Below are 118,222 nucleotides of genomic sequence, written 5' to 3' on the forward strand. Positions count from 1 at the left end.
CGGTGGTGGCGCATATATCCCTATGACAACAAATGGCACACAGTTAATATATGCATGGATAAATACATATCTACCCTCTGTATCTTTCACCGTCTTGTTTGAATTCAACCGCACCGATCTATGAACCAGTATAGAAACCCCTCGAGAATATGACGTATGCCACGAGTGCTCCGCCCATTGAACCCAAGGTTTTTTTAGATGGTGAATTGTATCAGCCATGAGATGGGTCTCCTGGAGGCATAGAATGTGCGGTCCAACTTCCCTCACGTGTGCAAACACAGTAATTCTCTTGCGAGGGGTGCCCATGCCTCTAATATTCCATGACATTACTTTCAGATCAGCCATACAAGCAATCCCTTACATGTTTGAAGAGGGTTCCCTCCCCCCTTATCCCCTGTATATAATACAAGTTATATACCAATAACGTAAATTTCGTACATTGCGTAGATTGTGTTCAAGCTGTGTAACTGTTATCCAACAAAACAAAACTTCCCCCTGTGGGGACTTCCATGAGGGTATACCCCTCCCATGGGCAAACTTATCAGTAACCTGTAAAGGTATAAGTGTAGCTGTTATACCGTGGCTAATGGTTACGGGGTGTCTGTGCGTACAATTAAAGATGGTAATGTTAACCTACACAGAGATAAAACAACTGTAGCAACCCACATTTCCCCGCTATCTCCCATCAGACCTCTTCACATTATCAACAAGAAATACCAGACAGTCCAGAAGGTTAACGGATGTATCGACTTCCCTGCGGCATGGCTTCCGGTATTCAAAATGGAGTATCCCGTTCCAGCTTCCCAATCTGCCAGTCCTTTCACCAAGAGGGAAATTCATGTTGCATATCTGGCATCTCAACCAGCACAGCAAGTCCCGCGTGGCCCGACTCAAGCCCTCTGGTCTCCTGGTCTCAAGGATAGCCATTCTTCAGCTTCCCTCGGATCTCCAAAAAAAATCGCTTTCCCTCCATCAGTGATACGTAAACGAGTCGGATAGGCCATTGAGTAGGATATATTCAGCTCCCGCATCTTTCTCTTCACAGCAATAAATGTAGCACACTTCTTTTGTAGTTCCGCCGAGAAATCTGGAAACAGGAGCACTCGGGAATTCTCATGCTGGATATTAGGGTGCTGACGAGCCATCTGTAAGATCTGATCCCGATCTTTCCAATTAAGTAAACGTGCCAATAAGGGCCTTGGCGGCATGCCTGGCAGAGGAGGTCGTGCTGGCACTCTGTGTGCGCGTTCCACCGCGAATGCTGCTGAAAAATGCGCCTCAGGAAAGGTGGCACGGAACCACTGCTCAATAAAAGCGCCTGGCGTCATTCCTTCTACTCGCTCCGGCAAACCAATAATTCTGATATTATTCCTGCGTGAGCGGTTTTCCAGGTCATCACATTTCTGCTGCCATATCTCCACTTTGGCCTCCATTGCTGACAATCTTGCGGTAATGCGTAAATTAGCATCTTCAATGGCCGAGATTCTGTGTTCCGTGTCCTTTACCCTTTCCCTTAGCTTCTGGACATCATGGCGTACCAGGCCCAAATCCACCCTCACTTCCTCTATCTTCCCCGTCAGCGACGTAGTGGACAGTGATAGCCTGCAGCAGTTGTTCGTATATCTGCTGCAGGGTCAGTTCTGGCTCAAGCTCCGTATCCTCCTGCTGAGTTGTGCTGGTGCTCTGACCTAGTGGTGGCCTGCGGCGCCATTTTGAGCGATGTCCCGGGCAAAGTTCTTCAATTTCTCCACCACCGACGCATCGGTGCCATGACTCAGTGCCACTCCGGGAGGCTATAAAGAGGTCTGTCGGTCTCAGCATATTATGCAGGCTCACAGGTATTGCGGGTTACCGGACGGAGCTCTCACTTAACACGTCCTCTCATGTTGCCTGCTGGCCATGCCCCCGAGATAGGGCATTTATAATCCTCTTTAAGCCATTGGGTGCATCTAGGGTTAAATTAGATCAATTCGTCCTGGCATTGATCACTGATTGGCCTTCAATCTATTTAAATATGATGACTAATACTAATGTTTCTATGCTCTGAGGAAGTCACATAGTGACGAAACGTGTCAGCAAACCGCCCTTTGTTCTGACGTCACACGCCGGAAATGTGTGGATGTTGTGGAATGTGTGGACTTACCTGCTATCCTTGTCATGGCACATGTGCGATATATGCTGCATCGCTCTGACTTACCCTGAACTAATAAGAGATTTGCTCTGAAGCTGCTTCAAACATGTGCGGCGTGTTTTCCGAGTGGACTCAACCGTTATCTCTGTGTGGATTACACGTTTATCGCAGCCGCATTGAAAAGCAAGTAAAGGATTTTATTGCTAAAGAAAATTACTACCAGGGCCTAATCGCTAAACACAGCTAACGCTACTCCGTTCATCTTGGATCGCAGACTTCCAAATTGACTGCTGAAAGATCATGTTTCCAAACAGCAGCGAGAAGTGGAAGTATCTGGAGACTTATCCATCTTTCTGAACTATACCACAGAAATTTAGCAATACGGCGAGAAGTATACTATTATTTTTGAAAATCGACGCTTTATTTTCATGTGCCTTTAATTGAATGCAGCTGCTTTTGCTATTTTTTTTGTACCTTGTCTGCTGTGCCTACACTGCTATTATGGGCTTAGATTGAATTATTGCTATGCTATTATATTATGTACCCGACAAGGTTTATTATAAGATTAGGTAAACTGCTGTACTGATGTCTTACTAGGCAATTTATTTACCATATACATTCACTTGTTAGGCCCCATGCACACGACCGTAAAAAAAAAAAATAATAACAGACCCATTCACTTCCATTGGACGCGGACACCTTTCCGTATCGCTACGGATGGATGTCTGTGCCGTAGAAATGTTTTGAAAATTATGGAACATGTCCGTTCTTTTGCATTTTGTGGGCTGTGCTCCCATACTTTGTATGGGAGCGCAGCGCGAAAATACGGTTGGCAGTCAGGCACGGCCGTGTGCATGAGGCCTCACATCTCATACTCATGTGGTTGAGTGTATGTGGGCTATCCACTTTCATTCCACTATTATTGTAGCCATTTTTTTGCTTACCATACTGAGGATCCACACACGATTTGCTCAAATTCTGGGTATCAATTTGATGCCAAATAATACCATTTATGTTTTTTTACTCTTTCTATAACTCATTGGGTCATTATTCCATGTGAACTTATTTCCTGTGACCTGGCCTGGGATGTCCATGTTTGTTAATTGTATTGTCTTTTTGTGTTTGATTGTTAGATACCGGATCACCAAATGTGTGACTTGTGTCATGTTATTTTAATCTATAATTAGTAATAAACTTTTCATACTTTTTCATTACGCTGAGCCGAGTGCCTTTTTAACCAGTGGTTATCCACCCTATTCCATTCCCCTTTCCTTTCCGCTTTCATTCCATATTTTGCATTCCAACATTATCTCCTGGTTAGCACTCTATGCTTTATACAGAGCTCTAGCTTTTTTTTTTTTTTTTTTATATATATGATCTGTACTCATATTTACAGTAATATATTAGTAAGTGCCTTTTTACATAAAAATACGAATGCAAAGCAATTTTTGGTCCCGAGATAACCCCTTTAAGGTCGCATTACTTTTTTTTTGCCCACAATGTGTGTGCAAGTTGCATGTGACTGGAAGCGACAGGGCTGTAAGGTCATGAGAAATAATTGGCCAGAGATTGAGAACAGGATAGAATTTTCTTTGCATAGACCATACAGAGAAATCACTCGTACATAAATCCGCAAAGTCAAACACAAACAAGGCAATACAAATGTATAGATATTCAGGTTTATATACAGTAGGCAAAACAAAATGAGACAGGCTTCATTAATATATGAACAGTTTGGTATTACTAGATTAGCAGCCAATTAACTAAAATCTATAGAATCTGCTATAAAATGAGATCAGAATAACAGATCAGAAAATGTTTGTGTTCGAGCTCATGCACACGGACATATTACAGCTCCGTTTTGTACAGAACCCTAATGAGACTTCCGTAGATGTACATTAGCCCTGTGCTGTACCCTTCACATGCCTCCATTTCCATACTGGAGGTTTCTTCTGCCAAATTCATACAAATATGACAAAAATAAAAAAATAGTGGTGTGTTCCATCGAACTCTGTATGTATGGAGGATGCAGTAAACCTAGGGGAGAATATATCCATACATACAGGACCCTACAGGATACATTTTACAACTCCGAACACTGTACAGGTGCGGAGCGGATTTAACCTGCACTGCAGGTTACACAAACTCTGCCTCAGTCAGGCCTCATGCACACGGCTGAATAATGTGCAGGAGGCAGCCGGAATAGTCCCATGAAGCTTTTGTACTTTGCTCCGCCAAGTGTATAAGGGATATTCCAAAAGAAGAAAGGAGCACTAAGGACTTAGAGGAGCTTATCAGTCTTGAGTCCGCAAAAAACAGCCAGACACACGCACTGCATGAAAAGTCACACATGTCAATAGCCCCCATTTATTCACATGAATCCGTGTGCGGTCAGTTATTTCAACAGACCGCACACGGACGTAAAATATGTTTGTCTGAATAAGGCCTAATACTGCAATCCATGGTACATGCCACTATTTTAATTTTCGGTCGTACGGAGGCACATTAGGCTGGGTTCACATGACCTATTTTCAGACGTAAACGAGGCGTATTATGCCTCGTTTTACATCTGAAAATAGGGCTCCAATACGTCGGCAAACATCTGCCCATTCATTCGAATAGGTTTGCCAACGTACTGTGCAGACAACCTGTCATTTACGCGTCGTCGTTTGACAGCTGTCAAACGACGACGCGTAAATTGACTGCCTCTGCAAAGAAGTGCAGGGCACTTCTTTGGACGTAATTTGAGCCGTTTTTCATTGAAGTCAATGAAGAGCAGCTCAAGATTACTGGCGTCAAAGACGCCTCGCATAATTCGAGGAGCTTTTACGTCTGAAACGACGGAACAGTTTTCTCCTGAAAACAGTGTCTTTTCAGACGTAAAAGCCACTTCTCGTGTGCACATACCCTTAGAGGTTCATGTATTTCTGTGGATGCCTTATTATGGCTTTATACAAAACGGAGCCATACTAAGACAGTATGCAGAACGCCTTATAGATATTTCTTCATATCTATTTACAAACTTAGTAATTCAGGCTGGAAAAAGTGACACTTGCTGAATCATGTTCTGTACGTCTGCAGGGGTCAGTCTAAGGGGTGTTCAGGGATGTCTTGGTCTATAGTAGGACACTTATTTATTGCATACATCAGAGTGGGAGTCGATTGTATTAGAATCCTGTTAAAATTTATACCTCAATGGTCAATTTGGCAAATCTGTACTGAAGGGATGTTAGGTTCCTAATGAGAACAAGTCCAGTCTTGTCCTGAGGTTGACCAGATAACATATGCACTAGTCCACTTAAACTAACGAAGCCTAAAGCCTCACCGTGACCCACAACCATGGAGAAATCTCCTTGTGTTACATAACCTAGAAGAAGTCTACTGCAGTGACTGGTGACCTCAGGTAGAGGACTTGGCCAGAGCCCCAGCGTCAGATCATCGCTATGTGAGGACTCTTCAACTGCATTCTTTTTCTCTGAATCTTGGTTTTTCTTGACTTCCTTTTTGTCTTTCTTAAGTTTCAATACTTTCTTCTTAAAACGATCACCATGTTTGGGCTCCAGAGGACCAGGGAATGACTTGTCTTTTTGCAGGTGAAGCAAGTCCTGTTCAGATGGAATGCAGATCAAGGAGTGGAGTTCAGGACTCCCCTTTGCCATTATCGAGAGCTTGACCCAAACCAAAGACCTCGGGAATGTGCTCAGAACAGAGCCAACCAGACAAGACAAATCCTGAGAACGTAGCTGACTGGCTCTTTTATCTCCATGACTAACTGGATCAACACAGGTAGAAAGCATCTTCAGAAGCTTTTTATTCCTAGTAGAAAGAATTGAAAAAAAATTAAATACTTCTGTAAATCCTGTATTCTGCGCTAGTTGCAAGTGAATTCTAAGAAGATTGCAGCATTACCGTGTTTTGTTTTCTAGCTCTTCCTACAGAAAAGAAAGTTGCAAACGACCTTGCAAAAATGAAAAAAAACAACAAGCAAACAAACTGATATTGCCAGTTTTTTGGCAATGGTTCCTTGCAACTTTTTTTGTTTCCCATAAAACATTAAATATGAGGATTTGCGGGACTATCACCCCCCCTCCCCCCACCTGAATGGGGAGAGCTGTAATATTGTGAACTGCTGCTACAAGTGTCGCAGCGATTCACAGAACAAGCAGATAAGGCATGCAGAGGAAGCAGCGCAGTGGCCCCTTCAAAACCGATGATAAGGCGGGGGTGAAGGGAGTCGGACCCCCACCAATCAGATGTTGCTGTCCTATCAATTTCTTATGACTGGACAACCCCTTTAACTTCACTACTAAATTATAAAAAAGACTCAATGAGCGTTCGTACCCAACCATTGCATTTCGATGGGTCAGTTTCACACAAGCGTGTTTTTCATCAATGGTACATCAGTATTTATATGGTCTGCAGTGTGGAGCGAATGTAAATCTATAGGTTATTTCACATGGTCATGAGCATACTTCAAATAAACAGCTTGCAATACTTTCATCCAATTCGTGCTTGTAAAATGCCCATTAAATTGGCGAATGTGAAATTACAGATGCAATACTAATGTATACATATTTTAGTCAAAGGGAATGTCTAAGGTCCCCCTCTAGAAGACAGCCCATCAGTATTAGCAGCCAGTAAGGGTGTATTCAAATGTGGTGGATTTTGCAAGATCGCATAAAAAACCCTGATATGACCGTAACGTGTGACTACACCCGAATACAAGGGTCTCAAGCACACGGCCCGCGGGACACAGAGCCGCTACTATCGTCTCTGCTCCGAGACTCTGGAATTCCCTGACATCGCTGTCCACATATGAACAGCGATGTCTGGGGCTTCCCCAGAGCCCGAGTCCCGTGCAGAGCGCTAGTATCCGCTCTGCTCCGGGATTCTGTGGAATTCCCTGACATCGCTGCCCATATATGGACAGTGTGTCAGGTTCTTCCCCAGAGCGGAGTCCCGGGCAGAGCGCTAGTATCGGCTCTGCTCTGGGACTCTGTGGAATTCCCTGACATCGCTGCCCATATATGGACAGTGTGTCAGGTTCTTCCCCAGAGCGGAGTCCCGGGCAGAGCGCTAGTATCGGCACTGCGGCAGCATCTAAAAAGGGGCTGCCCAATCTTGACGTGTGCTAACTGAGCCGCCGGACTGCATTTAGCGACACTTAAACTGGAAAGCTGGATTGTTGAAATAAGCACGTGGAGAAATATCTAAAATTTTAAACCTAGCGGTATTATTATAGTACTGTAGTGTTATAGTAGTTCAAATAACTAATTGATTAACAATAATTTTGTATTGTATCAAATTTGAAAGTAATGCGGCCCGTCAACTTCCCATTTTTTCTATAGGCGGCCCACTTACCCGGCCGAGTTTGAGACCCCTGCACTAATACGTATGCAATCCGGGTGACAGATGTTCTATTATTCGTACTTCTGGATCTACTGCAGAGCGGTGGTATACATGTATACTAACACACGTGAAGCTGGTCTTAGATTAAGTAAATACTAACAAGGTTTAGGAACAGGTGTGCAAAATACGACGATATGTAGTTACCACGAAACACTCACGGATGATCACGATGACCACCACCGAGATCTCAGAATAGGTGGAGATTTAGATATTCCAAATTAAAACAAGACAAAATATTAAGTTAAAATTGCACAAACCTTAGCACAGAGAAATCTTTTCTTTCCTTGGTCTCCGCCTCTAGCCTGGTCTCCTCCTCAGCGCTGACTGCAGAAGACAACTCCATTTTCATTTCAAGTGGGGAATCACAAGGGTTTTCTTTGGATTCAAGTTCATCTATCTGCTGCTTAACCTCAGGTGGATTCACCGCAATGGAAGACCGGATTTCCCATTCTCTTGTAAGCTGATCCCAGGGGCAATGAAAGGGTGCCAAAACTCCATGCTTGATAAAATTTGTTCGCTTTGCAGGTGGACGTCTAGTGTATATAGTGGAAACATTAGTATATCTGGTTATCATAATAAAAGACTCCAGCTTCAGTTAATTGCTCTCCAATAGTGTTCTGTTAAGAGAATGTTTTAGGATTTGCATATTTCTATGGAATCTTAGTGACCAGAATTATTTTAGGCTAAATCTTCTGTGTGTATTACAAGTTGAGGCTATGGTTATTATGAATTTTGGGGTTAAAGGGGTTTTCCAGTCCTAAGAAATAGATGGCCTTTCCTCAGGATAGGCCATCAATATCTGATCAGTGACAGGCCGACTCCCGGCACCCCCGCTGATTAGTGCGAGCGCTGATTAGTGCGAGCGCTGATTCCCCTTAATTTCCTACCTGCTCATACAGTGAATCGCTGACATACTTGTAGTTGCAGTGCACCGTATTACAGCATTCATGTGAATGGGAGAAGGCTGTAATACTATGGACACCGCTGCAAGTGTGTCCGCGACTCACATTATGAATAGGTTCAAATGAAGGGCAAGCAGCGCTCAAATGAGTGCCGCGGCCCCTTCAAAGCAGCTGATTGGTGGGGGGTGCGGGAGTCGGACCACCACCAATCAGGTATTGATGGCCTATCCTGATAATAGGCCATCAATTTCTTAGGACTGGAAAACCCCTTTATTGTCACATACTAGAGGCCATATTCACCAATCTTCCACCTCTGTGTCTGTAAGAAGCCCATTTGACTGTAGACAATACAGCCTTGTTACAGTACGGGTAGGACTCTAACACTCCACATTTTCCATGTACTCTCGGCTTGTCCGCATTAAGTGTCCATTCACTGTATCCTTATAGTAATTTACATGCTATCACTTCACTCATTCTAACGGGACTGCAGTTAAAAATAACTTTAAAATGAAAGGTGTCATGAATTTTTTTTTTCATGTTTTATTTCATCTGTGTATGTGTCTCTTAACGACACATACACAGATGTAATACGGCAGCTACAGTGCATACCACATAACGAACAGGACCCGTTCCTTACATCCTCTGCTTCTACCGTCTCGCTCTGTACTGCGTGTGCGCAGTTCAGAGCGACCCAGCATAGAAGCTGGTTTGTAGGGGGATAGCCGGCACCATTTTGAAGACCAGCTGCAGTGTGTGTGTGTGCGTGTCAGAGGTTTGTCCTATTTTGCGCTATTTTTGTGCAGCGGAGTATGCACGGGCACCGCTGATCCTTCATAGCCACTTACCTGTTTTGAGGAAACAGCGGTGAGCAACACAACGCATTTGGTCTAAAGTAAAAATACGCCCACTTGAGCATTAAGCAACTCATTAGCATAAATCTAAAATCGCTAATAAAGTGGTGAAAATAGATAGTTTTTTTAAATAAAAAGCATTACTGTCACCTACATTACAGCGCCAATCACATTATGTAAGAGACAGGTCACTTATAATGTGGTGACAGAGTCTCTTTAAATTACACCTAAAAAAAATAAATTTAAAATAAAAAGTTAAGAAAAGAAAAAAAGTCTACATGCCAGGGCAGTTGTCAATATATAAATGATCTTCCAGCATCCAGTCTTACCTGGTGTATTTATCTAGCAATTTCACTCTAGCCTCCTGTGCAGATTTGACACCAGCTGGGGTGTCAGGGAAGTCACCAGGCACATTTGGAGCCCCCATATACTGAAGGTGTAGCAGTCCTTGCTGTAGACCCCCAACACGAACACCTCTGTAAATCTGAAAGTTTGCCATTACAAACTCAATATTGCATATTAGTAATAATTTAAAAGACAAAAAAAACAAAAAAAAAAAACACACTTACAAGAGGAATCCAGAAAGCCATTCCCCATCCTTTTGGCAGGCAAATGTCCCATCCGCTTCCCCACCCTGGGCGATCTTTACCAGTGACCCTACCAGGCTGCTGGATTAACAGCACAGGGATTTTAGATTCTTTATTGCCAAGATCCAGCTTTGAACCTGGTACCAGCAGCTCACTTCTTAGTCTGTTCATGTCCTGTAATAGAACAGTTTTCATGAGTTATACAGCCGCTCACGTGTCAGAAGGATTTGGGGTCTTTCCTGCTTGGAAGGAAAACTAAAACATGCAACAGTAAAGCGCTTTTACACAGGCACCAGTGAGATCCCCCAAAAATTCTCAATTATCAAAAAACAGACAAATAAAGGGAAGAGGGTCCAGAAATCCTCCATATAGCGCTGGAAAAGGTTTCAGAACAGGTTTTAGGGTCAGAGCTATTCATCATGAGTCATGGGACACAATATTACTACTATCAAGATGACATTTTGCCCACTGCAAGATAAATGGCAAAAAACAAAACCATCTGTATAAAGCTTAATGCAGATACTGCGGCTGCTGATTCTTAAAAATTAATTTTTACCTTTGAACGACATTTTGTATTATGTCTTATCTAAATATTTCAACATTTCTGTGCCTATTACATAAAGGGAATGCCAGCCTAAAAAATGCTGACAGAGCAATGGAGGAGAAGGGCATTACATACACACCTTTTGTCTCGGTCATGCAAGTTGATTGAACAAGCAACAGATGTTTGATTTCCCCCAAGGCAGCAGTCGCAAATACCACTGACGGCTCTAGCGACCAAAAAGAGATCGCTGGTACAGTCACGGGACAGAGTGGTGGGGCTTGCAGCGTGCAGTGCGGAGGCACCTACACATCAAGTTTGGCCTCAGTGGCACTTGCAATCTCGGCGCTGGGGGTATTAAACGTTGTCTCGGTCAAGCAACAAAAAGGTATGTTTACAATACCCCTATATCGCCATGGGTACTATGACACAGCCCGACATGGGCCGTGTAAACGAGCGCCGATCAACAAGACAGCTCGTTGATCGACGCTAGTTTGTTCCTTTCACACGGAGCAATGATTGGATATGTATAGGGACGAGCGCACATTACGCCAATCGCACGTCTCTAAGCTTTCGTCATGTCGGCAGCGCATCTCTAATTACACAGTGTGCTGCCAACAACGATGATTTTTAATTCTACCTAAAAGAGCAGGACAGTCAATGAACGAGTGTTCACTCGTTAATCGGCTGACCGATGCCCTGATTACACAGGCCAATGATCGTGAACGAGAGCTCATATGCCCGATCATTGACCCGTGTATTAGGGCCTCAGGCCTGAAAACTGCTGACAGATTCCCTTTAATATATCAATATAGCGGTTGAAGCTCTGTTATACCAATATGTTTAGGAGGAGCTTACAGCACGGAGTTTATTACTGGAGTGGTGTATAAACCGTATGCCGTAAGCTCCTCTTCTGCTGGTTGCAGGCAGGGGGTTGGGGGGGTTTCCATCATAAAGAAAACCAGTACAAAGTACGCGAGGATGTAATAGGAAATTAAGGACAGTAGGTTGGGCTTAAAAATGGTGTTAAAGGTGGACATTCACGCACCAGTTTACATCTAGAATTATTCTAAAAAAATACATTTACACTGCATAATATGGGCTCCGCTTAGATGTTAGGGTTTGGTCTGACAAAAAGCTCGTCGACTGTTTCCAATGACCAGAATTGTGAATTTAGCAGTGTCCTACCACAAGATAAATAATGCAATGTATTTACAGATGTGTCTATAGATCTAAATAAACTAAACATGGTGGACAGACCCTTTAACCCCTTAATACCAAAGGTATTTTAAACCTTAATGACCGAGCAATTTTTTACGTTTTTCCATCGTCGCATTCAAAGATCTATAACTTTTTTATTTTTGCGTCGACATAGCTGTACAAGGACTTTTTTTTTTTTTTTTTGCGGGGCAAGTTGTATTTTATAATAGCACCATTTTGGGGTACATATAATTTATTGATTACGTTTTGAATAACTTTTTAGTGGGGTACCGGAAAAAAAACAGAAATTTCACGCCGTTTACCGTGTGGTATAAATAACATAATAACTTTATTCAGTAGGTCGTTACGATTGCGGCGATACCAAATTTATATGGATTTTTTTATGTTTTCCTACTTTTACACAGTAAAAACCCATTTTTTTTCAAAATTATTTACTTTTGTGTCGCCATATTTTAAGAGCCATAACTTTTTTATTTTTTGACCGATGCGGTTGTATGATGGCTTTTTTTTTTTGCGGCACGACTTGTAGTTTGTATTGGTACCATTTTGGAGTAGATGCGACGGTTTGATCACTTTTTATCAAATTCTTTTGAAGACAGAATGAACAGAAAAGAGCAATTCTGGCATTGTTTTTTATTATATTTTTGACGGTGTTCACCGTGCGGGTTAAATAATATAATCATTTTATAGTTTGGTTCGTTATGGACGCAGTGATACCAAATATGAGTAACTTTTTTTCATAAAGTATTTTGTAAGGGGGAAAAGTGTTTTTAATTAATTATTTTTTTTACTTGGCACATTTATTTGTTTATTTCAAACTTTATTTAACTTTTTTTTTTAGTCCCACTAGGGGACTTTACTGTGCAGACTTCTGATTGCTATTATAATAGACTGCAATACTTCGGTATTGCAGTGTATTATTGCCGGTCAGTGTAAAACTGACAGGCACCTGTTAGGTCATGCCTCTGGCATAGCCGAACAGGCAATCATTAAAAGGCAGACTTTGCTAGGCCCCCAGGCTGCCATAGAACCCATCGCCACCCCGCGATACACGCGGGGATGCCAGTGGGATGAGAGAGGGAGCCCTTCCCTCTAAAATCACTCAGATGCGGCGCTTGATATTCAGCACCGCATTTGAGGGGTTAAATATGTTCGGAAACCACTGCTAGTGGTCTCCGATCGTTGCCCTGAAGCCCGAGGCTGTTACTAAGAGCCCGGGCTTCAGCAGCACCCTGCACGATGCGAGGAAAGTTCTTCTGAAGTGCCAACGTGGAAACGCGTCGCTTCAGAAGAACTACCCTGGACGGCCATCGTAAAAACACTATACGCCGGTCGTTAAGGGGTTAAGAAAAGAAACGCTCAAATTATCTACTTTGTGATCACATCTATAATAAAAATCAATTTAGACACAAAGTCGGCAGCAAACCGTGCATAAAATACCAAATGTAAAAAAAAAAAAAAAATGAAACCAAAGTGCTAAATGTATGAATTCCAATTACTGTGTCATACGTGTCAACGGACAGCTCGGAGGAGAGTGCTCCCCGATGGCAATTATTAGAATTAATACATTTTAGCACTTTTTGTGTTTTCTTGCATTTGATATTTAGTATTTTACAAGGTACCGCTGTCACAACTTACATGGATTTTGTAACTCATTTTTAATGTCACATTGTATTATGTTTTGTATCTTTTTATATTAAATCATATCTGATTATCTTAATTACATGATTGTATTGCCAAAACACTAATTGTGTGTGTATATATATATATACATATACATACACACACACACACACACACACACACTCATTGGTTGAAAAGGCCTTCAATGGGAAGGTGAAACGTTGTCTACACATTGAGTGAATAAAACAAGTTTATATTTACTTGGAGTGCTACCTTTTTCCTTGGATTTTTGAATTTTGTAAGGGGACTTGGTCAAGAATCTGAGGCTTAGCACCCGCAAATTTTTTGGTTTCCTATTACCGTGCAGCTCCTATATATCGTTTGGATTCTAGATATATTGACCAGTATTTACCTGCTCTGAGATTTTATTATCCATTACATGAGCTCGCACATCAGAAGACCAGATAAGACTCTCCGTACACTCCACAGGAACTCCAGACAATGTTAAGGACCTCACTTTATCTCTATCTAGAAGATGGAAAAAAAAAAAAAAACAGAGCGGAAAAATTCCATCCATCAACAGACAGACTCTGCCAAGTTCTCTATTCACGTAGCAGCCTTCAATCACCAGGAATCATACATATTTTACCACCACACATGTGGATCACCAAGTATAATGATTGAGAGAAAAAAAAAAAATCTGGGATCAATACATTCTAGTTGGCCTTGCCAGGATTTGAACCCGGGTCATCTGTATGGAAAGACAGAGGCTCCCACCGAGCACAAGACCAGTACAGAAAGCAAAGTGTCAATTATAGCAGTCAGAATTCACGTGACTTGAGAGAATGTTAGGAGGTTCACCTTCATAGCTTTCTAAACTTGGAAAGGATTTGGTCCTCTTATTGGGCAAGTTCAGTCTTGGGTCCCCAACAGTGAGCCCCAAGATAGTTCCGGATGGTATCTGCGCTGGAGACTCTATGCCTGTGAAGGTATGGAAGAGGTTTATATGGCGTTGCACAATTTCAGACAAGATACACAGAATTCATTAAATCAAACAGGAAAAAATATTACATATAATGTAAAGGCTCCAGTTGAGGTCTCAAACGTTGCAATGGGAAAATAAAAGTTCTCAATTTCTCATCTAAATCTGGAGTGCTGCATATTTCTTTTAAACATTGTTTGAGGATTTGAATTTAGGGTCCGGAAGGCTTGTGATGAATTAAATCTTAGGATTTTCCTACCATTTCTTGTGAGGGGCGGATACACACTGTAATAAATGGTCACTTTTCCTCGACACCTTTATTATTTTGGAGCTCTTCCCATACCAGTGGCATCTCCAGATATAAAAGAGAATGCAACATACTACTTTTTAACTTTTTGGGGGTTGGCATTGGTCCGGACCACTATATGCCTTCAGAAAATGGTAGATGGGCTATCCGTTCCAAATTGACATAAACACTACATTGCAGCCCGGTTGGCACAACTAGTGTCCGTGCACAGAGCTATGGATCCACACCAACGGTTAGCCCTCGAGTCCCATCTGTTTGCCCCATTTTCTTTATAGGAACTCGTATGGTCACCAGATGTTCCTATAGCGTCTTACTCTTAATTACACCTTTTTAGGACGACTCCTTAAAGAAATTCAAAAATTAGAGCCCAGTGAGGGTTTCCGTTCAGTGATACACTTTCCTTCCTCCTGCTGTGTGATCACGGTCATCATAGCAAACTGCATTATGGCATAAACGCCATAATCTACTATCCCTTTGCTGCGTGACCTTGTTCTCTCCCACACGGAGGCTGCTCACTTCTTATTCCCCCTCTCCCCTCTAGGCTGTAATGTCTCCTCAGTCCTTCCTTTCTCCATGTTGCTGCGGTCTGCTGTGTGACATCTGAGGGAGGATGCAACTGCAGGATCAGCCATTAGAGACAACAGTCTGTGTGCTGGGGAGCCCAAGAGTGGCTATTACTGAGACAGGGCAACTTAACCAAGCGAGTACATCACATCACTCCATGAACATTGCTTGTAAAGCTGCCAAATTGTAGGGACTAAGCATCACGTATCAAGGCCTACGACTGAAGTACAATTTTATAAAAAAAGAATCCCCAATTATGGAAGTCTAACATCTTCCGACATGTTTAGCGAACAACGCTAAATACAAAAACTTCAACATATACAATATTACAAATAGTATAATATACAAACACAAGACATTTTTACCTTTCAGTAACTTAAATAAGGATTCCCGATTGCTGTGATGGAGAACATTATCTGGATTCCCACAATAATCTGCCCACCAGCTGTGGGGTCCTGAATCTTCAGTTTCCTGCGTGGGTGGGAGATTAATCACCATCATATTAAAGTTTATGATGAGTAAAACAAAAAACAGAAATGGTCACAAATGACTCCGATTACTATGATTGTATCAAACGTAAAACCTAGGTACAGAGACCAGGGAGGAGCAGACAAACAAAAATCTTTTTGTACACAAATCGTCTGTTGTAAGTTGGTCTATAGATGGATGCAAAAACCATGTAGCAAACCTCAGTTACAGAATTTAATTCTGCAAGCATGAAGCCCATTTTGCTTAGCACTGTTGACTTGCAGTACTGGGGCCTGGGTTCAAACCTGACCGAGGACATTATCTGTATATGTTCTCCCTGTGTTTGTGTGGGTTTCTTTCGGCATCTCCGGTTTCCTCCAGCGCTCCAAAAACATACGGATAGGTTAATCCGCTTCCTATAAAAATTGGCCCTAGTGGGTATGTATTTGACATAGCGAATTTAGATTATGTGCCCCATTGGGGACAAGGACGGACGTGAGTGACTATAATCACTGTACAGTGCTGCAGAACATTTTGGTGATGCATACAAAAAGAAAAAAAAAAAAAAAAAGAGAAAAAAGGAGTAATAGGGCCATGTGGAGATACAATAAGGGTATGTTCACACACGCCTCCAAACATCTGCCCATTGATTTCAAGGGGAAAAACTGCATTCTGTTCCGACGGGGTGATTTTTACGCGGCCGCTTTGAAAAACGGCCACGAAAAAAAGAGTGCATGTCACTTCAGCCGTTTTTCATACTCTATAGAAAAGCAGCTCCAAAAACGTCTGTTAAAAACGCGACTGAATAAAAAAAAACTTCTGAAAATGAGAAGCTGTTTTCCCTTGACGTTTTTGATTTTGTGTGTGCACATACCCTAAGTCTCTAGTCAACATGCTATATATTTATTTATAGAGTACCAACATATTCCGTCTCCAAAGTGGCTCACAATCTAAATTCCAAACTAACTTATCAGTAGGTTTTGGAGTGCAGGCAGAAACCAGAGAGAACATACGAACTCCATGCAGATGATGCCCTGGTCAAATTCCAACTCAGGACCCCAAGGCAACAGTGCTAACCACTGAGACAAGAATGCCAGTATCTAGTCTACACGTCCTTACCTTATGAAGTGGGGCAACATGCAGAGCATCGCTGAGCACACAGTGAGAAATTGGGCCAACAAGTCTATATCGCACAATTTCCATGGTCAGGTCTCTGAAAAGAAAATAAAGTCAAGCGAGACTGAGAAAAATCTAAAAACAGACAAGTCAACTAATATAGTTTACTACTCAGTTGCACTTTGTTAGGCTTCCGATTACATCATTTAAAATAATGAGGCGGAGGTATAAGCAGGCGTATTCCCCTATGTATGCCACTGTATTACTATACATTGCCCATTGGCCACAATGTCGGGTGAATGGGGGCCTATGTTTAGCGTATACACCGGGAGCTTTCCCCGTAGCGTGTTAACATAATATGATGTGAACAGAGCCTCAAATGGAGCAAAGAAAGGTACTGTAGTCAGAAACTGCACCACACCAGGCTTACAACTTGTAATAGTTGTTGTTCTGTGACAATGATCAAGGGAAAGCAGGTAAAATAAAATAAATAAAAATTCCCCTAACATGAAAAAAAAAGCCCCGTTTGGACATCAGAGAAGTGGTTCACCATCCGGAATCGCACACTAAGCAAAAGTACGTTTGACTCGCACTTTGGTGAACCCAGCCCTCTACATGGTTGGCCATTTATTTGGATGGTGGGCAGGTAATACTACATAATGTATGGCCTCATGCAATTTCAACTAGGCGCAATTGCTGTTCACCAGGGCTTCTGAGGATCGACCGGTGGGGGGGGTGATCAGCAAATCTGAGCCAGCTTCAATATAAAACGGGTTAATTTCATCTCTTTAGGATGGCCATAGACCATTTTGTAGGTAGTTTCTGGTGATTTCTATGGATACCAATTCATAACCTAATGTCTAGGAGGGCTGCAAACTAGTACCCAGACATTAAATTTTTAAATGTCCACCCTTGCCCTTCCCAGAGGAAAAATGCCAGGAAAGAAGGGGGTAAAACTTTCAAAGTCAAGGACACAAAAAACCTAAAAGAAAATCAATAGCTGTAACATAACTAGAGTTCATAGGCCCCCTAGCAAAGTCAGGAATGCCTCCACAACTTTTTGACAGCAAACGAACCGAAGCATAGGCACGTTTACTTGAGCGAAATCCAAAGAACGATTAGTAGTCTCATATCGGGTCTTCTACACAAAGGAGAACCCACATACTGGAGCTAGACCACACACCTAATGACTCATGTACACGAGCGTGTGCGCCGGCCGGGTCCAGTCAGTGAGCCATGAAAAGATAGGACACGTCCGATCTTTCCACGGATCGGAAAATCGGGTCAGTTTTCAGAGACCCGATTCACCCGCTAAATTGAATGGGTCAGTGAAAACCATCAGTTGCCAGTCGAATGCCGTTAAAAACGGCACGAGTGGCACATCGGTCGTGAGCAACTGGCATTAGTGTACCCCTCAGCCTCAGGGCCCCATATTCGCTGCTAAGGCGGTAATTAGACCCACGATGAACAGAAGTACGTGATGAAAAGTTAAAACAAAAGTTCTGTTATTTTGCCCAAAAAGGACATCGTTGCATATTCAGGCGTCAAGGTGCTCGACAAACAGACTGACTACTACACAGCAAAAGGAGTAAAACCAATTGTGGAATATAGTGATCTTTAAAATCAGGAATACTTTAAATGTCAAAACAACAAATTAAACTGGATAAACCTCTGCCCATACCGAATGGTAATGCTGGTGTGTGTTGAAGTCCAATAATAAGGGTCAGGGGCAGCCCTTGTTCCATCCCCAATGATCTTTTTAACAGGAACAGCAGTTACTGCTTTATTCTGCAATTTCCTCTTTTTCACTGCGGTAGTCACACTTGCTGGTGGATCTTCTGTCGTAGGAGGTGGTGCTGCCTCAGAGATACTTACAAAATTGTCAGGTCTGTCTTCACATATAGAGACCAGCCGGAGTTCCTTTAAGACATCCTGCCAAAAATAAATAATTAATTACATTTTTTAATTGCAGCAAGGTGCACGTGATGCCTACAGGTAATTTGCAATATCTTGCACAACGCAATCATCATACTGGTAGGTCAACTGGATTCCTAGGAGATCGGCCCTAATTAGCGTGTGCAAAATGATTGGATTTTTGTACTACTTGTAAACTCTTTGCTCATTGAAATCATTGGGGGACGCAGCACTATGGGTACAGGGCCTTGCCACTAGTGGGGGCTGACAATAGGTAGGAAGAAAGTGAGGTCACCTCTCAGGCAGGCGTTACCCTTCCCTCAGACCCTTGGCTAATCAGTTTGTCCAGAAGCAGTAGGAGCAGCTATAACACATCCAGGGTCCCAGGAGAACTAGAACAAAAGTACTGCCAACAAAAACAAACAAGGGTGGGACCCGAGTCCCCAAATGAATGTAACAGGGAAAAATTTTTAGGGAGAGCACAAAAAATCCAAAATTTGTTTGTTAAACGTCATTGGGGTACACCGTACAAAAAGACTAAAGAGTATCATGGGAAGTCCAAAAGCACAGCACAGCAACTCGGAGTACCGCGCAACACAGGCTTGCATCAGAGGAAGCCATGGTTTGAATCAGGTAGAACTTTGTGGTTGTACGCAGTGAAGCAGAGGTAGCAGCCTTGCAAACATGACACTGACGCTTGGCACCTTACAGCCCAGGATGGACAGACAGCCTGAGTGGAATGGACGGCAACCCGAAAGAGGGAACATTACCCCTAAGCACAGACTACAATTACTTGCTTAGTTCAGTCTTGGAAACAGCCAATCCCTTGTGCAGCCCTCTGGGGGGGGAGGGTGACGAATAGAAAGTGAGGGCTTCTGAACAATTCAGTAGCAGCAAGATAGATGAAGAGACCGTGAAGGGAATGCACCCGTGGATGGGTGGGAGAGGTGCAAAAGGATGGGGAGGACGATGTCCTCATTGCCATGAAATTTACGATACGTGGTAGTTATATATTTATACATTTCATCGAAGTGCTATGTTCCCTGTGCTTTTAAGTTGTTTCTCATTGCCATGAAAGGCAGAAACCACCTTCCTTCGGGAGAAAAGGATAGGACAGGACGGAACACAAGAAAACAAGTTTTATGATAGGACAGCGCAGCCAGTCCAAAAACCCACCTCATGGAAGTAAAGGCCACAAAGAATGCAGCCTTCCAGGAAAGAAGTCGAAGGTAAAGTTCAGAGCAAAATGGGGAGGCTTAAAAAGGGCCCCCAGGACCGGATTAAAATCGCAGGACTCAGTGGGATGTGGAAGGGAGGGGGGGGGGGGTCATTATTAGCTGCACTGTCAAAAGGTTTTTACCTGAAAACGGAAGGCAAACTTACACTGAAAAAGCATAGAGGGCAGAGACCTGGCCCTGAGAGAAGCAAAGCCAGGTCCCTGATCCAAGACAGATTGCGAAAAGGACAAGGATCCTGGGGGTGGAACACACAGACCGCAGGACCTCAAGACTTCAACTGCTACATCATTAAACAAAGCAGAGGTAAAATGGGGTGAAACCGCGGCCATGGGAAAGGAGGTCGGTTTGAAGCGGATGACACCACAGCGAGCAGATTTAGGTGGTCAGTCTAGAGGCACAAGTAATGTGGGAATGCCCTCCGCCTTGACCCGCTTGAGAACACTAGACAGCAGCAGAAGGAGAGGCAAGAGATGCAGAATCCCTCTCAAAAAGGGAACAGAATGTCGATAAAAAAGCCATAGGATCCAGATCCCTTGTTGCTTAGACAAACATTGTGATGGAGACGAAGTTCACATCTGGAAGTTCACATGCCTTACTCCACTTGATCCAGTTTCCCCGAATGAGAAAAACTGCAACCCACTTCATTTCAGGCATATGTACCGCAGACCTAGCTGGGACATTACTTTCCACTCAGTGAAGGATCCATGAGGACTCCCACATTGCTGCCCAAATCCTGGTGCCACCTTGATGGTTAAGATAGGTGACCGCCTTGGAGTAGTCATTCTGGACCCCGACCGGACGATCCAGGAGAAGTGGGGTGAGGGTTAGAATAATGGCCCTGAACTCCAGAATATTGATCTGCAGCAGAGATTCCTCCTTCAACTATCTTCCCTGAACCGTGTGGAGACTCAACACTCAATCTGAGAGGCTGACATCTGTCGAGATAACAAGCCACTGGAGGGGCAAGGAGGACTGGCCCTGGAAAATGGCTGGGGAGGTTTCCAACCAAAGCAGCTCCTGGTAAACTTGCAGGGGCCGGAGGATTGACTTTAACAGGAAATCCTGAGATTTGTCTCAATGCGTGAGGATCGGAGAGGCCGCATGTGAAATTGGGCTTCGGGGAGGGGGGGGGGGATAACCTTGAAGGCAGACACCAACTTGCCCGACATCCTGCCGAAGAGTCACCCCAACTTGAATGGCTGGATAACGGTTCTCATCGTTATCAGGGCGCTAACACCAGCAAATGGAAGGCCAGTTGGGGCCTTTTTTGGAGGCAGGGTCCGCTGCTCTTAATTTAAGCCAAACGGATTGTCAAATACCAACAGAATTAGGTATTGCTCTGGCAGTGAAATAAGCAGAATTAAGGGAGGTCTCACGCAAAAACTTGGAGCCATGAGGCTAGTTCGGTTAAGTCTTCCTGCAAATCTCCCTCTGAGATACCCTGGTGAAGCTGCCTAGCTCAGACAGAGCAGACTCTGCTAACCTAGGCAGTGGCAAATGCTAGGCGTAGGATAGAGCCTCCTGGACACAAGATTAGATCTAGACAGTGAATTTAATCTATTGTCAAGAGAATCACTAAGTCAAGCCGTGTCTAACAGAAGCAGGGTGGTGCTCTTGAAAGTCATAACACAGGTTGACCTGCCAAAAGAGACAGCACATTTGGTTAACAAATCCTCTGGAAATGGGCAGAGCAGAACAGTCAGTTTGGAGACGGAAAAGCATCTTTCAGGGTGTCCATTACTTCGAGAGCTGTTCCTAAAACTCACTGTAGGATGGCGCTGGAAAAAGAGTGAGTGGGAGAGGGGGGGGGGGTACTCATCCTTAAAGAAGCACTACCGCAATTATTTTTTTTTTCACCCACCCGGTTTAGCCGACGTTGGGTCATGTGATCTCCATTTTGACTTTCCAAATCCTGCAGCATCTGCGTAGTACTGGAAAAGTCTCATTGCATGTCTATAAAACTCACATCAAGGCCCTGATAGACTTGTACTGAGACAATGAATTCAAGCAGACACTGTAGAATTTGTATAGATGGAGATCACGTGACCCAATGGCGGCCAGGAAAGGAGCGGCTACGGGTAAAATAGAGCATTCGGTAAGCCAATACACATCTCCATAGCTGCCGCCAATTTAGTGTTTGCTGTGATTTGGAAGCCAAGTCAGAGGCTTCCCCAGACTAATCCTGCAGGGAGGCAACTTTGAGTGTTAGTCCTAACAGGGAACGCTTTTGAATAACCTGAAGAGGAGCGGGATCTGTCCCTGGTGCTTCTGGGCCCTTTTACTAGACCAATACGAGGATGGGGTTGTGGATTCTAAGGAAGCGTTGACCTGAACTGCTACTACTTGGGATGGCAGGCACTCCACCATGGTCTGAGAGAGTCTGGAAAGGTCCCCTAAGGCCTGGGTTAAGGAACCTGCCCAGTCAAGGTGGGGCCACATCCTGGAAGGGCACGTCACGAGCAGTCTAAAGACTCTTGGGGAACAGGTCTAATAAGTTCAGAGGATGGCACAAAACTGAGGGATGCCGAAGGAGAAAGGCAAAACCTCCCCCTGAAGCCGGCATTGAGAAGAGCCCACACTAACAAGCCATTGGATGATAGGAGCCCTTCTGCCAACCCGCCAGCACAGCGGTAGAGCATCGGATAGGACGGGGAAGCTCACTTGTCCTGTTGGAAGCCAAAGGCTAAATAATTTCAGCACCACCTGTGGGAAAATACTTTGGCGCCACAGGGTGCAGATACGCCAACACTACCCAGGGCACGAGAGGTGGGCCTTGGGTGGAGGAGCACCCACAGAGTTTAAGATGTCCCTTTTAAGGTAAAGATAAACAGTAACGGAGCAGTGCAAGGAGATTGGGCGAGGGGGTTGTTTTCAGGGCACCTCTTGTACTCACCCTCAGAATTCTTTAGGTGCACACAAGGTCACCTCTTCGGTAACCTCTCAACAGTGGGGTTACCGGCATGCCACCTGCAAGTGAGGAAAGGGGCATTAGGTGACAGGTGGTGGAGGAAGCTGACAACAATGCGAAATAAAATTTACTAGGCCAAAATTACATTTAGCCGGTGTCTGTGGGAAGGGTATGGCCTCCCTGAGCGGAGCCAAAACTTCCTACCTAGTGTCAACCTCCTAGTGGCAAGGGCATATACTGTGGTTGCCGTGTCCCCTAATGACATTAAGAAATTGTGATCCCAAAATACGGCAAGGACCGCTGTGAGCGATTAAAATCTGTGCGAAGTGATAGAGATTTGTAGACTAACAATTCTGAGAGCAACAGGGCAGAACTACACAGGGGGCCAATGTGGGAAAGTACTTGCCGTTTGTCCAGGACGTCCTGACTGCCTCAATGGATGTCCTCCCCCTGTACCTCCCTCAGTCACAAGGGGGTTTCAGGGCCAAAATACCTCTTTATTGGTAGTATCCAATAACAATTGTTGTGATCCAATACGGTGATGTACTTGCTATACTCTCCAAATGTTGCATTATTTAATGGGATTCCAAGGTGGCCTGAAATTCACTAACTGTCAGAGGCTCAATGTGCAGCCCTGTGCCTCCCCATACTTTACACTGCAGCTCTGCTTGCAGAATGGCTCCCCAGGAAGTGAGTGTTTGCAGAGAAGAATTCAATTACATCAAGAATAAAATTATATCAGGTAACTGCCACACAAACTAATGAGGAATTCCTGGCTCAATTCTTAGTTTACATTTATTCATCACTGGTAAAACCAAAATATAATTTCTCTCACAATACAGCATGCATGAAGAATTGTGTGGATTTGAGAAACATTGGGACAGATTTGATGTATTTATGTCATAAAAATACATTGGCAATAGGTCATTCTGACATATGGCTATACTTTTGAAACTCCTCCGCCACTTTGACTAATTCCTGTACATTTTCTTCCACTTACAAAACTGGCGAAAAACAAATGGCACCATATTTGACCTGGCGTTTTTAAACTGTGCATGCCCCCAGTTGATGAATCACACACCGTACAATGAAAAGATACTGGCAAGCTGCTCTGTGTGGCAGCATTGATAAATATCTCCCAGGATGTGTTGCTTGTGAACTACAAAGTTGGAACAAAACAAAACAACCTGCTTCAGGCAGAAATGTATTGCAGTGGCCAAAACGCAAATAGAACTGATCGTGCCCCGACTACCTGAAAGCTTGGGATATTTTTGTGTTCCTCTTGGGGGATTGGCCAAAAACAATTCAATTAGGGAACTACTGCATTCCTCCATATTGAGGTTATATAAATCACTCCAGACCTCAACTCGGGACCCAACAAGAACATGGCATCACCTGGTGAACATCCCTATTGTCATTTATAAATGCTTTGTGGTAGAAGGAAGGCATCTACAGGCAAAACCGGTATTTCCAGGTAACCACAGACCAGGCTTGTTGCCTTCAAAGCATCACTTGAAATTTCACAGTTGCAAAAGACACTTTTAGATCTTTTACTGCAGCTCTGCTTCTATTCACTTGAATAGGAGGACAACGCAACGTTACCATCTTCTTATGGCCCGGACCACTGCATAGCTTCCGCTGCTTGGTGCGGGGTCCGGGTGTCGGACTCCCACCGATAACCGATCCTGTGGATAGGTCAACCGTATGAAAAACTGCCCCCAACCTATTTAGGGTATGTTCACAGGCAGTGTTTTCAGGCGTATTTCGGGGCATAAACACCCCAAAATACGCCTGAAAAAACAGTAGCTAAATGCCTACAAACAACTGCCCATTGAAATCAATGGGAAAAACTGCATTTAGCTCATACGGGGTGTCCTTTTATGCCACGGTTTTAAAAAACGGCGAGTAAAAGCACACACTAAACAGTAGTAGCAGGTCACGTCTTGAGCCTTTTTTGGGAGCAGATTTTCCATTAAACACTCTGAAACGCCTGAAAAGAAGCCTCATTTTAATCTTCAAAAACAGCTGAAAATCAGAGGCTGTTTTTTCTAAAAACAGCTACGTAATTTTAAGCCGTTTTTGATCTTGCGTGTGAACATACCATTAAACTTACAAGATCTCCACTAGAAAAACCTGCTTAACGCGGGCGGAGAAAAAAATAAAAATATATATATGATAAAGACGACAACATGACTTGATGCTGCCGAGCCGCTGTCACCACGGTGAATTCCCAGCTTTCAGCTAAACAGTGGTAATATAAGACATACTCGTTACCATGGATAGGATGCCTAAAAACGACACCATTTTAATATGGTATTGTCCCCAAACAAACCAATGTGCCCAATGACTCATGGATCCTCCCCCCAAACAAAAAGTTTAATTCGTATTTAGTTGAGGGCAAATATGGGGCACCAGGTCACGATTAATTTATCAAACTAGACTACTGTCAAAAAGTGGCATGGGATAAACATCAGCAAGTTCGTATTCTATTACCTCTTTGAGGGCAGGGTGCATCCATATCCAAAGCTGTCTCTTATCACATGAGGTTTCTGAAACGCTCTTGGGCTTCCAGATAAAGGTGACATGACCGATTGCCTCTCCTGGATACTTATCAGCTCTGTAGAGGACCAGAGAGCCCTGTCGCTTCCCAGATATACACGGGGCAGCCTTAAATGTTGGACCTGGGCAAAACAGAATACAAATACTAGGTTATGCATTACAAATTATAATAATGTATGTAATTAGACATCTAATACAGAAATATGCATGATTTATACTTAAGTGTAGTTTGTGGAAAGAACCCTTTTAATTATCACCTATCCATAGGGTAGGTGATAAGAGTCGGATTGCTGGGGCCCCACATTTAAATGGAGCGACGGTCAGAAATGCGCACTGCCACTCCATCCAACTCTGAGGGACTGACAGAAATAGCCAAGCACTGTACTCAGCTGTCTCCGTCAGGCCCGTAGGCTCGACCAACGCTCCATTCAAACAGGGGAAACGGGACCCCCCGTTGTGGCGATCTGTAATGGTCCCAGCGATTAGACCTATATAGCAGTTATCACCTATCCAGTGGTTTGGTGAAAACTGGTTAGAATTCTTTACAACCGGAATACCCCTTTAAAAAGAAGTTGTGTCTATTCAATACACATGGATGTGCAATCATATATACCTGTGTCTATATTGCAGAGTCTGGACAGCGCCATCAAGAGATCCTCCTCTTTACCCAACAACTCCACACAACAGTAGTAAGACAAATCCTAGAATGAAAGCAGATCAGTCACCAGGACGTAAACAAAGCAGTCAGTTCTTTAACCCCTTAGTGACCAGCCTATTTTAGGCCCTAACGACCAGGCAATTTTTTATTTATTCTTTTCGTTTTTCTATAGTCGCATTCAAAGAGCTCTTTTATTTTTTAGTCGACATAGCCGTAGGAGGAATTGTTTTTTGCAGGATTAGTTATACTTTTTAATGGCAAAATTTAGGGGTACATATTTTTTGATTAACTTTTATGAACTTTTTTTTTGGGGGGGAGGGGGGGGGAATATAAAAAACCTGAAATTCCGCCATTGTTCTACGCATCTTAAATTGACGCTGTTCACTGTGCGGCGTAAGTAATACGTTACCTTTATTCTATGGGTCGGTACGATTACGACGATACCACATATGTAGAGGTTTTTTATGTTTTACGACTTTTGCACAATAAAAACACTTTAGAACTAAAATTTGTTTTTGCTTCGTGGCATTCCAAGAGCCGTAATTTTTTTTATTTTTCCGTCAACGTAGTGATATGGGGGCTTGTTTTTTTGCGGACGAGATGTTTTGATTGGTACTGTTTTGGGGTACATTGGACTTCTTGATTAACTTTTATTATGACTTTTTTGGGGTCACTGGAAAAAATTAGCAATTTCGCCATGTTTTTTTGCAGGTTTTTTGTTTTTTTACGCTGTTTACCTTGCAGTATAAATTACATATTAACTTTGTTTGGGTCATTACGGTCGCGGCGATACCTATATATGTGTACTTTTATTTTTTTTTACACTTTTACTAAATAAAACCACTTTTTATGGAAAAAAAACGGATTTATTTTTTTACTGTAATTTTTATTTCACTTTATTACTTATTTTTTTTAGTCCCACTAGAGGACTTTACTGTGCAATCTTTAGGTTGCTGCTATAATGTTTTTGTCTACCAGAGCATTATTGCCTGTCAGTGTAAATCTGACAGGCATCTATTAGGACGTGCCTCCGGCACATCCCAATAGGCATATGCCCAGGGCAGACCTGGGGGCATTTATCAGGCCCCCCGGCTGCCATGGCATCCCATCAGAGGCCTGTGATTGCATTTGCAGTCCGCCGATGGGTGAAACAGAGGGAGCTCTCTCCCTCAGTGAACAAGTTAAATGCTGCAGTCGCTATTGACCACAGCATTTAATGGGTTAAACGGCCACAATCTAAGTAAACTTCAATCGTGGTCATTGGAGCAGGAGTCCGGCTGTCATCAGCCAACTGTGCCCCGGCTCCAGCCTGTATGGGACACCCGTGCAGGACTTCGACTGGGCCGCCGTGAAAAGGCGACGGCCTAGCCTAAGGCCCCTTAGTGACCACTGTGAAAAGTCGTATTGGTGGTCACTTGGGGGTTAAATTCCAGTTCACCAAAAATTTAAAAAAACAAAAACACATAATAAGTCTTAGAAAACTAGGGAGATAATTTTGCATGGATTAACCCTTTCAGGACCAGACAAATTTTCGTTTTTATGCTGTTTTTTTTCCTCACCACATTCAAAAAGTCATAATTCTTATTTTTTTTCATTGACAGCCATATGAGGGCTTAATTTTTACGGGATAAGTTGTACTGTGTGATGTACTGGGAAGCTGGAAAAAAAAACAACTCAGAATTGGGAGAGAAAAAAAAAAACAGTTCCACCATTACTTATGGGTTTCTTTTTTACGGTGTTCAATGTACGGTGAAAATGAAGTTACCTTTATTCTGCGAGTCAGTTTGATCACAGTGATACCAAACTTATGTAGTTTGTAAAGTTTTAGTACTTTTAAAAAAAAAAAAAAAAAAAATTAAAATGTTGAAAGAAACCATATTGTGACCCCCGTGACTTTATATTTCTGTGTAAGGCCCTGTTCACACAGAGGTTTTTTTTTTTACATGGATACCGCGTCGGAAAACGGCCGAATTGTCTCCCAATATTTTCAACGCTCGCGGGAAAAGCGACATGCCCTATCTTCGGGCGTTTGCGCCTCGGACGTCCCATTGACATCAATGGGAGGCAGAGAAAGCGAATTTAGCAGCGTTTTTTTCCCAATGCGCTCAATGGGCGCGAGCGAAAAACGCCACGAAAAACGCGGCAAACAGCGTCCAGGTGGATCAAAATCTGCCTCAAATTTTCTGCCTGCAAAAAATTCAGTTTGAACTCAACCTAAGGCATCTTTTTGTATGCGGAAAGATCTCGCTTTTATGAATACCATTTTGGGGAATGTCGGGCATTTCCATCACATTTTATTCAATATTTTGGGGGGTTGAAGTGGCAAAAACTGACTCGGACATCTTGACCTTTTCTTGCACGTTACGATGTTCACCGTATTCGATACTTTGAAAATGGCCGAGCTATAAAAATATTAGACGTGGGGATACTTGTGTTTGTGTTTATTATGGTTTATTTATTTTTATATGTGATCTAGGGAAAGGGGGATGATTTGAATTTGTATAAATTCTTTAACTGGTTGCCGACACAGGACGAGTATGCTCGTCCTGAGCGGCGAGCACTTCGCGCATTAGGACGAGCATACTCGTCCTGTGTGACAGCCGTCCCTGCGCGCGTCTGTGCGTGCGATCGAGAGCGGGGCAACGGCTGTAATACACAGCCACGGCCCCGCTCTGACAGCGGAGAGAAGAGAAACATCTTCTCTCCGCTGTTAACCCTTTGAACGCCGCGATGACAGCTGATCGCGGCGTTCAAAGAGAGGGGACTGCACATTGATCGCGTCACAGAAAATAACTCGTATGGCCAGACAGCCCAGGGTCCAGTGAAGGACCCCAGGGCTGTCTGAACATATTTCCTGTTGTTAGGGCATACTGAGGTAGGCCCTAACAACTGCCTGTGTACGATCAGTAACAGGCTAATGTACTGGCATATAGATCTATGCCAGTACATTACAGTTCCAAAATAAAAATCTAAATGATAAATCCCTTTATGGGATTAAAAAAAAAAAAGTTAAATGAATGTAAAAAAAAATAATGGTAGATAAATAAATAAAAAGTAAATAAAATACACAGAAACACATTTTTTTATAATAAATAAACATTTTAAAATATAAGTCCCAAAACATGAAATAATAGACATATTTGGTATCGCCACGACCGTAACAACCTGTACAACAAATGTATAACATTATTTATGATGATCGGTGTATGGTGTAAAAAAAAAAAAATATTACAACTGATGCGCAACTGCTTTTTTTCTGCATTTTAATCTAATTAAAAATTTATAGAAATGAAACGATAATGTATTTGTACCAAAAAATGGTACGTACATAAAGTACAACTCGTCCCGCAAAAAAACAAAGTCTCATACAACTACGTCGTACAAAAAATAAAAGCGTTATGAGCGTCGGGATGCAAAGAGGGAATTTTAAAAAAAATTGCTCTGTCCTCAAGGCTAAAATTGGCCGTGTCCTTAAGGGGTTAAAGAAACGTTACTCTTTTTTTTAACTTTTATTTAGCTCCCCTAGGGGGCTTGAACCTGCGATCATTAGATCGCTCCTGCCATCACTATATTGAAGTCTATGGCAAAATTAATGCATTGCTATTGAGACCTGCCACAGACAGGTCTCAATAGTAATCTTCCTATAGAAGGCATGGGAGCATTCAGAAGGGTCCTAGCTGCTAGAGGAGCACACATCGGCTCCCGTGATCTCGACGCGCGGGAGCCGGTGACCAGCACCGAAGCGGAAGGGGCAGTAAAAAGCCCCTCTGAGGGGTTAAATGCTCGCAATCAGAAATTTTTCTGATCGCATGCATTGCCGCTGGGTCCCTGCTGAGCAACACAGCAGAGACCCGGCATCTATGGCGCCCGCTCGGCTTCTGAGTGGTTAACATATTTAAAGACCCTTTTCCGACGTAGATCTACAGATCTGCGATGTGAAAGGGTAAATTGCATTGAGCAGACAGCACTTAATGTTCAGTATATACCCCAACAGGCTAAGGTACCCCCAAATACCTAGTAGACTAAACCAGCTGAGCCCCACATCCGATGTGTGGTCACAAACATTTCCTCTAGCTCACAGGATCACATAGAATTAAAAGGATGTTTTCTTTTAGAAACATTGATGGCAGATTGCTATGCCAATAATGTCCAGACCACAGGACTCTGACCACTGTAGCCCGCATGTCTCCGCTCAGCTTTTGAGTGGAGCAGATAAGCGGCACGGCACTTTTCTAGCACCACTACCACTTTGTACTAGCAAGCGGAGGGGGAAGAGAGTAGGCGGGGACACTGGGGGAGGACCCCGCCAATAAAATATTGGTGGCTTTTACTAGCGATAGGCCACCAAAATCTGATGAAACAACCCCTTTAAAATGTAACTAGTTAGGTGAATATACAGGTAATGTGGTTCTTCAAGATTATTTCCCTCACTTTTTACTAGTTTTAACTTGGAGGTAACGTTTGCAAAGAGTCAACAGTTTACTGTAACCACCAATGTTGAACAGCAGGATCGACCCATGTTAGTCTATAAGGTTGTTACCTGGAGAAGACAGTGATTAGACAGGGCCCGGTATGAGGCTCTGTAACTCTTCATTGTAGGGCGGTCTGCCAAGCAGTACCCCCACTTCTTCAGCATGTGGTAGCGCTTTGTATGCCATATGTGGGTCTCCAGCCAGATATTCTTCCTCTGTCTCCGGTTAAACTCCAACTGAAGATTCCCATGGCGTCTCCGCGCTTTACGGCACTTGCTCTTTGACTGTTCCTTCTTCTGGTGCGCAGTTTTCTCCATCTAAATATACACAAATATCAGATCTTCAAAATTAAAAGCAACAGAGTTATAGCTGGTGGTTTAACCCCTTAATGATTTTGCTTCTTTATTTTATTTTTCTCCTCCCCGCCTTACAAAAGCCATAACTTTTCTATTTTTTCTTCTATATAGCCGTAGGAGGGATTAATTTTTGCAGGACAAGTTGTCGATTTTGACAGCACCATTTAATTTACTGTATAACGTACTGGGAAACAAATTGGCAGGTATGAAATGGGCATTTTTTTGGGGTTTAGTTTTTACTGTGTTCATCGTAAGGTGAAAACTACATGTTCACTTTAGTCTATGGGTTAAAACGATTACACGGTACCAAATTTATATGTTCTTTCATGTTTCAATTAACTCTATACAAAAAGAAAAAAAAAATAAAAATTTTTTGTCGACTTGGGTTTTTTCGGACGATTTTGGGGTACATGTGACTTTTCGATCACTTTACTCCTTTTTTTTTGGAGCTAAAGTGACCAAACAGCATTTTTTTTATTTTTTCTTAAGTCCCCCTAGGGGACCTGAACCAGCGATAATATACTGCAGTGTATCGTTATATTGATAGACTCCTATTAAGCCCTGGAGTACAAAGATGGCAGACCTAGGGGCCTTCATTAGGCCCCCATAACTACTTTTAAAACTTTTTTGGGGAACATTAGGACAAACTTTATTTCACTGTATATTTTTTTTATTAGTTCCCCTATTGGACTTGAACCAGCATGATACTAATGTATTGCAGTATAGATCTATACCGACAGTCTCTTTTGAAGCCCTGCCAAAGGCAGGGCTTCAAAGGAGTACAAAGATGGCAGACATGGAGGCATTCATAAGGCCCCAAGGCTGCCATGACTACCATCTGCACCCCACGATCGTTGGTTCTGCCCGTTGCAGTGGGCTGTTTTACACAGCCGACATCTGCTGAGTATGTAGTGTGTCCAGCCCATGAGCACGCCACATACTTCCCCTTAACGGCTGCCACATACATTTATGTGGCATATCGTTAAGGGGTTAAAAGTAGCCAAGCTTTTACTTAAAATGGAACTAAACTTTTGGGGGGTGGGGGGAAAACAACTTCGGGCACATCATAGTGACATGTCTGAAGTTTTGATCGTTGGGGGTCCAAACACCAAGACCCTTACCGATCACTAAAACGAAGCAGCAGAAGAGCTTGGGTGAGCATTGTATCACTTGATTTTTGTTTGGCTTTCCTCGGAGCGGTGTTCGGGCTCAACAGAAAGTCTACGATTCTGTACACCGTTCGCTCGGCTTCCAGAGGAGAGCCGATCAGGAACAAAGCTGCTCATCGCTCACCTGAGCACTTATGAAGTTTTGTTTTAGTGATCGGTGGCGGTATCAGTGCTCGGAAACCCCAATGGTCAAAACATCTGACATGTCAAAAGTTTAGTTACCCACAGGATAGGGGATACATGTGTGATTGCTGGGGGTTTGACCGCTGGGACCGCCAGCAATGAGAATAGGAAATGGAAAGTCTCCCGAAGTGCTCCATGAGAAAGCAGCACTGGTGCGCACACCTAACCAGCGATTCATTCATTTATATGGACCTACCAGAGACAGCGGTCCCAGATGTCCCTTTAAAATTAATGGAGCGCTGGTCAGGCATGCGCACAAGCGCTCCATTCTCATGGAACACTTAGGGGGGACATTCACTCGGACCCCCAGCGATCACACATGTATCTTCTATCCTGTGGATACATGTGTTTGGTGGGACAACTCCATTAAGGATTGGTAAAAACAATTATATTTACTTCATTGACCAATTTTATTTTTACTGTACATAGTGAAAGTTCTCTAATCTGCAAACCAATGATCTGAAACTGTTGGAGACCATCTAAACTTCTGCGGAGGCGCAGCAAAACGTGGTTATTGGTGTCAACGTCTAGTACTTTGGAACTTCTGATAATCCAGCACTTTAGTGTCTCAAGTGTGATGGATTAAAGAAATTTAGTGTATACCGTTCTTGTAGAAAAAGGGCAAGAGACCTAATAGGTAAAATCCTCTACACTTACAAACACGTTTCAGCATGACTAGGACACTCTATAGGCTACCACATATAAAACTCACTTTACATAACCATAACACAACTACAAAATAGAAGAATTTGAGAAATCTAGACGTACCTCTTTTTTAGCAATCTCACGTAGCCGTCTAGGCAACCGCTTGATGTTGTGCCCCATGGCCCGTCTACGCATGTGTCTGGGTAGAGACTGAAACACCAGGGTGTTGGAAGATTTCTGAGAGACGGCCTTCATCATAGCATTTATTTCAGCTGCTCGGGCCTGAGCAAACATTGTAGCTAGAGAAGTAACGGCAAACATGGTGAATACAGGACAGACATGTCATATTAAATTCACATTCAATATAAAAGTTAGACAGATATGTGAAAAGTTCAATGTAAGGGACAAAATCTCACAGTTTTTATGTGCCTAATTCAACACTTCCTAAGAGAGGGTTTAAAAGTGGGCAATATTTTCCAAATCCCATTGATAAATCTCCGCATGAAGGTCAGTGTCAGGCTTTCATATTGATACAGCTCAGAGTCACTGTAGTTGATAGGACACCAGAAGTCTGGAAGAAGCACATAGGCTGCTAGATGACAATCGTAATGGAGTTCCAAATCGTATCAAGCTTACAGATATAGATGAAGGCAATATTTAAAATAGAAAGAATAAATAGAGAAGGCATTTATGGTTTATAGCATACACTTACCGGTCAAATATTTTGGAATTGGCTGAGATTCACTGGGTGCTCCCCTTCCTCTAGAGTGGAAATGTGACTGGTGGGCACCCCTCTGCTGCTGCCCAGAGGAGCCAGGGCTGCCTTTTACAAAAAAAAAATAATAAATATATATATATATATATATATATATATATATATATGAAGAATTATATATAAGAGGACTAGTCCCCTCGTCTGACATGTCTGTTTTAGTAAATACTTGCATTCCCAATTAAAAAATTCTGGAACATATTTTCTTAGACCTCTACATGGTGTCTAAATAGACTGTAAAGGGGTTGTCCACTAATGGACAACTGATTACCTATCCACCAGATAGGTCATCAGTACATGATCTGCAGAGGTCCGACACCCGGACCCCGCACGGTTAAGCCGCTCCGGCTACTGAATAGTGGCGAGATGCCGCACTGAATCTCTGCTCCTATTTAAGTGAATAGGAGCATAGCTGCAGTTCAGCAGCACAGCCGCTGTGCCAACTGCTTCCGTCTCCGAACATAGCATAATGGGCCATAACATCCGGTGCCCGGAGACTTGATATACTGATTACCCATCCGGTGGATGTCAGAAAGCGGACAACCCCTTCAAAGAGTCTCTATCACCACATTATAAGTGGCCTATCTTCTACAAAATGTGATCGGTGCTGTAATGTAGATTACAGCAGTGTTTTTTTTATTTAGAAAAACGATGACCTATTTTAGATTTATGCTAAGGAATTTCTTAAATGCCCAACTGGGCGTTTTTTAACTTTTGACCAAGTGGGCGTTGTAGAGAGAAGTGTATGATGCTGACCAATCAGCATCATACACTTCTCTCCATTCATGTACTCAGCAAATAGTGATCTTGCAAGATCATGATGCGCTGTCACTTACTCACACATTAACGTTACTGAAGTGTCTTGAGAGTGAATAGACATCACCTCCAGGCAGGACGCGATGTCTATTCACAATACCGACATTTCGGTAACATTTGAGTGGGACTTACAGCACAGCGAGATCACGCTTGCTGTCATTAAGTCCCACACAAACGTTACCGAAGCGTCGGGATTGTGAATAGACATCGCGACCTGGCTGGAGGTGATGTCTGTTCACTGTCAAGACACTTCAGTAACGTTAATGTGTGAGTAAGTGACAGCACATCATGATCTTGCAAGATCACTATATGCGCAGTACGTGAATGGAGAGAACACTTCTCTTTACAACGCCCACTTGGTCAAAAGCTAAAAAAAAAAAACGCGCAGTTGGGCATTAAGAAAGTCATTAGCATAAATCTAAAATAGGTCATCGTTTTTCTAAATAAAAAAACACTGCTGTAATCTACATTACAGCGCCGATCACATTATGTAGAAGATAGGGCACTTATAAGGTGGTGACAGAGCCTCTAACAGAGAGTCACAATGCAAGGACTGATTTTCCCTGTAACCGGGGCTGCAGTCAAGAAGTATTTCCTGACCTTTGAGGGACAGGCCAAAAGTACAAAAAACAAATAACTTAACACATACAGAATCCCACAAAAAAAATGCCGCCAATTAACCAATAATAGACAGGTTATGTAAAAATATTTACAGTAGACAATGACTATCTCAAATAAAAAGTCTATTTTATAGGGAACACTATCAATAGATAAAATGAGCTAAAAAAAATCTTTTTTTTTTTTTTTTTACAACTATAATCCCTAAAACGGATTTAAAAAAACAAAAACAGAAATGACATGTCTAACAAGGATAAGATAAGAAAAACTTACATCACAAAGGGAAAAAAAATAAATAAATCACATTCCTAGCTTAAAGAGGCTCTGTCACCGAATTATAACTGCCCTATCTTCTACCTAATCTAATAGGCGCTTTAATGTAGATTTAAAAAAAAACAAAAAAAAAAAAAACAAAACACATTACTTAACTTTTATTTTTGACAACGTTATGAGCATTTTAAAGTGTAGTTAAACGTTTGACAAACTTCTGATGTCATAGAGACATGTCAGAAGTTTGGATTGGAGGGGGTCCGAACACAGACCCCCACCAATCGCTAGAACGAAGCACTCGTGTGAGCGCTCAGCCGCTTCGTATCTGTTCGGCTTTTTCCAGAAAGCTGATGTATCTGTGTACGGGCTCAGACTTTCTATTGAGTCCGTACAGATACATTTATTTCTGAACAGACATGAAGCGGTTGAGCGCTCACACGAGCACTTCAGCTGCTTTGTTCTAGCGATTGGTGGGGGTCTCAGTGCTCGGACCCCCACCAATCAAAACTTCTGAAATGTCTATGACATGTCAGGAGTTTGTCAAACGTTTAGCTACACTTTAAGTGTCATGCAAATTTGTTCTTAATGACCAACTGGGCGTTTTTTTACTTTTCACCAACTGGGCGTAGTAAAGTGAAGTATATGACGCTGACCAATCAGTGACCAATCAGCCTCATACACTTCTCTTCATTCATGTTCAGCTGTACGCACAGCTTAATGTGATCTCGCTGTGATGAGTGATCGCACAGCATGATCTCGCGAGATCACGCTGTGCTTTTGAGTACAGCTGAAGACAAATGGAGACGTGGATGACGCCGATTGGTCAGCGTCATACACTTCTCTTTACAACGCCCAGTTGGTCAAAAGTAAAAAAAACAAAAAAAAACACCCAGTTGGTCATGAAGAACAAAATTTGCATAACACTTAAAATGCTCATAACTTTGTCAAAAATAAACGTTTAAAAAAAAAAAAAAACATTACTTATCCACATTAAAGCGCCTATTAGATTAGGTAGAAGATAGGGCAGTTATAAACTGGTAACAGAGCCTCTTTAACAAATATAAAGTTATAACCGTTTAACTAATGAGTGCGAAAACGGCTAAACTGTGCCTGGTCCTGAACAGATTAAACACAGTACACTGGTCAAGCTCTTCAATAATTTAAACACTCCCTGATATTAAGTTTGCATCCTGCTCCAGGTTTCAGATTGGCTCATGTGTGCATGTCCCGTCATGTGTGTATCCCCTAGTAATACGTGCTGGATGCGAGGTCTGCGTGATCAGGATGCTGCTGCATTCACTAGCTCTCATGTATGAGCACAGCTTCATTCTTGTACGGATTCCTCCTTCTACAGCCCATGAGAACTCTTTCTCCATTGTTCCAATACTGATGTTGAGTGTTTAATTTCCCCCTCCATCCCCCACGCACTATCTGCCGTGGATAGTCTCCTCTCCCTTCACACAGATACACATCCTGTGCGATCTCTCCAGTGTGCACTTTCCTTCAGATTTACACTCAAAAAGGCCCTTGCCGGAAACCACAGCAAAAAACAACCAAAATTGCCTCCTTTGGTTTTCAGTGGGAGGTGGCGGTGAAAAAGAAGCGACATGCCCTATCTTGAGGGGTTTTCCGCCTCAACAACCCCATTGAAATCAATGTGAGACTGAAAAAACGCCACAAACGGCCGACGAGTTTTCAGATGCGGTTTAGGTCTAAAACCGCTTGCGTTTTTTTCTTTTGCCTGTTGAAGAAATAGGTAATAAACGCAACAAAAAACACCTGTGGTGCAAAACCACTTAAAAAAACAAACTGAACAGGGCCTTACAGTTCAGCCAGTTGTTTCTGCCCATCCTGAAAACCTGAATGTTTTTCCCTTTTGATCTGCCGTGTATAATCTCCTCGCCCTCCTACCTCTAAGGGTATGTTCACACGTAGAGTCAAAAAAAGTCTCAAAATACGGAGCGGTTTTCAAGGGAAAACAGCCCCTGATTTTCAGAAGTTTTTTGAGCAACTCGCGTTTTTTGCTGCGTTTTCGGAGCGGTTTTCATTGGCGTCTATGAGAAAACGGCTCCAAAATCGTCCCAAGAAGTGTCCTGCACTTCTTTTGACGAGGCTGTAATTTTACGAGCCGTGTTTTGACAGCGACGCGTAAAATGACAGGTCGTCGGCACAATACATTGTAAGACCCATTGAAAGCAATGGCCAGATGTTTGCCAACGTACTGGAGCAGTTTTTTCAGACATAATTCGAGGCGTAAAACACCTCCATTACGTCTGAAAATAGGTCGTGTGAACCCAGCCTAACACTGAGAGAACAGAAAGAGTGGAGAAGTGTCAGAAGCAGCAGGACAACCAGTCAGGTGAAGGAGTTACACAAACTCTACAGCAGCAAAAAGGTAGAAAAAGGTCTTTGAAGACCATCAAGAAAGTGGCTTCATTTTGTATTTAGAAAGCAAATAAATTAAAAAAATGTCAGTGGGAAGGTGTCTGTAGCCTTGAATTGTTAATGACCGTCTATGCTGATGAGGGGTTTACAGATGCATCGATTACCTCTGTATGGGTGAAAGGAGCCGCGTCCTCCATGGTGGGACGGTCCACCGCTCTGATCAAAGCTCACATTGGAAGGCTGATTGCGCATCCGTTTTGCATATTTCTTTTCTTTTGCGGTTGACATGACTTCATTAAATGGAAGATAAACTGCAACAGACAGAATATTCACACAGATGAGTAGATAGCAGAAATCTTCACAGTAAGTCCGTCCAAAAGCTGCTTTATTGCATAGCATCATCCCAAAACCAGTAGTTGTCCATTACATGCGGCATAGACATGTGCACCGTCCATTTAACCTTGTCCCTGTAATCAGGACTTACCAGTGGACTCATAACATAATTCATCTACATGCCAATGTTTCAGGTGACTACTAGTTGTGATCACAGGGGAGGACGTGAATATGGACTTAGTGCCACTAATTCCACTACAGTCTGCCTCTAACCAGCCCTAAGCGGCTGATAACAGGGGACAATAGAGGAAACGTAAAGTAGACGTAAGGTTTACGTGCTCATTGTCAGATAAAGAGAAGATACTACATCCCTATGCAGGTGTAATGCAAAGCCTGCCGCATCACGCTATAGGAAAGCCGCCATGAATAGAACAGAGGCAGAATGCAAATAGAAATAAGTTTACCAGACAAGACTACGAGTGCTGAATTCCCCGCAAGTTACTCAATGCCAAGCCCCCGAACTGCCGGGTTCAGCGGCTACACTTCACTCACACGTGGAAGCGTTACTCTGCGTCGCAAGCCTCGCTCTGGAACTCTAGTGGAGAAGGTGATTGGTGGATTTAGAGACTGCGTGACGTCATTAGAACGTTCCCCTGGAAGTCCAAAAACGTAGTCACTGCGCATGCGTTGAGCCCATGTGAAACTTTGTGCCGTAGAAAGTCCGTAGTTCTAGTCGCGTCAGGTGGAAGACAAACAACTGTGAGCAATGGCTTCTGTGGTCAGGAAGATAATCAGCAGTGCGAAGGCTCCAGCTGCAATTGGCCCATACAGGTAATAATGCTTCTGCAGTCGTAAAGCGCAGCTAGAATATGAGAATTGTGTAAAGTGTCTGTAAAATAGCCACCAATGAGCTGACGGCTGCAAAACTCGCTCCCAAAATGATCTTGTGCAGTAAATAGATGTGTCTTCCCACAAGTGGAATATATGTCACTGGCCCTTTAATTTTAATCTGGTATTTCATAACGCTAAATCGTTTTCGGTATTTATATTTAGGTCAATTATTCCAACCTAATATGTTCTAATTCTTTACATTAAGCGTGTTTTTTGTTTTTACGTTTTTGTTTTTCACTTCCCGCCTTCTCTCGAGCCTTAACTTTTTTTTTTTTTTCCATCAATGGAGCGGTGTGAGGGATTATTTATTCGGGAGGAGTTGTAGTGTCTATTGCCATTATTTAAGAAGATCTGTCGCCTCTCCTGTCATGCAATGTCATAGAGACATATCAGAAGTTTTGATCATCGGTTGGGGTACTGGTGCTGAGCCCCCTGTCTGGCTGAAGACGACAAAGATTCTACTTTTTTCTATACAGCAGGTTACCAATCCTAATTTTATGTTTTTAAAGAGCACAAATATAATGTGTATTTTAACAGGTTGGGGACCGCCCACTGTATATATTGCTGCCCGAGTCATTGGGCAGCTGAATGTCGGGTGCCCGGGAGTCGGACGACCAGGGACCGTGGAGCAAAGACAGAAGTATTCTTCACCACTTTTGTCTTCTCTGTAGTCACGTACACTACGCTTTATGAGCGGTGTGTGTAGAATTGAGGTAGCGCCTCAGCAGCAGCTATTGGTCCTGATGATCACGTGACTGGTCACATGATCGCCAGGATGTGGGTAGTAGGAGTCTAACTAGAACCAGCACAGCGCTAACCGTGACAATAGTGACTATACTAGGGCTGATAGCCCTGCTGTAATTTACCGAGGAGTAGTATAGTATAAAAAATAAAATAATAGTTCAGATCTTTGAGAGACCGGTCATAATAATAAAAAAAAATGAATTAAATAAAAAATGCTTCCCCTGCATATCTTGTCGTAATGCTTGCCCTGACCCAATTACCTTTTAAAATAGGTATGTTCTATATCAAAATTTACTGTAGACCATGGCTAACACAAAGTAAATTTTATGGTAACAATATATTATTTTCAAAAAAAATAAATAGCTATAATATAAAAAAGCATTTTTTTATAATATTTTTTATTTATTTTTTCAAAATAGAAGTCTAAAAATTTGTAAGCAAAAACAATGTGTATAAAAATTGGCTAAACAGTGCCTGGGCCTGAACCAGTTAAAAATATTTTAGGGAATTGCATAAAAAACATTTCTCAGATGTAATGTTGTCTAATTCGCTGCGTTTAGCGAGTTCCTGGCTGAGTCTGTCACTAGAATTGACGTGTAAAACCGCCTGTGTCTAGTGGCTGGGAAGGTGGAGGAAATCCTAAACATTCTGCAGTTCCCGATTAAAGAAGTATTTTATTGGTGTAAAGTGACAACATATACCTAGGATTTGCCATCACTTTATGATCAGTGGGGGTACAACATCTGGTACCCCCAGCGATCCTGAGAACGAAGTGGCTGCGACACAGATTTAGCGCTGCGACCCCTTCACTGTTTTGCCTTGCACAGCGGCGACTCGACCACCTGCTATGCAGGACACGCAGCACAGTCCCGTTCAAGAATAAGTCCAGCTGCCATTCCCTGCACAGCCGTGGGGCTAGGGGGCGCCGCTGTTTAGTGGAAACTTAGGAGATACAGAGCTTGGACTCCCAATGATCATAAAGTGATGGCATATCAGAGGGATATCCCAACACTTTATACAGATGGGAAAATAACCCTGTAATCATGAATGTCCAAACCCCACAAGAGATTCAGGAGTTCATGTTCATGTCACTGACACCGGCCAAGATCTGGAGAGTCCGCTTTATACCTCATGCACACGACTGTATGAAAAATCAATATCCTAGAGCAGTTCCATATGGTACTATATATATATATCTATCCGGATGTTTCTGTATGGGTACCGTGTGTGGGTTCTGATGTATTTTGTCATCCTTGCCAGTAGAAAATGATTACTTGTATGGAGGTTTTTACATGGATCTATATACTGTGAGTCCTTGCGTCATTTACCTATAAAAACACCAGAGATGGGGTGCGCTACAGTTTATAAATGCAACAGCTCCCCAAAAGTCTGCGGCGTACTCCCACGTTGTGTCCGACAATTCATCACATCTGGAGGCAGCTTTTATTTGTAATCTATTTCTACTGTTCATGTAGAGGGTGTAAATGGTTAATCCTCTGAACCTCTGATTATACAGTCGTCCATTCACAGTTCTGGAAAACGGGAAGCGACAAATGTTTATCACAAACACTTTTCAAGGTGATGTTGTTTTTATTGGTCAGGCTGAGCCAGTAAGATCCCCGGTCATAACTTGGGTGACTCCCTAAGTCAATAAGAATCAAAGGTTATATCTGCGCTGGATCCTGGAGTCACGTGTGGACGCTCCGGAGTGCATCATGTCAGTCACTCTAAGACGTGTCGTTTATACACCGGGAGCACCTGTTTTTAAGGGGATTTACAGGTATGATGTCTCCCTCGTTACAATGTATCCGGTTGTTTGCATTGTACTTATCTATATCTATCGCCTGTCATATTGTCATAATAAACCACTAGAAGGGATGTATACAGTAATAAACCCGTCAATGCAATATTATCTTTAGAACTTGTCCTTTTTATTAAAGGATATTTCCGTCAGCCTTCCAGATCACTGTAATAATTGCATAAGGAATTTTCATAAGTAGCAATTCCACCAAAATAATGTTACGGGAATCAATGCTGTTTCAAGACGGAATATCCCTATAGTAATAGAGAGCTTTATGTAAAACCGTTGTTTATGGCAGCCGGTATTATGTCGCTATTAGTATCCGTAATATTATATGTGGTAACTTCCTATTATAAAATGCAACGATATAATAATTAAAGTGCATTTCCACTCATAACCTATAAAATGCCATATTAAAGCAAAGCAGCTCTTCTATATGCAGGCACTTTCCGTCTATAATCCACTAAGTACTTAGTGACGTTTTCCTCTAGTTTAGGTTGCCATTTCTTAAATGGTGACAACCAGACAAGGCAGCAGTTATTGCTGCGTAGTAGTTGTCACCGACGTTCCATATCATAACAACGTATGTCGTATCCGCTCTTGTGTCATTTGGATGTCAAGAAGCAGAACTATTCCTGACCGGATTACTCATTCCATTGCCTCATTCCCTATCCATCCGCAGCAGCGCTACTAAAAAAAACCTACTGCTCCACCCTTCTCCGGATCTGTTGCTGTAAGAGATGTTGTGTCTTGTAGTAGTCTGGCACAATCCAATGAATCAGAGATGGGCACTTGCTATATATTAGAGGGAGGAAAAACAATAAAATAATAATTCTTTCAATAATCTCCATGAATATAGTGAAGTGCTGCTCGTAATGCATGAAAACCTGAGCTTTACCAGCAGTTTTTTGGAATTTGTTCCAACTGCACATTCTTAAAGGGCCCTCTATTATGGTGAATGTACTTTAGCTATGTAAAAGTTAAAAATTATATTCATTCATTCATTATATATATATGTATTTTTTTATCCCAGGTCACCTCTAACATGCATTTTAGAAGGGCATTATCCATTTTCTATTCGCCATTTTGATTGTAGAAATCTCTGTCTGCAGGCAATAGGTTGTGTGATTCCTTGCCCAAGCATCACTTGGAAGGTGTGGCAGGTCACTTTTATCTGAAACTTTAGTTCATATAGATAGTTCTGAATCATGGGCACAAAAGAGACTACAGACTGTACCCTGCGCAGCAGCATGCATGTCACAAGCAGTGAGCAATCTTAGGCCAACTGCAGGAAGGGGCATAGGTGATTGGTTGGCAAAAGCCTTACATCATCTATAGGTAACGGTAAGCAGCCTGGGGACTCAGTAACAAAAGAATCATACACAAGGCTATGCAGATTTATGGTGCTCACCCAAGTGCATTCCTGTATCGTTGCTATAAACCAGGCACATTCTACAAGAGACCGCAATGACCTCACATTACAGATGAGAATTCACATAGGAAACAATGGTTTTCACCAGAGTCTCCCATTACTTGAGGTATTACAGGTCCTTCCCAATGAATTAGAATATCTCCAAAAAGTTCATTTATTTCAGTAATTCAATTCAAAAAGTGAAACTCTTATATTTTATAGATTCATTACACACAGAGTAATCTATTTCTGAGATTTATTTTCTTTTAATCTTGATGATTATGGCTAACCGTTCATGTAAACCCAAAATTCATAGTCTCTGAGTAAATTAGAATATTTTATAAGCCCAATTTCAAAAATGTTTTTTAAATCCGAAATGTTGGCCGACTGAAAAGTATGTACAGTATATGCCCTCAATACTTGGTTGGGGTTCCTTTTGCATGAATTACTGCATCAATGCGGCGTGGCATGGAGGTGAGCAGCCTGTGGCACTGCTGAGGTGTTATAAATGCAGCGTGGCATGGAGGCGATCAGCCTGTGGCACTGCAGAGGTGTTATGGAAGCCCAGGTTGCTTTGATGTCGGCCTTCAGCTCGTCTGCATTGTTGAGTCTGGTGTCTCTCATCTTCCTCTTGACAATACCCCATAGATTCTCTATGGGGTTTAGGTCAGGTGAGTTTGCTGGCCAATCAGGCGCAGTGATACTGTGGTTATTAAACCAGGTATTGGTACTTTTGGCAGTGTGGGCAGGTGCCAAGTCCTGCTGGAAAATGAAATCAGCATCTCCATAAAGCTTGTCAGCAGAGGAAAGCATGAAGTGCTCGAAAATGTCCTGGTAGACGCTGCGCTGACTCTGGACTTCATATAACACAGTGGACCAACACCAGAAGATGACACGGCCCCCAAACCATCGCTGACTGTGGAAACTTCACACTGGACCGCAAGCAACTTGGATTGACGCCTCTCCACTCTTCCTCCAGACTCTGGGACCGAGATTTCCGAATGCAATGCAAAATTTACTTTCATCTGAAAACAGGACTTTAGACACTGAGCAGCAGACCAGTCCTTTTTCTCCTTAGCCCAGGTAAGACACTTCTGACGTGGTCTCTGGGTCATGAGTGGCCTGACACATGAAATGCGACAGTTGTAGCCCATGTCCTGGATACGTCTGTGTGTGGAGGCTCTTGAAGCACTGACTTCAGCCGCCGTCCACTCCTTGTGAATTTCCCCCAGATTCTTGAATGGCCTTTTCGTGACAATCCTTTCAAGGCTGCGGTTATCCCTGTTGCTTGTGCACCTTTTTCTACCACACTTTTTCCGTCTCAACTTTCCATTAATATGCTTGGATACCGCACTCTGTGAACAGCCAGTCTCTTTGGCAATGTCCTTTTGTGGCTTATCCTCCTTGTGGAGGGTGTCAATGACTGTCTTCTGGACAAATGTCAAGTCAGCATCTTCCCCATGATTGTGTAGCTACTGAACCAGACCGTTGGACCATTTAAAGGCTCAGGAAACTTTTGCAGGTGTTTTGTGTTGATTCTCTGATTAGAGTGTCACACCATGAGACGTCAATCTTCAACTTTTACCCAATATTCTAATTTTCAGAAAGACTAAATTTTGGGTTTTCATTAACTGTTATTATAATCATCAACATTAAAAGAAAAAAATGCTGGAAATATTTCACTCTGTGTGTAATGAATCTATATAATATGAGTTTCACTTTTTGAAGTGAATTACTGAAATAAATAAACTTTTTGATGATATTCGAATTCCTTGAGAAGGACCTGTATATAAAAAGTTGAGCTACTTTGTGCTCTAATATAACGCAATGTATTTGAAAAGTTACTGGTTACTACTGGAAACAGTCGACCGCTACCAGCTTAGCTTAACTCTGATAATATAATATATTCCACTACTTTTGTAATCTAGGAAAGTTCTGTAAATTAGATTATTGTACAGTGCAAGGCTCTGTACAGACACTGGACAAGTAAGGGGTGCTGGGAGATATGAACTCTACAGTCTCCATAATTGTAAATGTACCTTCGTATATACGTTACTTGTTTTGTAACACTAAGTTTTTCTTTTAAACTCTCTGTATTGCTCGGTGACGGTCCTCATGTCGGAAGAGACATTATCACCGGAAAATGTGTATGAAAAATGGCCTGCATGTAACAGTGATGCTCGGGGATTGTAGGTTTGCCGGTCAGATTCCTTACATGTACTCTCCCTATGTAGGAGTAACAGCACGATCAATGACCCTCTCTCTGGCTGACGCTCTAAGTCAATATAAATCAAAGGTTAGAACTTTCACTGGGATCAGAAGTTCATAATGTCCAGCCAGACACACGACAGCAGAACATGTCCGATACACTAAGGCGCGTTATCTATACGCCAACTGCCCCTGTCCGGAGGGATGTGTACAGGTATGGGCCTTCAGGATAGTCAGTGAAGAACGATACAAATAGCTGCCTAACCTGCTCTAATCTTGTACTATATCGTTGTATAATTGCATTTTGCTTTACGTCGTCCTGTGTGTTTTCTCTGATTGTACAGCTTTAGAGTGTGATAATGTAGCAGCCAGGAATATACAGTATATGTATATACAGTACATGTGTTAGATGCCTCTGGTGTATTCACTTTTATATTGTATAACTTATTTTGTAGTAAATGTAACTGATCCCTGTAGAAAGTTCTGATGTATTATTAATCTATCAACTCTAATAGCATGCTGGTTCTGTAAGGCCAATGTCCTGCCAGATGGGATCCGTAGTACCCACCCGGCAGACATTATTTTTTTTTTTGTTTACAGGAGAGAATGGATTCTGCCACCTGATATACGTGAAACACGCCTTTACATCCAGGATTTGTTGTCCTAAATCTAGAAGGGCCTATACTATAGAATAGGTTCTCGGGCACATGGAATACCTCATGGAGGCAACACCTGACGATAATATGGCCAAATTTGAAACGATACCTCGAACGTAATGTTTAAACCACACTTTAATACACTGTATTGTAACTTCTGTTTTGTACTATTGCTTGGAGACACATTTATATATTTTTTTGGATCTGTCATATATTTATGTCAAAATGTTGTACTACCCACTTCAACTAATGGAGTCTGTAGAAAAGTACTTGTAAGGGTATGTTCACACGTGCACGTCCGTTACGGCTGAAATTACGGAGCGGTTTTCAGGAGAAAACTGCTCCTGAATTTCAGAAAGTAATGGAATGTGCAGGCGTTTTTCGCAGAGTCTATTACGGACGTAATTGGAGCTGTTTTTCTATGGAGTCAATGGAAAATGGCTCCAATTACGTCCCAAGAAGTGACAGGCACTTCTTTGACGCGTGCGTCTTTTTTACGCGCCGTCTTTTGACAGCGGCGCGTAAAAAAAAAAGGACCGTCGGCACAGAACATCGTAAAACCCATTCAAATGAATGGGCAGATGTTTGCCAACGCTTTCAAGCACTATTTTCGGCCGTAATTCCAGGCGTAAAACGCCTGAATTACGTCCGTAAATAGTGCGTGTGAACCCAGCCTTATATTCGACTGCCTCTTCTGTACTTGTTGTTTAATAAAAACAGATTTGATTTAAAAAACAATATGGCCAAATTTTAGTGTCCACCTGGATCCCTCGCGGTTCTACTGAACCAAACTTAGATCGCTGTATGGTGTTATGGTGATCTGACTTCAGTTCTGTAGAACCAATTGTGGGGGGGGTCTAGGTCCTGCAGTGGTAATGAAAACATTAAAACGCATCTGATACCGGCCTTTATGAGCATTTAACTGGTCTTACATTTCCAATAATAAGTGTATACTAGGGAATTGCTATTAGTGGGGTTTTCCCACAAACCCATATCCCGATACATGTGTGATCGCTGGGACACCCAGCGATGAGAAGAATGGGGGGCCAGAAGTCCCCCGTAGTGTTCCATGAGAATGGAGAACTGGTGCGCATACTTGACCAGCTCTATTAATTTCTATGGGACTTTCGCAATCACTGTCTCCAGCAGCTCCATAGAAATGAATAGAGTGCTGGTCGAGCATGCGCACTAGCTCTCCATTTTTATGAAGCACTTCGGGGAACTTTCGGTTCCCCATTCTCATCGCTGGGGGTCCCAGCAATCAGACCCCCATCAATCACACTTGTATCACACATCCTATGGTTATGGCATATGTGTGTTTTGTGGGAAAACCTCTTTAATCTAATTCCCTAATCTATAACTGTAGATTCTCCAAGGGTGCACCTAAAGGTCAGAGGAATTAACCAACCCTAAATGTTCTGTTATTTATTTACTTTGCATGTGATGTTCCTGTGTGACTTAACCCCTTGAGTACCCAGCTCATTTTGGCCTTGAGGACCAGACCCATTTTTTCAAATCTGACATGTGTCACTTTATGTGGTAATAACTCCGGAATGCTTTTACCTATCCAATTGATTCTGAGATTGTTTTCTCGTGACATATTGTACTTTAGGTTAGTGAAAAAATTTTGTCGATAAATTTATTGCTTATTTGTGAAAAACACCAAAATTTAGAGAAAATATGAAGAAATTATGATTTTTCACATTTTAAATCTATCTGCTTGTAAAACAGATAGTAATACCACACAAAATAGTTACTATTTCACATTTCCCATATGTCTACTTTATGTTTGCATCGTTTTTTTAACATCCTTTTATTTTTCTACGACGTTACAAGGCTTAGAACTTTAGCAGCAATTTCTCAAATTTTCAATAAAATTTCAAAAGGCTATTTTTACAGGGGCCAGTTCAGTTCTGAAGTGGTTTTGAGTGCCCTATATATTAGAAACCCCCATAAAACACCCCATTTTGAAAACTGCACCCCTCAAAGTATTCAAAACAGCATTCAGAAAGTGTTTCAACCCTTTAGGCGTCTTACAGGAATTGAAGGAAAGTAGAGCTGAAATTTGAAAATTTCATTTTTTTTTACAAAATTCATTTGTAATACATTTTTTTCTGTACCACAGAAGGTTTTACCTGAGAAACGCAACTCAATATTTATTGCCCAGATTCTGCAGTTTTTAGAAATATCCCACATGTGGCCCTAGTGTGATAATGGACTGAAACACAGGCCTCAGAAGCAAAGGAGCACCTAGTGGATTTTGGGGCCTGCTTTTTTTAGAATATATTTTAGGCACTATGTCAGGTTTGAAAAGGTCTTGTGGTGTCAAAACAGTGGAAACACCCAAAAGTGACCCTATTTTTTAAACTACACCCCTCAGGGAATTTATCTAGGGGTATAGTTAGCATTTTGACCCCACAGGTATTTTGCTATGTTTATTGGAGTTAGTCTGTGAAAATGAAAATCTACTTTTTTTCTGGAAAAACGTAGAAATTTCGAATTTTTGCAAGGAATAAAGGACAAAAAGCACCCTAACATTTGTAAAGCAATTTCTCCCGATTACGGCAATACCCAATATGTGGTAATAAACTGTTGTTTGGACCCACAGCAGGGCTCAGAAGGGAAGGAACGCCATTTGGATTTTGGAGTGCTGATTTTACTGGAATGGTTTTCGGTGCCGTGTTATGTTTGCAATGCCCTGGAGGGACCTAAACAGTGGAAACCCCCCAAAAGTGACCCCATTTTGGAAACTATACCCCTCAAGGAATTTTTCTAGTGGTATAGTTAGCATTTTGACCCCACAGGTTTTTCGCTGCATTTATTGCAATTAGTCTGTGAAGATGAAAATATACTTTTTTTTCTGAAAAACGTAGAAATTTCGAATTTTTGCAAGGAATAAAGGACAAAAAGCACCCCAACATTTGTAAAGCAATTTCTCCCGATTACGGCAATACCCCATATGTGGTCATAAACTGTTGTTTGGACCCACAGCAGGGCTCAGAAGGGAAGGAACGCCATTTGGATTTTGGAGTGCTGATTTTACTGGAATGGTTTTCGGTGCCGTGTTATGTTTGCAATGCCCTGGAGGGACCTAAACAGTGGAAACGCCCCAAAAGTGACCCCATTTTGGAAACTATACCCCTCAAGGAATTTTTCTAGCGGTATAGTTAGCATTTTGACCCCACAGGTTTTTCGCTGCATTTATTGGAATTAGTCTGTGAAGATGAAAATATACTTTTTTTTCTGAAAAACGTAGAAATTTCGAATTTTTGCAAGGAATAAAGGACAAAAAGCACCCCAACATTTGTAAAGCAATTTCTCCCGATTACGGCAATACCCCATATGTGGTAATAAACTGTTGTTTGGACCCACAGCAGGGCTCAGAAGGGAAGGAACGCCATTTGGATTTTGGAGTGCTGATTTTACTGGAATGGTTTTCGGTGCCGTGTTATGTTTGCAATGCCCTGGAGGGACCTAAACAGTGGAAACCCCCCAAAAGTGACCCCATTTTGGAAACTATACCCCTCAAGGAATTTTTCTAGCGGTATAGTTAGCATTTTGACCCCACAGGTTTTTCGCTGCATTTATTGAAATTAGTCTGTGAAGATGAAAATATACTTTTTTTCTGAAAAAACATAGAATTTTCACATTTTTACAAGGAAAAAGGGAGAAAAAGCACCCCAACATTTGTAAAGCAATTTCTCCTGATTACGGAAATACCCCATATGTGGTCATAAACTTCTGCTCAGAAGGGAAGGAGCACCATTTGGATTTTGGAGCGCAGATTTTGCTGGAATGGTTTTCAGGCGCCATGTTGCATTTGAAGAGCCCCTGAGGTATTAGTACAGTGGAAACCCCCAAGAAGTGACCCCATTTTGGAAACTACACCCATTGAGGATTTTGTTTTAGGGGTGTAGTGAGCATTTGGACTCCACAGATGTTTCATAGAAGTCATAAACATTGGGCAGTGAAAGTGAAAATTTGCATTTTTTCCAATAAAAAGTTGATTAAGCCCCAAACTTTTCATTTATACAAGGGGCAATAGGAGAAAGAGCACTGCTCAATTTGTTACCCATTTTCTCTTGATTACAGCAATACCCCATATGTGGCTGTAAACTGCTATATGTGCACATGGCAAGGGTCAGAAAGGAGGGAGCACCATTTGGTTTTTGATCACAGATTCTGCTGGAATATTTTTCAGGCATCATATTGTGTTTTCAGAGCCCATGAGGTACCAATATAGAGGAAACTCACAAGATGTGACCCAATTAAGAAAACGACACCGCTCAAGGTATTCATCTAGTGGTATAGTGAGAAATTTTACTTTTCAGATTAGGAATTAAAACAAAATTGGTAGAATTTTAATTTTTATTTATTTTACAAACGCGTGGGTTTGATGAAACATTTTGGGGATGTATCAAGCACCAATGAGAAAAAAAAGAACTCACAATTCATTCATTTTTTTTTCCTGTGTTCATTGATACCCTATATAGGACCTTTTTGTATTGAGGCACACGGTGAGGCCCGGAAGTGAAGGTGTACCATGAGCCTCTTCAAGGCCTAGTTTTTGCTTGTGTGATTTTGGGCCACCATGGTGGTATTCATCTAGGGGTATAATGATTTTTTGTTTTGTTTTATATATCCAATTGGTGCACAAGTGGACAATTTTTAAATGAAGGTGACATAAAATTTAAGATGAAGTTTATATGGACATCCTGAAAATGGCATGAAAAAAATTAGTAGTCCACTGAAGAATGGTAAATTCTGAAACATTCTTTCATGCAAAGCCCTGGTTTGGAGGGGCAAGTGCTGCATTGATATATTGTATCCTTTCGGATACCCCTCTTCGCGCACACGCGACATCGTTTTTGTGGATGGCTCTTTTTTTCGGTTGGGGGGACTTCACTGGGGAAGTGCTGGCCAGGGACAATTCTATTTGCCTCACTTCCTGAAGCCCTGCTACTCGCTCCTTCCCCTTGGTCTTTAAAAATTAATTTTTTAATTACTTTTTCAAGGTACTCGAGGTACCTAGAACGATTGCCAGCACTTCGGTACAAAATAAAAGAATTGAGGAGGGCCATTTCAATTAAATATACGGACAGTTTTTTGTACCATACTTTCGTCTTTCGCATGGCACAGTATGGCTTCATTAGTTGATCTCCCAAATCCACCCCTCCCATATGCTTGTTGTAGGCCTGTATGCATACAGGCTTTGAAACAGTGGTGCTTGTTCCACGCACTGAAACTGGGCTTGTGGTGTTGCCATGCATGGTGGAGAGCATGAGGACCTCTTTTTTGTCCCTGAATTTTACCAGGAGCACATTTTCATCATATCGTGCCCTGGTTTCGCCAACTGACAGTTTCTCAGCAAGAAAAGGCTTTGGGAGGTATTTTAGATTCCTGCGAGCAGTGCCACAGGCCATTGTTTTCCTTTCAACAAGGCACTTAAAAAGCGGAACGCTGGTATAAAAGTTGTCGAGGTATAGGTGGTACCCCTTATCCATCAGAGGATGCAGCAGGTCCCACACTATTTTACCGTTTGTGCCAAGAACTGGGGGGCACTCTGGGGGACTAATCTGTTTGTCTTTCCCCTCGTACACACGAAAGGAGTGTGTGTATCCAGACTGGCTCTCGGACAGTTTATATATTTTTATGCCATATCTGGCTCTTTTGTTTGGCAAGTATTGTCGGAAATGAAGCCGTCCTTTGAAATGGACTAACGATTCATCAATGGCTATGTTTTTTTCAGGAACATAAACTTCTGCAAAAACCAAATTAAAATATGTGATGATGGGCCTAATTTTGAACAGCCTATCAAAATTTGGATGATCCGGGGGGGGGCACTGCTCATTGTCAGCAAAGTGCAAAAACTTTAAAAGGGCCTCAAAACGTTTTCGCGGCATCACAGCACGGAATACAGGTGTATCGTACAAAATATCTGTGGACCAATACGATTTGATGGTGGGCTTTTTTACAAGGCCCATGTGGAGCAAGAGCCCCCAGAAGGTTGCAATTTCATTTGCATTGGTTGGGTGCCAAGCTTGGGTTCTGGCATAATGGGATGTCGGATTTTTGCCTAAGAATTGTTGTGCATATAAATTTGTTTGCACAACCATTAGGTCAACTAAAGTATCCGAAAAAAAACATTTAAAAAAATCTATTTCCTGAAAGTCAGTTGGATTTATTTTTATGCCAGGGGCAGAGGTAAACGCAGGAATTTCAGGTGTGTAAGAGGTAGGCGGTAGCCATATGGGGTCACTGGTGCTGGGGTCACTGGTGCTGGGGTCACTTGTGCTGGGCTCATTCGGATCACTAGCCCTGCTTCGTTTCTGAGGGGGTTCCTCATCACTGGAGGAGGATAACACAAACTCAGATCCACCCTCACTGGCGCGATCTGTATCTGAACATAAAATGGCATATGCCTCCTCCACGCTAAATAGACGAGACATTACGGGTGTGTAATAACACTGCACTAACCCTGACGTGCAAAACTAAATTCCTGAACAGTATTGGCGAAGAAACTGTGACGTGCAAAAGTAGCACACAAAATTACTACTAAATTACTAAAACTTTTTTTGTATTTTTTTTTTTTGTTTTTTTTTTTTTTTTATATTTTTTTTATGAAGAACTAAAGGATAGGGCAGTAAAGAGGGCTGATGGGCACTAAAGGGGGCTAATATACTGATGGGCACTAAAGAAAAGTATTATATAGGTTTGATTGTTACTAGGGAGGACTGATGGGCACTATAATGAGCAGCAAAGGGGGCTGGTGGGCACTAAAGATTGCTGGTGGGCACTAAAATGGCTGGTGGGTACTAAAGATGGCTGGTGGGCACTGGAGAGGGCTGCTGGGCACTAAAGGGGGCTAATATACTGATGGGCACTAAAGAAGAGTATTATATAGGTTTGATTGTTACTAGGGAGGACTGATGGGCACTATAATGAGCAGCAAAGGGGGCTGGTGGGCACTAAAGATTGCTGGTGGGCACTAAAATGGCTGGTGGGTACTAAAGATGGCTGGTGGGCACTGGAGAGGGCTGCTGGGCCCTAATGGGCACTAAAGAATATTATTAGTTATATTCTGAGGGATGATGGGCACTATAAAGGGCAGATGGGAACTATAAATGGCAGATGGGCACTATAAAGGGCAGATGGGCACTAAAAAAACGCTGTTTTTCCACTGTTTTCAACTGTAGTTCTGTCACTCTCCGATCTCCTCACAGTTCTCACAGAAATGAGGAGATCAGAGACGCTGACAGGAGCTTTCTCCGGTTTCCTACGTCATAGATAGCTGTCATTGGTCAGTCTCTAAAGACTGACCAATCACAGCAATCGCCGACATCGGGGCATGCAGATCTGTCCCCAGCACGGCAACAGAGGCGGTCAGCTATCACTGACAGCTGCCGCCATGTCGCTATCACTTTGTGATTTCACAGAGTGACAGTTTGATCCTTCGACGTAATAGTACGGCGAAGGTACGCTGGCATATGCGGCCAGCGACGTACTATTACGGCGAAGGTACGCAAGGGGTTAAGGACACGGCCTATTTTGGCCTTCTGGATGCGGTGATTATTTTTTTGTTTTTACCAATACATTACAAGAGCCATAACATTTTAATTTTTCCGTTTCCATAGCCGTATGAGGACTTGTTTTTTGCAGGCCATGTTGTTTTTTTCATTGTCACCAATTTGGGGTACATATGTATATTTTGTGTGGGATTTTGTTTTTACTCGTTCACTGTGCAGTATAGATGTCTGGTTAACTTTATTTGTGGGTCAGTACGACAATGGCGATACCAAATTTATATAGTTTTATCTACGTTTTACTGCTTTTGCACAATAAAAAGTCTTTAAAAAAATAATTTGTTTTGGTGTCTCCATATTCTGAGAGCCATAACTTCTTGATTTTGCAATCGATGAAGTTGTGTGAGGGCTTGTTTTTTTGCAGGACGAGCTGCAGTTTTCATTGGTACCATGGGGTGCATACATATTTTTTTTTCAATTCCATTTTTGTGGGATGTGACATTAACAAAAATCAGCAATTCTGGAATTTTTCACCCTTCGCATATCAGGGGGGGGGGGTTGATGGGATGACAGAGGGAGCCCCTTCCCTCTACCTTACTTAACCACTTGGATGATGCAGTCAGCATTGACCCCGGCACCTAGGCAGTTTAATGGCCGGGATCAGAATTCTATCCGATCCCAGCAGTTAGAGCGGGGTTAAGGCTGTATAATACATCCGGAACTGGGAATGACTGCTCGGTAAAGGAGCCATCACTGTGCTGTATTTTTATATTATTTTGTGGGAACTACATAGTTCCCATTATGTAAATGTACCTCGTGAGGCAGAAAAGAGTTAAGCGTTTGTTATATATAGTAGTAGTTTTATTTATTCTTATAGAAAAGAATCTTAAAGGAGTGGTCTTGTATAGAAAGTCAATTTTCAGATCTGTTATTTGAGTCCCTCCTTTGGGACATTCATCAGTTAGCCAATGCCTTTCTCCCTGGAGGACCCAGTATACCACAAATGGCCCATTGATTTATGTAATGCTCGATTTACCCTGTGGTGGGAATTTCCTGTGGTGGCTACCAGGTTCTTCCACAGATTGCAAATGATCGGTGGGGGTCCCAGCAAGCGTAATCCTATGATCAGCCTATTTTTGGGGAACGGTTCAATTAAGAAGGATTGTAAAAAACGGACAACTCCATTAAGGAGCTTATGTTATATTGCTCTCAAAACAGCAGTGTTGACTAAAATGCTCACAAAAAGCTAGCAGTGCGACCAAATACAAGTATTTTTTTAAAAAAAATGGTTTGGATCCATTTATTTTGGAGATAAATTTTCTACAGCGTCCTATTGTTTTAGTTTGCCCCTGGACATGTTGGGTTCCACTTGCACACTTGTTCTCACCAATAAGTGAGACAATCCCCTGGATGGGTTCCCAGGAGTGCACATAGCCCAACCACCTCAGTCAGTCCCCATAGAAATTAATCGGACAATACTATTCAACTGATATCTTTCCGTGCACACCCGAGCCCTTGTCTTGGGACTGAACGTAAAATAATTGTGGACGATAGTCATTCGGATCCTCACATGTTGCACGTGACTACTAATGTGAATTCGCCCAGTGTGCCATTCACAATGGCATAGTAGCAAATGGTTCGGAAACCTGGAGCAGTTAAGTGAATTCAGGCTAAAAGTCCCACCACTGATCGGAAGATTGAGCATAAAGCCAGAGATCTGGGAAAATGTTAGTTATTTACTTTAATGTGATAAAACATAGTGCTTTATAATTGACATAAATATGATAGAAATTAAGGGGTGAGATGGTAAAAAAAACAAACCTCTTTTTAAGTGAAACTCTACATTTAAACAACTATATAACCAATCATCAGTTAGACTCTGTTCACACTGGCATAATGGATGCTCTTCACTTATATCAGCGTTTTTTGTTTTTTTTTGTTTTTTTTCATCTAGTCCTAATAAATGACAATTTCAGCTTTCCTACTGTACACTTGCATTGTAGGAACTAGCTCCGCTCCATATGACTTTGTGAACCAGCATCTGATCCTGATAATTAAGTCGTATATCTTTTACCTCCGGCCAGGGGCATGACGACCTTTAAACTGCCTGTAAATAAGTAAAACAATATCCGAGGGGAGTTTCCTTGTCTGTCCAGTCAGACTGGAGTCCTCCGGCGTCCCCCACCACCGTTCTCTCTGCCCTAGTGCTGACGCACTGCGTTTCTCTGTGACACTACAGTTACTTTTCTAAATTGATGAAATGGTTAATGCAATAACCTTTTATAAGTGACAGATATCGGGGGTAATTATTAACTTTTTGTTGCTGAGTAATCATATATTAAAAGGTTGATCCGTCTAAAAATGTATACTGAAAATTTACCCGCCAGCAAAAGTAAAACTTTCAAGAGTTTTCAGGTTTACGTAATTAATGTAGAATCCCTGTATAATGAAAAGTTATACGATGTCCTAATATTTGTGTTTCATGTTTTCTGCTTAGTCAGTGAATGCTGTCAGCTAAAAAGTGGATACAAATCTATCCAGTCTAGACCATGCTCTGTGAGCTATATAGACTGGACTCCATACTGATACCTTGTAGCAAACTACCTGCTGCTTATAGATTTAGCTCAGTGTTTCCCTAGACTGGATACAATTGTATCCACTTCTCCGCTGAGAGCAGGACCAGGTATGTACTATTTTCCAGCCTCTAAAATGTTCTTAGTAAAAATAATATATTTACGGATTGCTTGTTAGATTTTAAAGCGGCTCGGTCACCAGATTCTCAAATCCCTATCTCCTATTGCATGTGATCGGCGCTGCAATGTAGAGAACAGTAACTGTTTTTTTTTTTTGTTTTTTTTTTGAAAAACGTTCATTTTTGGCCAAGTTGAGCTATTTTTTATATATATATATATATATATATATATATATATATACAAATGAGCTTTGAAATGGACAACTGGGCGTGTTTTTTTTTCGTATGTCCAACTGGGTGTGTATTGTGTTTTTAACTGGGCGTGTTTACGTGTGTGACGCTGACCAATCCGTGACCAGTCGGCGTCATACACTCCTCTCCATTCATTTACAAGCAGCATCTGTTCTTACTAGAACGATGTGCAGCCACATACACAAGTGTCCTGATAATGAATACACATGACCTCCAGCCTGGACGTCATGTGTATTCAGAATCCTGACACTTCTGAATCTTTTCTGTGAGATTTCCAGCAAGGGAAACGAAATCTCGTTTACCTCGTAATCTCGCGAGATTACGCGTGGCTTGCTGGAATCTCACAGAAAAGATTCAGAAGTGTCAGGATTCTGAGTACACATGACGTCCAGACTGGAGGTCATGTGTATTCATTATCAGGACACTTGTGTATGTGGCTGCACATCGTTCTAGTAAGAACACTATGTGCTGTGTAAATGAATGGAGAGGAGTGCATGATGCTGATTGGTCACTGATTCGTCAGCATCATACACTTCTAGTCACAACTCCCAGTTAGTAAAACAAGTAAACACGCCCAGTTAAAAACACAATACACGCCCAGTTGGACATACGAAAAAAACCACGCCCAGTTGTCCATTAGAAAACCTCATTTGCATAAATATAAAATAGCTCATAACTTGGCCAAAAATGAACGTTTTTAAAAAAAACAAAACGTTACTGTTATCTACATTGCAGCGCCGATCACATGCAATAGGAGATAGGGATTTGATCATCTGGTGACAGAGCCTCTTTAAGTCATTTCACACACCATTATCACATTTCACCACATACAGCTCTGTGCATGAGCCGTACCGATCTAGTACCAAGGATCGCTATACGGCTCATGATTGTGCGGCCAAAGATCGCTGTCGCCCCCTGCCTGCATCGCAGGAAATTAAAATTAAAGGGGTTTTCCCATCAGGGACATCCATGAAATCCACAGGAACCCCGTTGTAGCTTTTTCTGCTGCAGCTGCCTCCCAGCCACCACCGGACTATATGATTGGGAGTACGAAAAAAGCGTAGCTTGCTGAGCTATTTCCGTAGCTATCATTCAGTTCCATGGGACTTGCGCAGCAGCAACTTGCAGGTCACAAAGCGACTACATTGACTATCGTTACCAGTGATACAGGCAGAGCGACACCGTGATCTTTGGCCGCACGCCTTGTTTTGTGGCAAAAATCGCTGTGTAGCCCTAGCCTTAAACTCTCCCTTCAACAGTTGTATTTCCAGATAATATACATTTACATGCTGCACTTTCTCCCTTGATTACACATATTAACTATTTCCCTACATTGCTTTGGGTACTTCTCCTTTTCATTGTAGATTAGCAGCAGTAGTGATCATGAGTGAGTACTTATCCGTATCACTGAACACCTAACCACCTCAGGACTCCGATAACAGAAACTGTTTAAGGCTCTATTGAAACGACAGGGTCCGAGTGTCTGACGATAAAAACGTCCGTTTTGGCCGTTTTGCATCAGTCTTCATTTCCGTTCCGGGCCGTGTTTATAACGGCCGATTTTGACATGTTTTGCAACAGTTTGTTTTTTTTCCCTGTTTTTTTTTTAAATGGATGAATTTTATTTGTCAAGTTTTTTTTTTTTTTTTTTTTTGTTTTTTTTTGCCACACACTTCTCTCTGTAGATAATGTCACACACTGCCCACTGTAGATACTGCCACAGCCCCCCTGTAGATACTGCCCTCTGTAGGTATTGCCACACACTGCCCTCTGTAGGTATTGCCACAGCCCTCTGTAGATAATGCCACACATTGCCCTCTGCAGATAATGCCACACAGCCCCCCTCTGCAGATAATGCCACACAGCCCCCTTGTACTTGGCACCCCTCGGCCTGTAGATAGCGCTACTGTAGGGGACCGCTCCAGGAGAAGTCCATATATGGACAGTGACGTCATTGACTTCTAAGGGAGCGGAATCACAGGCCACTGCGTCGCCCGCTGTCGCCAGGGATTCCGCCTGATATTACTGTCCATATAAGGATAGTGAAGTCAGGTACTTCTGGAGCAGAAACACCGGCCACCGTGCCAGGGATTCCGCTTCAGGATTAGGGGACCGCTCCAGGAGAAGTACCCGACGTCACTGTCCATATATGGACCGTGAAGCCAGGGACTTCTCCTGGAGCGGAACTCCTGGCCACAGCTTCGGCAACGCTGTGGCCGGGGATTAGGATTCCGCTCCTGCAGGGAGCAAAAAAAATCTCCTCCTTCTCACGAGCACTTCGCACTATGAGGAGAAGAGAACAAACGAGCGTCAGAAAGCACGTCCATCACTCGGATCACATCCAAGTGGCAGCTGTGCTTTACTCGGCCCCATAGACTTCTATGGGGGCCGGGAGAACGGGCCAGAATTGGGCATGTCCCAATTTTTGACGGCCCGGTTTACCGGGCCGTCAAAAAATTGGTCATGTGAATAACCCCATTTGGGGTCTATTGTTCCTACTGCGGCCGTGTGACAGACTTTTTTTGAATGTCCGCCACACAGCCGGGAATCCCAGTCGTGTGAATAGGGCCTAAGGGGATGTACAAAATTAGGAAAGAATGCCTGGTTTCTTCCAAAAAGCAGCACCACACCTGTCCACAGGTTGGGTGTGGTTCTGCAGCTTAGCTCTATTCCCCCGATGGTGCTGAGCTGTTATACCAGACACAACCCATAGAAAGGTCTGATATTTTTTTAATAATTTCCTTATCATGGATACACCCTTTAACAATGTGCATTGAATCTATGAGAAAATCTTCTGTGTGCCTCTGTCTGAAGTGAAAGATACAGCGTGGATCTGCTGCTGTATAAGGGATACATATGATATGGATCCCGAATATGGCCATGTGCACGAGGCCTTCATCCTGTAAACTCCAGCCCATCCAGGGCCCCCGACAATCTGTTTATACCAGCAGTGCTCAGTAAGCGCTTTGTATTTAGTGATCGGGAAGGCAGAGACTATCCTAAATCGCCTCTGCCTCCTCCACACTTTTCTCCGCCTGTAGCTGTACATATTTTGCCTCCATTTATAGATGTTAGGTGGTCTGCAAGTTTTTAGGGTTGTGTTTGCTTAGGGCAATAATGGCCTTGGTTCTGACAGCACCACTGTTGCACGCAAATTGAAAAAAGAAAGCACAATTGTAATACATTTTACTATTAAAAACCCTGTTTTGGTACATGTTTGGTAAAACATAAGTGTTGGGTAATGGACAGCTTGTGTTCTGTATTGCAGCCAAGCAGTGGTGGTGGATAAGACCGTGTACGTGTCTGGGCAGCTCGGGATGGATCCTGTAAGTGGACAGCTGGTGCCCGGCGGGGTTAAGCCTGAGGCAAAGCAGGTAAAGTACATTTTTTATTCTACTTGTTCACATGTTCATCAACATTAAAAATCTGATTACATTTTACAAGTCGACATGCCATATAACTGTGATCAGGGGGAGTCCTATGTGAATGCATTTAAAGGGGATGTATCATCAGAAAATGACATATTATTAAAATCAGGTTTTCAATATAAAAAAAATTGTTTTTTTGTTACTATCCATATAATAAAATGTTTTGCCGTTTTTACACTGGCCACTAGAGCAAACACAATAGTCTGACATTTGCTGTTTTCTGCAGCTGACTTGTAAGCTTCATTGAAAAGGTTAGGACATATGAGCAGGGTCATCTCATTATTAGCAGAGGGTGGGGGATTTAATGATCGCTGTATTGCTGGACACCTAGATGAGGCAGGATAGTAACACTATAAACGCATCTCTCCTGTTGGGGTCCTTTTACATCGGCCAATTATCGTGAAAACAAGCGTTCAGTTAGAAAATAAAAGTAACAAACCAACTAGCTTCCATCTACAACACTTTTCATTTTGATATTTTTTTTTCTATACTTTAATGGGGTTGCCTGGTAAGGGGATCTCCCACTTGGCACCCCCCTCTATTATTACCCACGTGCTCAGTTTATTTCAAGACATACCACTGATACACATACTGTAACCAGGGTTGCCGACCATACGTAAATTCCTGCACAGTCCGTAAAAATAAGGGTCTTTTTTCCAGTGTCCGTAAAAAAATAATAAACTGATGCGTCCGTGATTTTTTTTTTTGAAGTTCAATGAGTGTGTGTCAATTGTTGGGATTGTAATTTATCATTGGTTTAGAGGTCAACTGCTAATGTGTTCATATCACTATTCCGAGCTATGGACATATGTTACTTATCTTTGATTCATTATGGTTTTGTCCATAAAAAAAAAATGTTTGCAGTCTGTGATTTTTGGAGAAGTTGTTCTGAAAAAAATAAACCTATCATGTTGGCAACCTTGACTGTAATGAGCCGAGCACCTGTGTATCGCATGACCTGGACAAATGTCTATCCCCGGAAGTAAACAATGTAGTTTAGCCGTGAGGAATTGATACAGAAAGTATATTGGAAAATTGTACAGCTTTTAACTTTACAAAATAATATAACATTTATTTGCTGGAACTGTTATAACCCTTTAATCTTGTTTTATTTTAGTGAACTAGGTCATAGTGTAATGAATAGGAATTATTCTGCAGTCGGGATGATTCTCATCTGACATATTTAGCCTGTAGTTTGAGTCTGATATTGTTACAATGTTTAGAGAATATATAGCAAATTGTCTTTACAATATAAGGATAGTGCCATATAACCATTTATAATGTGTACATTGTTTCCAGGCATTGGTTAACATGGGTGAAATTCTTAAAGCAGCAGGATGTGATTACAGCAATGGTACGTATGTTCTCATGTACACGTGACTTTCTATATGGGACTTGTTCGTGTGTGTTTTTAATAAACGAGCTGTGGTCCACATAACTTGCTCATGGATGCAGATAACTTGTTTATGAGTAATCGATTTACTAAAACTGATCATGAAATGGATTGTCCTAAAAAACAGGAACCATTCTACTTTCTTGATCCTGATTCACACGAGCATTGAATACGTCCATGTGACGGCCAATCAAACAACAGCTGTCACACGGGCGCATGTTTTCAATGCGTCCGTTCACACGGCTGTTTTTCAATGGACTGTGTGAAGGGTCCATTGAAAAATAGAACCTGTCCTATTTTGTTCCGTTTTCACAGATCTGTCACGTTTTTCATGTCAGTTTCCCAACGCTCGTGTCAATCTAGCCTTATTTTCAAGTGCCCCCCCCCCCCTGCTGTAATTAATTTTTTTCTTAGACACCAACAGGGTAATTAACTGGTAAAATTTGCCTAAAATACTTGGCAAAGAAACAGTGCTTCATATCTTTATTATAGAGCGCTGTTCCTTATTAAAGGGGTTGGCTGTTTAAACTCCGATATCCCTCATAGGGATATGAAAATGGATTTTCTATAGAGGGGAGTCCTCTGTTCAGAATCCTCATCTCTAGGCCAGAGTGGACAGCGGTAACAAAGAGTGTCTCTATCTATGGAGGTCCTGAGTTACACAGACAACTCATTCATTTAATGTTGTGTAATGCTTGATTTCCCCTGTGGTGGCGCTGTAGGAAAATGTAACACTTCCTGCAAGGTTTTCCTACAGATTACAGCAGATAACTGCGGGTCCCAGTAGGAGAATACATTGTGATCAGGCTATTGTCAAGGGACCTTTCCAACAAGTAGGTTGTCCACTTTGGACAATCTCTATTTAAAGAGGATCCGTCACTAGTTTAGTAATGCCCTATCTCCTTGCTATTCTAATACGCGCTGTCACACTGAAAATTGGGTCCCAAAACATTTATTATTTTAAGTTATGAGTTTTGTTTTTTTCTAAATATGCAAATGAGGCCGCACTAGACAAGTGGGAGGTAACAGCAGCGATTCTCCTATGGGTGGAGCTACCTCACAGCCTCTGTCCTATCAGCATGAAGCTGCTTCACACAGTGTGAGAGACTGAGGCTGGAGGGAAGGGGGATCAATTCAAACAGTCATATCTCGGTTGAATACACAGTCAGGAATGGAAGCTGTATACTATATCATCACACTGTGTTGCTGGGCAGGAAAGGGGGAAACAGAAAACATTACACCGGCCAGAGTGAAAAGAAAGTCTCCTCCTATTTGGCTATTAGAGCAACATTACCATATTTAGAAAAATGCTCATAACTTTGCAAATAATAAACTTTTTTTAAAAAAAAACAAACACACTGTAGTTATCAGCAGCAAAGCGCCTATTAGATTAGTTACGAGATAGGGAATTAATAAACTAGTGACGGAAAGATTTTACTTTACATGCATCAACTGTATCGTCTAATCATTTTATAAAATATAGCAAATGTTCTGGTTTTTGTTTTAGTTGTGAAGACAACCGTGTTGTTGGCAGATATCAATGATTTTAATGACGTTAATGAAGTTTACAAGCAATGTAAGTATAGAGAAAGAAGTATTCATTTACAGATCATCATCCCCCATCATCTGCAGAGAGAAACCTAATAATACAAGTACAGTTCTAAAAGCACAACCATTAAACATAGCAGTAGCTCAATACAGTATGAGATAACTGGAGAACACAGCAGGATTCTCATGTACCCAAAATAGTTCCAGAGTCCGGATGTAACCGAATATTTCAGGTGACGAGTACCTGGATGTATAGCTAGTGGAAATTGTTGGTGTCGCAGGATTCTAGTACATAAGAATATGTGGACACCTTAACATCACCTCCATATATGTTTGCTTAAGATCTCATGCCAAAGAGTTACGCACATCCCTTGCCGCTATAACTACTTTTTTTTATCTGGGAAAGTGTTCTACTTTCAACCAAACTGCTTTGTAAACCCCTGACGAATATCTGATGTCGCCAGAGGAGGTAACATCTAGCCATACATTTCCAAAATGTAGTGTTATATGTTGGCCATTTAAATGAAGAGCTGACCATGTTATACATTGCCATGTTGGGTCCACCAGAGCTCTGTTAGCAGTTCTTCAGCATAAAGAGAGGGTTCTCGAGCAGTGTGTCTAAAGGGGAGTCCTCATGAAATTACCCCTTTAGGGCTAGTTCACACTGAGTATTTTGCCGCTGTTTTTGATGCAGTAGTCACGTCGGGAATCCGGTCCAAAAAACGCCCGACATTCCCCCCGCCCCCACCCCGTTGATTTCAATGGTAAAAACCGCTCGTGGGAAAAAGCGACATGCCCTTTCCTGGGCGTTTCCGTCTGTGTGACCTCTCATTGACATCAATGGGAGGCAGAGATCGCGTTCTTGCCCGCGGCACTCAATGGCCGCGGGTGGAAAACGTGGTGTGTTCTGCCGGCAGGTCAAAATCTGCCTCAAAATTCCTGACTGAATTTTAAAGCAGATTTTTTTTCTGCCTGTAAAAAAACTGTGAACAGGGCCTTAAGGTCCAAGCAATGTGCAGGCCAGTCATGTCCTTCCATTCCGCTGACATGTTGTGATATGTGGCTGTGCCACATTGAAAGCCGCTAATAGTTGTACTTTCTGAATGCTTGTCTTTACTGTAAGGATGCTTTATATTTACAGTTTTTAAGACTTGTTACCCAGCAAGAGCGGCTTACCAGGTTGTTGCTTTGCCAAGAGTAAGTGTGTTTTTTTTGTGTTTTTGTTTTTCGGTTATATTCATCTACACCCACTTCTACATTTCAACAGGATATAGATCCTAAAGACCATTCTTAGTCACATAGGAAAGTTCTCTGACCCGTGTGTGTATATATTTACCAAGGGCTATGGGGAATACACAGTTGGATAAAAATAAACAAAATAGGTAAATATAGAAATATACACTATTTTGCAACATTAAATGTAAAGCTTTTAAAATGGGAATGCTCTCATAGCAAGAAGGCCGATAGATTCTCTTTATAACCCATCCCTGGAGAATCTTATCACCTCTACTGACTTGTGTTTTAGTAAATGCTCTTCTTCCCCATAAAATAAGAATTCTGGAGCATCTTTTCATTGATATGGACATTGTGCTGTTCCTCTGTTATTCCTCCTACATATTTATTAATAAATTGGCAACAGGGTGTTACCAGTTGGGGGGTGTCTCTACATAGAATGACAATGTTCAATCAGTGCTGACCATGCCTGATTATGTAGGGTCACGCCTTCAACAGGAAAAACGGTAAGGCTGGGTTCACACGAGGTCATTACGTCCGTAATGGACGGAACGTATTTCGGCAGCAAGTCCCGGACCGAACACAGTGCAGGGAGCCGGGCTCCTAGCATCATAGTTATGTATGACGCTAGGAGTCCCTGCCTCTCCGTGGAACTACTGTCCCGTACTGAAAACATGATTACAGTACGGGACAGTTGTCCTGCAGAGAGGCAGGGACTCCTAGCATCGTACATAACTATGATGCTAGGAGCCCGGCTCCCTGCAGTGTGTTCGGTCCGGGACTTGCAGCCGAAATACGTTCCGTCCTTTACGGACGTAACATGCTTGTGTGAATCCAGCTTTACACCCAGTTGACAATTTATTCATAGGTAGGAGGAATAACAGGAACAGCACAACGCAGAGTTCTGAGAAAAGATACCCCAGAATTGTGACTTTATGGGGAATACAAATACTAACTATTATTTTGTTAAACCTTACATGCCTGTTTTAAAGGCCTGGCGAGAAATTTCCTGGAAGATGATGCATAGAGTATACTGAGTTTTCAACTTACATAAGGGAGGAAACACACAAAATATGATACTATAGATTTGTGTTTTAAAATTTCCACATTATACTGCAATTCAGTACTAGAAAGAAGTGCCAGATTTTCGGGATTATCAAATGTTGGATTAAAGAAATCCACTGTATTGTTTATAGAGTGCAATATCATAGCAAGTATTGGTAAGCCTGTTCTGTTTAGTAAGATGGCTGAAAAGCTTCGCAATGTGACTACAAGAATTGTGCACAGACCCTTTCTTCTTGACAGTTTACAGATCCTTCTCAATGAATTAGAATATCATCAAAAAGTTTATTTCCGTAATTCAGTTCAAAAAGTGAAACTCATATTATATAGATTCATTACACACAGACTGATCTATTTCCAGCATTTTTTTTATTTTAATGTTGATGATTATGGCCAACAGTTAATGAAAACCCAAAATTTAGTCTCTAAGAAAATTAGAATATTGGGTAAAAGTTGAAGATTGTAGACTCATGGTGTGACACTCTAATCAGCGAATCAACACAAAACACCTGCAAAAGTTTCCTAAGCCTTTAAATCATCCAATAGTCTGGTTCAGTAGCTACACAATCATGGGGAAGATGCTGACTTGACAGTTGTCCAGAAGACAGTCATTGACACCCTCCACAAGGAGGGGAAGCCACAAAAGGACATTGCTAAACAGGCTGGCTGTTCACAGAGTGCTGTATCCAAGCATATTAATGGCAAGTTGAGAGTAACGAAGAAGTGTGGTAGAAAAAGGTGCACAAGCAACAGGGATAAGCGCAGCCTTGAAAGGATTGTAAAGAAAAGGCTATTCAAGAATCTGGGGGAGATTCACAAGGAGTGGACGGCGGCTGGAGTCAGTGCTTCAAGAGCCACCACACACAGACGTATCCAGGACATGGGCTACAACTGTCACATTCCTTGAGACAACTTCAGAAGCGGCTTACCTGGGCTAAGGAGAAAAAGGACTGGTCTGCTGCTCAATGGTCCAAAGTCCTGTTTTCAGATGAAAGTACATTTTGCATTTCATTTGGAAATCAAGTTCCCAGAGTCTGGAGGAAGAGTGGAGAGGCATCAATACAAGTTGCTTGCGGTCCAGTGTGAAGTTTCCACAGTCAGTGATGGTTTGGGGGCCATGTCATCTGCTGGTGTTGGTTCACTGTGTTCTATCAAGTCCAGAGTCAGCGCAGCGTCTACCAGGAAATTTTAGAGCACTTCATGCTTCCCTCTGCTGACAAGCTTTATGGAGATGCTGATTTCATTTTCCAGCAGGACTTGGCACCTGCCCACACTGCCAAAAGTACCAATACCTGGTGTAATAACCACAGTATCACTGCGCTTGATTGGCCAGCAAACTTGCCTGATCCTAAACCCCATAGATTCTCTGAGACAAGATGCGACACCAGACCCAACAATGCAGACGAGCTGAAGGCCGCTATCAAAGCAACCTGGACTTCCATAACACCTCTGCAGTGCCACAGGCTGATCGCCTCCATGCCACGCCGCATTGATAACACCTAAGCAGTGCCACAGGCTGATCGCCGCCATGCCACGCCGCATTGATGCAGTAATTCATGCAAAAGGAGCCCCGACCAAGTATTGAGGGCATGTACTGTACATCGTTTTCAGTAGGCCAACATTTCGGTATTAAAAATCATTTTTGAAATTGGGCTTATTCTAGTTTTTGGAGACACTAAATTTTTGGTTTTCATTAACCGTTACCATAATCATCAACATTAAAATAAAAACATGCTGGAAATAGATCCCTCTGTGTGTAATGAATCTATATAATATGAGTTTCACTTTTTGAATTGAATTACTGAAATTAACTTTGTGATGATATTCTAATTCATTGAAAAGGACTAGTATTTGGGGGTTGACAAGATCCTCTAAAGATAAAGAATTTTAAATCTGGTCAGTGCTGAGGCATAATGGGAGCAGTGTTTCCTATACTAGAGCTTATGGACATTCTAGCGGGGGCCTCTTTGGACCGCTCTTTATAAACCATAGTCGGGAGCTGCTCAAAAAAGGGTGGCTACAGCCCTAGTGGACCTGGCTTGTCCGTGTATTACACGGTTGGCCATTGTAGGAGAAACGTAGTATTACATGCTGGTCATTTTAAATCAGAGGCCGCTGCAGGGGAATTTTATGTCCAGGTGACGAAAGTTGTTGTATCCTTACATAAATAATGACTCCGCTATAACATCTTTTATTGTTTTTTTTTCTTTCTGTAAGGGAGGAAGAGTAGAGATTGAAGCCGTCGCTGTACATGGACCTATCAACGAGGTTTCCAGTTGCCTATAAAGATAAATCACACAGAATTGTCTCTCTCCAAGCATTTTATAGAAACACTATGGGGGAAAATTACAATGTTCCTACACCAGTTTTCTGTCGTAGAAATATTGCAAACGGCCAAAAAGTATTGGCGACTTTTGGGCCGTTTCCTCCACTCGCACCACTTCATAATATAGTGGCTCAGTGGAAAGGGGCATGGCCTCCTGGCACACTTACTATAATTTATGCCAGAAATTGGCATAAATTATAGAGCAAATCTACACCTGTTTCTGGCTGGCGTAGATTTCATTCAGTGTTGCATGGACAGTCGAAGATGCAATACATTTATTAAAGCTAATCTCTGGTTACAGGACAAAATTTTAAATATGATGGTGTATATGGAGTAATATTACCTGGTGCCCTCCAGTTGCCCCCTCTGCCATGGATCCTCCGCTTTAGGGTTTTCTTTGTGCTGTCCCAAAATCGCTGCAGCACTTCCTAGACTGCGAGTCTGAGACACTCCCACTGTTCTCGGGTTGGCAAGAGCTGCTCATGTGAGCAGCTCTGTCCAGTCTGTGAACAGAGGGAGTGTCTTCCACTCAGTCTGAGAAGTGCTGTGGCCATTTTGAGAACCTAAAACAGCAGATCTACAGCATAGGTGGGCAACTGGAGAGCACCAGGTAATATTACTCCATATACCCCATCATATTTATAATTTTGTCCTGAGATCAGAGGGTCGCTTTAAGAGGCTTGCCTCATTTGTGGCATCTTACTATAGCTCGTCTTAATACATCTCCCCGTATTTACTGTACAATGGTTAAGACATTCCTAATGTTTATTGTCAGGATGTTTTCAGGACCTTGTTTGAACATCTGAGCTGTGGGTTAACAGGAATAAATTTTACTTTGCAAATACTTATGACTTCTTTTATTTTTGCACTTTTTGAATAAAAATACTAAAGCATCACTCCAGGCAAAACTGCTGCTCTGGTATTTTCTGTTTGGTGTTCTTTGTCATGGCATAACACGGTGTATCAGTTTTGCCTAATGTGTTCCTTTTACTGCCACAGTGGAAAAAAAAAAGTACTTACCATGATCCAGCACCAACAACAGGCATCCACCTATTACCCACCTGGGCACTGGGTGCAGACACTATAATGGTACAATAAGTGACTCTTCTTTTCTCCACATGAGTGTGATGAATGGTAACCAATTATAAAAGCATTTGTTACATTTCCAGACGACAAGGACAGATTTACATTGGTGCAAACTAATTGGATCATCAGCTGTAATGATTACTTAAAGAGGCTCTGTCACCACATTATAAGTGCCCTATCTTGTATCAAAAAGTATAAAGTCGGACGTGCAAGCAGACATGGTGACAAGGCAGTTGTGAGTAGGTATTCTGAGTCTCAAAATACCTACTCACAACTGCCTTGTCACCACGTCTGTTTGCACGTCCGATTTTATACTTTTTGATACTGAATAAATATAGGAATACATTCCTTTTTAAAACACTCCTACAGCGCTGGATCAAGTGTTTCCTTTTCCATTTGCTCTCCACCGTGGACCGTCGCGGAGATCCAAGCGAAGCTGGAGTGGAAGGCGTTGGTGGTGAGCTGGAGGTTTCCTCCCATTGTTTCATGCCCTATATTGTACATGATGTGATCGGCGCTGTAATGTAGATTACAGCAGTGTTTTTTATTTAGAAAAACAATCATTTTTGACAGAGTTATGACCTATATTAGCTTTATGCTAATGAGTTTCTCAATGGACAACTGGGCGTGTTTTACTATATGACCAAGTGGGCGTTGTACAGAGGAGTGTATGATGCTGACCAATCGGTGAGCAATCAGCGTCATGCACTTCTCTCCATTCATTTACACTGCAGATAGCGATATCGCTATGTGCAGTCACATAAACACACTATAATATTACTGTAGTGTTATGACAATGAATATACATTACCTCCAGCCGGGACGTGATGTGTATTCATTCTGCTGACCACTTCTGCAGCGTCTCTGTGAGTTACAGCACATGTGAATGACCGCTTACAGCGTAATCTCTCGCGACTACGCCTGCTATGCTGTAACTCGCAGAGAAGTGGTCAGGAGAATGAATACACGTCAAGTCCTGGCTGGAGGTAATGTATTTTCATTGTCATGACACTACAGTAATGTTATAGTGTGTTTATGTGGCTGCACATAGCAAGATAGCTATATCACTCCTCTATACAACGCCCACTTGGTCATCTAGTAAAACACGCCCAGTTGTCCATTGAGAAATCCATTAGCATAAAGCTAATATAGGTCATAACTCCGTCAAAAATTATCGTTTCTCTAAATAAAAAACTGCTGTAATCTACATTACATTACTGAACCTATTTTGAAGAAAAAAAGGTAGTAAACAAACCAGGTAGAACCTGACCTTGTTCAGTAGTATGCATTGCATTACCCACAGCACACACTTACTCAGCTGTATACCTGTATATATAAATGTGCTCCAGAACTGCAACCTTTCTTCACTATGGGACTACTTCAGGAGACGATGTTGTCTGATGTACATTCACGTCCAGGGGGCAGCCCTAGATTACCTCTAAAGGCCATGTTCACACAGCGTATTTTGTACACAGATTCTGACGCCTCGTTTATGTCACCAATTGCTTTTAATGGGAATCAGCGTCGTAGTTCACACGGCAGTAATTTTTCAGCTCGCTGAAACTAGTTCAGCGTTGCTGAAAAACAAAAGCTTCTTGCTCCATCTTGGATTGCGCGCCACAAATTCCCATTAAAGCAATGGGAAGCTGGAAAAATAGCCCGACTAGCTTGGTCGCTGTTTTTTGCACTAAAGAGCGCCGAAAACCGCGTCCAAAACGGCTTTCATATGAAAATTTGCTTCCAAAATAAGACTAGAAAACAAGCTAATTTTGGAGATGGTGTCAGCGACTGGTTTTTCAGCTTCTAAAAAAACTGTGTGAACATACCCTAACATTTCCTCAAGGAACCCCAACTGGTCAGGTCTTCAGGATTTCTTTAATCTTGCACAAGTGATTTAATTGAACGGACCCATTTACTTCCATTGAACGCAGACACCTTTCCATATCGCTACGGATGGGTGTCCGTGCCGAAGAAATGTTCAGAAAATTATGGAACATGTCCGTTCTTTTGCATTTTGCGGGCTGTGCTCCCATGCTTTGTATGGGAGCATGGCCGAAAAATGCGGGTGGCAGACGGCGGCTGGCCGTGCCCGCAATCGGAGCCGTTTGTTTCTGGCAAAGCTTAATACTGATTGGCACCCATGCGAATGGGGGACCGAGTCTAACTGCTCAGATGCTGCGGTTGCTAGTGACAGCGGCATCTAATAATTTTACCGCCTGGGATTGGAGTTGTCTCCAAACCCGGCCATATCAGGCGTGCGTCAGCTGTATGAAACAGCCGCCACGTATTGTGAATGGTGTAAATAGGTCTGCATAGGAGTTGCATATACAAAACTAGCATATTTTGTAATCAAGACTATTTGAAATATTGCATAATTTTTTATTTCAGATGAGTTAGAGCAGAAATAAATCTGATACAAAAGTGCACATAGCATTGAAATTGTCCTCTTCTGCCTAAGTCGTTAAACTTGGCCGAGTCCTCAAAATAAAAACATAGTATATTGTTAAATCGGAGAAAGTAAAGTGATAATAATTATGGCTACTATTACAGCTCCAACTCTGGTTGTCACCTAGTTATCCTAGCTTCATTCATTTACCATTTAGACCAGGACTACACTGAGACTTTTTGTAGCGCTACTGATCGATTTTAACTTTTGAGTGACAGTCCAAGATTGCATGCAACTCAATGTACTCATTTGGATTTCAGCTGTATCTCAATTTGGTCTAGGTGTAGCCCTGGCTTCCGAAGTTAAAAAAAACATTCAAAATTCCCGTGGGAGCTGTAAGGCAAGGTTCACACGGTGCATTCAACGTGTTTTTTTATTTTGGTAAATAATCTCCCATGTCGCTCAATGTGTGTTCCTCAACCAAAACAAAAAAAAAACTAATGCTAAAAATCCATGTGGTCCGTGTGAAGGAGCACGCAATCACTCTTCAGCTCTTGGCAGACAAGACTGTGATCTCTTGTGAGAGATCAGTCTTGTATTTTGTCTGCCGAACTGGCAAGGGGGCGTGTTACTATGGCTGTGACACTGTCCAATCAGCTACGGACAGTGTAAGAGCTGGAGAGAGGAGAGCGCGCATGCACACGCTCTCCTCGCTCTTGCTGTAACACTGTCCGTAGCTGATTGGACAGTGTCACAGCCATAGTAACACGCCCCCTTGCCAGTACACGCCCCATTGACAGTTCAGGGGGTTATTTAAATATCGGGCGCCAAATATAACGGCACCGATATCTAAATAACGGAGGAGGGTAGAAAAAAATGTAAAGTGCCCCAGGGTTTGTGCAGCCCTCCCCATTACATGCTACATATGTATGGGGAGATGAAAGGTTCTCTTTAATCATTCATTCAGGCAGCGGTTATACTATAATTGCGAACATATATATATACACACACTTTACATTTGACAGTGATTTAGATGATTATTTACTGACAAATCGTATTGAGGGTTATAAATAATTTAGCATTGGATGATGTATACTAGTAATTAATCTGGGAGAGGTTGAACTTGATGGACATGTTTGTATTTTCAACCTATGTAACTATGGGCTTGTGAAATAACACATTATATTACAGTTTAGTGCTGGAAAAAATGCTAGATTATCAGAATTTCTGGATTATTAGATGCTGGACTAAAGGAAATTCACTGCATTTATGTAGTGATTCAGCTCCGAATATCAGACTGAGAATGCTGAAATGTCCAGAGTCTCTGCTGTACATATGTATATACAATTTACATGACATTACAGAAGGAATTACAAAAGTCTGACCTGCTCAAGTGATAACCTTAAGCATGACCCCCCCCCCCCACACACACACACAAACACCCACACACCCAACCAATAAAAACATTAAAAATCCAATAGTTAGTATTGATTATTTGTTTCAAGCTATATTACAGTCCATAGTTTGCTACAGATTTGCTGTACTTAATTTGTCACTGCCCATTTGTGACACTCCATACATATCCTTTATTCCAACCCAATAAAAAGCTTGAAATTATCTAATCTGAAAAACATTTTGGACTAATAACAACTGATTTTACACATTATTATGGTGGGAGCAATGCTACTTCAGACCACAAGGTGGCGACGTTTCCACTCATCTGGAGGCTCCTTCTTCTTGATACCAGATGGAGATAAACATTGATATCAAACAAAGAAATTTCAATAAGTCTCCACTGAACCGAGTTTATATTTATAAGGCACAAAACTGTGATGTAGTACGAATCTGCTGTCTGTGACTACATGCTTGTCTTGGCAACATGAGATGAGTTCTGATGTAATTAACTCACGCATAACTTAACCATCTCCATAAAGAATCTCCAGAAATTCTCCAGCAGGGGTACAAAAAAGTCCAGATCACGAAGAATTCAGAACCAATTTACTCTTCTACATCAGCTGCATCTGCAAAAAAACAAAAAAAAAAGGTTTGTCCAATGATACGACTATACAGGATAACAACTAGTTCTATAACTAGAGCAACAGAAGTCAATGTAAACAGCTCTATCTTCGTAGCTAAAGGATCGGCTTAAACACTTGCATCCTTATCCTGAGACCCCCGTTGTGAAATCGGTGGGGGTTTGGGTACTGAGGCACCCACTATCGCTAAATCAAAGGTGCGCCTTCGGCTGTGATCGGTGCTCCTCGTTAGGTTGAAGACGGGCTCATAGTTGTTCTGTGTGAGCGGTCTTCAGGCTATGTTCCCACAGGCAGGATACGCCGCAGATTTTCTGCAGCAGAATCGAAAAACATGCAGGTAAATTAGTCACAGAAATCTGTGGAAACCTGCAGTGGTGTTACTGATGGATTTAGTGTGAAGCATTGATTGTAGCAAACTTTATGTGCACCTGCGTACAGCGGTATTTACAGCGTTTCTGCTGCGTAAACACTGTACAAACCGCAACAAAACTCAACTTATGGAATTTAGTGCAGAATTTACACTCCCCATTCATGTTTATGGTCAGGGGCGTAACTAGGAAAGACTGGTCCCCATAGCAAACTTTTGACTGCCTCACCCTCTCCCACAACCCCCCTTGTAGATAGTGCCACATACCCCTCCTTGTTGGTAGTGCCACATATCCCCCCTTGTAGGTAGTGCCACCCCAAACAAATAAAAAAAAACTTTTACTCACCTAGAGAAAGCGCCGCAGAAGAAAACAACAAAAAAACACCTCCGCCTCCCATTGAAATCAATGGGAAGTGGTTTTGGACATTTTTTGGCGCAGATTCTGACATGGTTTAAAAGAGCTGATCAGCATGAGTGTCGGAAGTCGGACCCTGACTGATCAGATATGGATGGCTTAACCTGATGATAAGCATTCAATTTCTTAGGAGTGGAAACCCCCTTTAAAGAGGTTATCCCATCAGGACCACATGTTTTCTAAATGTAGACCCTCTGTTATTCACATCTTATCACCAGGTACCACACATTGCCCCTGCAGCAGATGTAGTATTTCATGGTGCTCATTTAAATCAATGGGTGACCATATAATACACGTGTCCTCCAGAGAAAGACCTACTATTTGTTGCAGCTCTCTGCTCCATCTCATAGAGGGGGATCCGGAGCAAGGAACCCACCTCTATAAAGTCCATATGCCCAATTAGGGGGTAGTTCCATTAGGTCAAGAAAAAATTTGAGTAGATTAATAAAAGCTTCAGGAAGGGAGATGATGTACTTTTTTCATCCTTTTTGTCCTCTTCCACAATGCATATGGAAAAAAATTATATTTACTTTCCTGATGCTCCATTGCTGGGGACTGGTGGCCATCTTGTCCTACAAAGTGATGGGGCAGAAATGCTGGTAGTGTTTAAGTAATACAAGCATACACACCGTCAGCACTTCTGTAGTTAAGTGACCATAAGAGAGTACAGTGACTACCTGTGGATAGTGGATATGTAGCTGGGTAGCTGCCAAGACTCGTACTCAAAACTTGCACTGGCCAGAATACGGACACTCCTAATGCATCATATGTGTGTATTCCTTATGTACAAATGATAATATTCTGACATTGCTAGCAGGGTGTGGATTATAATGAGGGCAATCTGGGCAAGGGCCGAGGCTGAAAGGGGGCCCAGTTCTCCCAAATCGGCTGTTAAAATTACAGCCGGTTCAGAGGACCGGGGTGAAGCGGGACCTCTCACCCAATTGTATCCGCGTCCTTAGGACGCGGATACAATTACTTACTCTACAGCAGTCTTCGCCATTCGGTGCTTTAGTAATGACACAGTAGGGCTGATACCGTCGTCACGCCGACTGCGCCGTTACGCTGCCTGGTCTCTGACCAGTTTTGCATCGCTGGAGGATGGTGCGGGGGGACAGGTGAGAACGTTTTTGTTATTTTCGGTGGGCAGCGTTGGGGGCGCTATCTACAGGGGGCATTGTGACTGGGGCAATATCTAGAGGGGGCATTGTGACTGGGGCAATATCTAGAGGGGGCATTGTGACTGGGGCACTATCTACAGGGGGCATTGTGACTGGGGCACTATCTACAGGGGGCATTGTGACTGGCGCGATCTACCGGGGGCATGGTGCTATTATATTGAGGGGCACAGTGTATAGTACTATTGTATTCAGCGGCGCAGTGTGTGATCTATTATAGTCAGGGGCATAGAGTGTGGCACCATGAGAATTTTATCTGAGTTGTATTTGTGGTGGTGCTGTATTTATGTACTGAGCTTGGTTCTGGTGCGGTATTTATGGATTGGGCTTTGTTCTGGTGCTGTATTTATGTACGGAGCTTGGTTCTGGTGCTGTATTTATGTACTGAGCTTGGTTCTGATGTTGTATTTATGTATGGAGCTTTGTTCTGGGGATGTATATATGTATTGAGCTTTGTTCTGGTGCTGTATTTATGTACTGAGCTTGGTTCTGGTGATGTATTTATATACTGAGCTTTGTTCTGGTGCTGTATTTATGTATTGAGCTTGCTTCTGGTGCAGTATATATGTACTGAGCTTTGTTCTGGTGCTGTATTTATGTATTGAGCTTGGTTCTGGTGCAGTATATATGTACTGAGCTTGGTTCTGGTGTTGTGTGTGTGTATATATATATATATTACTGAGCTTTGTTCTAGTACTGTATATACGTACAGAGCTTTGTTCTGGTGCTCTATATATGTACTGAGCTTTGTTCTGGTGCTGTATACATGTACTGAGCTTGGTTCTCGGGCTGTATATATTTACCTTATCTTAAGGTAAAAGTAATTATTAAATCTACGTTTCCCTTAAGAGAAGGAAAATATATACAGTAAAAACTAAACCCAAAAAAACATGGAGGAATCGCAGTTTTTTCCAATTCACCCATTATATGGTACTTCAAATAGTGGCAATAAAAACGATAACCCCTCCCACAAAAAAAATAATCCTTCACACGCGACTCCATTGATGTAAAAATAAAAAAGTTATGGTCTAGGAAGGCAGCGAGTGAGAAACGAAAATTTAAAAAAAACAAAAAAAAGCCTTAAAGGTATGTTCACACGGCCTATTTTCGGCCGTTTTTCGGGCCGTAAACGCCCGAAAAACGGCCGAAAGATCGGAAGCAGAAGGGCAGGACACTTCTTGGGAAGTTTTTGGAGCCGTTTTCTACAGACTCTAGTGAAAAAAGCTTCAAAAACGGCTGTAAAAAAACGATGCGAAAATCGCGAGTGGCACAAAAAATGTCTGAAAATCAGGAGCTGTTTTCTCTTGAAAACCGCTCCGTATTTCGAGATTTATTTGACTCTGCGTGTGAACATACCCTCAGGGGTTAAACAACAGAATCTGGTTCTTTAAGGTTATATTCAGGCACAGCAGATTTTTTTTGCTGAAAACCACTAACAATTTAAAGCTCCTGACCTCTTTAGGGTCTCAAAGTATTCACCTTTTTTCTCTTCTGTATGGCTCGTTCTGCTTTGACAGCGAATCTAAAACTGTGCCAGATCTGTGGCTGCCTAAACTGAAATCTGTAAATACACAGTACAGCGTCTTTTGGGGGGGGGGGCACACTTTGTGAACTGCCCAGGGCCCATTGTACCCTTAATCTGCCGTCCCCGGTTGCTAGCATGGACTATGGATGCACAACTTTCTGATTTACATGGTTTTCAGTCCAGGTCTTAAAGTGGGCCTGACCTGTATGTAATGTAAGCGCTTTTTCACCCTCACCGTGAGATTAGTGATTCACAAAGGAAAGAAAAAGTCATAAATAGTATCATAATAGAAGGCCATACCAGTAATTGTCCAACAAACAAACCAGTTCACCTGTAAATGCTGGACATATGTGTAAATTGGGGTATCTCCTTACATAACTGTTGTGCCAAGCCAAGTAACAGTAGACCAGCAGTGACAGATCTTCTCATTATGTGGACTATAATGTTTGTCTCACCGGTGTAACAAAGAAGGGGACATTCACTCCCCTATCAACATACCCATCTCTGGTTCTGCCTCATCCACTGGGTGTCCTGTTTCATCGTCTTTTGTCTCCGGTCCGTCGCTCTCAGCCTCTTCATGCATCTTGGCTTCCACAGCTTCTTCTATCTCACCTAGACACAATCACCATGGAGATATGATGTTAGACCTCTGCTTACTACAGATTATGTACAGTGTCCTTATGAAATCTGCAGTGAGGCCGCTTTTGAGTTGGCCGTAACACAGATGCATTTTAACATTCATATTACGGATGCAATAACCAGACCGCCCACAGTTCAACTCAACTGAACCAAAATTACCATAAAAGCCTATGTTGGTCTAAGTTCTATCAACTGAACTATGGAAGGTCTGGATATTGTAGCTAAAAAGCACCCACATTATGGCCGGCAATATAAAGTCAAAGCTAAAGTAAAATTATCTTAGAAATTACATTGCCTTGCTCAAAAAAGGAAATGTTCTTTACAGGTGATTATGAGTTTTGAGGCAGAAAATTGAGTTAGAACATGTCAATTTGCACTGTTCTTTATGAGGGTTTTGATAAAATTAGTTATTTTTATGTGTTTTTCTCAAAATTGCAGCACATGAAGTGAGGTACTCAATAACACCGTTATATTCATCCATGAACCCGAGCTCACGGGGGCGGTCCAACATTCCCCAAGTGGGTAAACACGTCCTAACAAGCTGTGGTCGTCTATAAATGGTCCTCTCCTTTAATTGTAAGACAGCATTTCATATATTGAACCATATACCCATACTAAGCAATCCAGCGACCACCAACCTTCAACAACTAAGCTGTCCTGACCAGTGATTAGGTCTACAGACTCTTCGACATGCACAGGTTCACCCTCTGCTGGTAGGCAACCGGTTCTACAGTCTTCTGCCACGGGCTCTGAAGTTTCTTCTTCATCTAAGTCTACCGCTGCCACGGCTTCGCTTTGCCCTTCATCTGGAGGAATTCCATTTGTTGATGGCTCATTCTCGGTCAATGGGACCAGTTTTGTCTGATCGGGAATAGTTTCAATGTCGTCTATGATTTGGTCACTGACTTCTGATGATGCTGAAAGTAAATACATAGTTTAGTGTACATATGTGAGGTTTATCAGCTGACCCAATAAATACAATTATCCAAGCGAAGTTGTGAAAAAACTGACATTCTTTTGCAGCTCTGTTAGATTGGATTCATATATGTTTTTAGTGCAGTTTTTTTTTTTAGCCAAACAAGAATGGATCCAAAAGGAAGGAAGTTTTGATGAAGTTTTTGGTGCAGTTTTTTGCTCAGTTAAGTTTAGCTAAACACAGGACTGGAAACAAAAGAAATGGGACGCATCAGTCTTATTTATACCTTTCCTTTGGATCCACTTCTGGCTTTGACAAAACAATTAGCCAAAAATTGGACCAAAAAACATATCAATATTATGTGTGCGATCCTTAGGGTATGTGCACACACAAAACAAAAAAACGTCTGAAAATACGGAGCTGTTTTCAAGGGAAAACAGCTCCTGATTTTCAGACGTTTTTTATTCAAAGTCGTGTTTTTCGTGAAAAACGGCTGAAAATAAGCCGTGTGAACATACACTTAGGCCTCATGCACACGATCATAGCCATGTGCACGGCCGTGATTTTCGGGTCGGCCGGGAGCGGAGTGTCCCTCGCGAGCCGCCTGCAAATCGCGGGCCGTGCACATGGCCGCGGCCATTATTTTCAATGAGCCCGGACCGCAGAACACGGCCGTAATAAGACATGTCAGATCTTTCTGCGGTCCAGGCTCCTGTGCCATGCACCGACCGTGAAAACCACGGTCGTGTGCATGGCCCCATAGCAATGAATGGGGCCGCAATTCTCCCGTGGATTTTCGGGGGAATCGTGGCTGCATAATGACGTTCGTGTGCATGGGGCCTTAGATAGGAACTACACTTCCCAAACTTTTGATATGTCTCTATAAGAAAAAAATATAAAAAATTTAAATCGGCTGAGGTTCGGGTGCTGGGACCCCTACCGCTGCTGAAACGAAGGCGACAGAGTAAATTAAATACTGCTCCAAAAACGGCTCAAGAAGTGACATGCACTTCTTTTTCGCGGTTTTATCAAAACGGCCGCGTAAAAAAAGGCCCTGTCAGAACAGAACGCCATTTTCCCATTGAAATCAATGGGCAGATGTATGGAGGCGTTCTGCTTCAGATTTTTCGGCAGTTTTTACGGCCCAAAAAATGTCCGAAAATAAACCGTGTGAACATACCCTAACTTTTACATTTTTGCATTGATCAAGCTTTTTTTTTTTTAGGCTGCATGCGACTTTCTGATCACTTCTTATTCCATTTTGTTGGGGGCGGTAAGGTCGGAGGTAAGATGACCAAGAGACAGTGATTCTGGCATTTTTTATTTTTGACGACGTTTACCCCGCAGAATAATGTTATATTTTAATAGATTGGGCAATACCAAATTTTTGTTATTTTGCTTTTATTAAAAATGTTATATTCCGTTTCCTGCTATTAAAACCACCTGGGCCAAATTGGGATGGAGTGCTGGTACCAGAAAAAAAGACAAACTATATACCGTATACATCCACAAGGGAGAAAAGAAAACCTGGAGCGCACATCCACTTGCTATATTTGCTCTATTGAAGAGGTCACCGTTAAGTGGCTTATACATTATACAGTTGGAGCAAAATGTTTACTAAGAACCTGATGTTTGTACATTTTATTTAGCTGAGCTGCAATAGATCAAGTATAGCAAGCGGGTGTGCGGTCCAGGTTTTCTTCTTTCCCTTGTGGAGATTTACTAATGTATTTGCGACAGGAATAAAGATTTTAAGACATATTTATTAAGCAAAAGTGCCAAAAAGAACAGATCTTTATACCTCATGAGAAACGTTCAAAAAGGGTGTTAAAAAGGGGTCATGTTTTCACCGTGTGGAGGCCTTCCCTCCAAATGTGTTTTATACTTGTTTGTTTCAAAACCAACAAAAACTTTGAATATGAAAAAAAAAAAAGGCTCATGTTCTTAGCGGAAAGGGGAGTGGCTTAAAATACGACTAAATTGCTCCAAAATTGGTGCGCAATATAAACCAAATCAAAGGTGGCATAAGGAAGAGAAAAGTGTCTAACATGTACAGCAAGATGTGACAAATTTATCATACAGCGCCACTGTGATAAATTTGGCGCATCTTCCAACTGCCCGGTCTAAGTTCACGCTGTCTAAATCTTAGACAGTATTAGTAAGGGTATGTTCACATGCAGGGTTTTCAGGCGTATTTCGGGGCGTAAATGCCCAAAAATACGCCTAAATAAATGGTAGCTAAACACCTACAAACATCTGCCCATTGGATTCAATAGGAAAAAACGGAGTTTCGTTTAGACAGGGTTTTTTTTTTACGCGGCCGTTTTAAAAAACGTTGCGTAAAAAAACTCTGTGTAAAAAGAAGGAGCATGTCACTTCTTGAGACGTTTTTGGAGCTGTTCTTCATTGTATCAATAGGAACGCAGCTCCAAAAACGGCTCAAAAAAGTTTTCAGCGTCAAAAACGTCTGAAAATCAGAGGCTGTTTTCTCTGGAAACAGCTCAGTAATTTTCAGCCGTTTTTACTTGAACGTGTGAACATACCCTAAATCTGCCCCAATGTAGCAAACCCTAAAGACAGAAAATAGATGTTGGCTGTTGATGTCTCTAACTCACCAGGGGGGAAAGTTGCAAGGTAAGGCTGGATTCACACGAGCACATTACGTCCGTAATGGACGGAACGTATTTCGGCCGCAAGTCCCGGACTGAACACAGTGCAGGGAGCCGGGCTCCTAGCATCATACTTATGTACGACGCTAGGAGTCCCTGCCTCTCCGTGGAACTACTGTCCCGTACTGAAAACATGATTACGGGACGGTTGTCCGGCAGCGAGGCAGGGACTCCTAGCGTCGTACATAACTATGATGCTAGGAGCCCGGCTCCCTGCACTGTGTTCGGTCCGGCACTTGCGGCCGAATACGTTCCGTCCATTACGGACGTAATGTGCTCCTGTGAATCCAGCCTAAGGGTATGTTCACACGCAGTGTTTTCAAACCTAATTGTGGGCGTTTTACGACTCGAATTACACCTGAAAAAACGGCTCCATTACGCCTCCAAACATCTGCTCATTGCTTTCAATGGGTATTACGGTGTTCTGTTCCCACGAGCCTTTATTTGACTCCATTGAAAAACAGCTCCAAAAATGGCCAGTAAAAAACGCTGCGAAAAACGCGAGTTGCTACAAAAACGTCTGAAAATCAGGAGCTGTTTTCGCCTGAAAACAGCCCCGTATTTGGAGTTTGCGTGCGAACATACCCTTACTATGCCAGTTTCCTGGTGTAGAAGTGTCCATTACCCCTGCTCTCACTGCTTTATATAATTAAAAATGGGCGGAGCTTAGTGAAAGGGGTGTGGCCATCTGCGGTCCAACGCAATTGCGATAATTTCCGCTAAAAACTAGCATAAAACATAGTGGAAATCTGAGCCAGCTCCTGTCACACGGACAACCGATGATGCAATAGATTTTTAATGTGCCTCTCAATAAATTTGTTGAATCTTAATCCATCTTGTTTTTTTTATAAATACTGGCACAGTCTTAATACATCTCTCCCAGAGTATTCATTTACTGAATACAAGAACGCTCAGATGTAAAAACATGAAAACTTGTTTAACACCACAGACTTATTTGGTTGGGTTCACATTGTGCGTTTTTGTTGCGTTTTTAACATGCGTTTCTTTGTTTTGGCTGATGAACTCCCAATGAGGGAGTATATCTAACAAAACGCAATGAAAATGCACAGTGTGAACGCATCCTTAAGGATTTGGATCTAACCCTAATTGCATGTTCAGACGTGGCCAATAATTTCTGCTGCAAAATCCACAACAGATCTGTGTCAAAATCTTTGTAAAAAAAAAAATGCAGATTTCCCACAGATTTCAGCCCATGCACTGTAAAGGTCTGAAACCCACAGTGAAAATATGCTGCTTCTCTGCAACAAACTGAACATGAATATGAAATTCCACGTCATGCTCTGTTTCCACTTGGATTGTGCTGTAAATTGCTGCGGATTTGCGATCAGGAATCCGCACCGCAAATCTGCCACATCTGTACATGCCCTATGGTCTTTCTTAGGGTATGTTCACACGGCAACGCCAATCACGTCTGAAATTACGGAGCTGTTTTCAGGCGAAAACAGCTCCTGAATTTCAGACGTTTTGACAAGTGCATGCGTTTTTCGCGGTGTCTTTTACGGACGTAATTGGAGCTGGTTTTCTATGGAGTCAATGAAAAACTGCTCCAATTACGTCCCAAGAAGTGACATCCACTTCTCTGAGGCAGGCGTCTTTTTACGTAAAAAAAAAGCCTGTCTGCACAGAACATCGTAAGACCCATTGAATTCAATGGGCAGATGTTTGGAGCCGTTTTTTCGGCCGTAATTCAAGGCATAAAACGCCTGAATTACGTCCGTAAATAGGGCGTGTGAACATATCCTAACATGGCAGCATTTTGGTCAGTATTTTGCATTAGTATTTGTAAGCCGAAACTAGGAGTGGTAGCTACACAGAGCAAAAGTATAATGGAAAGATTTGTACCTCTTCAGTGTATTGGACCCACTCTTAAAGGACCAGTGTCACGAAAAAAAAATTTTTTAGATCAATTTGACTTTAGTGTGTTATTAAACATTTTTTGATTTATTTGTGTGTTTGTATTTGACTTTTTTTTATTTTTTCACTTTTTCTTCCCTATGGGGGCTGCCATTTTTTTTTCCATTTCTGTATGTGTCGATTAACGACACATACAGACATGGAATACGGCACATACAGTCCCATAGTGAATGCGAACGGGGCCCGTTCCATCCACTATGCTGTATGCCGTCTGTGTGGGAACGGCGCATGCGCCGCTCCCACACAGTCCAAGTTGAACTGTGCGACGTCCGGCGCCATTTTCCTGTGGACCGGAAGTCGCGGCCGGACAGTAAGATTACTACTTCCGGTCGCGGCTTCCGGACTTGTGCACTTGGAGCAGCGGCAGCAGACGGAGCGGACGGACCGGAGGGAGCGGCGGCGGCAGGAGCAGGTAAGTTATTTCTATGTATGTTCGTGTTTTAGTGTGTGTTTACTACTGTATGTAAACCTACTACACTGTGTGTTAGCTCAAAAAATGGCGACACACAGTGTAGGAGGTTTGACCGTTCAATCCACTCCTTTCTCCTGGCACTAGCCAGGATAAAGGAGGGGGGGTTCTGAGAGCTCACTAGAGCGAGTGAATTTTCTCAAATTTTGCAGCATAAAGCAATGTGGTTGCTTTACCACATGCAATGCTGCAATTTTGGGAATTGCTCCATCTAGTGACCAGTGCTGGGAAATATTATAAATTAGAATCTAATTTATAATATTTCCTGACTCGTGAAAAAAAAAAAATAATTAGAACAATGACTAATCACCTATACACTAACTGTTTAACTAAAAAAAAAAAAATATGTTTTTCTAGCGACATATTACCTTTAAGGGGGTTTTGCACTGGGCGATTATTGGGCAGACAAGTGTTCACAGAACGCTCGTTGCCGATAATTGCCTTGTGTAAACAGGGCAGCGATCAGCAGATGAACGAGTAAACGCTCGATCATCTGCTGATTGTATCGTTTTAAAAAAGTGAAATATTATCGTTGTCGGCAGCACATCACCCTGTGTAAACAGGGAGACATCCTGCTGACAGGATAATAATGTATGGGGACGAGCGATCAGAGTAACGACCAATCATCCTCATCCATAGCCCCGTGTGACAGGAGCAAACGAGCGCCGATCAATAATGTCTTGTTGATTGGCGCTCGCTGCACCAGCCGAGTGTCAGCCGGTGTAAAAGGCCCTTTAGTTTTGGCTTCTAAATACTGATGAAAAATATTGACTGAAATACTGCCATGTGAAAAAGGCCTTAGGCCCTGTTCACATCTGCGTTCGGAATTCCATTGTTCTGCTCCGTCAGAGAAGACATCCGGCGCCCCCGACGGAACCAATTGACTTTAATGGGTTCCGTCAGGTTTCCGTAGATTTACTGGAAACAATAGTGCAGCATGCTGCGCTATTGTTTACGGTATTTTGGGCAGAATCTGTGACGGAGTCCCCTAACAGAGCCTCTAAAATAAGATGTGAACAGGGCCTAAGGCTGTGTTCATGATGCAGATAATACCCACTATACCGCGTGGCCATTAACCACTAAATTGCTTTTAGCTGCACTCAATGTGAAAGCCGGTTTTGGCCACATTGGGGCTGCAACGTGTGAACAAAAAATTGACGATATTGTTCTTCTTACCACATCTCCAAGTTAAACATTTACAATGATCACAGTGGGAGAAAATGCTTGTTAAACAAGATTCCTCTGTGCTCACAGTGATATCATGTTAGCCTTGGACAACTCATTAAACATTTACAAGAGTTATGTTAAATCAGATTAACCAAATGCCCAATTTATACTTAACACAGCAGCGTAAAAAAAAATCTACAGATAAGGTCCTGTTCATACGTGGCGTCCGTTTATAACAAATGTCATGACGCTGTGCCAGATACATTGTACATGGAATCAAAACATTGATGCGATCCATAGAGGTTTCTATCGTTTTGACAACTTGCGCTATACTTGCCGTCCAAAGTGATGAAAACTCAGACGGATCGTCATAGAACATACTGTATGTGAACAGAGCCTTATTGAATGAATAAAAATGGAAATATATATGGGTGCATGATTTAGAAGCTTACACCCGTAATGTATGGAGCAGGCTCAGCCCGTGAGCACGCTTCATAAACCCCCCACACCTCTCAACTTACATGTACGTCAAATGTCGGAAAAGGGTTCAAAATATCTTAAATAGGTCCTGTGAAAAATATATACATTACGGAAATAAACAAGTTATAAGCAGAAGGCAACCAATGTTGTTAAATAAAACTGTAACGAGGCAATAAATAATAAAAAGGAAGCGTTCTAAGGCAAAACGGTAGTGACAAGACGTTAAATTATAATAGAGAAAAAAATAAGTTGTGTAAAAGACTAATAAAGGCATCGAAGATTAAACCGGAAAGACATGTTGCGAAAGACAGTAGAAATAACCCAAAAATACTTTTCAACTACATAAATGATAAGAAACTTAAAACTGAAAGTGATCGGCGGCCTTCACTGGCATCATGAGTTTACTGTTAAACCCAAAACTCTTTCCGAATGGACCTACTGGTAAACAAGCAATGATAAAGCTAAAGTTGGTAATGAAGTACAAGGGCTACCTGGTGTCTGTGGATGGATATATGAACATGCAGCTTATAAACACTTAGGAATATACTGATGGTGCATTGTCTGGACATCTTGGAGAAGTTTTGCTTTCAATGTGTTGTATATACAGTACTGTGCAAAGGTTTTAGGCAGTTGTGGAAAAATGCTGCAAAGTAAGAATGTTTTCAAAAATATAAGTGTTAATAGTTTTTTGTTACAAAGTAAATGAACAGAAGATAAATTTAAATTCAATCAATCTTTGATGTGACCTTTGCCTTCAAAACAGATTCAATTCTTCTAGGTACACTTGCACAAAGTCATGGATTTTGAAGGATTATAGTCAGGTCTATGATTAACCAATTATAGCAAACAGGTGATAATGATCATCATTTTCATATGTAGGTTAAACACAGTCTTTAATTGCAACATAAACAGCTGTGTAGGAGGCTTAAAACTGGGTGAGGAACAGATAAACTCTGCTACAAAGGTGAGGTTGTGGAAGACAGTTTCATGTCACAGGTCCACCATGGCAAGACTGCACACAGCAACAAGGCACAAGATAGTCATACTGCATCAGCAAGGTCTCTCCCAGGCAAAGATTCCAAAGCAGTCTGGGTTTTCAAGATGTGGTCTTCAAGCTCTTTTGAAGCACAAAGAAACGGAAAGCGTTGAGGACCATAGACGTAGACGTCGGCCAAGGAAACTCAGTGCAGCAGATCAAAGACATATTATGCTTACTTACCTTCAAAATCGGAAGATGCCCAGCAGTGCTATCACCTCAGAATTGTCAGAAACCAGTGGGACCCAGATACACTCATCTACCGTTCGAAGTCTGGCCAGAAGTGGTCTTCATGTAACAATTGTGGCCAAAAAGCAATACCTTTGATGTGGAAACAAGGCCTAGCAACTCAACTATGCACGTAAACATAGGAACTGGGTTGCAGAAAAGTGGCAGCAGGTGCTCTGGACTGATAAGTCAAAATTTGACATATCTGGTTGTAACATAAGGCAGTTTGTTCACTGAAGGGCTTGAGAGCGGTACAATAATGAATGTCTGCAGGCAACAGTGAAGCATGGTGGAGGTTCCTTGCAAGGTTAGGGCTGCACTTCAGAAAATAAGGGTGGGGATTTGGTCAGGATTAATTGTGTCCTCAGATTGTGTCCTCAGGCAGATACTTATCCATCCATTAATTGTGTCCTCAGGCAGATACTTATCCATCATGCAATACAATCAGGGATGTGTCTGATTGACTCCAAACTATTATTAATACAATTTACAATTATTCTGCCGAAGGACAACAACCCCAAACATACGGACAATGTCTTTAAGAACTATCTTCAGCCTACAGAAGAACAAGGAGCCCTGGAAGTGATGATCTAAACATCGAGTCTGTCTGGGATTACATGAAGACACAGAAGGATTTGTGGAATCCTACATCCACAGAAATATGGTTAGTTCTCCAAGATGTTTGGAACAACCTCCCTGCCGAGTTCCTTCAAAAACTGTGTGCAAGTATACTTAGAAGAATTGATGCTGTTTTTAAGGCAAAGGGTGGTCACACCAAGTATTGATCTGATTTAGATTTCTCTTCTGTTTATTCACTTTGCTTTTTGTTAATTGATAAAAAAAGAATGAAAACTTCTATGTTTGAAAGCATTCTTATTTTACAGCCCTTTTTCACAACTGCCGAAAACCTTTGCACAGTACTGTATATGGTGTAGAAGAGGAGGAAGACGATGGCAAAATGAGAGAATAATCAGATTTGCTAAATATTTCTTCATGTTTATTTTCACCTTTTTTCAAGTTTGTCGATGAACATGTTCTATGTTTTCTGTTAGCAATAAACAATATTGTAATACTTAAAAAAAAAAAAAAATTCAGAAATTATCCGGCGTAATGATGCAGGAGGATGAGGCCAATCTATTAAACACCTTCATCTCTACAGTATTAACACTGGAAAATCCAATGTCAGATCACATGATTAGGGATAAAGTAAATTCTCCATTAACCCTTTCAAGACCGAGCTCATTTTGACCTTCATGACCAGCCCCATTTTCTCAAATCTGACATGTGTCAATTTATGTGTTAATAATTCTGGAATGCTTTTGCCTATCCAAGCGATTCTGAGATCATTTTCTCGTGACATATTGTACTTTATGTTAGTGGAAAAATTTGGTCAATAAATTCATTGCTTATTTGTGAAAAACACCAAAATTTAGAGAAAATTTGCAAAAATTATGACTTTTCTCATTTTAAATGTATCTGCTTGTAAAACAGATAGTAATACCACACAAAATAGTTACTATTTTACATATTCCATATGTCTACTTTATATTTGCATTGTTTTTTGAACATTATTTTATTTTTCTAGGACGTTACACGGCTTAGAACTTTAGCAGCAATTTCTCACATTTTCAAGAAAATGTCAAAAGGCTATTTTTACAGGGACCAGTTCAGTTCTGAAGTAGCTTTGAGGACCTTATGTACTAGATAGACCCCATAAATCACCCCATATTAAAAACTGCACCCCTCAAGGTATTCAAAACAGCATTCAGAAAGTTTCTTAACCCTTTAGGCGCTTCACAGGAATTAAAGCAAAGTAGAGGTGAAATTTACAAATTATTTTTTTTGCTGAAATTCATTTGTAATACATTTTTTTCTGTAACACAGAAGGTTTTACCAGAGAAATGCAACTCAATATTTATTGCCCAGATTCTGCAGTTTTTAGAAATATCCCACATGTGGCTCTAGTGTGATAATGGACTGAAACACCGGCCTCAGAAGCAAAGGAGCACCTAGTGGATTTTGGGGCCTCCTTTTCTTAGAATATATTTTAGGCACCATGTCAGGTTTGAAGAGGTCTTGTGGTGCCAAAACAGTAGAAATCCCCCAAAAGTGAGACGGTTTTGGAAACTACACACCTCAAGGAATTTATCTAGGGGTATAGTTAGCATCTTGACCCCACAGGTCTTTTGCTATATTTATTGGAGTTTGTCTGTGAAAGTGAAAATCTACTTTTTTTCTGAAAAAATATAAAAAAAAATAATATTTGCAAGGAAGATTAAAAAGCACCCCAAAACATGTAAAGCTACTTCTCCCGATTACGCCAATACCCCATATGTGGTACTAAACTGCTGTTTGGATACCCAGGAAGAGCTCAGAAGGGAAGGAGCGCCATTTGGATTTTGAAGCGCAGATTTTGCTGGATTGTTTTTCAGTGCCATGTCGCGTTTGCCACACCCTGGAGTAAGCAAAACAGTGGAATCCCCCCAAAACTGACCCCATTTTGAAGACTACACCCCTCAAGGAATTGTTCTAGGGGTATAGTTAGCATTTTGACACCACGGTTTTTTTGATGAATTTAGTGGAAATAGGCAGTGAAAATGAAAATCTACTTTTTTCTGAAAAAACATAGAAATGTTTAATTTTTACAATGAATAAAGTAGAAAAATCACCCCAAAATTTGTAAAGCATTTTGTCCTGATTACAGCAATACCCCATATGTGGTAATACACTGCTGTTTGAACCCACGGTAGGACTCAGGAGGGAAGGAACAATATTTGACTTTTGGAGCTCAAATTTAGCTGGAATGGTTTTCGGGTGTCATGTCACATTTGCAAAGCCCCTGAGGTACCAAAACAGTGGAGACCTCCCAAAAGTCCCTTTAGGGGACTGGAACGAGCGATCATTAGGTCGCTGGTACAATACACTGCAATGCTAATGTATTGCAGTATAATGTCATTTTACAGGCTCCTGTAACAGCGCGATCGCTGTTCCTGTCCGTTAGTCCCGGGTGTCAGCTGTAATACACAGCTGACACCTGCAGAATATGGAGCGGGCGCAGCGCGTGAGCCCGCTCCATATATAACCCCTCGCACCACGACATGCTATTAAGCCATGGTGCGTGAAGGCATTAGTGCGCAGCGGATGGTGCAAAGTGAAAATTAAAATTTTCCACTGATATGCCATTTTAACGCACAATATGTTGTTCCCAGTTTGTGCCACTGAAGACAAATACCTCATACAATGTTGAGCGGGTTCTCCCGGATATAAAATGTCATATATGTGGACGTAAGCTGGTGCTTGGACACGCTGTGGGGCTCAGAAGGGAGGGAACGCCATTTGGCTTTTGGAGCGCAGATTTTGCTTGGTAACTGTTCTGTTTGGGGTTTTGATGGTATGTCAGTTTATGATGTGGGGGTATGTGTAAACTGGGCAGATCAGGGCATAATAAGAGGGTATAATAATGGGGTACATAAATAATAATTCGCAGATATGTGACCGGTGTCGCACTGATAAATGGCGCCCGATCTTATCCGCTTTTGGAACACTCTGCACATTTTGCATCGCCATATTCTGAGAGCCAGAACTTTTTTATTTTTTCTCCAACGGAGCTGCGTGAGGGCTTATTTGTTGCGGGACAATCTGTACTTTTCATTAGTACCATTTTAGGGTACATGTGATTTTTTTTTTTATAACTTTTTATTAGATTTTTTTGGAAGCAATGTGACAAAGAAACATAAATTCTGACAATGTTTTTTGTATTTTTTTTTTACAGTGTTCACCGTGCGGCATAATTGACATTTTACTTTATTCTGCGGGTCGGTACGATTACGGCGATACCATATGTATATAGGTTTTTTATGTTTTGTGGCGATTGCGCAATGAAATCACTTTTCAATAAAATTATTTATTTTTTGTGTCACCATATTCTGAGAGCCATAATTTTTTATTTTTCCGTCAAAAAAGCGGTGTAAGGGCTTGTTTTTTGCGGGACGGGTTGTAGTTTTTATTGGTACTATTTTGGGGTACATGCGACTTTTTGATCACTTTTTATTCTATATTTTGGGAGGGTTGATGACCAAAAAATAGTGATTCTGACATTGTTTTTTAATTATTTTTTTTGCGCTGTTCACCGTGCGGGAAAAATAATATTATAGTTTTATAGTTTGGGTCGGTATGAACGCGGTGATACCAAATATGTGTACTTTTTTTTAACATTTTCATTTTTTTCCTATAATAAAAGACTTATTATAGGAAAAAAAGCATTTTTTGTTTTTGTAACTTTTATAACTTGTTTTTACACTTTTATAAAACTTTTTTATTACTTTATTTTTTACTTTTTACTTGAAGACTGGCAGCACTGATCGCTGCTATAATACATTACACTACCTAGGTAGTGTAATATATTATAAACTGTCAGTGTGACGCTGAGAGTCAGGCCTCATTTACACGAGCGTGTGCGTCTTGCGCGCGCAAAAAACGCAGCGTTTTGCGTGCGCAAAAGGCACTTGACAGCTCCGTGTGTCATCCGTGTATGATGCGCGGCTGCGTGATTTTCGCGCAGCCGCCATCATAGAGATGAGGCTAGTCGACGTCAGTCACTGTCCATGGTGCTGAAAGAGTTAACTGATCGGCAGTAACTCTTTCAGCACCCTCGACAGTGCATTCCGATCACCATATCGAGTAACCTGTTTAAAAAAAAAGAGGTTCGTACTTACCGAGAACTTCCCGGCCGTTGCCTTGGTGACGCGTCCTTGGTGACGCGCCTCTCTTGACATCTGGCCCCACCTCCCTGGATGACGCGGCAGTCCATGTGACCGCTGCAGCCTGTGCTTTGCTTGTGATTGGCTGCAGCTGTCACTTGGACTGAATTGTCATCCCGGGAGGTCAGACTGGAGGAAGAAGCCGGGAGTTATCGGTAAGTCAGAACTTTTTTTTTTTTTACACGTTCACGTATATTGGAATCGGAAGTCACTGTCCAGGGTGCTGAACCAGTTTAACTCTTTCAGCACCCTGCACAGTGACTGTCTCCTGCCGGGTTCGGTCAAAACGAGTTCGGCCGAACCCGGTTTAGTTCGGTTCGCTCATGTCTAAGACACTCCGTTCGGATGTTTGTAAACAGAAAAGCACGTGGTGCTTTTCTGTTTACATTCAGTTTGACAGCTCTTGCGCGAATCACGCAGTTCGCACAGAAGTGCTTCCGTGCGACCTTCGTGGTTTTCACGCACCCATTGACTTCAATGGGTGCGTGATGCGCGAAAAACGCACGATTATAGAACATGTCGTGAGTTTTACGCAACGCACTCGCGCTGCGCAAAATTCACGCATCGTCTGCACTGCCCCATAGAGTAATATAGGTGCGTACGACACGCGTGAAAAGCACGCGCGTCGCACGCGCGTATATTACGCTCGTGTAAATGAGGCCTCACACTGACAGGAAGCTTATGAGGACCAGCCTCCGGCTGGTTCTTATAGGCTGCCGTGCATGGCAGACCCGGGGGCTGTTTTATGGCCCCCGGTTCTGCCTTATAACCGACTGCAGCACCAGCAATCGGTCCCCGGGAAAGTTTGTTGTAGCAACAAACTTTCCAGTTTGTTATAGCAACAAACTTTCCAATTCGTTGCTACAACACACTTTCCCTGCGATCACATGACCGGGACCTGAACTAATCAGGTCCCGATCATATCTCCGGGACCAGAGGCAGGTGATAACAGCACGATCCGGGTGTCAGCGCCACTCTGAGACACCCGGATCGCGCTTTTAACACCCACCGTGAATTCACGTCGGCACTGCACAGAGCCCAGCAAGTGCCGACGTGAATATACAGTGGGCGGTCGGGAAGCGGTTAAATGTCACCTGCTTAACGCAGCAAGAAGTGAAGCGCCGCCTTAAAACACTAAAATAGACAAATTACCTGGTCCGGATGGCATAAACCCACACATTCTGCAGGAATTAAGTACCATGATAGACAAACCCTTATGTCTAATATTTTCAGGAGTCTGTTCCACAGGACTGTCGCATAGCAAATCTGGTTCCAATATTTAAGAAGGCGGAAAAAAGTGAGCCTGGAAACTATAGAACTGTAATTGTAACCTCTATTAGGGCTTCTCCACACACAACGGAATTGCTGCAGAACATTTCTGCAGCAATTCCGTTGAAAAACGCAGACATTCTGCTGTGGCAAAAACGCACCATTTCCTGCCATTTTTACGGCAGAAAATGGTGCGTATTTTGCGGCGTTTTTCACAATGTTGGGAGATGGAGACATCTCTTCTGAAAAACGCAGCAATTCTGGCCACTGTCCGCAGCAGGAATGGACATGCTGCGGTCCAAAAAATACGCACCGCAGGTCAATTTCTGCTGTGACGTTTTACGCAGCATGTGGATGAGATTTGTTAAATCTCACCCACCATGCTGCTACTGTATTCTGCTGCGTTTTTTCCATCTGAAATTCCGGCCGGAAAAAAACCAGTCAATTCCGCAGCGTGTGTACGAGCCCTTATGGGTAAAAAAAACGTATAACGCAGCATCAGCATGGGTTTATGAGGGATCGATCCTGTCAAACTAATCTGATCAGCTTCTATGAAGAGGTAAATTCTAGACTGGACCTGGGTAAGGATGTGGATGTGGTGGATCTAGAGACTTCAAATGCGTTTGTTTCATGCTGTGCCGCAAAAAAACGTTGGTGCATAAAATGAGAATGTGGGACTGGGGGGAAATATGTGTAATTGGGTTAACAACAGTGGTAAAAAACAGACAAGAAGTATTATTTTTTGCGTAAGACTTTTTACAGTAATTTGATGTAGGAAAAAATAACCGTCCCACTGCAATATAGGTGCTCAGCTAACCTTGTACAATTCCTCATGGGAGGCAATATACCCACACTTTCACACATCCAACCTGACCTCTAGCCTTTGGAGCATTTGTTTTAGGATGATGCAGAAGATGTACTATGTCTGACCTGCATGACCAATGTCTTTCATTAAAGAGGTTTCAGTGGGAGCTCTGGACACATATGCGGAGCCCTTATAGGTGCTAGGTACAGAAATGTGCGTGCCAGAGGTCGGTGTAAAGCGACAGTCCGTGCATAAAACAGGTGACAACATCAGATTTCCATCATCCTGTGTGATCTGCCGTTTTCACAGATTGATCCTTCAGGCTGCTTCCTCTACCCTGTGGATGACATCTGGCTAATGGCAAACAGTCACCTATCTCCCTCCCAGCAGAAGAGCTGTTCCACCACAGAGCTGCCACTAGACATCACTGAACTGCTGCTTTCTGCTGTGGGAGACGTGTTACTAGCAATAAAATGTAGCATTATGGCAAGCTTTATGTTAGAGGCTCTGTCACCACATTATAAGTGCCCTATCTCCTACATAAGTTGATCGGCGCTATAATGTAGGTGACAGCAGTGCTTTTTATTTAGAAAAACAATCAATTTTTACCACGTTATTAGCGATATTAGCTTTATGCTAATTACTTTCTTAATGGACAACTGGGCGTGTTTTACTATTGACGAAGTGGGCGTTGTACAGAGGAGTGTATGACGCTGACCAATCAGTGACCAATCAGCGTCCTGCACTTCTCTCCATTCATTTACTCAGTGCATAGTGATCCTGCGTTGTAGGCTATGTGCTGTCTTATACTGACATATTAACGTTACTGACGTGCCTGGACAGTGAATAGACATTCCTTCCAGCTAGGACAGGATGTCTATTCACAATCCCGACACTACGGGAATATTTCTGTGGTAGTTACAGCAGAGCAAGCATAATCTCGCTGTAACCTGTCATTTACAGCATGATCTCGCGAGATTACGCTTGCTCTGCTGTAAGTACCACAGAAACGTTACTGAAGTGTCGGCCTTGTGAATAGACATCCCGTCCTGGCTGGAAGGAATGTCTATTCACTGTCAAGGCACGTCAGTAACGTTAATGTGTAAGTATAAGACAGCACATAGTGATCTAGCAGGATCCCTATGTGCTGAGGAAACGAATGGAGTGAAGTGTATGAGGCTGATTGGTCACTGATTGGTCAGCGTCATACACTCCTCTGTACAACGCCCAGTTGGTCAATAGTAAAACACACCCAGTTGTCCATTAAGAAACTAGCATAAAGCTAAAATCGCTAATAGCGTTCCATAGTGTGCCATAGTGCTACTAATATGACTTATAATATAAGTCACCATGTCTAAATAAAGGAATCTCTGAATAACACATTGTATTAACAACTAAAATAATTGCATCAGCAAGAGAACTCTATATGTACATCTAGAGTTATGTCTACCACAGGTTGTGTATTTACATGGAAGCCAATTAACCTAATAGCTAATACCTGGGGAACAGTTCCTCTAACAGTACAGAGGGTAACATGCAGAATAAATAAAGTACTGATCAGTATTCAGCCCCACGAACACGGCAGAGCATGAAGACTCCCTAGTACAGAAGCAATTGTCAAGATCTACCAATTATCTAACTAGAACCACAAATGAAAAACAAGATAAATATGTTATTTGTACATTGTTGAATGACTTTACATGGACCAGGGCTCTTAGTGAACATTTAGCAGTGACACTAAATCACTAAAGAAACAACTTCTCCTTGGACTTCAATTCAGCAAACTGAGGCAAAATTTTGCAACCTCCAATCTTTTGATTCATCATTTCTTTGGCCAAAATAGTTTTAGATGTTATCTCCCAATAGCATATGCACTTGTCCAAAACTAAGGCCCAATGCACACGAACGTGCTTTTGCGGCCATAATTCCCCCGAAAATCCACAGGAAAATTCATTCCTATGGGCCCATGCACACGACCGCGGTTTCCACGGTCTGTGCATGGCCCAGGAGCCTGGACCGCAGAATGAACGGAAATGTCTTATTACGGCCGTGTTCTGCTCTCTAGGCTCATAGGAAATAATGGACGCGGCCATGTGCACGGCCCGTGATTTGCGGGTGGCTTGCGGGTGTCACTCCGCCCCCGGCTGACCCGAAAATCACGGCCGTGCACATGGCTACGGTCGTGTGCATGAGGCCTAAGGGTTTTCATATTTTCTGACTTCCACCAATACCCTGGACAAGGGGTTCCTGACACTCCAGAAACAGCTAGACCCCTTCAGCTCTGACAGATCTCAGACTCATGTGCTATCATAGGCTCCCATACGACTCCCTGTTATTTCGATTGAGCTTTGTGCTGGGCCAATAAAAGGCCTCGTCATACGGCCCGAACACAGATGGCTTCCATGTGCACTCCGTTGTTTCAACGGACCAAATTAATGAAATGGCCGAGACTGTTCCGTCAAAAACAGATAGCAGTAGGACCTGTCCTGTTTTTGTCGGAACGGCCACACGGTTCCGTTAAAACAACGGAAGTGTGCATGGCTCCATAGAAATGAATGTGTTAGTGTGCTATCCGTTAAAAAAAACGGATAGCACCCTGAAGAAAATATCTGAAGTGGGCATGAGGCCTTAGACATGGAAAATCTAAAGCCAGAAGCTAAAGGAGTCTGAATAATTACAAATTTTGTGCACTTCGTTGGCAGGGAATCCTGTTGATCTGGTTCTCAATTCAACTTTTGTCCATAGAGACTTTGTGGTTGATCTTTAAAAGAAAAAAACCAGGCGGTTGTAGTTATTACATGTGAGAGCAAATAGAATAGAAGAGTAGATGGGATCCAGCGCAATGAAATAATTCTCGAAGAATATATTAAAATGGAAACTTGTTCCAATTTTATTAAATGACAGAATAAAAAACGGGAATCAATATCCCACAGAGGAAAGGTGGATGTATGAAAAAATATATATTCCTCTGTGGGATATTGATTCCCGTTTTTTATTCTGTCATTTAATAAAATTGGAACAAGTTTCCATTTTAATATATTCTTCGAGAATTATTTCATTGCGCTGGATCCCATCTACTCTTCTATTCTATTTCAAACCAACGTGTGCCGACACGAGGATCCGAGCACAGCAGGCAGTGGACTTTCTGCCATAAGGTGAGCTGGAGGTTCTCTCCTACATACTTTCTACATGTGAGAGCACTTATGGTTGATTCCCCTGTCAACATGTAATGTTAGCACATTATACACCTAAGTAGGTTGACGAAGAGTTGAAAAGTTGGTAGTGAAATGCTTTTATTTAATGTTATTGGTGCTCATCTATCACTGTTGTGTTTGTTACTTGGTGCATGTGATATCTTTACCCTGCTATAAAACAGAAATAAAACAAGCTTCCCCAATAGTCTCCTGTCATGTTCCTCCGTGCGATGCTGTACATTGTATGAGAGTAAATATTAAAAAAATAGGAAAAATGTTAAATTGAATCTCCAACATTTATTATCATGTTGTTATTAGGCCTAAAAATCTGTACTGATTTCTTTTTTTTTTTTTTTTTCTTTATCAAAGATTTTTATTTTGAAAATATAATAATACAAACATTTCACGGTTTGTGCAAAAAAAAAGTATAAATTTGCACGCAGTGCAATACATTTTAGTGAAACATCATAGTGTAACAACAGTATTCATAGATATATATATACATACATGTAGAAGAACCACAGTAGGAGGTAGCCTCCCACCTTTCAGAATTGAATGATAAGAGAGATATAGCAATAACAATAACAGTATCATGTTCGCATTAAATTAGTGCAATAGACAGGGAGACCGCCCCCCCAGTAAAGTGAGAAGTGACACCTATAAGAGCACTTTTTAAGTATATGGACATACAACACATAACATCAGACAACAGAGGGAAAACACATACATACAAAGCGCCTCAGGTAAGTACTAAGGTTCATTCAGAACCTGCCATCCAACCAGAGAGGTAGATCAGCACCTTCCCGGAATCTAGTCCATACCATCCAAGTTTGGACGAAGATCCCTGATTTGCCCCTATCAACGGACAGCAACTCCTCCATTCTCATGATCCCGTTCACCTCCGTTACCCATTCCGCCAGGGACGGTACAGTATGTGATTTCCAGTGACGAGGTATCACCGTTCTCGCTGCGGTCAAGAAATGTCTAAAGATCTCCCTTTTGAGATGTGGGAGTGATCCAGGAACCATAGAAAGCAAGCCTATGGAAGCCGAGGTTGGAACCTCAGTATGGAAAAGCTTGTTGCCTAAATCAAAAATCTTCCCCCAAAAGGGACGTAGCATGGGACAATCCCACCAAATGTGCAACATAGTTCCAGGAGCTTCCCCACACCTCCAACAATCAGCAGACACATCGGGGAATATCCTGTGTAGCAAGGTCGGACCTGTACTGATTTCTTAATATATCTTTATAGTGATCAAAGCTTTATTTTTCTGATACAGAGCTCCAGCTACCTGTACCCACCACTAGAGGGAGCTTATTGCATACTGTGTTATTATTGAGTTCAATGTATAACAGTATGCAATAAGCTCATGAGCTCACTCTAGTGGCGGCTGCACTGGCTAATGTTGTGTTTTAAAGGGAAACTCCGACTTAAAACTAAAGTTTGTCATGTGTTGCATTAAGGAATGTTGTGTCATTCTCTTAGGCCAATTTCATACTGCATTTATGGTCTCTGTTTGATGTATATGCCGGGAAAACAGAGACTGTAACGGATGCCTAACATCAGCCATAGACTATTATGGGATCTGTCGGTATAATGGGAACCTATGGGTACGTTTGATATGATATTTTGTGAGCTTTCCCGATGCATACATCAAACGTGAGGGGAAAACACAGTGGGAGACGGCTTAGGCCTCATGCACACGACCGTAAAAACTCCCGTTATTACGGGTCGTAATTACGACCCGTAATAACGGGCTCATAGACTTCTATTGGCGACGGGTGCCTTCCCGTTTTCTCACGGGAAGGTGCACGTGCCGTTGAAAAAGATAGAACATGTCCTATTTCAGGCCGTAATAACGGCACGGACAGTCCATAGAAGTCTATGGAGCTCTCGTAATGACGGGTGGTTACATGTGTGCACCCGTCATTACGGCAGCGTTGCTAAGCGACGTCAGTAAATAGTCACTGTCCAGGGAGCTGAAAGAGTTAACTGATCGGCAGTAACTCTTTCAGCACCCTGGACAGTGACTACCGATCAGTATAAACCTGTAAAAAATAAAAATAAAAGACGTTCATACTTACCGAGAACTTCCTGCTTCCTCCAGTCCGGTCTCCCGCCCGTTGCCTTGGTGACGCGTCCCTCTCGACATCCGGCCCGACGTCCTGGATGACGTTTCAGGCCATGTGACCGCTGCAGCCAATCACAGGTCAATCACAGGCTGCAGCGGTCACATGGACTGCCGCGTCATCCAGGGATGTCGGGCTGGATGTGAAGAGAGGGACGCGTCACCAAGACAACGGCCGGGTAAGTATGAATTTCTTTAACTTTTATTACAGAAAGGGCTGTCCCTTCTCTCTATCCTGCACTGATAGAGAGAAGGGGCTGCCGATTAGTGCAGTGCTATTTTGCCGCCAAAAACGTGCCCGTAAATACGGGTGGAATACGGGTGACACCGGACCCATATTTACGGGCACGGGTTCGTAAATACTGGTGCAAAACGGGTCGAATACGTGTGACACCGGACCCGTATTTACGCCAGTATTTACGGGTGGGAAAAAATACGGTCGTGTGCATGAGGCCTAAACCTGATTTTTTTCTTGCTATTTTTATCACTAAATATCACATTAGGACCATTGCCTAGCAAGACTATGCATTAGACTTCAGTGACACGCTTTTTTTACTTGCCTCTATAGGACTTTATGTGTCACTTATATAGGCACCAGAATTTCCTGTATCATGAAACTGCATGTAGTCTTCCACACAAGGGGGAGGGGGAACACATCACAGATCAGCCTCCCACAATTATACTGTGACTCGTGCATGGAGCTGTGGAGCATTAGGCCGGGTTCCCACGTAGTGTAAACGCTGCGGAATTTCCTCAACGGAATGCAATTCCGCAGCATTTACAGTAGAAGCAAAGTAAATGAGATTTAGTAAATCTCAAGCCCACGCTGCGGAAAAAAAATGCAGCGTAAATGTTAATAAATTGACCTGCGGTGCGGAATTTTATTCCGCAGCATGTCAATTTTTGCTGCATTTTTCTGTTGTGGGTTTTCGCCATTGAATTCAATGGGGATGCAAAACCAGCAACAAAAAGCCAAGTGTTGTGACCTTTGTGGTGTAATCGCAGCGATTACGCCACAAAAATCACAAATCCGGGAAAATCTTAAATCATACTTACCCAGAACGCCCTCCTTCTTCCTACAGTCCGGCCTCCTGGGATGATGTTTCATCCCATGTGACCGCTGCAGCCAATCACAGGTGGCAGCACCACATGGCCTGCAACGTCATCGTAGGAGGCCGGAGCAGATGTCAGAAGAGGGGGGGGGGTAGGTAAGTATGAATGACTTTTTTACGCAGCGGATATTCCGTTCGAAAAAACCGCGCCACAGTGTGGTGCGATTTTTCTGACGGAATGTACTGTGGGTTCCAGGTCGGACACGCTGTGTGATTTTTATGCAGCCTATCCGCCCCGTGGGAACCCGTCCTTTGGGTGGATTCACACGCAGCAGATTTTGTTGTAGAAATTTCTGCGAAAATCCATTCCATTCATCTGGTTGTTTCTGCAGCAGGTGCAGGTATTTCTGCACGTTCCGTTTAGGAATGAAACTGATTTTCAGTCGCAGAAATTTCTGCAACAAAATCTGCCGCATGTGACTGCACCCTGAGGGCATGACCACACGTGGCGGAATTGCTCTGGAATTCCGCTGCGGACAGTCCGCAGCGTACACGTTTCTCCATTGCCTTCCACAGCTTTTTAGTTGGGTTTGTTTACACGTTGCGGACAATTCCGCTGCGGAGCATAGGCTGCGGTGCGGAATTTGGTGTCCGCAGCATACACTGGTTGTTGCGGACGTGTAGTGGACTTGTTGCGGACTCATTGCGGAATTTCTCCATTGACTTCAATGGAGAGTCAAAATTCCGCAATGAAGTCCGCAGATGTTATGTGTGCTGCGGAGCGTATTGATTTTACTACCATGACATTTCTTCATTCTGGCTGGACTGAGGAAGTCAATGGGGCTCCCGTAATTACGGGTGACTACGTGTGTGCACCCGTAATTACGGGAGCGTTGGTAGGCGACGTCAGTAAATAGTCACTGTCCAGGGTGCTGAAAGAGTTAAGCGATCGGCAGTAACTTTCAGCACCCTGGACAGTGACTTCCGATCACAATATACATCAACCTGTAAAAAAATAGAAGTTCATACTTACCGAGAACTCCCTGCTTCTGTCTCCAGTCCAATCACAGGCTGCAGCGGTCACATGGACTGCCGCGTCATCCAGGAAGGTCGGGCTGGATGGCGAAAGAGGGACGCGTCACCAAGACAACGGCCGGGTAAGTATGAATTTCTTTTTACTTTTACTAGGGAAAGGGCTGTCCCTTCTCTCTGTCCTGCACTGATAGAGAGAAGGGAAAGTACTTTCACCTCAATACGCAATGGCCAGTCCGCATCAATTTAATGGCCATTTTAGGTAAAGCCGCAACAGAATCTGCAACGCATATTCTGTGCGGCATTGATGCAGACAGTGGCGGAAGAACTCCGCCACGTCTGGGCATGCCCTTACAGGTATATATGTGCTAATTTCATGAGACTCCCAGGCAACTGTTGTGTGACAAATCTATCAATAACTAAACATACAAAATAGGACACAAAATACAATTTAAAAAGATAATCAATTCACCTTTATTTAAATATGTTTCAGAAAGCTTAGAAATAAATTAAGAAAACGCCAGTCTTAATAAATCCCCCCCCCCCATATGTTGCAAAAAAGGTGTACAAATAATAAAAAATATGAGATAATAACTCACTGTCTGAGGTATGTGGTTTAGGTGGCCATAACAGATATACCGTCGCTAATAGATAGATTATTGAAAGACTTATATTTATTTACTAAAGTAAATTGAAATCATTCTCAAAAAGAAGAAAGCATAAACATATTATTGTTATTTTTAATCTAAGAAACAAACAAATAATTAGCCTTGTGCTGTAACAAACCTCAGACCTGCAGAAAGCTGTATAATAATATAATAACAAACAACAATATAGAAACAAGCAGAGCAATTCCCCAAGAACTCAGGGTGAGTACGCTGCTCGAAGCATAGAGGTAGAGTCATGGCTTTACCTATCTTTGTGTTGTGCTCTTTTGGTTACAAAGAATGAAGCAGATGTCATGTGACAGCTACTCCTTCAGTTTGCCAAATGCATAGAGGCAGCCGATGCAGCTGCCATGGGGCTTGTGCCTGGTTCATCCCATCCCCTTTGCTCCCTTTATTGCACACACTGACTGTGCTGCCCATTAACTTTATGGTTAATAGTTAAACTATTAAGCAGATTATATCATGTGGTTTTGACAAACTCCGCTTAATTTAGTTTAGTCTCTGTGCACATCACGATTGTGCCCCGCGTTTATCAAATTGTCGGGAAATATTCCGACGTACACGATAAACGCGTTCATAAAGCTCCACCGGGCTGGTATATGTCAGTATATCTTTTTTTATGGATAAAATAGCATAGTAATCTACATTATTCCATCCTGAGGAATCCTGCAGAAAAAAGTATAATTTTTTTTTAACATTGGAGCCTATGTGGGATGGATTGCCACCGTATGGCATCTATCACAGGCATACATTGAACGCATCGTCGGGAAACTCCCAACATCACTGTCCATAACTCCGGACTCCGGCAATGTAGCTCCTGACATCACTGTCCATATATGTGCTCTGCCCGGGTGGGGGGTTCGGGCAACATACACCACTGTATGCCTATACAGTCTGATACGTTGCAGCCTTGCAAAAATGTGACTTGCACAAAGACTTACACGGGCAGATTTCAGCCCATACCGACTAATATAAGTCGATCACCGTTCGTTTACAGGCCTTTTTACATGGACAGATTTGCTGAAGATTTTGCCAGTATTTTTCAGGCCAAAACCAAGAATGAAACCTAAACAGAAGAAATATATATAGGAAGGTCTTAGGGTATGTGCACACGCTAGCTGGCTTTTACGGCTGAAATGACAGCCTGTTTTCAGAAGAAAACGTTTCAGTCGTAAATGCTCCTCCTCGTAATATATGAGGCGTCTGAGACGCTCGTATATCTTGAGCTGCTCTTCATTGAGTTCAATGAAGAATGGCTCAAATTACGTGGCAAAGAAGTGCCCTGCACTTCTTTGCCGAGGCAGTCAATTTACGCGTCGTCGTTTGACAGCTGTCAAACGACGACGCGTAAATTACAGGTCGTCTGCACAATACGTCGGCAAACCCATTCAGATGAATGGGCAGATGTTTGCCGACGTATTGTAGCCCTATTTTCAGACGTAAAACGAGGCATAATACGCCTCGTATACGTCTGAAAATAGGTCGTGTGAACCCAGCCTTATAGGTCTCCTCTCCTAGATTCAATTCTGGTTTTCTCTTTAAAAAAATGCAAGAAAATTCTTCAGAAAATCTGCACGGTGAGAACAGAGCCTAAATATGAAAACATTTATTATACATGTAGCTTAGTACACTGCGCACGTGCCCATTTCCGCTGGACTTATTTTCCAGACCTATCTCTGTCATTTCTAAGTTCTTTTACAAGGTAATACCGAAACGGACGGTTTTGACTGGAGTACGTTTGAGACACTAAGAGAACGGTCCCAGGTAGCGGCTGCCGCATGTAGCCAAAACCATGCCCGCATGGTGGTAATACCCAGCAATATCGTGAGGCCATTGGCCTCTGCAAGTCATACGGCGTTCTAGCGCATGCGGTAGCCACTACTTGATACCGTACCCTCAACCCCATTTGCATAAACGTAATGTTGGTGGTTTAGTGGCCCCAAACTTAGTAACAGGTTCCCTTACATGTTTTAAGCAATTTCACAATAATATTTGTTTCTGAGAAAGCTGGGTGACAGCCAATATGGTCGTCATTACAGCCCCTGTGGGAGATATTCTGACGGCCATATTGGTGGTCACCCAGATTTCGGAAAGTAGATGTAACTAAGAAGCATTATGATTTTAGTTTAGAATCGTTACACATTTAGGCCCGATTCACACGAGCGTATTTGACGTCCATGTGACGGCCGGTAAAAGAACGGCCGTCACACGGACCTTTGTAATTCAATGGGGCCGTTCACACGGCCGTTGTTTCAACGGACCGTGTGAAGGGTCTGTTGATATATAGAACATGTCCTATTTTGTACCGTTTTCACAGATCCCTCCATAGACTCAAGCCTATGGAGATCCGTGAAAACAGAACCCACACAGGGGCACCTTGGACGTGAAATACATCACGTTTTTCACATCCGAGTTTCCCCACATTCGTGTGAATCTAGCATTACTGAAGACTCTTAATTTTATAAGGAAATTGAAATTGTGTCGGAAATGGCATTAGTATTTTACTACCACTGACCAGAGTAAACAGAAAAAATTTAATAAAATACATGTAGGAGAAGGGGTTGTAGTGCAGCGGCAAAAAATATACAGTCTGTATCTAGTTCAGTCAATGATTATATGAAAAACAACATGACCGCTCTCAGCCAAAACATGTGATCAATAATAAGTAGCAGTCCAGCCAAAAAGGGGAATTTGTGAATGCCTGGACTAATCATTATCGGACTGTATCCCAGAACTCTGCGTCCTGCCCCCTCTGATCTCAACCCCTGTGGATCGGCACTGGCTCCAATACCTAACACTGTAAGGGTATGTTCACACGGCCTATTTTTGGCCGTTTTTCAGGCCGTAAACGCCCGAAAAACGGCCGAAAAATTGGAAGCAGAATGCCTCCAAACATCTGCCCATTGATTGCAATGGGAAAAACTGCGTTCTGTTCCGATGGGCCATTTATTTACGCAGTCGTTTTGAAAAACGGCTGCGTAAAAAAACTGCCACGAAAAAGAAGTACTTTTTGGGATGTTTTTGGAGCCCTTCTTCATTGACTCTATAGAAAACAGCACCAAATATGGCCGTAAAAAACGCAGCGAAAAACGCTGGGAAAATCGCGAGTGGCTTAAAAAACGTCTGAAAATCAGGAGCTGTTTTCCCTTGAAAACAGGTCCGTATTTTTAGAAGTTTTTGAGTTTGCGCGTGAACATACCCTAAAGGTGCGTGGACATCCAATTTCTTGATTTTTTTGTATGGTGGATGGGATTTATCTGACCTGTGAGGCTTTTTCTCACCGTTATCATCACATGATCACAGACAAACATTATGGGAAATAGCAGTGTTTACTTTGTTACAATGGTAACAATTTTCCCTATAAAAACTGCTCCTAGCAGTGTGTACACGGCCAGCTCAGACAATAATCACAATAATGAATTGTGAGGGCAATTTTCAGATCACACCATTACGTGTTACCCCACATGTCCTGTTATAATGATCTCCAGTGTGGATCAAGTAATGAAAGCTGAGCACGTCTTCTATAATAGATGTAGCTGGGAAGACGAGGATTTTAGGTTTACACAATGATCACACAGTGTATGATCTGCAACCTGAGACAGTCCAGTGCTGTGAAACTATTAGGGTATGTTCACACGTGCATGTCCGATACGCCTGAAATTACGGAGCTGATTTCAGGAGAAAACAGCTCCTGAATTTCAGACGTAAAGGCAAGTGCAGGCGTTTTTCGCAGCGTCCATTACGGACGTAATTGGAGCTGTTTTTCTATGGAGTCCATGGAAAACGGCTGCAATTACATCTCAAGAAGTGACAGGCACTTCTTTGACGCGGGCGTCTTTTTTACACGCCGTCTTTTGACAGCGGCGCGTAAAAAAATGACCGTCGGCACAGAACATCGTATAGCCCTTTCAAATGAATGGGCAGATGTTTGCCGACGCATTGGAGCCGTATTTTCGAACGTAATTCGAGGTTAAAACGCCTGAATTACGTCCGTAAATAGGGTGTGTAAACTCAGCCTTAGGGTATGGTCACACGGCTTATTTTTGGGTCGTAAATGGCCGGAAAAACTGCCGAAAAAGCGGAAGCAGAACACTCCAAACATCTACCCATTGATTTAAAAAAATAAATAAATAAATAGTTGAAGTTAAAAAACACCCACGAAAAAGAAGTGCATGTCACTTTTTGAGCCGTTTTTGGAGCCGTTTTTCATTGACCCTATAGAAAAACAGCTCCAAAAAAGGCCGTAAAAAACGCAGCGACAAACTCTAGTTAATTAAAAAACGGCTGAAAATCAGGAGCCGTTTTCCCTTGAAAGCAGCTTCGTATTTTCAGAAGTTTTTTCGTAAGCGCGTGAACATACCCTTACTCCTACTGTCATGACCGGTTGGGAGTTGTAATTTCACAACAGCGGAAGAGTAAAAAATTGTAGATCACTAATATATGACCCTAATCAGACGGACAACCTGATCGTTCACCACTAAATGATCATCTGTAATAATAATAATAATATCACTATCAAATTTAACAATAATGAATAATACAAATAATAATAATAATAATAATAATAATAATACAGTACATAGAATTCTTATTATATATTAATATTTAGGCTACATTCACACGAGCGTATCAGATTCATGCGCGTGAAAAACACACGTGAGTCTGGTCCGTGTGTGTTGCGTTATCCATCAGTGTGCTTTTTGTGAGGGGCATGCGTTATTCACACACTCGCAAGGCACATCTTTTTTTTAATTATTTTCAATTAAACGGATGCCCAAATCACGCTCCGCACACGGATGTGCATCCGTGTGCGGTGCATGGTTTTCACGCACCCATTGACTTCAATAGGCGCGTAGGTGCATGAAAACGCACCAATATAAGACATGCAGTGAGTTTCACGCAACGGACTCTCACTGCTTGAAAACTCACACATGTGGGAACGGTCCCATTGAAATCAATGGGTCCGTGTACTGTGCGTAATTTCCGTGCGCAGCAAACGGACGTTATTTACGTTCGTGTGAATGGGCTCTTACAGACAGGGAAATTTTAGGATGCAAAAAATTTAACAGGAAAAAGTATAATAATATGTTCACACAGGGCGGATACGCTGCGTAAAAGTACACAGTGTATACGCCCTTGGCACCGCAGGAAATTCTATCCCAAAAATCGCACCAAATTTTGGTGCAGTTTTTTGGCCGGAATGACCGCTGCGGAAAACTGCACGTAGAGAAAAAAAAGTTTGATTCTTACGTAGCCATGGCGACGCGTCCCTCTGCCGTCCTGCAGGCCAGCCTCCTGGGATGACGTTTCATCCCATGTGACTGGCTGCAGCCTGTGATTGGCTGCAGCAGTCACATGAGATACAACTCCATCCCAGGAGGCTGGCCTGGAGAAAGAAACACAGAATTCTAGTAAGGGCTTATTCAGACGACCGGGATATACGTCCGTGCAATGCGCGTCGCACGGACCTATATTAGTCTATGGGGCCGTGCAGACAGTTCCGTGATTTTTACTCCGCGTGAGTCCGCTGAAAAAAACTCACGACATGTCCGTTCTTTGGGCGTTTTTCGCGCATCACGCACCCATTGAAGTCAATGGGTGCGTGAAAACCACGCATGCGTGAACCACGCATGCGTGATTCGCACGTGCTTTTCTGTTTACAAACATCCAAACGGAGTGTCATAATGATGGCGGCTGCGCGAAAAGCACGCAGCCGCGCATCATATGGTGATGACACACGGAGCTGTTAAGTGCCTTTTGCGTAGGCAAAACGCAGCGTTTTTTGCCTGCGCAAAAACGGCACGCTCGTGTGAATCCAGCCTAAGTATAACATTTATTTTTTTCCTGAGTTGCGTTTTGCGGCGGAATCGCTTATGTTCCGCCGCCAAAAAACTCTACATCTGCTATTTGTTGCAGGTTTTACCCCCCTATAGAATTCAATGGGGAAAACCCACAACAAATAAGCAGCGATTACGCAAATACAATTGACATGCTGCGGAATAAAAAACCTCAAAGCAGGTCAATATCTGAGCGTTTTGCCGCTCAGCATTTACGCAGCGAGTGGATGAGATTTGTTCAAATCAACTAAATCCATTTCGAAAAATCCAAAGTATTTACGCTACGTGTGAACTTACCATTATGATAATAATAATAATAATAATAACAATAATAATAATAATAATAATAATAATAAAAAGTATGATCATTATTATTATTAACACTACTATTTATTATTATTATTATTATTATTATTATTATTATTATTATTATTATTATCATAAATGAATTTTAATCCTTATATTTTAATAGTCAGATGTAAACAACTTTATAAGAAAAAAAAAAAGTTTATTCCCCAACATGATGGATGTGATCTGTCACCTTGCATGCTGTACATAGTAGAGATTACTGATGGGATCATTTACATGCAGCGATTACTGGTACATTCGGCTTTCGCTAATTCAATAGTAGTGAACATTGCTGCGTTTGAATGTAGCCATACATACATGATATATACATACACAGATCATATATATATATACACATCATATACACACATCATATACACACTTCATATACATACATCATAGACAGATCATATATATACACATCATATACATACATCATATATACATACATCCTATACATACATCATATATATACACATCATATGCACACATCATATATATATACACATCATATACACACATCATATATATATACACATCATATACACACATCATATATATATACACATCATATACACACATCATATATATACACATCATATACACACATCATATATATATACACATCATATACACACATCATATATATACACATCATATATACACATCATATACACACATCATATATATACACATCATATACACACATCATATATATATACACATCATATACACACATCATATATATACACATCATATATACACATCATATACACACATCATATACATACATCCTATACATACATCCTATATACATACATCCTATACATACATCATATATACATACATCCTATACATACATCATATATACATACATCCTATACATACATCATATATACATACATCCTATACATACATCATATATACATACATCCTATACATACATACATCCTATACATACATCCTATATATATATATATATATATATATATATATATACACACATACATACATCATATATACATACATCCTACACATACATACATCATATATACATACATCCTATACATACATACATCATATATACATACATCCTACACATACATACATCATATATACATACATCATATATACATACATCCTACACATACATACATCATATATACATACATCCTATACATACATACATCATATACATAGATACATACATTATATACATTATATAGGGGCATGGAACCAGTCTCATGAGACACTCCTCACTCACTCACCACTTTTCTTGGGTCCATTAGTCTCCAGTGACTTTGCAGGAGGTCGGTTACTCCCTTGAGAGTGAGTCAGGGTGCTACTTGAACAGCCCATGGCTCCCCCAGCATCAGAAGGGTTAATGAGAGAAGTTGCGCGGATTCTCCTCAGGCTGCAGAGTTCACATCCAGCAAGAGATGAGCGCAAACTGCAGTGAAGCACAAGCCGCAGCCTCCGGGCGGTGTGGCAGAAGTTTTGCCCTCACAGGACGATGTTTACTTGCACACAGCGGTTGCCATATGAACAGCAGCCGAGATCACACCAGTCCTACAGCTGCTGCACACAGACCGGGACAAGCAGAGGCTGGAGTGCACTGCGCATGCGTCAGAAGTCGAAGTTCTACACAGCAGTGTCTGACTGGAGTGCAACCTATCAAATGTCACCTAAATCTACACCTCTATCTATACCTCTATCTATACCTCTATCCTTATATCTATACCTCTATCTATACTTATATCTACACCTAAATCTATACCTATATCTACACCTAAATCTATACCTATATCTATACCTCTATCTATACCTCTATCTATACCTCTATCTATACTTATATCTACACCTAAATCTATACCTATATCTACACCTAAATCTATACCTATATCTATACCTCTATCTATACTTATATCTACACCTAAATCTATACCTATATCTACACCTAAATCTATACCTATATCTATATCTATACCTCTATCTATACCTCTATCTATACCTAAATCTACACTTATATCTACACCTATATCTATACTTATATCTATACCTATATCTATACCTCTATCTATATCTACACCTAAATCTATACTTATATCTACACCTAAATCTATACCTAAATCTATACCTCTATCTATACCTCTATCTATACTTATATCTACACCTAAATCTATACCTATATCTACACCTAAATCTATACCTATATCTATACCTCTATCTATACCTCTATCTATACCTCTATCTATACTTATATCTACACCTATATCTATAGCTCTATCTATACCTATATCTACACCTAAATCTATACCTATATCTATATCTATACCTCTATCTATACCTCTATCTATACCTCTATCTATACCTCTATCTATACCTAAATCTACACTTATATCTATACTTATATCTATACCTATATCTATACCTCTATCTATATCTACACCTAAATCTATACTTATATCTACACCTAAATCTATACTTATAGCTATACCTCCATCTATACCTATATCTATACCTTTATGTATACTTCTATCTATACCTCTATCTATACTTCTATCTATACCTCTATCTATACCTCTATCTATACCTCTATACTTCTCTCTATACCTAGATCTATACCTTTATGTATACTTATATCTATACTTCAATCTATACCTATACCTTTATCTATACCTCTATCTATAGCTCTATCTATACCTCTATCTATACTTATATCTACACCTATATCTACACCTAAATCTATACCTATATCTATACCTCTATACCTCTATCTATATTTATATCTATACTTCTCTCTATACCTAGATCTATACCTTTATATTTATATCTGTACTTCAATCTATACCTGTATCTATACCTGTATCTATACTTATATCTATGCCTAATGTGACCTGTAGCCTAATGAATTGCAGAGCAGGGAAGAGGCTTAGTATTCGATTGTATCTGCGTCCTGAGGAAGCGGATACAATTGAATAAGGCAGTCACCAGTTCAAGTTGCCGGGACACGGTCCGGGATAGTAATTTGCCGGGATTGTCTCTGTAAATTCGGGACAGTACCGGCAAATTTGGGACTGTTGGCAACTATGCATGACCACAGTGCCCCGATGAGCCCTCCGACTGACCGCAGTGGTCAGATGTTACGTGCATGTAAACAGCCACTGGAAGCGCCGCTGGAGCGTCAGTGCTGGATCACCGGGGGCGAGGATAGGTTAAGTATTACTTTTTTTGGTTTATTTATTTCATTTTCATCCCCTACTTAAAAAAAAATTATATTCCAGATAACCCCATTAACACCCGTGGGAACCCAACCATTCTTTCTCCTGACATACGAAGTTGGGGGAGAATCAGGAGGCTGGGCTATAGCATGCTAGGAGGTCAATAAGCATAAAAAGATATTGTAATATTATAATAGTGCAAGTCATGAGATCATTCTGAGACTCACAGGGTTTTAGTCTTTACTACAGGTTATCCAAAACAATAAAGAGCATTTGTACACAATGTATTCACGCATAGACTATATGGACACAACTATTGGGACACCTACGTATTACACCTACAGGAGCTTTTATGACATCTCATTCTAAATCCATAGCCATTATTTCCTGACTTGTGAAAAATTGGAACAATGTGTAAACATTTATATACTAACTGTTTAAATGAAAAAAAATTATTATTTTTATAGCGACACATTCCCTTTAAATATTGGTTTGTGAAACAAAGATGGTTTTACAAAAGTTTGATTGAGGGAAAGCACCTTACACCATGTGAATCAGATTAGGGACACCAGTATGCATCATTTTTCCAAACAATTGTAGCAAATAAATGACAATAACGTAAATGATTGAAGAAGGTTTATGTTGAAGAACATGTTTACTATGTGGAGGAATACTTCCTGCTATTGGTATTTAGGGTTTTACAGCAATAGTAACATAGCTGAAATATATTTCAGATGGTGCAGATGTCTGCGGTAAAAACCTCACCAGAAATCCGTACGATTTGCCACATTATAAATCCGCTTGCTACATACTGATTTCCCGATTCAATTAAAATGGGTGAAATTGTCAAAAGAGCAGCACAGTTTTTTCCATAGCATGTGAATGAGATATTTTAAATTATCAAACCCCTTAGTAATTATGAATATAATACATGGTAGTCCTCCTGTGAAGGATTTGCCTGACACAGCTTCTGTGTCGACGCCCGTGGTTAATCAGCCTGCATCTGTTCCTAGGTCTGCTAGAGTGACTCGATCTGCTACCACTCAGGCTGGTAGGCTGAGGAGTGGGAGAGCCTATCGCAGCCTGGCCAGACGGTTCTAGCTCCCGCCTTTGGTCCACTTATACCTTCATTTGCTGCTTGTCCTTTGCCTGTGATTCTCCTGTTTCCTGGCTCTGCTGTTCCTGCTGTTACTATTGACCTCTGCTTCATATTGACCCTGGCTTGACTGACTATTCTCCTGCTCTGCATTTGTTACCACGTACTCTCCTGGTTTGACTCGGCTCGTCCACTACTCTGTTGCTCACGGTGTTGCCGTGGGCAACTGCCCCATTTCCCTTAGCTTCTTGTGTACCCTTGTCTGTTTGTCTGTCGTGCACTTATTGATCGTAGGGACCATCGCCCAGTTGTACGCCGTTGCCTAGGACGGGCTGTGCAAGTAAGCAGGGACTGAGTGGCGGGTAGATTAGGGCACACCTGTCTGTCTCCCTATCCTGTCATTACACCCCCATTTAGGATTCCCTTCTATTAAATAGATCCGAAATATGGACATTTTAAGAAAAATAAAGGACTGGAAAATGAAGGCCCAAAAATGTTAGTATCCCACCAAAATAGAGACATTTAGGGATTCTGGATGTCCGGACCTAGATAAGCGCCATAGTGATCTCTGATGCATCTCAGCTTTTAGCCTTTGGCTGGGTTCACACGAGCATGTTACTTCCGTAAAGGACGGAACGTATTTCGGCCGCATATCCCGGACTGAACACACTGCAGGGAGCCGGGCTCCTAGCATCATAGTTATGTACGGCGCTAGGAGTCCCTGCCTCGCTGCCAGACAACTGTCCCGTACTGTAATCATGTATTCAGTACGGGACAGTAGTTCCACACTGAGGCAGGGACTCCTAGTGTCGTACATAACTATGATGCTAGGAGCCCGGCTCCCTGCACTGTGTTCAGTCCGGGACTTGCGGCCGAAATACGTTCCGTCCATTACGGACGCAACATGCTCGTGGGAATCCAGCCTTTATATTGTTCAGTAGAGGGTACATTATATATATTTGGACATCAGTGTTATTTTATAGTTATGTTTGCGCTTCTAGCACATTATCCAGTAGGATTACACCATCTAAACATGAGATTGCTGTCTCAGCAAATCTCAACTTTTATGAATGTTCCAGATTTCTAATATGTTGCGATGAGCAATGAGATATATTTGTTTCCCTAACAAAAACAGGATAAGATGGTGCATGACCCAGCATAAAAGAGATGAGCTTGTTCATTATTTAATGTCATCAAGTTCATTATCGAGCTACAGAACCTGTCACATTAAATATCCAGTGCATATGTAAAATGCGAAAGTGCTTTACAGGGAGGACGCCCTGTGACATTCCAGTGTATCTTTCACAATCATTTTGTCACAGGAGACAAATTATTAAAGACAGGAACAAACCACTCCTTAAATTTGCATGTTTTATAGGATTAACAGATTCTTGCCATCCATGTGAAACATCCAACAGATATTAAAGGGACCTGAGCAATATATTAAAACATATTACACATATACACCGATTGGTCGTAACATTAAAATCATTGACAGGTTAGGTGAATAACACTGAATATCTTGTTACTATGGCACCTGTGAATATTAGGCAGCAGGTAAACAGTCAATTCTTTAAGCGGACCTGTTGGAAGCAGGACAAATGGGCCAGCGTAAGGTTCTGGCGACTTTGACAAGGGCCTAATTGTGATGGCTAGACACATGGGTCAGAGCATCTCCAAAATGGCAGGTCTTGTGGGATGTTTCCGGTATCCAGTATTTAGTACTGACCAAAAGTGGTCCAATGAAGGACAACCAGGCAACAGGTTCATGGATATCCAAGGTTCATTGATGTTCATGGCTAGCGAAGGCTAGCCCGATCCCACAGAACATCTACTGTAGCCCAAATTGCTAAAGAAAAGTTAAAGCAGACAATTCTAGATTAATATAGAATATAATCTATAATTATATTATATTGTGTTCTGACACAATATAGTTATAGAATTATATTGTGTCAGAACACACAGTGCATCACAGGTTGCTGCGTTTGGGGCTGCTTAGCCGCAGACAGGGCAGAGTGCCCATGCTGACCTCTGTCCACTGCTGAAAGCACTTACAATGGGCAGGTAGGCATAAAAACTGGACCATGGAGCAATAAAAGAAGGTGGCCTGGTCTGATGAGTCACATTTTTTTTACATCATGTGGATGGCTGGAGCATGTGCGTTGCTTACCTGGGGAAGAGATGGAATTAGGATACACTATGGAAAGAAGGCAAGCTGGCAAAGCTAGTGTAGTGTGTTGTTCTGGGAAATGCTCCACTGGGAAACATTGGGTCCTGACATCCATGAGCATGTTACTTCAACACATACCACCTACCTAAAAATTGTTACAGACTAAGTACACACCATCATGGCAACAGTATTCCCTGAAGGCAGTGGCCTCTTTCAGAAAAATAATGTACCCTGCCACGCTGCAAAAATTGTTCAGGATTGGTCTGAGAAACATGACAAGGGGTTTAAAGAGGCTCTGTCACCAGATTTTGCAACCCCTATCTGCTATTGCAGCAGATCGGCGCTGCAATGTAGATTACAGTAACGTTTTTATTTTTAAAAAACGAGCATTTTTGGCCAAGTTATGACCATTTTTGTATTTATGCAAATGAGGCTTGCAAAAGTACAACTGGGCGTGTTGAAAAGTAAAAGTACAACTGGGCGTGTATTGTGTGTGTGTTACATCTGGGCGTGTTCACTTCTTTTACTAGCTGGGCGTTCTGACGAGAAGTATCATCCACTTCTCTTCAGAACGCCCAGCTTCTGGCAGATCACGCTGTGACGTCACTTCCCCAGGTCCTGCATCGTGTCAGACGAGCGAGGACACATCGGCACCAGAGGCTACAGTTGATTCTGCAGCAGCATCGGCGTTTGCAGGTAAGTAGCTACATCGACTTACCTGAAAACGCCGATGCTGCTGCAGAATCATCTGTAGCCTCTGGTGCCGATGTGTCCTCGCTCGTCTGACACGATGCAGGACCTGGGGAAGTGACGTCACAGCGTGATCTGCCAGAAGCTGGGCGTTCTGAAGAGAAGTGGATGATACTTCTCGTCAGAACGCCCAGCTAGTAAAAGTAGTAAACACGCCCCCGATGTACGCACATAATACACGCCCACTTGGACTTTTACTTTAAACACGCCCAGTTGGACTTTTGCAAGCCTCATTTGCATAAATACAAAAATGGTCATAACTTGGCCAAAAATGCTCGTTTTTTAAAAATAAAAACGTTACTGTAATCTACATTGCAGCGCCTATCTGCTGCAATAGCAGATAGGGGTTGCAAAATCTGGTGACAGAGCCTCTTTAAGGTGTTCACTTAGTCTCCAAATTCCCCAGATCTCAATTCGATCAGGCATCTGTGTGATATGATGGAAAAACAAGTCCGATCCATGGAGGACCCTTCTCGCAGCTTACATGGCTTAAAGGACCTTCTGCAAACGTCTTGGTGCCAGTGCCAGATACCACAGTACACCTTGAGAGTTTTTGTGGAGTCAATTGTCTCGATTGGTCAGAGCTGTTTCGGTCAAACGAGAGGGACATACACTATTTGAGGCAGGTGGTTTTTATGTCATGGCTGATCAGTGTATACATAAAGCTGCCAACACATACATTAGGTGAATCATGCCTTTTTTTTTTTTTTTTTTTTGCAAGGTCCACTGATTTGCCAGATCAAAGTACAATTTGGCCAAAAAATCTATGCAGTTGGGGTTTCAGCATCATTGACAGGGCCGGGATGTGGGGTAGACAATGTTAGGTGCTCTCATAGGGCACCACCATGCCATACTGTGAGAGAGGGTGCAATTTTTTAATGGCAGCTTCCATCAGTGATGGAGACGCTCATTGGTACAGGAGGCCCCCGGTTAGCGGTTAACTCACCTCTTCCTGGTTCTCTTCTGCTTTTGCTGCCAGCGCTGCACTCATACCCATGTTGCCGTCCAGTGTCAGGATGTAGTAATGCTGGTCGCTTTTCAGAACTCAAAGTGGTGGCGGCGCTTGAAGCACACTATGAGTACCCAGTTCAACGGCAATGGCACCAGGGGTAGAAGAGGAACGAGGAGCTGTAAGTACATTTTTCTTTTGTCTGGTGTGAATATACTGGGGTCTGGAGTCACTTTCTACAGGATGTAGATTGTGGCACTGTGTACAGGGGGCACTGCATGTGTGTCACTAGAAGGGGCACTGTCTACATGGGTCACAATGTATGACACTGAATACAGGGGGCACGGCGTGTGTTTCACTGTCTACAGGGGGCACAGTGTGTGACACTGTCTACAGGGGGAACAGTGTGTGCCTGTGACATTATTTTCAAAGGGCACAGCATGTAGCACACTTTTTTTTTTAGCTGGCAGGGTGTGTTTAGAGCTTTATTTTCATGGGGCACAGTGGGTGACTGGATTGTATTAAGGGGACACGGTGTGTGTGTGTGTGTGTGTGTGTGTGTGTGTGTGTGTGTGTGTGTGTGTGAAAGACTGGATTGCATTCAGGGGGCACAGTGTGTGTGTGTGTGTGTGTGTGTGTGTGTGTGTGTGTGTCTGTGACTTGATTGTATCCAGGAGCACAGTTTGTGTGTGTGTGTGTGTGTTTATGGGCACAGTGTGTGTGACTTAATTATATTCAGGGGAATAGTGTGTGTGTGTGTGTGTGTGTGTGTGTGTGTGACTCGATTATATTCAGGGGCACAGTGTGTGTGTCACTCGATTGTATTCAGGGGCACAGTGTGTGTGTGTGTGACTCAATTGAATTCAGGCGCAGTGTGTGTGTGACTCGATTGTATTCAGGGGTACACTGTGTGTGGCTCGATTGTATTCAGGGGGCACAGTGTGTGGGTGTGTGACTCAATTGTATTTAGGGGGCACAGTGCGTGTGTGTGACTCGATTGTATTCAGGGGCATAGTGTGTGTGTGTGTGTGTGTGTGTGTGTGTGTGTGTGACTTGATTGTATTCAGGGGGCACAGTGTGTGTGGCTTGATTGTATTCAGGGGCACAGTGTGTGTGGGACTCGATTTTATTCAGGGGGCACAGTTTGCGAATGTAGGTGTGTGACTCAATTGTATTCAGGGGCACAGTGTGTGTGTGTGCATGACTCAATTGTATTCAGGGGCACTGTGTGTGTGTGTGTGTGTGTGTGTGTGTGTGTGTGGCTCAATTTCATTCAGGGGGCACAGTGTGTGTGTGTGACTCGATTGTATTCAGGGGGCACAGTGTGTGTGTGTGTGTGTGTGTGTGTGTGTGTGTGTGTGTGTGTGTGTGTGTGTGTGTGTGTGTGTGTGTGTGTGTGTGTGTGTGACTCGATTATATTCAGGGGCACTGTGTGTGTCACTCGATTGTATTCAGGGGCACAGTGTGTGTGTGTGACTCGATTGAATTCAGGCGCAGTGTGTGTGACTCGATTGTATTCAGGGGCAGAGTGTAGGTGACTCGATTGTATTCAGGGAGCATAGTGTGTGTGTGTGGCTCGATTGTATTCAGGGGGCACAGAGTGTGTGTGTGTGTGTGTGTGTGTGTGTGTGTGTGTGTGTGTGAAAACATGATTACAGTACGGGACAGTTGTCCTGCAGCGAGGCAGGGACTCCTAGCATCGTACATAACTATGATGCTAGGAGCCCGGCTCCCTGCACTGTGTTCGGTCCGGTACTTCCGGCCGAAATACTTTCCGTCCATTACGGACGTAACATGGTCGTGTGAACCCAGCCTTACCCTTCAAAGCCCCCTCTGTCATAATTCATCTTGTATATAACCCAGCTAGGTGTATATGATCCTGGAATTCAGACGCTCCTTGGGTCTCAAGCGCAGGGATTCTCGGCCTTGAGAAACCCCAGAAATGAATGTTGGTTAAACGTATTAATATTTCATAGTCATGTTTGGTATGCCAAGGTTGGTAAATATATGCCCGGGAACTTGTCGGACATAGTATCTCACTAGGAGATTCATATAAGGAGTTATGACCAATTAGAATTGTGTCCGGCAACTTTCCCTCTTTTTGCATGCAATTAGCCATCCACTTCCCACCTGTCCCGAAGAAGGGGTGAGGGATCTTGTTTGGACCCTTTATAATGGTATACCAAGAAATACACGGTGTCAGACCACAGGAGATGCGACCACATTGCAGTTCTGTCCACCTTCAAGCTGTTCTCCTCAGCGGGAACTCTAACCGATCAAATAAGTAAGTGGTCTGTTATTCTTTGCTTTATTTCCTTTTATTTTGTAACTATTTTGCTTATATGTATGTCATTTTTATTACATCATTTTTTGTAACCTTTTTTTTTTGTAAGCACTGTACTTTCGTATATTAAACCTTAAAATTAATAAGTTTGTTCCTTGCTGATCTAAACCATACCCACAACCTCGAAGAGGAAAAGCGTAACCTGTTGGATGCTATTTAGATTGTGTGTGCCTGTGTGAACGTGTGCGGCATCAGGAGAAGGCTCTTGTCGGCCTGATATGGCAAGTGGTGGCAGCATTTTGTGTGAATGTGTGAACTGGTTTTGGGGTGCGCTTAAAGAGGCTCTGTCACCAGATTCTCAAATCCCTATCTCCTATTGCATGTGATCGGCGCTGCAATGTAGATAACAGTAAAGTTTTTTTTTTTAAACTTTCATTTTTGGCCAAGTTATGAGCTATTTTATATATATGCAAATGAGCTTTGAAATGGACAACTGGGCGTGTTTTTATTCGTATGTCCAACTGGGCGTGTATTGTGTTTTTAACTGGGCGTGTTTACTTGTTTTACTAACTGGGCGTTGTGTAGAGAAGTGTATGATGCTGACGAATCAGTTACCAATCAGCATCATGCACTCCTCTCCATTCATTTACACAGCACATAGTGTTCTTACTAGAACGATGTGCAGCCACATACACAAGTGTCCTGATAATGAATACACATGACCTCCAGCCTGGACGTCATGTGTATTCAGAATTCTGCCACTTCTGAATCTTTTCTGTGAGATTCCAGCAAGCCGCGCGTAATCTCGCGAGCTTACGAGGTAAACGAGATTTCGTTTCCCTTGCTGGAAATCTCACAGAAAGGATTCAGAAGTGTCAGGATTCTGAATACACATGACGTCCAGGCTGGAGGTCATGTGTATTCATTATCAGGACACTTGTGTATGTGGCTGCACATCGT

At 42.2% G+C, this 118,222-nt stretch overlaps 3 protein-coding genes and 1 pseudogene across 7 annotated transcripts; 2 read left to right on the top strand and 2 right to left on the bottom strand.

Moving 5' to 3' along the window:
- Positions 1-5,210: 5,210 nt before the first annotated feature.
- On the bottom strand, positions 5,211-38,823 carry POP1 (POP1 ribonuclease P/MRP subunit). 2 transcript variants are annotated; one of them, XM_075825958.1, is made up of 16 exons: positions 38,551-38,823; positions 37,830-37,976; positions 33,517-33,627; positions 32,928-33,103; positions 30,520-30,768; positions 25,935-26,022; positions 25,256-25,443; positions 18,384-18,634; positions 16,706-16,799; positions 15,484-15,589; positions 14,127-14,246; positions 13,678-13,793; positions 9,863-10,054; positions 9,623-9,777; positions 7,798-8,073; positions 5,211-5,947 (listed from the first exon to the last, which is right to left on the bottom strand). In XM_075825958.1, the coding sequence occupies exons 2-16, from the start codon at positions 37,951-37,953 to the stop codon at positions 5,317-5,319; spliced, it is 2,877 nt and encodes a 958-aa protein (XP_075682073.1). In that variant the 5' UTR covers positions 37,954-37,976; positions 38,551-38,823; the 3' UTR covers positions 5,211-5,316. The 2 variants fall into 2 exon arrangements, with proteins under 2 accessions (XP_075682073.1, XP_075682072.1); XM_075825957.1 differs by lacking the exon at positions 38,551-38,823 and adding an exon at positions 38,463-38,548.
- RIDA (reactive intermediate imine deaminase A) lies at positions 38,674-68,010 on the top strand. 4 transcript variants are annotated; one of them, XM_075825961.1, is made up of 7 exons: positions 38,729-38,829; positions 41,235-41,413; positions 59,445-59,550; positions 60,904-60,958; positions 62,505-62,573; positions 63,687-63,742; positions 67,058-68,010. In XM_075825961.1, the coding sequence occupies exons 2-7, from the start codon at positions 41,349-41,351 to the stop codon at positions 67,124-67,126; spliced, it is 420 nt and encodes a 139-aa protein (XP_075682076.1). In that variant the 5' UTR covers positions 38,729-38,829; positions 41,235-41,348; the 3' UTR covers positions 67,127-68,010. The 4 variants fall into 4 exon arrangements, with proteins under 4 accessions (XP_075682074.1, XP_075682076.1, XP_075682075.1 ...); XM_075825962.1 differs by lacking the exons at positions 38,729-38,829; positions 41,235-41,413 and adding exons at positions 45,209-45,267; positions 45,654-45,825; XM_075825959.1 differs by lacking the exon at positions 41,235-41,413 and having other exon boundaries at positions 38,674-38,829.
- Positions 68,011-72,417: 4,407 nt separating this feature from the next.
- On the bottom strand, positions 72,418-108,366 carry ERICH5 (glutamate rich 5). The gene is made up of 4 exons (XM_075828066.1): positions 108,061-108,366; positions 77,437-77,715; positions 76,658-76,771; positions 72,418-72,659 (listed from the first exon to the last, which is right to left on the bottom strand). The coding sequence occupies exons 1-4, from the start codon at positions 108,149-108,151 to the stop codon at positions 72,637-72,639; spliced, it is 507 nt and encodes a 168-aa protein (XP_075684181.1). The 5' UTR covers positions 108,152-108,366; the 3' UTR covers positions 72,418-72,636.
- Positions 84,830-86,668, top strand: LOC142652422 (small nuclear ribonucleoprotein F-like; annotated as a pseudogene).
- Positions 108,367-118,222: the final 9,856 nt, after the last annotated feature.

This window comes from Rhinoderma darwinii, chromosome 5, assembly GCF_050947455.1.
Source record: "Rhinoderma darwinii isolate aRhiDar2 chromosome 5, aRhiDar2.hap1, whole genome shotgun sequence".
Classification (NCBI taxonomy): Eukaryota; Metazoa; Chordata; class Amphibia; order Anura; family Rhinodermatidae; genus Rhinoderma; species Rhinoderma darwinii.

Excerpts from the sequence above, each read along its gene's own strand:
- ERICH5 (XM_075828066.1), bottom strand. The coding sequence starts at position 108,151 with ATGGGCTGTTCAAGTAGCACCCTGACTCACTCTCAAGGGAGTAACCGA. Across the intron at positions 76,772-77,436 it reads GGACAGCTTAGTTGTTGAAG|GTGAGATAGAAGAAGCTGTG; the intron begins GTTGGTGGTCGC and ends GATTGTGTCTAG. Across the intron at positions 72,660-76,657 it reads TGAGGCAGAACCAGAGATGG|ATGCAGCTGATGTAGAAGAG; the intron begins GTATGTTGATAG and ends GTTTTTTTGCAG.
- RIDA (XM_075825959.1), top strand. The coding sequence starts at position 38,765 with ATGGCTTCTGTGGTCAGGAAGATAATCAGCAGTGCGAAGGCTCCAGCT. Across the intron at positions 60,959-62,504 it reads AGGATGTGATTACAGCAATG|TTGTGAAGACAACCGTGTTG; the intron begins GTACGTATGTTC and ends TTTTTGTTTTAG. Across the intron at positions 62,574-63,686 it reads TAATGAAGTTTACAAGCAAT|TTTTTAAGACTTGTTACCCA; the intron begins GTAAGTATAGAG and ends TTATATTTACAG.
- POP1 (XM_075825958.1), bottom strand. The coding sequence starts at position 37,953 with ATGTCAACCGCAAAAGAAAAGAAATATGCAAAACGGATGCGCAATCAG. Across the intron at positions 13,794-14,126 it reads AAGTTTAGAAAGCTATGAAG|ATAGAGATAAAGTGAGGTCC; the intron begins GTGAACCTCCTA and ends TCCATCTTCTAG. Across the intron at positions 5,948-7,797 it reads AAAGATTTCTCTGTGCTAAG|GAATAAAAAGCTTCTGAAGA; the intron begins GTTTGTGCAATT and ends TCTTTCTACTAG.